The 137,119-nt window shown below is 52.6% G+C and overlaps 31 protein-coding genes across 31 annotated transcripts in view; 15 read left to right on the forward strand and 16 right to left on the reverse strand.

Annotated features, from left to right (window-relative positions):
- Window positions 1–4,389: 4,389 nt before the first annotated feature.
- GCG54_00008053 (Folic acid synthesis protein fol1) lies at window positions 4,390–5,997 on the reverse strand (the record flags this gene model as incomplete). The annotated part of the gene is made up of 3 exons (XM_045408025.1): window positions 4,390–5,356; window positions 5,408–5,616; window positions 5,746–5,997. The coding sequence occupies 3 exons, from the start codon at window positions 5,995–5,997 to the stop codon at window positions 4,390–4,392; spliced, it is 1,428 nt and encodes a 475-aa protein (XP_045265697.1).
- Window positions 5,998–7,260: 1,263 nt separating this feature from the next.
- On the forward strand, window positions 7,261–8,532 carry GCG54_00008054 (putative monooxygenase; the record flags this gene model as incomplete). Its single annotated transcript, XM_045408026.1, has 3 exons — window positions 7,261–7,273; window positions 7,348–7,609; window positions 7,686–8,532. 3 exons carry the CDS (start codon window positions 7,261–7,263, stop codon window positions 8,530–8,532), a joined length of 1,122 nt encoding a protein of 373 aa, XP_045265698.1.
- Window positions 8,533–9,361: 829 nt separating this feature from the next.
- Window positions 9,362–11,024, reverse strand: GCG54_00008055 (ADP-ribosylation factor GTPase-activating protein glo3; the record flags this gene model as incomplete). The annotated part of the gene is made up of 4 exons (XM_045408027.1): window positions 9,362–10,457; window positions 10,513–10,696; window positions 10,747–10,882; window positions 10,953–11,024. 4 exons carry the CDS (start codon window positions 11,022–11,024, stop codon window positions 9,362–9,364), a joined length of 1,488 nt encoding a protein of 495 aa, XP_045265699.1.
- A 410-nt stretch (window positions 11,025–11,434) lies between these two features.
- Window positions 11,435–12,294, forward strand: GCG54_00008056 (Mitochondrial import inner membrane translocase subunit TIM21; the record flags this gene model as incomplete). Its single annotated transcript, XM_045408028.1, has 4 exons — window positions 11,435–11,708; window positions 11,776–11,950; window positions 11,994–12,054; window positions 12,109–12,294. 4 exons carry the CDS (start codon window positions 11,435–11,437, stop codon window positions 12,292–12,294), a joined length of 696 nt encoding a protein of 231 aa, XP_045265700.1.
- A 3,035-nt stretch (window positions 12,295–15,329) lies between these two features.
- On the forward strand, window positions 15,330–15,986 carry GCG54_00008057 (uncharacterized protein; the record flags this gene model as incomplete). The annotated part of the gene is made up of 1 exon (XM_045408029.1): window positions 15,330–15,986. One exon carries the CDS (start codon window positions 15,330–15,332, stop codon window positions 15,984–15,986), a length of 657 nt encoding a protein of 218 aa, XP_045265701.1.
- A 5,277-nt stretch (window positions 15,987–21,263) lies between these two features.
- On the reverse strand, window positions 21,264–22,830 carry GCG54_00008058 (uncharacterized protein; the record flags this gene model as incomplete). Its single annotated transcript, XM_045408030.1, has 7 exons — window positions 21,264–21,581; window positions 21,691–22,013; window positions 22,089–22,213; window positions 22,306–22,343; window positions 22,406–22,454; window positions 22,511–22,721; window positions 22,770–22,830. 7 exons carry the CDS (start codon window positions 22,828–22,830, stop codon window positions 21,264–21,266), a joined length of 1,125 nt encoding a protein of 374 aa, XP_045265702.1.
- Window positions 22,831–42,871: 20,041 nt separating this feature from the next.
- Window positions 42,872–44,095, forward strand: GCG54_00008059 (DNA-binding protein creA; the record flags this gene model as incomplete). The annotated part of the gene is made up of 1 exon (XM_045408031.1): window positions 42,872–44,095. One exon carries the CDS (start codon window positions 42,872–42,874, stop codon window positions 44,093–44,095), a length of 1,224 nt encoding a protein of 407 aa, XP_045265703.1.
- A 10,573-nt stretch (window positions 44,096–54,668) lies between these two features.
- GCG54_00008060 (uncharacterized protein) lies at window positions 54,669–55,574 on the forward strand (the record flags this gene model as incomplete). The annotated part of the gene is made up of 1 exon (XM_045408032.1): window positions 54,669–55,574. The coding sequence occupies one exon, from the start codon at window positions 54,669–54,671 to the stop codon at window positions 55,572–55,574; it is 906 nt and encodes a 301-aa protein (XP_045265704.1).
- A 621-nt stretch (window positions 55,575–56,195) lies between these two features.
- GCG54_00008061 (tRNA (guanine(26)-N(2))-dimethyltransferase) lies at window positions 56,196–58,229 on the forward strand (the record flags this gene model as incomplete). Its single annotated transcript, XM_045408033.1, has 1 exon — window positions 56,196–58,229. The coding sequence occupies one exon, from the start codon at window positions 56,196–56,198 to the stop codon at window positions 58,227–58,229; it is 2,034 nt and encodes a 677-aa protein (XP_045265705.1).
- Window positions 58,230–59,565: 1,336 nt separating this feature from the next.
- GCG54_00008062 (uncharacterized protein) lies at window positions 59,566–61,062 on the forward strand (the record flags this gene model as incomplete). The annotated part of the gene is made up of 1 exon (XM_045408034.1): window positions 59,566–61,062. One exon carries the CDS (start codon window positions 59,566–59,568, stop codon window positions 61,060–61,062), a length of 1,497 nt encoding a protein of 498 aa, XP_045265706.1.
- Window positions 61,063–61,743: 681 nt separating this feature from the next.
- On the forward strand, window positions 61,744–63,282 carry GCG54_00008063 (Anhydrotetracycline monooxygenase; the record flags this gene model as incomplete). Its single annotated transcript, XM_045408035.1, has 1 exon — window positions 61,744–63,282. The coding sequence occupies one exon, from the start codon at window positions 61,744–61,746 to the stop codon at window positions 63,280–63,282; it is 1,539 nt and encodes a 512-aa protein (XP_045265707.1).
- A 62-nt stretch (window positions 63,283–63,344) lies between these two features.
- On the reverse strand, window positions 63,345–63,743 carry GCG54_00008064 (uncharacterized protein; the record flags this gene model as incomplete). The annotated part of the gene is made up of 2 exons (XM_045408036.1): window positions 63,345–63,648; window positions 63,706–63,743. The coding sequence occupies 2 exons, from the start codon at window positions 63,741–63,743 to the stop codon at window positions 63,345–63,347; spliced, it is 342 nt and encodes a 113-aa protein (XP_045265708.1).
- A 4,095-nt stretch (window positions 63,744–67,838) lies between these two features.
- On the forward strand, window positions 67,839–69,027 carry GCG54_00008065 (uncharacterized protein; the record flags this gene model as incomplete). Its single annotated transcript, XM_045408037.1, has 2 exons — window positions 67,839–68,082; window positions 68,150–69,027. The coding sequence occupies 2 exons, from the start codon at window positions 67,839–67,841 to the stop codon at window positions 69,025–69,027; spliced, it is 1,122 nt and encodes a 373-aa protein (XP_045265709.1).
- A 559-nt stretch (window positions 69,028–69,586) lies between these two features.
- GCG54_00008066 (putative ABC transporter ATP-binding protein YheS) lies at window positions 69,587–72,017 on the forward strand (the record flags this gene model as incomplete). The annotated part of the gene is made up of 5 exons (XM_045408038.1): window positions 69,587–69,676; window positions 69,732–69,906; window positions 69,958–70,164; window positions 70,215–70,407; window positions 70,460–72,017. 5 exons carry the CDS (start codon window positions 69,587–69,589, stop codon window positions 72,015–72,017), a joined length of 2,223 nt encoding a protein of 740 aa, XP_045265710.1.
- A 3,710-nt stretch (window positions 72,018–75,727) lies between these two features.
- On the forward strand, window positions 75,728–77,099 carry GCG54_00008067 (Alpha-1 3-mannosyltransferase CMT1; the record flags this gene model as incomplete). Its single annotated transcript, XM_045408039.1, has 2 exons — window positions 75,728–75,866; window positions 75,916–77,099. 2 exons carry the CDS (start codon window positions 75,728–75,730, stop codon window positions 77,097–77,099), a joined length of 1,323 nt encoding a protein of 440 aa, XP_045265711.1.
- Window positions 77,100–78,673: 1,574 nt separating this feature from the next.
- Window positions 78,674–79,543, reverse strand: GCG54_00008068 (uncharacterized protein; the record flags this gene model as incomplete). The annotated part of the gene is made up of 2 exons (XM_045408040.1): window positions 78,674–79,197; window positions 79,255–79,543. 2 exons carry the CDS (start codon window positions 79,541–79,543, stop codon window positions 78,674–78,676), a joined length of 813 nt encoding a protein of 270 aa, XP_045265712.1.
- Window positions 79,544–82,172: 2,629 nt separating this feature from the next.
- GCG54_00008069 (L-fucose-proton symporter) lies at window positions 82,173–83,683 on the reverse strand (the record flags this gene model as incomplete). Its single annotated transcript, XM_045408041.1, has 2 exons — window positions 82,173–83,426; window positions 83,486–83,683. 2 exons carry the CDS (start codon window positions 83,681–83,683, stop codon window positions 82,173–82,175), a joined length of 1,452 nt encoding a protein of 483 aa, XP_045265713.1.
- Window positions 83,684–85,432: 1,749 nt separating this feature from the next.
- On the reverse strand, window positions 85,433–86,852 carry GCG54_00008070 (Ankyrin repeat bromo and BTB domain-containing protein; the record flags this gene model as incomplete). Its single annotated transcript, XM_045408042.1, has 3 exons — window positions 85,433–85,746; window positions 85,799–86,688; window positions 86,740–86,852. The coding sequence occupies 3 exons, from the start codon at window positions 86,850–86,852 to the stop codon at window positions 85,433–85,435; spliced, it is 1,317 nt and encodes a 438-aa protein (XP_045265714.1).
- A 1,378-nt stretch (window positions 86,853–88,230) lies between these two features.
- Window positions 88,231–89,393, forward strand: GCG54_00008071 (Ribonuclease T2-like; the record flags this gene model as incomplete). The annotated part of the gene is made up of 4 exons (XM_045408043.1): window positions 88,231–88,333; window positions 88,387–88,469; window positions 88,523–88,797; window positions 88,883–89,393. The coding sequence occupies 4 exons, from the start codon at window positions 88,231–88,233 to the stop codon at window positions 89,391–89,393; spliced, it is 972 nt and encodes a 323-aa protein (XP_045265715.1).
- A 341-nt stretch (window positions 89,394–89,734) lies between these two features.
- On the reverse strand, window positions 89,735–91,188 carry GCG54_00008072 (Translocation protein SEC62; the record flags this gene model as incomplete). The annotated part of the gene is made up of 5 exons (XM_045408044.1): window positions 89,735–89,932; window positions 89,989–90,134; window positions 90,184–90,710; window positions 90,768–90,996; window positions 91,050–91,188. The coding sequence occupies 5 exons, from the start codon at window positions 91,186–91,188 to the stop codon at window positions 89,735–89,737; spliced, it is 1,239 nt and encodes a 412-aa protein (XP_045265716.1).
- A 2,416-nt stretch (window positions 91,189–93,604) lies between these two features.
- On the forward strand, window positions 93,605–95,220 carry GCG54_00008073 (uncharacterized protein; the record flags this gene model as incomplete). The annotated part of the gene is made up of 3 exons (XM_045408045.1): window positions 93,605–93,713; window positions 93,793–94,563; window positions 94,619–95,220. 3 exons carry the CDS (start codon window positions 93,605–93,607, stop codon window positions 95,218–95,220), a joined length of 1,482 nt encoding a protein of 493 aa, XP_045265717.1.
- Window positions 95,221–96,315: 1,095 nt separating this feature from the next.
- Window positions 96,316–99,641, forward strand: GCG54_00008074 (P-type cation-transporting ATPase; the record flags this gene model as incomplete). The annotated part of the gene is made up of 3 exons (XM_045408046.1): window positions 96,316–96,568; window positions 96,620–96,688; window positions 96,748–99,641. The coding sequence occupies 3 exons, from the start codon at window positions 96,316–96,318 to the stop codon at window positions 99,639–99,641; spliced, it is 3,216 nt and encodes a 1,071-aa protein (XP_045265718.1).
- Window positions 99,642–100,358: 717 nt separating this feature from the next.
- On the reverse strand, window positions 100,359–101,009 carry GCG54_00008075 (uncharacterized protein; the record flags this gene model as incomplete). The annotated part of the gene is made up of 1 exon (XM_045408047.1): window positions 100,359–101,009. One exon carries the CDS (start codon window positions 101,007–101,009, stop codon window positions 100,359–100,361), a length of 651 nt encoding a protein of 216 aa, XP_045265719.1.
- Window positions 101,010–102,099: 1,090 nt separating this feature from the next.
- GCG54_00008076 (Glutathione transporter 1) lies at window positions 102,100–105,202 on the reverse strand (the record flags this gene model as incomplete). The annotated part of the gene is made up of 2 exons (XM_045408048.1): window positions 102,100–103,003; window positions 103,050–105,202. The coding sequence occupies 2 exons, from the start codon at window positions 105,200–105,202 to the stop codon at window positions 102,100–102,102; spliced, it is 3,057 nt and encodes a 1,018-aa protein (XP_045265720.1).
- Window positions 105,203–108,956: 3,754 nt separating this feature from the next.
- Window positions 108,957–110,543, reverse strand: GCG54_00008077 (uncharacterized protein; the record flags this gene model as incomplete). Its single annotated transcript, XM_045408049.1, has 1 exon — window positions 108,957–110,543. One exon carries the CDS (start codon window positions 110,541–110,543, stop codon window positions 108,957–108,959), a length of 1,587 nt encoding a protein of 528 aa, XP_045265721.1.
- Window positions 110,544–114,726: 4,183 nt separating this feature from the next.
- GCG54_00008078 (uncharacterized protein) lies at window positions 114,727–116,287 on the forward strand (the record flags this gene model as incomplete). Its single annotated transcript, XM_045408050.1, has 4 exons — window positions 114,727–115,093; window positions 115,146–115,261; window positions 115,309–115,393; window positions 115,443–116,287. 4 exons carry the CDS (start codon window positions 114,727–114,729, stop codon window positions 116,285–116,287), a joined length of 1,413 nt encoding a protein of 470 aa, XP_045265722.1.
- Window positions 116,288–116,604: 317 nt separating this feature from the next.
- Window positions 116,605–117,891, reverse strand: GCG54_00008079 (Hsp70/Hsp90 co-chaperone CNS1; the record flags this gene model as incomplete). Its single annotated transcript, XM_045408051.1, has 1 exon — window positions 116,605–117,891. The coding sequence occupies one exon, from the start codon at window positions 117,889–117,891 to the stop codon at window positions 116,605–116,607; it is 1,287 nt and encodes a 428-aa protein (XP_045265723.1).
- Window positions 117,892–118,656: 765 nt separating this feature from the next.
- Window positions 118,657–120,394, reverse strand: GCG54_00008080 (uncharacterized protein; the record flags this gene model as incomplete). Its single annotated transcript, XM_045408052.1, has 3 exons — window positions 118,657–119,798; window positions 119,852–120,217; window positions 120,325–120,394. The coding sequence occupies 3 exons, from the start codon at window positions 120,392–120,394 to the stop codon at window positions 118,657–118,659; spliced, it is 1,578 nt and encodes a 525-aa protein (XP_045265724.1).
- A 10,638-nt stretch (window positions 120,395–131,032) lies between these two features.
- On the reverse strand, window positions 131,033–132,310 carry GCG54_00008081 (D-amino-acid oxidase; the record flags this gene model as incomplete). Its single annotated transcript, XM_045408053.1, has 4 exons — window positions 131,033–131,862; window positions 131,924–132,021; window positions 132,085–132,219; window positions 132,285–132,310. The coding sequence occupies 4 exons, from the start codon at window positions 132,308–132,310 to the stop codon at window positions 131,033–131,035; spliced, it is 1,089 nt and encodes a 362-aa protein (XP_045265725.1).
- A 925-nt stretch (window positions 132,311–133,235) lies between these two features.
- Window positions 133,236–134,857, reverse strand: GCG54_00008082 (uncharacterized protein; the record flags this gene model as incomplete). Its single annotated transcript, XM_045408054.1, has 5 exons — window positions 133,236–133,655; window positions 133,710–134,101; window positions 134,158–134,349; window positions 134,405–134,666; window positions 134,720–134,857. 5 exons carry the CDS (start codon window positions 134,855–134,857, stop codon window positions 133,236–133,238), a joined length of 1,404 nt encoding a protein of 467 aa, XP_045265726.1.
- A 1,034-nt stretch (window positions 134,858–135,891) lies between these two features.
- The window catches only part of GCG54_00008083 (uncharacterized protein), a gene marked incomplete at both ends in the record, with an annotated part of 1,278 nt that continues 50 nt past the window's right edge, over window positions 135,892–137,119 (reverse strand). The window contains 2 exons of the mRNA XM_045408055.1: window positions 135,892–136,577; window positions 136,632–137,119. The exon at window positions 136,632–137,119 is cut by the window's right edge and continues 50 nt beyond it. Of these exons, the coding sequence (XP_045265727.1) occupies window positions 135,892–136,577; window positions 136,632–137,119 (1,174 nt within the window). The remainder of the gene's footprint in view (window positions 136,578–136,631) is intronic.

A 137,119-nucleotide genomic window follows, 5' to 3' on the forward strand; every position in this document is an offset into this window, starting at 1 on the left:
CCTGGGGGCGGCTGACTTGTTCCGTGTCACTCCGAGTGATGAGACCTGCAGCGCTGACCTTTTGCTTCTACATGGGCACAACATCTGAAGTTTTCAGGGATGTTTTCACTCCAGTCTGTCAAAGTGCACCGTCTCCTCCACCGCGGGGCGTGAGTTTGCTTCCATACCGCAGCTGTGGCGATGATGTCGTTCGGTGACGACGACGACGACGACACACCGACCACATTCCATCGGGCCCTGTTCTCATGCGCTGGCCTTGGACCTTTCCCCTCACCCACGGCTCGTCACATATCCCTAGCTGCTTTATCCCTGCCAGTCCGAGCAGGCTGATCCGAAGCGTTAGTCTTTACGAAGTAGTCGATTGCCGAGATCGATGGTAGCGCTCGAATGACCCCATGATCAACGAGGACGGGTAGATCAAGCAGATCAAAATCCGCACCGTCATCGTCATGACATGTCGGCGCGCAGGGATTCCTTTTAGACGGGGTACGGCTCTGCTATGATTTCTGAAGGGGGACGCACCGCAGCGGGCATTTGTGATGCGCAACATACGAAATCACTGTGCATTTCCTGTCTCACAAGACCTCCATCGATTCCTCTCCATCTGCGCCTACCGCTGGCATTTTCTCTCAGCTGCCTGATCACTGGACTTGTCAGCTTATCTGAGGTGACGAGGGAAGAACGCCATGTGGCTAGGGGAATGCCGAGACCCCCCGTTGAGGCGTTTTGGTTGGAGGCTTAAAATCCACTCGTATTGATTCTTGAGCTGTCCTCCTACGGGTGGGTTATTCGTTTCATCGTGAGGATGGAGGGTCACTGAGCCCTTGCGACGCCTCTGAGTCCCGGATATCAAGTTTGTTGCCAAGGGAACTTATGTTTACTACATGATTCAGTCAGTTTAGATCAAGAATCTCAAGCTTGAGGGTCATAAAAAGAAGTGAGGTGAAGTTAAGGACAAGCTGAAGAGGATGATTATCTAAACAGAGAACAACAGTTGATAGAGCATGATGTGTGAAATGTTATTTTCTAATGCATAGACACCTGATTGAGATACAATAGGTGAATGCTGTTTCTGTTATTGTTCCTACTGTCGTCCTTCCTGTTGTCACTGCCCCTCGTCTCTGTTCCTCGTCCCTGCTTGTCTTTCCTTCTCCTCGTCCCTCGGCGTCCTCGACATTCCTCGTCGTACGTTGTTATTCCTTTTATCCCTATCGCTCTTATCGTGTTCGTCCTCGTCGTCCTCGTCGTTCCCATCATCATTATCCCTATTGTCATTGTCTCCATACTCGTCGTCCCTGCTCGTCGTCCCTGCTCGTCGTTTTGTGTACTTCTGCCTGTACCTTCAGCTAGTAGTGGCATTAGGATTGCCGGTCTAAAGCTATCGGAAGACATAAGACTCATACCTAGGGTAGTATTGATTGGCGTGTACTAGAGAAAGCTACTCTTGCAGAAGCAATGCGGAAGAGTGGTAGTCTAATTTCACACCAAGGGTATACAGCATGATGGCTCTTAAAACGTTTTGCAATCCGCTTCCACGATTCCAGATGTTCGCACGGTTCAAAGCACCCAGATTGATATGAGCTTGATCTATAAGGTTGGTTAACAGATAGAATGATGATCTCAAGAGAGGTGTCAGGGCCTCATTTATTCAACCAAACACAAGTCCTCAAATCCCACAGTAGCAAACCCCCGTTTGAGCCCAAACATTCCCCGCATTCACTCGTTGAACAGAAAGCCATCAGTAGTCCCAGCCCACTCAGAGATGACTTCACTATGTCATCGTCATTTCCATGTTGTTCTCGCGCCGCGCGTTTTGGCCCTAGCTCGGTCAAAGGAATTGTGATATCGTCTCGAGAACGACCAGCGAATCGAAATGGGTTGGCGGCAGAAGGACAAGGCTGCTAAGACTGCTCCTTTCTGTTCTTATCGACAGACTCGCCGGCCCTTTCTGCGGCATGATTCGCGATACTAGGGAGGTGGTTCGCCGCAAAGGCAGATAAGAAATCAGCGTTGGCGGTGTAGGACCACGACAGAAGAAGGACCAGCGCCAGGGCGATGGTGATGTGACACCTCATCTTGGGCATATGCGAAAGGCTTAGTAGTTAGTGTTCTGTGGTTGAAAACAAAGAGCGTGTGGTTCTAGGCAGAGTGTGAGTTTGTTTGTAAAGATTAGATTCAAGACGGATTATAGAGGGGAGACCGCTTTAAAGATAGCGGTTGCAGAGACTATTGATGTGTAGTTGTAAGAACTTCAGTATCTCGAGGGAGCTTACCTCTGGCGACTCGCGGTCTCTTTATATACCACATAGGTTAGCCATAGAGGTTTCTCTCCCAGTCCATGTCCCCCGTGAGTATCTCCGTCAGAGTTATACAGAAGTCAACAAGTTGAACCTGCAGGCAGTAACCTGCTATACGAAAGTATGCACGCAGTTAGAAGGAAAAGGTACAGAGAGGGGAGACACTAAAGTTTTCTACAGTGGATCTGAACCGTTAATAGCCCCAGTTTAGCGTTTCAAATAATTAAATCACATATGAATTGATGGCTTTCTCTGTTAGGTAGATGGCGTTAAGGTTTAATATCATCACCACTGGCTGAGATGGCAGATTCACGTGTAGTGGATGACACTATTGAGAGAGCAAGATCTCGCTCTAAACCTGTAGGTATGGTTGATTGAGATGCATGCACAAAGTCTCCGCATTTATAAAATTCATCAACGACAATGAAAGTTGTTGACGAATGATGTCCCCCACGTGTGTCGAGCCTAAAAACGCCTTCCGAGTGAGGGTGTCGACGTGCGCAATGTAAGTCTATATGGAATATGCACAATCCCAATGCATAGAACTACGAACGACTTGCTGAATGATCTCTTTAAGAGTCTCCACGCTCTACACTTTCCTAGTAATCATATTATCGTAACGTAATTTTCAGGATACATTAATGAGACGCTATTTTTTCACCTCGTCTCATCTGCTAATCTGAAGACAATCCTGGCACCCCGGTCTCTGCTGTCTCTGCTGTCTCTGCTGTCCTCGGGGTCCTCCTTGTTATTGTCCTTGTTGCTATTCTTATCGTCCCCCTAGTCGTCAGCTATCCCTCTTAAATAGTGACACTGAGGAGCTTTATACAGAAGATTATATCTTTCCTATTAGCTTAAAGAGCTTAACCCTAAAGAGTCTACTAAAGAGACCTATATAAACCCTAGCTTTATATAACTACTAAAGCTTATCTCTAACGTCTATAGCCTTTCTATATATAATAATAGAGAAAAAAGCCTGCAGTTTCTTAACTTATACCTTTTAAAATGCAAATATATTCTTAAAATCCTAAATTCTAAGTAGAGTAGAACGTCACCTATATTACTAAAATTATCCCTCGTCTGACGTTATTATTATTCCTATTATCCTTATTATATTTACTACACTTATTACCTCCTATTATATTATCACCCTATTTCTATTAACTTCATACAGTATAATAACGCAGGCTAACAATTAAAGAAACAAAAACGGACGACCGCATCACTTAATGAGCGTGAGAAACGGGACAAATGACAAAAAGAACTCCTCGACGGGGAATTGAACCCGGACCTACCCCCCCAAACACGGTATTATGTGATTTTACGGCCGAATTCTCAAGGAATTGTAGCTAACTAAGTGGAGCTCGGACATATAGACAAGCCACACTGCCACTATCAGCTGAGTGACGGATACCATCCTGAGTCCGTGCACTATCGCTGCGATTACTGCTGTAGCGGGCTTTGCAATGACAAGCCCCGTTAAGCCCAGTGTATGTGTAGGTTCTCGAGTGATGAAGCTATCGTTTACGTCAATTGAACAATATGAAGGTTTCGCGTATCATGCTTTCAAACGCGGTTAAGCGGACCGAAATCCATAGCTTCTATATCAGTCTTAGATAAGCAGGCAATTCTCATTCGAATTTATATGTTGACGCCATAGCTAGTCTTTCATAGGGGCACGATCGTAAAACATAATAGTTTAGGTAGCAAGTGTCTGAGGAAGACGTGGACGACCAAGACAGACCACGAGGGACTATGAAGGACTATGAGGGATAACAAGGGATAATGAGGGACGATAAGGGACGACGAGGGACGACGAGAGACAAGAATGAGGATGAGGGATGATAAGAGACGACAAGAATGAGGATGAGGATGAGGATGAAGAGGATAAGAGTCAGTAATCCAAACTACTTAAGGCGAAGTTCATAGCCCCCGCTGAGGAGCCACTGAGGAGCAGTGGAAAATCACGAATTATCAAGCGAACTTTTGCCTTCTATTGCGCCGAACTCTATAAAAATGCTTTCCGTTTATGATCGCTTATTATGTGATGCATGCTTTTGTTTTCCTATCCCATTTCCAAATCAGAAACGCCTCACTGCCTGTAAATGGCGTCCGCCATCTTGGCCACCTGACACATCTCAACGGCATCGTGGACTCTCACAATATCCGCGCCGCCCTGGACCGCCGAGACGACGGTGGCCGCCGTACCCCAGATGCGCTCCTGAGGACTCACGACTCCAAGAACCTTGCCAATGAAGGTCTTACGGCTGGAGCCAATCAGCCACGGCAGACCCTCGAGACCAGGCCAAGAGCGAAGCTCGTCCAAGTGGCGGAGGATCTCGAGGTTCTGAGAGGCCGTCTTCGCAAAGCCCAAGCCGGGATCGAGAATGATGCGCCAGCGGCGCACTCCGGCGGCCTCGGCTTCAGCAACTCGGTCGAGCAGCTCGCGAGCCATGGTAGGAATGATCCCGTCAGGGTAGTCCGTCAGAGATTGCATGGTCCGTGGCGTGCCACGCATATGCATGAGACACACGGTACGGTTACTGCGTGCCATGTAGGACAGCATGTCCGGGTCGAGCTGGCCGGCTGAGACGTCGTTGATAATATCGGCACCGGCAGCAACGGCGGCTTCGGCAACAGAAGCACGCCACGTGTCTACGCTGATGGCAAGGTGGGAAAGCTCGGGGAGGCTGCGGACGAGCTTGATGACAGGGAGAACACGGGATATCTCTTCCTCGGCCGAGACGTCGGGCCGGCCCGGAGACGTGGACGCGCCGCCAATGTCAATCATGGTGGCGCCGGCTTTCGCAAAGGACTGCAGTGTTGAGATGAGGTTCTCGGGAGTGTGGACACCGCCGTCAGAGAAGGAGTCTGGGGTGGCGTTGATGATTGCCATGACATGAGTTTTCCGGGTAGGCGTGAGTGTTACAAGGGCTTGTTGGTAGGCGGAGATGGGAGTCAAGGGGGAAAGGGGTGCTGCTGCAGGTGGCAGCTCATTGAGGTAGTCGAGGGTGAGTTTCCACGGATTTGATGCGTAAAGGGGCTTATGAGGGATGAGTCTGGGTGAGTGTCAGTCACAGTTGGTCAGTTGATATGCAAGATGAACTCACTCTGCGAGAGGTCGCAGGACAAACTCCCGCTCAGGGATACCGATGTGGGGAACATTGAGACGCGGATGCTCAATCTTCTCTTCGCCATACATGAGAATGTCAAGATCGATATTTCGCGGGCCCTTGTCGATAAGCTTTTGGCGACCCAGAGTGCGCTCAATGTCCTGCAGTTCATCCAGAAGGGCCAGGGGTTCCAGGTCAGTCACAACCTGCAGACCATCCGATCAGCTCAGCTCAGCTCAAACTCAATCACACAAAACGGGCCCATGCAGGATGACGGTGCCACAGTGAAGAAAAAACAGTTTTATCCGAAAGCGAGAAGGGAGGACGACACTAACCTCGCATGCGCCGTTGACGAATCTATCCTGGTCTAATACATACATAGGCTCCGTCTCCCAAAGGCTGCTTGTACGCTTCACTTTGATGCCGCGACGGTCCATCTCGGCGCAGGCCTTCTCGATCCAGCCGACGCGGTCGCCGAGATTGCTGCCGAGGGCGATGTAGGCTGTGGTCGGGCCCCTCGGGCGATCGACACGCTTGCCGCCGCATCCACCGCCGCAGCAGGCGGGCCGGGTCTGGACGGCGGGCATGTTCGGCGACGGGGTCCGGATGGCAGGCCGGGCACGGGAGCGGGAGCGGGAGAGTGCGGCAGGGGTTGTGGAGGCTGGCGAGGATGATGATGTGCAGCGGGAGGGGCGGCGCACGGAGGAGCTGGTGGTGTAGCAGTTTCTTGGTATCGTGACCTGTTCCCGGACAAGTCGAGGCGTTAGAGCCTGACAGCGGTGCGCATTGCTGCTGCGTGCTAGGGCGCAAGCTCGCGAAAAAAGGGAGGGGTGGCGGAGAGGAATTGGGGGTTTCATCATGGCAAAACGTGAAGGCGCCCACCGATGGTGTGTGTTTGTGTGGTGAGGGTCGTTAGTCGTGATGGGAGAATCCTGCAGCCAATGAAAACGCAGCGCCGTGGTCCCTTGGAATTGAAGGCTTAGGTAAGGCGTGGGCTGCTTTGGGTCGTTGCAGTCTTCAGGGTCCTCGTTCAGGATTGATAGGCTGCTAAGCATTCACGATGTTAGGCCTGGTGGAGGTCGACACGCAGCGGTCCGTCGTCGACAGAACCCACTGTCTTATCGTTATCGTCGCGGTCCGGAATCCGAGCACTTCTTGCTCAGCTTCAATCCTCGCCGTGGTTACACCGGATCATGTCATGATTCAAACAAAGTTTGCGACCTCATTTCCAAACGTTCTGGAACGGAAAGCGCCTGTCGACTCGGGGGCTTTGACCTGCTGTCAGCCACTGTCACCCTTTGTTTGGAGAGGCGACCGTGGCCCAAAGAGAATGCGAATGATGAAGCCCTCAGATCTGAGAACTAAGCCTCGCCTCCAGACCAAGATCTACCCATCCCCGATATGCAAGCCCGTGATGAATCACCTCACGCCGCAATGTGCAACCCCCCAGTTATGCTTTGCCTTGCAGCAACTTGTGAATTGTCCCCTCTTGTGTTTGGCCCTCGGCATCTTTTCCCCAGATCCACCCCGCCGGGCTTATCCACCCTACCGCGCTACGCCCGGATAGGCTTAGTGGCTGAGGTCACAGGTAAACCTCGGCAGACCATGGGCGCATGGCAACGCACTCCGCCCCTTCTTCCCCAGGAAACCAGCTGTGTGAAGCCGAACGCTACTACCGCCGGGCCTCTTTAAACCGCCGATTGCCAGCTCCTTTCCTCCTTGCAACAACACCGTTTCCTTCTCTCATCCACAAACTCTGTAATCCAGCCCAGGTTCTTTTTCTCTGTATGATTTGCGATTCAGTATACCCAGACTCGAAGTATCATATCACAACTAGCACATCAGTCAACATGGCTTCTCCTCGTAAGTTGTGCAATCCAGACTCTCCTGTCACATGCGCCAGGCGAAATAGTGCGCTGACACGTTGCGCGAAACAGAGCAGATTCGCACTCCCATCACCGATCTTTTCAAGATCAAGCACCCAATCCTGCTCGCTGGCATGAACGTCGCCGCTGGTCCCAAGTTGGCTGCCGCTGTTACCAACGCCGGAGGTCTCGGTGTCATTGGTGGTGTCGGATACACCCCAGACATGCTTAAGGAGCAAATCGCCGAGCTCAAGGAGTACCTCGTCGACAAGAACGCACCTTTCGGTGTTGACCTGCTTCTTCCCCAGGTCGGCGGCAGTGCCCGCAAGACCAAGTAAGAAATCATCCCCACGCCGGAGGAGCCGCGCGCGTCACATGTGGATGTCTTTGTGCTGACCGTACCTACTTAGCTACGACTACACCAAGGGCAAGCTTGGCGAGCTCGTCGACATCATTATCGAGTCCGGCGCTAAGCTTTTCGTCTCGGCCGTCGGTGTCCCCCCCAAGGCTGTTGTCGATAAGCTCCACGCCAATGGCATTGTCTACATGAACATGATCGGCCACCCCAAGCATGTCCAGAAGTGCCTCGACCTCGGCGTTGACATTATCTGCGCTCAGGGTGGTGAGGGTGGTGGTCACACCGGAGATGTCCCTACTACCGTCCTCATTCCCGCTGTTGTCGACCTCTGCAAGGGTCACAAGAGCCCCGTCACCGGCGGCCCCGTTCAGGTCATCGCCGCCGGCGGCATTCACAACGGTCAATTGCTGGCCGCTGCCCTGATGATGGGCGCCGGCGCCGTCTGGGTCGGAACCCGCTTCATCCTTACTGACGAGGCCGGCGCTCCCAACGCCCACAAGGAGGCCGTCCGCACTGCTGGCCACGACGACAACATCAAGACCCTTATCTTCACCGGTCGTCCCCTGCGTGTACGCAAGAACCCATACATTGAGAACTGGGAGACGGAGCGTCAGCAGGAGATCAAGGAGCTCACTGCAAAGGGTGTCATCCCCTACGAGGCCGATCTTGAGAAGCTGATGAACTCTGGCGGTGACGGGGAGGGTAGTGGCAGCGGCAGCGACGACAACGCGTCCGAGGTCGATATCGATGACGCCCTGGACCAGTTCCGCCCCTTCCTCATGGGTAAGGCCGCTGCAGTCTGCAACGAGCAGAAGCCCGCCAAGGCTGTTGTCGACGAGTTCGTCAACGACGCCGTCGCATGGCTCCAGAAGGGCAACAAGATGATTGCCAAGTTGTAAAATCGTAAAATTTTGTTTCGCGCCATTCACGAGAAGTTGGTCGCATGTTGGGCGGCGTCCAGGGAAGCCTAGGCTTGACGTCGCCCGGGCCTGGAGTTTTGAGGCTCATGTATTGTATATAAAGAATGATCTAGGACACGACAGCTAGCAGCATATCATGAATGATTTTTTATTTCCTTCACCTGAATCGTCCAATTTCTTCCATTACCTTTAAGTGGCTCTGTACGTGCTTCTCGTGTGCCAGCTCGCGCAAGTTGGTCGAGCTCCTCTATGGACATTGAAAATCAACCCGCTGGCTGTTTAACTTCGGCGCGACCCATGCTGCTCGCATTCTCTTGCTCTGATGTCTTGTTTCGAAGGTTCCACACCGTCGGAAGCATGACCCCTGATGGCTGTGCGGCAGCATCGTGGGACCACCTCAGACCCAGTGCACATTTCACGTGTCAGTCGGGACCATTGAGTGCTAAGGATAAAAGTTCAAATCTATTCATTCCACAGTTATGTATTACCTAACCAAGAACAGTTTCATCACTCCGTGTCGCCGGCTCTGTCTGTAGACCTCGTGCCAAAAAAATCACAACACGCAGCCTACTGTCCCTCCCACCCGCAGGCTCGGTGGATGGGTCCGTGGCAGAGCACAAGGTATCTTTCGCAAACCGCCTGGTGTTTTCCAACGTCCCGTGCCCTTTCTCTGTTTAGGTCCGAGCTGTTTCGTCCGTAGATGCCGCTGGGATGTGTTCACGTTCGTCTTTCTTCGTCGCAAATCGAAAATCGAAAAGCATTCTCTCCTTCCCTTTTGCCAATCCCGTACGCCTTCGCTTGAGGTCTCTCAGCTGCCGAGGTACGCACGGATGGCACCCTGGAGCTTCTGGCTGGCCTCGCCTGCCAACTGGGTGAGGTTCTCGAGGTCGTCGCCGGCCGTAATGCCGAATCTGCGAATGAAGTCCTTGGCTGCACCCTCCAGATCGCCGTACTCCTCGGCAGGCTCATCCTCGGGTCGGCCGAAGTAGGCGTTTGAGGAGATCGAAGTAGCGCCCTCGAACCCTTGCAGACGCGTCTTGGCCTCGGCTTGGGCGTTCGGGTCAAATGATCCCTTGCCGAAGAATTCGTCTGAAGAGATACCCTTCTGAGCACCGAATTTGTTGCGCGCGTACGTCTCATCGTTATCTGCAACGGTTGTCAGTGATGATGTTCCCGCGTTTTCGAGATTGGATGTCATACCCTCAGAAGCGGCCTTGATGGGTCCAACGGAGCCGAATCCGCCAGCGGCAGCCTTCTTAGGCGCAGCTGCACCCTTGGGCCCACCGACCTGACCAAAACCAAGTCTGGTGACACCCATGCCCAATCGCTCCACTTCGGCGTTGGACTTCTGACGGGTATGGCTAGAAGAGCCGTAGCCGCCCTTTGGGCTAGTGGGGGTGGGGGCAGAGATGCTGTCGACCTTGGAGGCGGCCTTCTTCTCTTCTTCAGCCTCAGGATCGTAGCCCAGCTTCTCGATACGCTCGGCCTCTTCCTTTGCCTTCTTCTCGGCCTCGTCGAAGTCGATAACGTCAGCATTGACCTTCTTGACGCCCAACTTGGGAGCCTTTTTGGCGCCCAAGATGTTGGCCTTGCGAGGTCCGCCGGCGGTTGTCTTGCGGAGAGCAGCAGATGTAGTCACACGGCTGGCAGCGGGCTTGTTGTCACCGTCGGTCTTGGACAGCGGAGAGGAAGAGCGAGCAATGTCCTTGGCACCGTTGTTTGCGTTGAGGAAGGGAGAGGGGGTTCGGCCGACAGTCGGGGGAGTCGCAGTACGGGAGATGGGAGGCGTGGGCTTCTTGATGGCAGGCTTGTCCCAGGAGGAGAAGAAATCGTCGTCAGGTTCGCCGGATGGGGTAGAGGCGTCGGCTTCGGTGGCGTCGGTGATCACGACTTCATTGGGGTATCTGGGAGCCAGTCAGTCAACTCGAGATGTGGCATTTTGTTAGTATCTTGACGCACTCTTGAGCATCTCTCGCGGCTCGTCTCTTAAGCTCATCCTTGTACTTGGTAGCAGCACTGGATTGGTACTTCGTCTTGGGGTCCTTGCTGTTGAGAGCGGCGGTGCCTCCGTTTTGCTGGAAGAACTTTGTGGCCGACTCGTTTCCGCCGACCTTCATGAGGCGCAACTGGTCCCATTGCCATTCTACAGGGGTTAGTCTTCGAAGACGTGGCCTCAAATTTCAAAGCACATACGATCGAGGTTGGTGGATCGGACGAATGAGATATGGACACCGAGGTTTCGGTGGTTGGACGAGCAGTCGAGGCAGAGGTAGATGCCGAAGGGAACAGAGGTCCAGGTAGGGTACTTGGCGCCGCAATCGAAGCAAATCTTTGATGCACACACAGTCAGCTTTGAAAAGGGGGCGAGGCCATCAAAGGGCGCGGGTGTAAGGCATTACCTTGTTCGCAGGCTTCGTCTTCAGCTTCTCGAAGATCTTCAGCGACTGCTGCTTTGAAGCGAGTGCAGCCATGGTGACGGCGGGTGCAAAAGATCCAGACCTTGACCAAGTACAATGCGCTACCGCTGCGAAGAGGATGTCGAGGACGAAGAGAGCGGGTTGTGGGTACTCAGAGATGGGAGGTGCGCCGGCGAGAGCGAAGCAGGGAGCGGAGATGTCTGAATTTCGTGTCCAAAAGTTCAGGAGGCAGTCGCCGCCCTTCGGTGAAGTGGCATGTAATCAGTGCGCTAGTCCATATGAGGCTAGCTCCCTTTCCCCACAATGGACTGGCAGTCTGAATTCTGCCGAGGGCGGTCAACACCTTTTGCAGAGCTCGAAGGCCCAGCTACACTGGAGCTGCAGCTATGCGCTGCCGAGCTTTCTCGATGATCATCCTGTTATGCTCATCGTCCTCGTACGATGGCTGACTCCGAACCGCCATGATGAAAATGAATTCTAGATCGCTTGCGATTCGAGCTCCTTTGACATTGGGCCTTGCGCCGCGACTCCAGCCCTTGCTTGTACAACGGCATTATGCGACACAGACAGGTCTGGGAACGACCGCCACGTCCAAGTCGAAGCGCCGAACGGTCACGCCATTCAATGATACCGGAGCCGTTCCGTGGTCGGAACTTTCGGCAGGCGAAAAGGCAGCGCGAGCTACACAGCAGACTTTCAACTTCGGCTTGATCCTGGCAGGATTGTTCGTCACGGCAAGTCATACGATGCATTACCCCGCGGCGAATGCATAGCTGATGTTCATGGACAAACCAGGGCGGAGTAGCATACGTTCTATACACCGACGTTTTCTCCCTCGACAGCAAGACCGCGCACTTCAACCGAGTTGTCGACAGAATCAAAAGCGACCCTAAATGCATCGGGTTGCTTGGAGACCCCAAGAAGATTTCGGCCCATGGAGACGAAACGTATAACAAGTGGCGTCGGGCTCGCCCCATTGCGTATGGTTTCAGTTCCGTTTTATTGGACGTAGAGGTCTAACAGGGACAGTTCGACGATATCTACAGACTCGAGAGGCCATGAACACCTGGTGATGCACTTCTACGTATGGCCTGAACTTTGACACCACTGCGCAAGCTCATCTGACTTTGGTTTTTAGGTCGAAGGACCTCTCAACAGAGGAACAGTCTACTTGCATATGATCAGAACGCCCAGCAGCGGCGAGTTCGAGTACAAGTACCTCTATCTTGACGTCAAGGGGCATCACAGGATCTACTTGGAGAATGCGGACACAGGAACAGGTTCTGGGAAGAAGGGCTTCCGCTTCCTTGGTATCAGCTGGTGACGACTGTACGATGAATTCCTAGGCGGCATGAGTATTGTAAGATAGGGAGAGGTCTAGCCAAGAGGTGGATTGCTAAGTGTTCCTTGCCAATTGACACTTCACGGAGGCATTCATGACCCTTCGGTCGTCGAAGTCGCGTATGCAAAGTTACTAAGCATGGCTCGGTTGTGAACTACAGTCTCAGACCAATTGCTTCAACTGATGCCGACAATTTACTTGCAAGTAGCTTGGAACGCAGATTATACGAGAAAGAGTTGGTGCAAAAGAACATTATCCAATTTTCGTTCTACGCAAGGGCAACAACGTAGTATACATCCCTATGTATTCGCATACCATTGTCCCAACAAGACCTCGCAAAGGAAATGCGTCCCCATGAAAATGATACTTGCTAAATCTAAATCAACTCATCGCAACTATCAAGTTCATGCTGATCCGAGGATGATTCATTTCACGGATAACGGCTGGTTACCCGTCACTCAATTTACTCCTTAGTGGAACATCTTCAACGATCAGATGAGTCGAGGAATAAGTAACACATCGCTCCGATTCTTCTTTGGCTTTGTCAGAAATGCACAGAACGACTCGGTCGCCAGGGGAAGGTGCTCAAGAATGTAAAGGACTTTGACCCGGCAAGGTAAGATTCGACAAAACAAGCCGGGAAACCTACCAAGACAATCAGCGACGAGATATCAATTTGTTTTCGGCACCTTACCTGCCATTAAAACAGCTCGGACATAGCAAAGTTGTTGCATAGCTCGTTCCAATCGAATGACAAGTGATCTCATGTGAAATCCTCCTACGGATCCGTCCCTGGCACGAATAACAGATAGACAACTTGTAGGTCGATTGATGATCACATCGAGCTGGTTCTGTTGGAAGGTTGATTACATAGTCTGGTATTGGTTCTCGACAAGTGATCCGCCAAATCTTCACAAGCATAAATGACGGAAGCTGTAACTTCCGAAGTGTTATGCATTCAACTGGGCTTCCTTGGTTGAGCAGATATCGGACTACAACCTCTCCACATCCCCTTCGGCGTCTCGAGCCAGCGTACTTGAAAATGTTGCTTCGAACAAGAGTAGCGCAGTGATACTGACCAAATAGAAGCTCAGCCAACAGTTGGGAAGTCTAGCGCTTACTGAATTGTTGTTTCCTCTGCCCCATGTCACCTGGCAAGTTCCATCTCAAACATAACAAGAGTCTTCAAGGCCGTATCACTAAGAAACTTAGGTACGACTCGCTGTCATGGTTGGGTTCAGACAGTTTGTTCTCAATGCTTCGATGGCCCAGAGAGCTGCGCGCGGAAATGGTTTACCTCCTCCAAGTTGACCCCACCAAGACCCGAAAGAGCAAATCCTCTCATCCCACATACTTGATCTCAGCTACTCTTGCTGTGGGCTGGCTTTCGGTTGCGGTGGGTTTGTTCGAGAGAGGTTTGGGTTGGTCTTGGGATGCAGCAAGAACACAATATCCACGTGGATTTCATTGGGCTGCTCTTTCCCCAAGCCCGCTATGAAGCTCCTCGCACTTTGGGCAGCGCTAGCTCATTCACGGGATAATACGAACACTAAATCACAAGTTACGCGCGAGAAGAGAGACTGCAAGTGGACCAGCTGGTGCAAAGGAAGTTTGCACAGGCAACATGATGGAGCGGGCCAGTATAAGCATCACAACCAACCAAACCGCATAGCAACTTTTGGAACGTCCAGGGTGCCTTGGCGACGGACTCTGGACATTAACCTGACGACTGGACCTATCAGCGATTTATCATGATTCCCTCGCTCTATTGACATGTCTGATGTTGTTTCTACCGTCGTCTCTATCGTTGTCTGTACCATCGGCCGTTGTTTCTATAGTTCCGATTCCATAGCGTTCTGGGCCGAACACAGGACTTGAGTGTCCTTCTAAAACCCCATCATTCCTTACTGCAGGTCAACCATGGAAACTTTTGGCGGTTCTTGAAATTGAAGGGTATTTACTTTGTTACAATGGCATTCATGCAATAGTCAAATGTTCAATTCGCATGTTGTTGCCGTTTGGCTGCCGAATAATAGGCGATGGTGCCCACAACACAGTCAATCTTGGTTCGCGACATCAACGAACGAGTGATCCTTCGTTGGAATTTCTAACTAATTCCCGTATCACAGGGTGAGTCGATAGATCGGTGCAATTTTCCCAATGGTATATGATCCCTTGGCATTGATGGTTCCAGTAGCCTCCAAAGAGCTGCAAGCAAGACGCCGAGCTCGACCTAGGTGCATCTCGGCGTTTACGATGAGCCATTATGCTACACGTTGCTTTTCATGATGGGCTGGACTTCAGGAGTCGAACCCTGGCTAAAACGCTTGCTAGTCCAGGCTCCATCATCAGAGACCACAGAGCGGCAGCCAAGTCTAAGCTTATACTCCGACTTGAGTGCTCAAAAACCCGCAACCCACTTCGACATTCCACCCGTACATTGATCAATCACGTCTGGATGTGACGAAACCTCCCGAGACTCACTTTTTCGACTTGATTGCTCGATTGAAACAAGTCCTCAGAAAGTGCGCGTCAGCCTCCCGAAGTTCCTGCTTGGCTCCCTCACAGCCACGTAAGCGGGACCGTAAGCAAGCGCTCTCGAGGGCCCTTGATTCGCCCAACCTGCATTCAGCTCTGTTGCCTAAAGAAACGCCCACACATCAAAGCACAGCGCCGCACTTCCACAGAGAGCACAGGCAACCGCTAAACGAATGCCAAAGGCTGGGGTAATTGAGTGGCAGCAATGGGATGCGTCAAAGCAGATCATCGGCAGGGCTGACTTGATGGACAACCGGGCTCGTTCACAGGGTGCATATATGGTGAATGCCTGTCCCAGGCAGAAAGACAACACCATCTCTCTCTGCATGTAGGTACCTACATACGATCTGAATTACAGCCACCTGACCACAAGCCCTCCACCACAGCCTCATTGACGATCAGCCAGCCCCCTCCAGCCCAACCCCATACGTCTTCGTCGTCAAATTGAACATCAATTCGAAGTAGCCTTCTTCCATCAAATGTGCATCCCTCGCCCTCGCAGACACAAATCATCAAACTCCTCGCCCATCACCAACATCCCCTATCGTCGCCTCGAATCACCGCCCCCAACACCTCCTCGCATGGCTCCCTGGCCCCTCCCCAACTCGACTCTTCCTCCATCCATGGGCAACGGCGGCGGCATGCCAGGGTCGTCAAACACCTCCGCAGCCCGCGTCTCATCACAACACGAGCGCCTGCTGCTCGAGCTCCTCCCCTTCAAGGAGGCGTCCAAGTTCCACGAGTGGCTCGACAGCCCGTTCGTCCGCGGGCCGTGGAACGAGTTCAACGCCGACTTCCTCATCCCCCGGAGCGGGGCCGCAGCCGCCGCCGGCGAAGGTCCGGCCGGGATCCCGGAGCCGGACAAGCCACGCACGGCGCAGGCGGCGCGCGACGCCCTCAACTCCCGCAAGCCAAAGTTCCTCGTGTACCACCCGGACAAGACCGGCTGGACGCCCGAGGACCACCACGTGCGCTTCATCGTGACCCTCGTCGCCGATAACATGCTGCAGAACCTGTGGTACGAGTCGGAGTGGAAGAAGCGGGGTCTCGACATCGCAAAGGCTGCTTACGAGGTGCTCATCTTCCTCAAGGCTACCCTGTTTGTCGACCCCAGCCCGCCGAGTTACTCGGCATGAGAGCTGAAGTCAATCATTGTGCCGGTTTCTCCTTTGGCTTTTTTGTCTTTTTGATGGGGGTGTGCATTGGCGTGGGGGGAATAAACAGGTCAACGGGCGCAATCGGCGTTTGCACATGGCGTATTCTTTTCACGAGGAAGAGAAGGGAGTGGAGGGGGGTATGAACCGATTGAATTTCTGGCAAGGTTGGCCAATCGCGACGCATAGCAGCCATTGACGTCCTCATGGCAAGATCAGATCATCTACGAAAAATCTCAACGGAATTTCCGAAGGGCTGCGGAGAGTCAACTCACTCACTCCCCTTTTCACATGGTAAAACTCAAGAAACCAAAAATGCCGTCATAAAACCGCTCGTGAACGCGATGTTGAGACCGAACAAGCTCCCGTCCCGCACACCCACACCCACACCCGAGGTTGAGTTGACATGGACGTGATGATGTGCCCCGGAAAGCTTCACTTGAAAGTGCGGCGTGGTGATGATGCAAGGCCGGATTCTAGACCACCGGTTCCCCGTGTGCCCTACCCCAACAACCTGGTAAGTGCTCTGCCGTTGTGAGGGGGGAAACGTCTTGTACCTTTCATGCGGGCCAACGAGCACCCATCATGAGCCAATTCTAATATTGCGGAGCACGCCGGTGTTGGGTTGGCATGTGACAGAATAGTTCAGAGAGAGATAGAGACAGAGAGATACAGAGAGAGTGTCAGAAAACCGAGAGAGAGCCGTAACTACATCCTTCCGACTTGGCGCATACTTCCCGAGGCGAAACATGACAACTGCCCTGGCGAACTCTGTCAAACTCTCTGAGAATACTATGCAGTACGCAACAACCCAGACGGAATTTGAATGTAGCCCCTACAAGCACGCCCCCTTTTCTTTCCGTTCCTCGTTCCGCGCTGTTGAGCAATACTCGTACTTGTAACTCTTGAGAGAGACTCAGTTTGCGCATGCCGGAAAACGGACCGATATGTGGCCTTGGTGGTCTGCCTTTCTTGATTGTGCAATCACGTATCCTCGGTTATGCGTGCGTGTTGTATAACCGAAGACTTTAGGAAAGAGGTGCGAAAGAAGCGACCATTTTTTCGGGGGGAAGGATGTAGCAGGTTTCTCTCTCTGATACGCAACCTTCCGGTGTGCATGCATGTCCACGCCCGTTTGCGCAATCGAGTTTGTCACGACGGGTTACACTTGGGAACGTAGAGAACCATTGGCAGACAGAAAACATAATCAGAAAACAGCAAGATGAAAACTCGTTGCGTCGCTTTCAATGAGCGGTCTGGAACCCGCATATGCAAGACGAGAATTGTGAGCGATCAAAGCAGCCAAGAGAGATACTGCAACGCTCCCGCTGTGGCGAACGGAGCTGCACTCCGGCTATGGAAGGACCGGGGAAGGCTTCAGCTGTCCGTTCAGCCTCATCCGCATCCCATGGGCTGATGCACAAGGTCGCTGCAGCGCTTGAGGCGCGAACGAGAGGGCAGATTGGGGGGAGGAGTAGGAGGAGGAGAATTGGAGTGAGGAGGCGAGGGAGGGGGGGGTAGACGGGTAGGTAGGCGGGGAAAGCGGGATGTGTGCAGGGCCAGCTGCAAGTCATTGCTGCAAGCTCGACAACTCTGCTGCTATTTTCTTTTCTTATTTGGCGCACTCTTCGCCGAATCTTGCCTCGACCTCACGGCTTCCGGAAGAGCTAGAACATGCAAAGGAACATCATCATAGTCCCGGCAGTGGGAGCGGCATCGAGGAGGGCCAGCCGGGAGAGCGTTCAGCCATAGAGAGACGAGGGATACCTTGGAATGCGATCGAGGCCGAGGGGGCAGCAGCTGCGGAGACAACAGAGACAAAACAAACAAACAGGAAACGGGCCTGTAGCAGGCGAAGAAAGCCAAACAGATGGCATCGTTCAATGTGGTAGTTGGGGGCCGGGGCGGGAACGCGGGATGCGGGTTGCGGCTCGTTCGCACCACAAGACAACGACAAAAAGCCGGGGTTGCCCGTGAGGACCCGGCAAGATGGAGCCAGGGTTAGACGACCTCCGCACGATTAAGCGGCATTGTGGGCTGACCAAGAAGCGGGAGGCGCCTCTGGGAGGTCTCTCGTGCAGCAAAATCGTCTCAACTCCGCGTCGGGATCTGATGTTTCTGGCCCGCCTGCCGCTGCCGCACACCTTTCTCTTTCATTCTCTCTCCGCTCTCTTGTCCCCTCCCCCCTCCCTTCCCCCCCATCTCTGGTGTGCCCTTACAGCAGTCCATCTGTGCTGTGGGTTGCAACCGGATGCGCGGCGAATGGGCGATCTGTATGCGAGGGGAGCGGGAGCAGCAGCAGCAGCAGCAGCAAGCAGTAGTGGCAGCAGTAGCAGCGCAACGTAGACAGCCTCCTTGGCAGGCTGGGCTGTGGCCGCTGGCCGGCGTCGTAGTATCCCCAGGGTCCCGAGGTGCGTCGTGCAACCCGCTCACCCCGGTTTTTGCAGGGCGCATCGCACCAAGGGACAATGCTTGATGGTAGGCATGATGAATAGGTGGCAGTGAGCAGCGGCGAAGTATACGTATCATACGGCGGACGTTGATGGTGTGGACAGTTGCCGGGTTTGGCGATGTGATATCGTATATGTGATTCTCATGCTGCTGCGAGGAGGGCGGGTGGACGCGCCAGTGGTTCGTCGATCCGAGCATTCAATCTGTACTCTTTTTGAGACTGTGTTTCTGTCCACGGCTTCGCAATGGTGCGGGTAAGTTTGTGTGTGGCCCAGGCTCTAGCTGGGGTCTGGAGTGATTGTGTCGACCGATGGACATGGCATAGAGAAACAGCGTTTCAGGCGAAGCAACTGGCTGGCAGACTCGGGGCTTGGTCTATCAGACTATCCTATGCTCGTCGCACCCTCTCCGTGCTTCTGGTTCTAGCTGCCTCGGCTAGTCTGGACCGGTTGTATGACGGCAGGCGTAGCTGCAGTCGCAGAATCTACTGCCTCGCCAGTCGCAGACCAGCAAAGTCCGGCACAGCTTGGTACCGGGATCTGGAGCGAGATAGGGTGATCTCTCGATTCCCACGATCGTAAGATGGAATGGCGTTATGTTGGATGAAAGAGCGGAGAGACAACTGGAGTGAGGCGGGGAAGGGGGCACGGAGAGAAAGGTTCAACCCATGCCGGTTCCGTCGGTGAGGTGGTCACTCTATTCATCCTATTGTGAGCCTGTGATGCAACGTTTGCCAGGGGAGGGACAGGAATAGTAGGCAGTAGTTGTGCTTGTCACGACCACACCAGTATATTCGTGCATCGTGCATTTGGTGTGTGTAGAGGACCTGCGACCACTTGTGTGTCCTTGTATTACGACTTGACGTTCTCTTACGATGGATCCCCGAGCAGAGCAAAGCGGATCGCTGCCACCGGAGAATATACACAGTATTGCGTACGTAGACATAGATTGTATGGATACTACTCGTTGATGCGCGCAGCCAATTGTCAGTCTCTATGAGGTTGTAGAATATCTATGGATACGCAGCAACTTCAAACAAGGCCAATGCATGTGCATGGGGGCGGGACGGGATTATGTCACCAATTGAAAGAAACGCGGCATTAAGCAGAATCTGGTTGAGGAAATCAGTCTTTTGAGTCAACACAACTGAACCCTTGGTTTGTATGGGGAAGGGGGATCCGTACCTCTTCAGCAGAAGTGAGGGTACCGACTTCCATTACATAACGCAGCAATTCCGCGGTCCATTGGATTCGCAGTCGCGACAATGAATGAATGGAGAGGGACGGACAGGGTCGCAGGGCTGCTTGCTTGTGGCCATGTAAGGTACTCCAGACGGGCGTGCGGCTAGCAAAACGTGCTCACAGATCTGGGGCTCTGACGGAGGGCGAGATAGTCGCGAGCGGGATGTGACAGGGACCGCCTGAACCACCTACCTGTCCAGAGAGCAACCCCAAGCATCGAGGTACCGCCATGTCACTCGCTGCCGAGGGATACCTTTGATGACGGGATGTGTTGTGTCCTCCAGCAGGCCTTGAAACGATAGCGTTCAGCGTTCAGCGCTCCCAGCGCGGTCTGCTCGCTGACACGACAGTGCCACGGCGGTATTCCGTCCAGGGTTTTCAGGGTGTTCCAGGCCGGTGGATCCTTACCTTAGCTGGCGCCATTGGATTGGGTGGTGCAAATCCTCATGCGCGCCCTGTGTGGGAGAGGATGACATGTCCCCAGCTCCACCCACGGTCCAGCGCTTTGGCTTCCTTGGAGTTGTCCCTGGCATGGAGGCGCCTGGAGGACCCCCCGGGGCGACGAGAGGGCCTTGGGGAGCAGCTTGGCACGTCGGCGAGCATGGCAGAGAGCTGGGCGCGCCAATTGCAGCGCAGAACCACCACGCCTGCGAAGCGTTCCGCTGTATCGCAGTGGGGCCCCTCGATCTGACGCCATTTTTTTTCCTTCGAGAACAAACGGGGCAGCGAAAAAGATTTCCCCACGATAGCCCGTTAGCGCCTCCAGCACCCAGCCATCACGGTCCTCTTTTTTGCCCTCTGTTTTTTTTTTTTTTTTTTCCTTCCTTCCCCAGTAGAGCCAGCCAGCCTCCCTCCCAGCCGCATCCGGACTTGCCCGGCTCTACCCAACACCTAACACGATAGCACACAGCACGCTTGTCCCGAGCCAAGCACACAACCGCTCAAAAGGCCGTGCCAACTCATCCTCCGCTGCACCTCTTCGCCTCTCGGCCTCAAATTCTCAGCCTCCATAGCCACTGTCACCACGGCTTACCAAGATAGTGGAGTCCCTCCCTTCCCCCCAAGCACACACCCAGATGGAGGCTCTGCCCGCCGTCTCCCTCTGGCCGACATTTGGCCGATGGTGACGATGGGATTTTATGCCCTCGGTGGACCCGGGCCTTGACCGACCGCTGCTTCTTATCGGTCCTTAACCGCTGAATCTCTGGCTGCGGCGGGTCAACCGTGATATTTGGTGGAGTTGCTTGGGTTTTTTCTCCCTTCCTTCCCCAGAGTGTTCCCGCCTCACAGTTCCATAGCTCATGCTGGCCAAGTCTCGGAATTCCTCAGCTTGCCTGGTCAGAAAACTCTGATGTCTCTCAGAGTCTCGTCAAACGTCTGGGGGCCGCCGCTTCAAGCTTGCCTCTGAACAGGGCCACAAAGGGGGGGCCATTACCGTATTATCGATTCATGCTCGTCCTATCTGTCGGCCAAGCTCCGGCGCTTGGCCCGGTCCTTCTCCAGCCGGGCCCTGTCCTCCTTGGTATTGAGTAGCCAAGGTTCCTTACGGTCCGCGGCTTGTTCGTCGTTATCTCGGCCATTGGCCGTTCTGATCCTCCACATCTTCTGCCTCGTCGTCCTTGTCACCATCATCGCCGCCGCTTCCGTCGCCGTCCTCGTCGTCGCTTTCGGCCTGCGTCCCCAGGAGTAAATCTTCGCTGCCTTGCCATTGCGGCGGCATCCCGGGAAGTGCCGCATCGTCCTCCCGCTCCCATCCGTACTCCTCGTCATCTTCGCTGTCCGGCACTTCCAGCCCTGCCTCTGCTAGCTTGCGCTTCGTTCGTGGGCTTCGAGACAGCAAAATCGATGGCTGGCTAGTGTCGTAGTGCACGCCAATCAGGCCCGCCTGTCACGATAACGTGGAGAGTCAGCCAACCCAGTCTCCCTTCTCGGAAACTCCGCTTCCGCCAAATTATGCCGCATTCATGACTGTGATGCCAACAAAAGTGACTGACCGCTTCAACTCTGAACGCCGCTGCGCTCTGCATCGTGTCCGGCTCAGCCTTGCCGTCTAGCTTCTGCACACCGGCGAAGCTCACGCTCGACGGGCTGCCGTCCTTCCAGACCCAGTCTTTGAATAGGACCACTCGCGTTGACACCCCTTGCTCCCAAACTCCAGCATTAATGGAAGGAATCAGGGTTGGACTCCGCTCCGACTGCATCTTGGTCGCGCATTGGGACAAGACCACCACGGCGCAGTTTCTCGTCGCTGCCAGCTTCTGGAGTGCGCCGACAATGTACTGCAAGGCTTGCAATCGCTTCGCTGACAGACTGGGCCCTGCATGCTATCAGCTTGTACTCTGGAAGTCTGGGCATACCTGCAGACCTTTGCCTGGGACCGGCGCTTTCCTACCGTCCGGTGCCTTGGGAAAGGCGTGATTCACGAGTGCTGATAACGAGTCGATGACGACCAGGGCCGTACTTGTTGGTATCGTTGCGGCCGCAGGCCTACATAGCAGTGCAACTAGGTGAGGAAGACTAGGGCATGTGTAGTGGGTGATTTTATCTCTGTCCAACGATGCTGGTTGGTTGTTTTGCGATACGCGTGCCTGCTCTGCCGCCTCGATCACCGCTGCAAGTCTTTGCCCGCAGAGCGAATAGGCGCAATCTTGAGAACGCATCAGTCTTGACGTCTCGTCCGACGTGATAAGGCCAGATGAACCGACCTACCCAGACGGCACCTTGGCCCTCGCGCAGTGCGCTTGCTACGAGTTGGATGCTTGAGGATCTGTCAGCCCTGAGCCTGAAGTGTAGGGAGAGATGTTGGCAGCATACCCTAGTGCTGTCTTGCCAGTTCCCGGAGGTCCCCAAACCTCGGTAACTTGGCCTCTCAGGATACCCCCAGAGCGTTTTGACCCAGATGTGTCAACAGAATCGTCAGAGTTGAGGGCCTCATCTAACCGCTTGATTCCCGTAGAGATGTGCCTTGAAAGATCATCGTCCAAGTCTTCTAGCACTTGAGCTGCAGACACAGTGGGCAATCGGTCTGCTCCAAGTCAGTGTCCGACTTCCTAAGCAAGACTGGCTAACGTACGCGTAGAAGGGAGATCGAAACTGGAAATATCTTCCTCGTGAAAAGCATGATATTTTTCCATCTCAGGAGTTGCAGATGGTCGTTCGCAGCTTGGAACTGCGGCTGCTTTGATTCTACCTGCCTAATGCCATCGAAGTCGGGAGAATACAGTACGCGTGACTCCATCCACACACGTGCCCCACAACACGTCACCAGCCACACCAGGCGACTGTGGCGCGTGCCTACCTTCCCTGCCTCACCAGCCGCCACATCATCGACTGGCATCTATCTGCCTTCAAAGATCTGGCGCAGGTAATGACAACGAGAGGCATGTCAAGGCAGACCAGACTTGGTCCATATCTTTCTCCCGTCGTCCCGCCCGTGGCATCAATGGACGGAAGCTACTGTTTACGCCCGTCGTAATAGAGTCTCACCAAATCGATCCGGACGACTGTGCGCCGTTACACACGACAGACTACCACCAACCGGCCCATTGACCATATCGAGATGGCCACGGCCCATGAAGTCAGAAAAAACCTCACAAATACTCTGCAAAACACTTGGCTCCATTCTCAGCATGCCGATACAGTCCGTCTGCTTGAGGAAGTCACCGCGGATACCACGTCAGCCCAAACATCGTCTCAGCCATCCAAGCCTACTGTTACCGACTTTCTGGAACGTTTAGGGTCGTGGTTCAAATTCGGACGACAAGATATGTCAGCACCACGGCTGCATCCCCGGCCAAACGGGTGGAACGTGGCCGTCGGGGTCGACTGCTCGAGCGCCCCCAACTCGCATGTTCAGATCTCCCAACAACTAAGTCTATTTCCATCTCGTCCCGGAACTTCTAGGGCCTCTCCGGTTTCAAGATCTCTGCGACCCTACAGTCAACAGGAAGCCTCCCGCTCAGACGTCGATTTGGCTCATGTTACTGCGAACGCCTGGACGAACATCTCCGCGGTTTCATCAGCGTACATCGCAGCATACTTTGCGTGGGGTTCCAAAAAACCCTGCTTCTAGTCAAGACGCAAGAGTCAGGAAGCCCCGATACCAACACTCTTGGTTTTTGAAGAAGCCACAGGCTGTTCGCTGGCGTAATCTACCAGACATAATTACGCCGAGAGTTGCGACCAATGGAATCTCCAGAGATATGCTTTGATTATGCTCATCGACGCCAATATCTCGAGACATTGCGGCATGATCCCGCGTGGGGCCCTGCGGGGGTTGAGCAACCAACCCATTGACCTTGGGGTCTCCCCGTGGGACCAGGACGACCCCTCGAGAAAAGGCAGTTGCCCGAGCCGGGGCTGAGCAATATCGAGAGCCAGCATGACCTGTCCAAAATGGCTACTCGTCGGCTCGGAAATCGGGACGGTGGTTATCTACTCCACAACACGCAGGCACTATTTGACGTGAGCAGACTGCAGAGACCCTTGCGAAGATCAAGGCCGTACGACAAAAAAATTGTGTCATACCCGACGGCGAGGACACTCCAATTCGACAGACGACGTCCTGCAGTATTGAGCCTCAAGTTCCCAACAAGAGCACGACCAGGGTATTCCCGACGATTACGCCTTGTTAGAGGATTGTGATTCGAGGAGAACATGCCACGATGCTAGACGTGTTCATGGATGTAGCGCCCCTTGTTTCCGACCGTCAGTCACAGACTACCGACTCCATTCCGAGGATTCGACAGATCACGTTGTCCACTTGATGAAGGCCACTTGCTGGAGACCTGGCGAAGCTGAGATCTTGAATCCTCTCACATGAGCACTGGACCACATGTCGTTCATCTCGAACTGGGGAAAAGTGCCAATAATCACGCGTATGGCATGGGTGTTTCCGACCTGGGGTTGATAACGCGGAGCGCAAGCGGAGTTGTCTTCTTCCGTATCATTCTCCCGCAAATTGTGTGGGGGTAGGCATCAGGACTCGGGGCAGCGTTTTGCGGCGCTTCAAATTGCCTGAAATCGCGCGCTCACAGGTGCAGTTAAGGGCCTGATCGGAACCATCCTGCCATCCATTTTTGCTATCCAAAAGAGCGCCTATAGAGATATAAAAAAACAAATAATCGAATTCTTTCTAGTAGCTATACCTCTTCTAATAGGAGATTTATATAAGGCGACTTATATATATTCTAGCTAGAGTTATATAAAGTAACCCCCTTAGTTAGGGAGGTATTACCCTTAGTAGGGGTTAAAAAAAGCCCTCTTAAGCTTAAAAATATCCCTTTTTTTTAACCCTCCTCTTTTAATCTTATAAACTCTTATCTTACTATTTCGCTTATATCCTATTAATATAATAGACCCTAAAATAAGGGATTACTAAGTACTTACCGCCCTATTAGCTAGGATCTTAGAAGAATTATTTAATAATAATAATAATAATAATAAGATTAATAAGTATATTTTATAGAAGGTTTATAATCTTATTACTATTTAATAAGGTATTAATATTATTATAGCTATAGCTATAGATTTTTTAAATAGTAATAATAATAACTTTAGAGACTTATTTTAGTTAATAAAATTAGAGTTTAATACTCTTATTAATTAGCTATAGTAGTAGTATTTATTTATTAATATAAAAAACTAAATAGTAGAGTAAAAGTTATTAATCTTTTTATATATTACTAAGTAGTTAGTAATATAGTAAAATATAGCTTTATAATTCTATATAGTATAAAGTACTATATTAATAGTCTTCTATAAGGTATTAGTAGCCCTCTATACCCTCTATAAGTATTATATTAAGTTATTACTATAGTTATATATATTAAGAGAGATTAAACTAAAGTTAGAGACCTATTAGTTTAATAGCTATATTAAAACCCTTAATAGTACTTATATCCTTATATTTATAGTTACTAATAACTAAAAGAGGTTCTATAATTAGAAGGATTAGTTAATATAAAACATACTAGTAGTAATAGACTTTAATTACCTTTTTATATATATACTTACTAATATAGAGAGGTTACTAAATAACTTAACCCTACTTAACTAGGTACTAGTATACTCTTTTTTAATACCTAATAAGAAGTACTACCTCACTAATAATAGCTTTACCTATAACTTAAGAGGTATTATAGTACTATTTAAAAGTAAGAAATACTACTTCAAAAAGTTTAGTAATAATAAGCTTATAAGTATAAAGGAGCTATATAACTTATACTATATAAAGCTAAGGATAAAAGTTAAGAAGGTATTTAGGGTCTTAAAGAGGGTTTTTATAATCCTATATAGGGGGGCACCTAAGTATAACTTTAATATATAAGTTAGGATTATATATATTATAATTAGGCTATATAACTTTATTAAAATTAGAGAGTATAATATAAAGGTAGTAATAGAGACTTATAAAGCTAATAATATAGCTAAAATCCTCTAAACTATATAAGAGAGGGCTAATAAGGTTATAAGTAAAAAAAGAGATTTAGAGATTTACTAGTAGATAGTAGTTTAGTATTAGTAGGCGTAATTAGAAGAGTAATAAGTAGTTAGTAAGTTAATATTATTTTTAAAGTAGTAATATAGGTAGTCTTTTAATGTAATATTTAGGCTCTTTTTTTAACCCTACCCCCACTAGAAATTTATTAATAAAAGTAATAAGAAGCTCTTATTAGCTTATTAGAGTAACTTTTTTAATACTAAGTTAATAATATATAGAGTAAAATTAAGAGTAAAGTAATTCTATTAGTCTATAATAATTTAAAGTTTCCTTAGTATTAAATTAAGTTAATATTAGACTTTTTGCTACTTTCAGCTTAGCTATAAATATCTCCCTTATTAACTTTAATTATAAGCCTCAAAATACTATATTTTTCTAATAATACTAACTTTATAATATATAGGAGGGTATAGAAGCTAGAAGTGCGTATAAGGTTAGCCTTAAAGTATTTATATACTCTCACTAAGCTATTACTACTAAGTTTTTCGCTATATTTACTTATATAGACTTTAATAGCTTTTATAACTACTTTACTACCTCCTATTATAATATTATTAAGCCTACTATGCTAGATATATACTAACTTAGTTCTTACCTCTAACTTAGCTTATACTACTACTATCTTTTTATTAATTAATTAACTACTTTAAAACTTATTAAGTATATTATTAGCTAAGCTTAGGCTTTTAGTATATTTATTAAGATCCTAATTAGTAGTGCGTTACTTCTTATATAGCTGTATTAGAGTTTAAAGCTAACTACTGCTCTTACTAAGTATAATATTATTATTGTTATTATTACTGCTGCCTTACTTTCTAAGATCTCTAACCTCTATAATATTATCGCCTATAGGCTTAGTATTAACCTATATAATATTATAAAGGCTATAGATCTAAGATATCCCCTTCTACTATAAACTCTTCTACTTTTTATTCTTAGTGATTTAGTCTACTTATATAATATTAGTAATAGAGATCTTATTACTCTTATTATTATACCTAATACCTAACTTATTAACTAGTTAAAGTGCTCTTTTATACGTCTAGTATATATTATCTTACTTTATAGCTAAATTGTTAACTATAAATAGATAGCTTAACTTAAAAAAGGTTAACTTTATTACTAGTAGTATATTAATAAGTGCCTTATATAGGTTAGAGAGTTTAGTGCTCTTCTCTATAATATAGTTACACTTTAGTTCTATAGTATTAAGCTAAAAGAACTTCCTAATATACTCTCTTTGCTATATAAGCTTTTTTACTTTAGATATAGAGGGTTAGCTATCTTCTATTATATCTTCTATAATATTATCTACTTATATCTATTAGTTTTATAGGACTAGCTAGCTGGTAAGGGTCACTGTGGGCAGTAAATATTATATTATATTAACTGCGTTAGTGGTGATATATATATAGTTAACTGCATTAGAGGTAGTAGCTACAATCGCAGCATTAATTACAGAGGGTAATGCCTTATATAATTACTGATTATATAAAGCGCGCCTAGCTTAATTAACGCTACAATAGGCTAGTGTTACTAATATTAGTAACTTTCTCTTTTTGCTAGCGTTAACGTAGTTAATAGTAACTATAGTATAGTTTAAAAAGAAGTTATTAAATAATATATAATATGAAAAGTAGTAATTACTAGTAATTATAGTAATTACTTATAACCCCTGCTATAGTAGTTGCTCTATAACTATTACTTAATCCTACTTTAGGCTAGTACTAGTAATTAGCGCTATTTAGGTTTATATAACCTATCCCTCTATCTATATTATTACTAAGTTTATATTAAGGAAGCATATAAAGCACTAGTTAGGCTTCGCTTTAGTAAAAGTATTAGTAAGGTTATTATTACTATTAATCTATTATATTTCATATAGTTTATAGTGTTTATATAACTACTATAGAGCTATAATATTAATTATTAAATACTTCTCTTTTATAAAGCTTAGCTTAATAAGGTATTTATATAGTGAGTATAAGTTAGTATAGATAATAGTAGGTATTAGAGGTAGGCTAAACTATTTAGTAATTATTTAGAGGGTTATAGAGATAGCATAGGCTATATTAATACTAGCAATTATACTATAGACCTTAGAGGTTAGTATATTTTAAGTAACTTACTTACTTTTTATTAAACTGAAGTGGATAATATTGCTATTAATTATAAATTTATTCTTATTAAAAGGGGTTTTATTAGTGAGAATAATAGTAAAGCTAAGCTATAACGTAAGGTTAGCATTATTAGCAAATAAGCTATTAATAAAGATAAGGAGTTTAGTAATTAATAAGTTAATAGGTATAAATATTAATCTTTATACTAGTAAATCTATCTACTACTATAGTTATACGTTAAAGGCCTTAATATTATTAAGTGAGGGGTTTTAGTGCTAAGCAGTAGTTAATAGATTATAGTATACTTTAGGCTAGTAGATTAACGTAATATATACACTATACGCGTATTATTTAACGTATTACTTCTTAATAGCATTAGGGGTAGTATTAGCATTAATAAGGGTAAGCTTCTTACTTTAGCCTTTTTAGCAGAGAATAATTATACCTAACTTATTAATACTGATAATACTACTATTAAATATTAGTAGTTAGTTAATAGTAAGTTATTACTTAGCTTTTGCTATAAATAAGGCTTTAGTTAGAGCTTTATCTTTATAAGCTAAGAATTTAGTATTAGTGAGGCCTAAAGTATTATTAGTTTATATACTAATAACTATGAAGTTAGGGTTAATTATTAAAGGGACTAGAAGGTAGGGGTTATAGCTTAAAGTAACTATTTAGAGAATTTCTCTATAGTAATAGCTATATATAGCTTATTAGTAGGTGCTAGCCTTAGTAATACTATAGAGTAGCTTAATAACTCTTATAATAGTGCTTTCTAGGTATTAGTTATAAATCTAGATAGGTAAGTATATTAGGATTATTCTATTAAGCTTTATTACTAATTAGATATATGCTTACGTTATATTATGAAACTAGAGGATTTTATTAGAAAGTAGTAACTATAGTATAATAGTGAGGATGAGGTATTAGCTTATATATTATATTATTAGTAACTACGTTAAGATTACTTCTTTACTATTATTAGTGTATCTCTAGATAATAAGGTAGGACTTCTTATAAGGCTTATTAGTATTCTTACTTTTAATCTTATTAACTATTTATAATTAGAAGATATAGATATTTATATACTTAATAAGGTTATATATAATTATCTTAAAGACACCTTAATTAATAAGTCCTTTAACTTTAGCTTTATTAGATTACTTAAAGAGGTAGTTAAGTATATTAATCTTACCTACTTTATAGAGCTATATAACTAGATTGAGGTTAGTATATTCCTTATTAGTTAAAAAGACTTTATTAGTAGTAAAGAATACAGTAGTAGCATTAATATTATTAACCTCTAATGTGAAGTTAACACTAAAGGTAGGGTTAATATTAACTGTCTTTACTATAGGTATCTATCTTTATAAACTTTAGCATAGCTTACCTAAAGGTAGCTTTAGGCGTTCTTCTCCTTTATAAGGCTAGCTATATCAGTATAATAGTAATAGCGCTAGCGCTAATAATCTTTCTTAGTCTTTTTTTACTAATATTACTAATACCTTAGAGGCGTTTAATAGAAAATTAATATTAATAATATTTTTATCTAAGTTATTATAAAAAAGCTTAATATAGGTTAATTAAAACGTTCTTAGTCTATAAGGTAAGTTAAGTATATAATCTTCCTTATTAATAGAGAGAAGCTTATATAGGTTAACTTAGCCCTTATTCTTATACTATATAAGAATATCTAACTATAGTAGGAAGGTAAGTATTAATAATATACTTAAGCTATTATAGAGGGTAAAGGTATTAGAGACTTATTACTTAATATATATATAGTAGAGTTTATTAGTAGCCTTTTATATAGCTTCTTAATACTTTATAATACCTAAAGATAGCGCTAAATCCTTAGTTACTTAAGGGTAGACACTAAAGATAAGCAGGGTTAGGATTAAACTATTAGGCTTAGTAGTATTATTAATAGTCTTAATAGTTATCTATAAGGCTTACTTACGAGAGATAGAAGGGTCTTTAGTATAGATAATATTATAAGTATAGCGTAGAGTAGTATAGTAATATTTAACCTTACTAATATTATAATAAGCCTTAATAAGGACTTTTTTAATAGTGATTACTAAGGTATAAGTAGTATACTTAAATTCATAGCTATAGAAGTTAATACTAGTATCTATAGTAATAAAGTTAAGAGGGCTTTAGTAGATATTAATCTAGTATATATATAGAGCTTCCTAAATATACTAAACTAATAGATCTTTAAGAAAATAGGTTATATTAAAGCTAGTAGTACTATTAACAATATAGAGTACTAGCTTATTACTATTAAGATATATAATATTTATAAAGATCTTATAGTTAAATTTATAGTTATTATATAGGGTGAATCTAAACTTTTTAGGTTAACTAGCGTGGAGTTAATAGTACTAGTAGACCTTAGTTAGATAGGTAAAGAGGCCTTTATTAACCTTATACTTAGCCTTAGTAAGGATATATTAAAGTCTAATAACTAATAGGTAGCTAAAATAGTAGTAAAGTTATTAAAGTTTAACCTCACTAAAGTAGTAGTAGGTAACTAACTATTCCTATTAGAGAAATATTTAGAGATACCTTTATTTATAGATAACTAGAACTTTAAAGTCTTTCTACTTTATAATATTATTAAGGTTATTAAATATAACTTCTATCTTATCTATATTATAAAAGTAATATAGGAAAGGTATATTTATTAGTATAATATAGAAGGTAATAAGACTAAGTAGTATAGGGACTTTAATAGATCTTAAGGAGTAGATAGGGTTACTAGGGCTAAATCTAATAGTAGCTACTCTTATAGTATTAACTTTAAGGTTTAGTATTAATTATTAAAGTGTAAAAACTTAGGGCTAGCCTACTATTAAATATTTAGAGGTATTAGTGTTAAGTAGGATACCTTAGAAGATTATTAATTTATACTTTCTCTTAAGAGAGAACTATAAGGTATATTCTTTAGGCTTAACTATAGTATATAGATCCTACTTAGTAATAGTATAGAAGGTAATGTTATTACTTAATATACTAGTAACTTTAAAGCTATTAAAAGTGATATTAGTAAAGTAAGGGGTGAGAAATTATTAATTTTTATTATCTAAGCTATCTAACTTATACTAGCTATCTTTAGTATTAGAGTTATTAATATTAAGAGTGCTAAAGTAGTTTAATATATCCTTATTATAGCTATTAATAGGAAGGTTATTAATACCCTTAACACCTTTATACTATACTAGAAAGTAATTAAAGGTAGGGGTGGAGGTATCTTTATTAATATATATTTACTTAAAGCAGTTAAAAGCTTTATAGTAATCTTCAGTAGGGTGCTTTATTAACTAGCAGCTTATTTTACTATAAATATAGCATTTCTTCTTAGATTTAGGAAGTATAGGTTAAGGGTAATATTAACTATAAGGTATATATAGGTGATAGCTGAATTAAAAGCTATAGTTATAGCTATTATATTAATAATTAGTTTAATACTAGTTATTAATAGGAGCTAGATTTATTATAAAGTGCTTATAAGCTTAGCTTTATATTATGATACTAATAGATAATTAAAGCTAGTTAGTAACGCTCTTATAGTTTTTAGTAAGGCTTATAAGAGCGTAGTTATATTTAGGTATACCTCAATAAGTACTAAGAACTTAATTATAAAGGGTATTATTAGAGTAGTAGATAGTAGAGAGGGTATATTAGATAGTAATAAGCTTATTAAATATTATCTTAAGGTACTCTATCTTAGTCTTATTAGAGTTCTCTAGAATTATATAGTTAAGAGTAGTATTATGCTACTTAGAGAGATATGCTTAATAGGACTCTTTAGTTTTAAAGTAGGTTTTAACTTTAGTAACTAAGCTAGTGAGGTTAATAGGCGTATTATTACTATAAAGCTTATTATAGTAGTAGTTAAGTACTTTACCTTTAAGTATAATAGAGAAGGCGCTTAGGATTTAAAACTAGTTAATACTTACTTTAGTATAGTAATCCTTAAAGATAAGAAGCTTAGAGTTAAGGATATTATATATATTACCCCTAAAGTATATATTATTATAGTATAACTTTATAAGATCTATAAGTTAATAAGGGGATAGTTAGTTAAATATAGCTAAGTTAACTAGGTTATAGTTAGTAATATTAATATTAAAGTTATTTAGAGGGATAAAGGTAGTTAACTAATAAGTTCTAGAAGGAATTAATCTATCTTAGGTGGGGCTAAAAGATAGTGTTATACTAATAGAGGTATAAGTAGAGTTAACTAGGGGTACTAGGGGAGGTTTAAGCTTAATACCTTAAATATTATTAAAGAAGTTAGTATTTCTAATAGCTTTCTTAAAGGTAGTAATCTTAGAGGCTTTATTATTAATCTCCTCTATAGTCTACTTATAGAAGTTTTAGTAAAAAGTAGCGTAGATATTAGAGGTAATAGAGGTACTATTTATAGTAATATAGACTCTATTAGTAATAAGGAAGTCTCTAAAGTCTTTTATAGTAGTAAGGTTATAATAAGTAAAGATAGACTTTAATACCTCTTTAAAATTAGTATATACTTAACTTTAGAGGGTAGAGCTAATAAAGCTATTAAGTTAGTAACATTTTATATTAAATAGAAAGTATAAAGTAAGTTACTATTAAGTAGTAGTGTTTAACTTTAAGTTAATATTACTAAGTTTTCCCTAAATATTATAATTAACTATATTATAGACCTAAGTAGGGATAGGGATAGGGTAGTTACTAACTAGAGGGCTAAGAGGAGGTAAAAAGGGTAGAGAGAGTAATAATCTTAAGTTAGAGGAGTTAGCTATTATTAAAGGGAGTTATTAATAGAGTAAGGTATTAAGTTAAGTAGTAGGTAAGGTTTATTATACTATAGTTATAAAAAGCTTAATTAGGAACTAAAGTAACTAGAACTTATTTATCTAGTAAATAATTTACTACTTTATTACTTACTTAACTTAATATAGCTTAATAGTAGTTAAAGATAGAGGTATAGAGGCTAGGGAGGGCTTTTACTAAAGTAAAAGAAGAGTATTATAGAAGGTAGTTAAGGAAGGTAGGTAGGGTTTAGTAAGTAATATTATTAATAAAGTAGTAGACTTTTAAAGATATAAAAGTAGCATAGTAATATTATAGAAGGAGCATAAGTTAATAAAGTTAAAAGATAGTGAAAAATTCTCTTTTTAGTTAGTAGTTAGTAATTAGTGTTTAGTAGTTAAGTAGTAGAAAAATTCTTATAGTAAGGTATATTATATAGGTAGTTATTATTAAATAAGCTTAAAGTAACTATTTATTATTAATATTAACTTAGTAAAGAAGAAGGTAGTTAAGAACTATTAAAAGTAAGGTAATCTCTTATCTATTTATATAGCGTGAAAACTCTATTTATAGGGAGTAGGAGGCTAAGAGAGGTAATTAGTGAGGTAGGAAATTAACTTTACTATTAATTATAAGTTAATAGGTTAATATTAATATTAAAGGTTAGGCGTATAATAGATACTCTTTAAGTAGGAAGTAGGAGTAATTACTAAGAGCGTTCTAAGTAGAATAAACTATCTCTTAGGTTATATTATAACTACTTCTATTAAGTATAGGATTAGAGGCTATAAGGGCTATTATTATAATCTTACTATTATTAATACTATAAGGAGATATTACTTAATTCTATTAGTACTAGTAATATTAGTATTAATATACTCTTCTTAGAGATTAGAGGAGGGTAAGTTTAAGGTAGCTTAGGTGATATAAGCTATCTTTTTTAAAGTTTATAACTACTTTATTAATATAGGTTAATTAATTAAGCGTTCTTAGGTAGAATAGATCTAAATAAATATTAATAAGACTGCTTCTTCTAGAGCTTTACTGATCTATAGTTAATTAACGTATTATATAGTAGTAACTATAAAGTTAACTACTGATTAGTGTTAGTCTTATAGGACTAGCTAGCTAGTAAGGGTTATTATAGGTAGTAAATATTATATTATATTAACTGTGTTAGTAGTGATATATATATAGTTAACTGCATTAGAGGTAGTAGTTATAATTATAGCGTTAATTATAGAGGGCGGTGCCTTATATAATCGCTAATTACGTAAGGCGCGCCTAGCTTAATTAACGCTATAATAGGCTGGCGTTACTGATAATATCTTATTAGGCTTATTATTAACTTAGGTATTATTAAATAGGTTAGGGTTAACTTAAGAGTTAGCTAGCTAGGTACTTAGGCTAAGCCTATTATTAAGGTTAATTACGTTAGATTTATTATTAGATAGCACTTTAAAGTGATATATAGAGCTATTATTAAGTAAGCTACTTAGAGCTATAGGATCTACCTATACTATAGCATTAAAGAGGTTATTATATAGCTTAGTAGACTTCTAGCTAGTAAAAAGCAAAAATTAATACTAACCCCCTCACTTAGGGTTACTTAGAGGGTATAGCAAGCTCTGAGGGCCTATTTTATATAAGTTTTTACTTATTTCGGCTATATGAGGTATATTGAGACTGACCCACGCTACAGCCCCGCCTAGTATAAGTCTTAGAGGTCCTTTTTTGGATGGCAAAAATGGATGGCAGGATGGTTCCGATCAGGCCCTAAGCAGACCGTCAGGGCGCCCGATAACTTTGAAGTCAAGTCCGGCCGGTCTGGCCAGACTTTCTAGCTTCTGCATCCATGTGAGATGCAAGGTACGCGCTTCCCCAGCATTTCCCTCTGCCATTTTCATGTGCAAGAATGCTACCGTTTTCCCAAGAGCTGATTGCGGTTCCCCAAACTTTGTCGCTGACATCATTCCTCGAATTCTGTCTTCGGGGAAAAGGGACCGATTTCCCCCTGGGGTACCCCCTTTCCCCCTCATCTTTTCACATGTGATAGCAACGAGGGGGGCCTACCACGCAGTACCTGCATTCCCAAACTCAAGCCTTTAACAACGGCACGAATCCAATGACGGAGCGATGCCTCATTGAGGGATGCGAGTTGACGCCGTTCATTCGTCTGTTTGCGTCTCACTGAGTCGACCAGGACAAGCCAGAGATTTCACCGGCGCCACTCACATGCCGCCAGCTCTGACCAAGCGGAAGCTCAGAGGAGCTGGCTTGCTTGTTTGCTTGTGCTCGTCGGGGATTCTCGGGATCTCAACCTCCCTCAGAAAACTGGGACCCAGGCTCATAAACACACACCACGTGTTGGCTTTTACACCCTGAGGCGTGGCTTTGACTCTCCCCACAACCTATCTACATTCTCTGTATGTATCGTCCCCCGTAAAACGCCATCCCCGGTCCATTCCCAGGCCCCCAGATACACTGCCTTTTTCAGGAAGCTGGTTTCAAACACAGGCGTGTCCCGGCAAGGAGACTCGGGTCAATCTTCACCCAGGGCAGATAACAGAATACCGCCGTAACCCAGTCCATCTCGTCCTTAGCTCAATGAGCTGCCGCCCTGTCTCCCGAAGAAGTTTGCGGGGGTACCTCCATTGAGAGGCATGTCTGGGGAAGCTTGGGCAGATCCATCCTGTCACTGAAGAGCTCGGTTCATTTCCGCTGTACTTATCCTGTCCAGCCAGGCACTGACTCATGCTCGGGCGAGTTTCGTAATCGAGAGCTGTCGCGATAGCCCCCAGTTAACGCGAGGAACTGAGCGATGATACACCCGTTGATGGCATTGAGATGTCCTACAAGAGCTAGCTGCTTCGGCGCTTGTGAGCCGGCGCATTCTTCAATCTCAAATCCCCAGATTCCAGAACATCATGGCTCACTATGTGGCCAAGACAAAGTTTTGGGACTGAAGACATCACAAGAACGCTTTTTTCAGGGGCAGAGGGGTCAAGGCAGGACTGGAAACAGGTCAGCGGGGTTCTCTCCGCGCCACTGCCGAATAATAGTTTCGTTGAGTAAGACAACCAAGCAAAGCGTGACTGGACGGGAACCATGCATTATTGCCATTGTTGCCGGTACTGGAAACGCCATCGGTCTTTCAACCCCCGGCACACAGGCAATCGTTATGCAAGATCATCGCGTCTGCCCCGCGAAATCCGTCGGAAACTTTGGGCGTACCTGGAGGCAACTGTGTGGTACGCTCTATCCCACTATATGCGGTGAGCGTACGATTCTCCGCATTTCACAATTCCGCCGCCATCGGACCACTTGATAGAACAAAGTCACAAATGTCTGAACCAAAGCCGAAGGCAGAATTGTTCTTCGGCTACTGTGTGACGGATAGGTATCTGTACAGACACGCGTACTGAGAACGACAAATCGGGCGGCTTTTGCTCTTTGTCGGCACCCGCCAACAGGCAATTCACAACCTTTGCACCCTGGGTTCATCATTACGCCGCGTCTCGAGGGCCTTGTTGGGTACTTCGAAAAATTAATGATCCGGTATCTCAGCAAACTGGGCCAAGAGTTGACAACCGGGAAGTGGCCGGCAATTCACCTGATGCTTTATCGGGAGGACGGGTAGCGCAGCAATCAGATGTCCTGGCCAGCCATATCCAAGCGTGGAGAAATCCGGGGGCGGGACAGAGGTGTGTGTAGCGGGAGACGACCTTGAAGATTTTCTCGTGGCTCTTATCTCTGCTGGGCGCATTTCATTTAGGCTGTTGATGCTACGACCCATCAGGCAGGGACAGCGATGTCTTCTTGGCTGAAGACCAAAAGGTTTCCCAGCAGCCGAATCACCTCATCACGCTGTTACATATCACCACCGTTTTCGCGTGCCCTGAGCGTTTTACGAGAAAGTCTGACTCGGTTGAAGACCCAACCGCATTGACATATTCTCAGCGGAAGTTGTAGCTGTCGCACGAGAGAAAGGGCAGAGCTCTACCGGAGACTTCACCCCAAAGAGGTCAAGCTGCGCGGTTGTACGGGAAGCAGTCTAGCAGATATGAGAGATCTGACTTCCCCAAGTCTTGGGACAGGGTCGTTGGGACTTCCCCCGGATATCCCAAATGAAGCCTAGCGCATCTGGCAGTTCGGGGGATCGACTGAACCTGGAAGGCAGGTCGGGCCTGGAAGAGGAAGTTGGATAATGGACTTTCTGAACAGCTGAGAGCATAATATACGATTGCGGACCTGCCGCTGGGGAAATCAACGAGGCATGGGGAAGGTGGCGCCGCCTCAACGCCAACGGCAACGGATTGCAAGAGGAGCGCTTGATGGCGATATGCGGGCATCAGTGTAGTGGTGAGTAGAGGATGCGATACCCCCACGTGCTGTCCCTTTTTGACGTTGGGGGTGACATGCTCATCGTCGCAAGTGAGGGGCCAGACCAAAAGCCTCACACCCTGTCAAAAGAGCTTTGGGGTCTACGCCCTTTGATTCGCCAAAAAGGTTTAGGAGGAAAAGATCCCGATTATCCGCCCATGACCTGCAAAAGTCGAAAGCATTATTGGCGTAGGCAATTGGCAACATATCGCCTTTCTTGAGGGTGAGACGAAGACCACAATCGGCACAGAATCTTTCGACCCGACAAAGAAAAACCAGAGACACGAGGGATTGTGGCTTGCTCCAACGTTGTTCAAGAAGCACGGGCAGCGCAGCCAGAAGACCTGGCCGCTGCTGTGTTGTGTGCCTCTGCATCCGCTGCAGACCGAGGAGCGAGCCGAGGATCAGGACTTCCATTCGCCCTCGGCGAGGGACTACCGAGGGCCACCGAATTACAGAGGGAGGCGCATGCGAGAGCCCTGTATCCGCTTGGCGATGCTCGGCGGCGCGCTCACAGGGCGAGGGGTGTGGGAATCTAATTCTTAGCACGAGGGGACCACCAGCCCAGGCGGCTTGTACGGCTTATCTATTGCGGATCACGTCGTTTGGGCGCGCGCTGACGAGCGCTGAAGAAAAGTCACGATGCGGAAATTTGACTCATCTGCGACAAGTCTCGCTTTTTTTTTTTTTCTCGCGCTTAACGCGCAGTGGAGATGCTGGCGAGAATAACCGAGACACACGACGGAGTATCAATGACGAGAGTCGTCTCGAAGACTACGCCCTGACTATATGTCGTCTGAGAAGTTGAGGGTGTCGTGAAAGTGCTGATGACCACAAGGACGTGGGTTGATGTTGCGGTGAAGCAAGCGCGAAATTGGTTGATCGACGATACTATGTATGCGTGAAGGGTCTTATTGCCTTGGGTGTGTCTGTTGATGGATACGCCTGCGGGCTGTCTTTCCTTCGTTGCCCCCCAGAACAGAAGAGGAAAAAATCATGGCATACATTTGTGTGGTGGTCGGGATCCGGTACCGCTCCAACTCTTATCTCGAAGGAGGAGGGGCTAGAGGTAATTTGACAGAGCGGCGGCCCCCACACCACCGGCGGGCCCCCGGACGTGGCGTTGAACTGCGAATAGTGTACTATGCAGAACGTGGACTCGGGATAGTGTTCCACGGCGTCGAAAAAGACAGACTAAAATCTTGGGCCTCAAATGAGCTGTTCGAGCGACTGCCTGGCTCGGTCCTCGGAATGACAGAGGGGGAGAGCAGCAGCAGGCAAGGAGACAGATACAGGCGCAAAGTCGGCTTGAACTTGGGCTGCAACATGACAGCTCAAGGTGGTGGACGCTGATACCGTTTGGTTGGAGAAGGTACATATCTTTGGCGGCCGTGTTGGCTGTGGAGGAGGAGTGCAGGCCGTCGCAACCCCCACCCCGCGGGGTTGCTGTCCCGACCTCATCTCATCGTGAGCTGAGCACTTCGGATCGCGGCGCCGTATCAGCTCGCGCGACGGGTGCTGTGTGCTGTGATACGGCCGGCATAAAGATAGCCCTCTGCTCGCCTGGGAGCCAACCGCATGCTCCGACGAGGATGTACAAGGGGGCCCGCGGCTGGGCAGAGGCAATGGAGGACGGCATAGAATCAAGCTTACTGGGCTCGTTCGATATGCGCTTCGCCTTGCCCAGCCATCCACGCGTGTACGATCCAGGAGTGTCATGGCCATGGCATGGCCTGCCGGTGAGAGGGCGGGCGGCAACTGGCATGGACGATCCTAGAGAGACGAACAGAGGCTGTCGTATGCTTGCTTGCTTGCCTGTCTAGCGTTTGCCCTCAGCTGATGCTCATGAGATGGGAGCATGATTTATTGGGTTCCCCACGGAGAACGGGCAATGTCTCCCCCAGGTTTCCTTTTGTCAATAAATGCAGGCTCCCGCGGGTCAAGGTTCTGCCCCTCATTCCCACGGGGTAAATCTGGACGATCACAAAAATGAGGAGAGGTCCGGACTAAATTGTGCCATATGGGCAAGACCAAGCAGACGGCGGCATTGCGTGACGGAGGGGTCCAACTTTTTTTTCGTGCTATTCCCCCAAGTGGTGTCTGGCACTGTCTGGTTCTGTTCGTTTCTTTTCGATAGCTATCCGTCTTGCGTCCTGCTCACTTTCAAGCTCCCTGAATAGCTTCCCCCATGGCTCGGCGCACCAATCAGAGCGGCGGACGGTGGCACAAGTTCGGGGTTGTTGCGGCTAAGCCACCACCTCCCGCCTCACCGCCCCGCGCCCGCCCGCACAATCGCGCAGAGTCAGGCTTCAGGGTCCCGGTCGTGATAGTTTATACCGTCAGGGCCAGGCTGGCGGGGTGCTAATCTCGGCGAGCCTGGGGAAAGGAAAGCGGGATGGGGATGTGAGCTGTGGAGGCGAGAAGAAAAAAGCCTCGTTCCTATCAGAATAGAGTGCCCACGTTGCACAAGGCCTTGTCTGCATTATGTATCCTTACTTGGAGCCTCAAGCATGAGGGAGGCACGTGTCGGTAGTAGACCGAGATGTGGCTCGAGAGGGAAATTTGAGTATGGGGACTATGGTGAGAGAGGCATCGTCAAGCGGGAATAGCGGCGGCGATACGATACGGATACGTTGTGGGTGGATAGGCAATACTGCGAATGAGGCCGAGGATGGACCACCGACAGGCTAAGGCGAGGCAGGCATTCCCACCCAGTGAGTCCATCAGACTAGTAGCCTACTGAAGGCTTTTTTCTCTTTTCATTTTCTTCTCTGTCCGTTGTGTTCCACGTTCTCATTAAGCCGGGACGGGGACAGAAAATATGAAAAGGATAAGGATCCCCCTAGCTCCCTACACTAGACGCTGAGCACGGAGATGTGTGTGGGATGGGCGGAATAAGGGAATTGTAGTGAGGTAGTTACTGTGTGTCCGTAGTGCAAGGTGTAATGTAATAGTGGACGTCTGGAGAAGACTCGGAGACTGGAGACCGGAGGATACACACAGGCCTCTTTCTGTCTCTCTGGTGGATGGATACTGCTGGTTCGGACGGCGGTATTCTGGAGTCTGGACCAGCACATCATGTAATGCCTCCATCGCCTTTTGTCTCGCCGGGGCGGGTTTGCGCCGTTAATTCGGTGAGACTTCCAATTCCCCTTCCGCCCCCCAAGACGAGTGACTCGGACATTGGCAGAGCAGGATACGATACGGTATGATACGATCGGTGACGCGCTGCGGTGCTGCTCTGGCTTGGGTATGGATGCATTCTGTATGGGTTCGAGTACGGAGGAGACACACTCTGACAAAGAAGGGATCCCGTTGCACAAGAGTTACAGGCAGCACAAGCAAGAAAAACGGACGATTAGCACATCACGACGGCAGAGGAGGGGAAAAAAAAAAAAAAAAAAAAAAGCAGGGCGGTATCTTACGGTACGGCATTGAGGTGCTTTCGCTGGTGGTGCGCTGGTGCGCCTCAGGTACCTTACCCTGCCTGAGGTGCCTTACGTGGTGCATCAGCCCGGTACGTACCTGGGATAGCGGATGCCCTGGCTGGGCTCTGCTGTCCAAGTCAGGAAAGGAAAAAAAAAGATACGTACATGGAGGGTGGTGTCCCTCCGGGAGAGTAGCAGAGCACGTCCCCTTGGCTTTCTGGGAGTGGGGAGCACAGGGTGGGGTCCCCAGTGGAGGTAAACTCCAGAGTGTCGACGGGATTCACACGCCCCCCCGTTTCTCCGTGGCACACCCCACCCCTCCTTTTCCCCTTCACCCGCTACAGCAAGACTCTGCGGTGCTGCACTGTCTCTTGTGTAGGTGTCCAGAGTCAGTCAGTCAGTTGCAGCAGTCAGGTCAGTGTCTACCTATCTGTCAGTCAGTTTCTCCGTAGTGGTCTCTCACAGGCTGGTGCTGCCGCCCCTCCTAAAACAACAATCCCTACCCAGCTGCTGTGACTTGTCTGCCGCTGCTCCAAACGGAGAGGATGCCGTCCGCCTTGCTCACTGGTCGCGGGATGTCTGTCTCTGGTCTGCCCAGTGGCCCCCAGTCTCAGCCCTGGTCTTGTCTCTGGCGGCTGGAGTATCTGTCTGCTATCTGTCTGGTCTGATTGCCTGCTCGGCCTGTGATGGCTGTTCGGCTGTGCCTGCTGGTGCTGTGCTGTGCTGTGCTGTGCTGTGCTGGTGCTGACGAGGAAGAAAAAGATATGGATGGTAAGGCAAGGCAAGGTACTCCGTATGGCGGGTTTGACGCTGGAAATGGGCCATGGGGGAGCATCCATGGGGGTCCCGCATTCGCACCCGCACCGTCACAGTCTCTCCGAGTACTCTCCACTCCCCATGTACCTTTCGCGAGTATTCCCGTCCCACGACGACGACGGCCTTAGGTAACCAGCTTGGGGGGGAGCGTCAGAAGTGCCCCAGAAGGCCCCAGAAGCACCACAACCGGGAAGGGGAGGGAAGGAAAAAAAAAAAAAAAAAGGACGAAGCTGGGGGCAGGGCGAGCATGGCGCGGAAAGCACAAGCCAGCACTCAGCACCTTCACTTCCCTTCAGCACAAGCACTCGACACCAGCACACCAGCACCAGCACCCAACATTCGTACCTGAGGTGCCTCCTGCCTTCCTTGCCTACCTACCTACTGTACCGGCTACCCAGCACCCCAGCACCCCAGCACCCAGTCGTCCAGAGAAGGAGAAACCGTCCACCCCCCTTCCCTGGCCCTTCCTTTTCCCCTTCCCTTCTCTTCCCTGCCCTCTTCCCATCCCCCCCCCCCNCCACCTGCCGCTGCTTGTCTACCGCAGTACCTGCCGCAAGTACCTTACCATTCTTCCCCTTCCACACCGTCCACACATCCACACCCTCCCACCCCCGTCCTCTTTTTTTCTTCCTTATCCCACCTCTTGTCAATCCTGTCTGTACCTACGCTCTTTCTCACATTCTCTTCCATTTAAAACTACCGCCCCGTCCTTTCCTCCCTCCCTCTGCCTCTGTTTCTTCTTTTGGAACAAATCGTTACGCCTCCTGTCAACCGTCACCGACGACAAACTGCCCCCAGGACAACCCCATACTGTCCCCAAACGCCAAAGCTCCCAACGTCAACAACCACAAGGTACATACGCCACACCACACCCTCCGCACCCAACTCCGACTCGCCCCGACTATTATATATCGCCCACCTCACCCACCACGCACTCGACCCTCTGCGCAACCCACTCTTCACACAACCACTCAACATTCACCAAATCAGAAACGACTCCTTGCAACGTCGACTTGGTTCTGCATAGCCAAAGTCGATTACCGGAAGGAAGAACAGAGAGAAAAGGTCGAATAGTTCCCAAGCCCAGCATTGCATATCTGGGCCAATGGGCGATCACATGCAACAGACACAACCGTCTCCTTTCAACTTTTCAAATTTACTCAATCCCGACAAGAACGACAACATGATTTCGGGCGACGCCATGGAAACGACTCGTCTCGGCCAGCTCAACGAGCTGAAGCCAAAGGGTCCTCTCCCCGGCCAGACCGCAGAGAACCCTAACGAGCTGCCTCGTCCCTACAAGTGCCCCTTGTGCGACAAGGCCTTCCACCGCCTCGAGCACCAGACGAGACACATCCGCACTCACACTGGCGAGAAGCCTCATGCTTGCCAGTACCCTGGCTGCAGCAAGAAGTTCTCCCGCTCTGACGAACTCACTCGTCACTCAAGGATACACAGCAACCCCAACTCTAGGAGAGGCAAGAACCAGTACAACTCAGGTCCTCAGTCACACATGCCTCAGGATGGAATGATGGCTCCTCCCCCGGCTCCCAAGACGATCAGATCTGCGCCCACCTCGAGCCTCTCTTCGCCCAATGTCTCTCCTCCTCATTCCTACTCTACTCAGTATGTCCTGCCTACCCACCTGGGCAGCCCCTTCAACCGTCAACCTCAGGGCAACAACATGGACATCTCCATCCTGGCCAAGGCCGCCAACCAGGTCGAGCGCGAGACTCTCACCGCGCCTCCTTTCCACGGCCCTGCCGCCAGACACCACCCCTACTACTCTCACAGCCTCCACAACTCGCGAGGCCATCTCCCTTCTCTCTCTGCTTACCACATGTCGAGATCTCACTCCAACGACGAGCACAACGACGACCATTACTCTGGCTCTCGTCACGCAAAGCGATCCCGCCCCAACTCTCCCAACTCCACGGCTCCCTCCTCTCCTACCTTCTCTCACGACTCTTTGTCTCCCACTCCAGACCACACTCCCATCGCCACTCCTGCTCACTCTCCGAGACTTCGACCCATGGGCTACGAGCTGCCTTCTCTGCGCAACCTCTCCCTCCAGCATGCTGCTCCCCCGGCTCTGGCTCCTCTCGAGCCTCACTTGGAGGCTCCTTACCTCCCTCCTGCCCCTGCGCCTACTAGCGCCGGCACCCCTCGCCCCACCGGCGCTTCCCTGGCGGACATCATCAGCCGGCCCGACGCTGTGAGGAAACTGCCTGTTCCCAAGATCGGCGTTCACCAACTCCTCGACGGTAACGATGGATTCCAGAGCGGCAGGAGTTCCACCACCGGCAGTGTTGCTGGCGGAGATCTCATGGACCGGATGTAACGGAAACGGCTTTCGGCAAAGTGGCATGACTTGACGACCTGGGATATAGAAGGGATAGAACTACGGCGTTTTGGGAATTTTCGAACTGGAAAGGTGGCCAACCTCGACTTCTCTCTACTTAATCACGAAATCAACTACTTCACATTCTCCAACCAAAGAAGCGACGGTCTCGCCTTTCACGGCGGCGGCTGCATTCCAAACTTATAGAACTCCTTTCCTCGACGGACTTGCAACCTGAGACTGGATTCACGACTCCTCTCCCCCCACCCATCACAACGAAAAGCAAAGTTTATTATGTGTCTACACTGTCTTTCATTTTCCTTCTGGCTCTTTTGGATTGAGATGGAGTAGGATTCTCTTGTATGTGTGTGTATATGAGTGTCGGCGAATCCGCCCACTCAAATGTGTCACGGTCTGTTTGTATGTGAGGGCGCGCGATGGGATTTTTACCAAGAGATATCAACCTATAGACGGCGGGGAACCGGTGTACATGGGCTCAAGAAAAGAGCTTCCACGGACGGGCGGGCCAGCGCATCAGCGCTTTTGGGTGTTTTTTCCTCAGAAGAGAGTCGCCGCCCGCATAGAGGCGTGCCTGACCAAGTACGTTATTTCTTATCAACCGAAACTGTTAGAGAAGTTTCCTCGAAACTCGAGAGAAATCAAGAGAACCCGATGATCCACTTCACTGGCAATTCCATGACACCCTCCATCTCGACTTGGCTGTAAACGTGACCTATTCTTTATCAATCTCAGTCTCCCTCGTGGTCATAGTGTGTGAGTAAGTTGAGGTGCACAAGTCGGGATGTGACAGACCCCAACCCACCCACCCCACACACTCACTCACACTCTCCCACACGGTGGTAGTCAGAACTCGACCGATGATCGGACCTTGCTCGACTGGGTGGGCAGCGGCGGCGGCAGCCCGTTTGTTTGGGGGGAGGCCAGGCACCTCATCCAGCGGCCACCACTAGAGGAAGAAGAAAAAAAAGTGATGGAGGGAGGACGGGCGCGTTTTCCCACCCCCACACACCTGAAGCCGCACGTAATCTGCGCAGTTTGCATCCGGCCCTTTTTTTTTTTTTTTTTTGCTTCCTATGAGCCCCCGTTTGAGGAGGAGGTCGTAGTGCCGTCGTTGGGAAACGGTGTTAGCCCGCGGCTCGGTTCACGGAGCGGCGGCGGGAGGAGGCCAGGTGCACGCCTTTTCGCATTATTGTGTAATTGTTTTCCTTTAGCTGGACCACCGGCGCGCCCTCGCTCGCTCTATCTTCTGCAACCATTTTTTTTTCTACCGAGTTATTCTACCGAAATATCCAAGACCTTTTAAAATACACACGCACACAACTAGAGAAGGCTACGTGCACACAAGGCAACCTGTGCTATCAGAATACGAGAATGCGCAAATGAAAAAAAAATTTCTTCAAACGATCATCAGCAGTGACATATTACTCGTCAGATGGCGGCGCAGGCGCGCATGAGGCAGGCATGGTGACAACGCAGCAGGGCACAGCAGTGGTTCTGCTGCTGGCCCCCCTGGCTCCATTCAGAGAGAGAAAGTCAGCTCCAGCTCTCCCATCTCGTCATTATTTCCTTGGAGTTTGCGCGCACATCTTGGCCGGGCCCCCTTTTTGGTCCCTATCTCTACACTTGGTCGCTCTTGGCCCTGTCTTTTTTTGGGCTGGGGGATAGCCACTGGGGGGACATGGGGTGGCTGTATATGGGATGAATATCTATGGGGTAAAGTAGACAGACGGGAGGCAGATACTGTAAAAATCTTTCTTCCAGCACCCCTTGCACAGGAAACGATGCGTTATCGTCTGCCTCATATTGCGTGCCGTCATGTCCTCTCCGCCGCCGCCGCCCCTCCTGCGATAAAGACAATCGTTTTGCCTGCCGCTGCCGCTGCCGGTGGGTTGGGTTGCGCGGTTGTACGGGAACATTAGTCAAGCAGCTTGACCGTTTACCCCGGAAATTCTAAACCACCACCCACCCCTCCCCCTCCCCGTCCGTTCCTCTCCCGCCCCTCAGAGCTACGTAAACGGGCCACTCGATCGTGCCATCTGCGACCTCCAGAAACCTGGCAGGACACAGCTTGGTTTTTTTCGCCAATGGCATGATTAGGGAATGGGTGTGGGTGGTGATGTGCAAAGGCCTCGAGTCAGTTAACTCTTGTCTTGTTGTCTTTTTCCCCGACCTGCGAGAGAATAAAGGTCTGGAACGACGGCATTACGTATTTCTCTGGGGGATGATATCACAATCTGCCCCACCGTCCCTGGCATGAGCAGCGGTTTCTGACACCTGTTGCAACCTTTTTTTGTTTTTCCCCTACGCGTGGGGAAGAGACGAGAGAGGGATCACAGAAAAAATTGTTGACAAACCCCATAGGATCTTCGTAAGGGACCACCGGCCCAGCCCAGCCTTAGGACTTCTTGTTTAGGGGTTCCCCTGAGCTTCTGCCTTGGTTCTTTGCCATCGGATCTTTACGGCTACACCAGCTGGGGCCAAGAAAAGCATGCTACCGGAGCCTGCGGGTGGCTACGTATGCTGTCTTCCACAACCCGGGGCCAAGGAGGTGATGACGGTTGGATTCCCCAGTTTCGGGACATGTAAGTCGTCCATGATGACTCAAAGTGGCCGCTGTCACCGAAAAAGCTTTTCCCCGTACTTTTGTTGGCGGGGAAATCTCCTGGGGATCGGCTACTCCTTTGGCTTACCTGGGGAGGATGATGGGCTTGCTCGGTATTTGTGTGGCTTGCTGCTGTTGGGTTGGTTCAGGAACGCGACGCCAAGGCTTCTCTCTCCTCGACGACTCACTCTCACTCTCACTCTCACGTAGCGGTACCTACCCTTTGGGCGTGATACGGAGGCCAGCCAGCCACCTGGTGGCCCCATCATGACTATTCGTGCGTTGTCTCTGTCGTCTCTCATCCCTCGCGCCCGACTTCTCCGGATTTTTCGGCTCCAAGGTTTTGGGCTGAGTCGTTGAATGCCAGCAGCCTTTTGTTGGATTCACAAGTGAATCAGGGCACATGTCGCGCATACCCCGTCTCCCTCTCTCTTGCCCTAGCAGCGTCGGCGACGGCGCGCGCGAACCACGTCGCATGCTTTGGCTTGGGCAGGACCGCTGGTGAGGCTGCATTTACGAAGGCTCGTCACATGTGAGAGTGCCAGTAGTGGCTTGCTCATCGGGTGCGGGCATACCAGCCCACCAGCTTTTGCAAGGAAGGGGAACTGTTTTACCAGAGCTGATGCCGTATAGGAAGATCTACAAGCCTGATTTCGGACGCGGTGCAACGCTGGCGTCCGCTCGCCGTAAAGCATCCTCTTGTTTGGCGCCTGCCCGAGAGTTTACAACGAGCAACATGCGAGCCAGAGACGTGCTGATGACGGCGGCAATAGCGGGAGCATCTCTTCCGTCCATTGCTAGCATTTGCGCGAAGAGTCGCTAGTATCAAGGCAATGGCTTCGGCATCTAGTTGCGTCTCCGAGATGGCTGCCTCAGCTCAGCAAAGACAGGCGCAGCCATCGCTTGGATGTTTCTCTCAACGAACTGAGCACTACCGCGCATAGAGGTTGCTTGCGTGCGTGCTTGTAGAAGCTCCTTCACCGCCAGACGCGACGTGTCCAGTTGAGTGCACACTTGACGCGCGAGAGGGTGTGGTAGTTGCAGATGTTCAACCACAAGATGGATGGGTGACGGTACGTACACTGTTGAAAAAAAACGGGAGTGATGCTGCTACAATTCCATCGCGAAAGCCACCGAGTGAGGGGGTGGGGCGTGAGTGCCCAGGGAGTCTGGGGAGCGCGGCATGGCGTCGCTGGCGTCGTTGGCATGGTTGGAATGCGTTCCGATTCGAAGAGGGTTGAGATGAGTTGCTATTCGAGACGGGAGAGAAGGCGGGCGAGGCCGCATTAGAGGCTTGAGCATTGTTTTTTTCGACATGTACGCTGAGGGGGCCAATGCCCCCGGGGAACGGCGGGAGACATGCGTATGCGGGAGAGACGAGACGAGACATGACGCGGATATCTCGTTGCTAAGACGGCTCAGGCGATAGGTCATAACCAGAGTCCTGGGAAATGCCTGGGCTGGCCGACGGCTTGTGATGTCCGCAGCCTAGGTAGCAAACAGGTTGCTTTTTGGGTATGCGCCGTCTCGTTTGACAACTAAGAAAGTCCGAATGGCCACGGACATGACAACTGATGGTTGCGTTGCCTTTTGCACATGCGAGTGGACGCTGGTTCTTGTTCGATTAGCCCGTCCAAATGAGATCCCAGGTTGAGACACATTTGCGGGCGCTTAAACACGAGGAAAGTCACCCCTTTCACTTGACCATTCCGCCTGATCCAAAACCAGGAAACGGGGAGATGGTGCAATGGCGCTAAAATGCGCTTCAGCAGAGCGCATGTGCCAGGGTCAGAAACCCCAAGACCAGCTGAGTCGTCACTCACGGCCTGCTTCTCCCTTTGACGGTGCTTTTTTTGTGCCGCGATTCGAGGGAGCCGCCGCCTGATTTCGCATTGACGGGAACAAGTGTGGGGGTTTGGCTGCTTGTCCCTCAGGGTGAGCAAAGAACGTTGAGGCGCCTAAGCGAAGAGTACACTGATCGGATGTGGTGCGTCGGTCCTGTTCTCGCGCTTGTTACTGATGCCCGGTCGTCAAAGCAAACCGTCCCGCTCGCTCCCGATGGTGGAATCTTTTGCGGTACGCAGAGTGCACGCATGAAGCCATGGCGCCATCCGCCATCGGTTCCGGAGTCGAAATCCAGGGGCAGGTGGGAAAGCCGTCGCCGAGGGGCATCTGACGCCGATGGGCTCTGCCTTATCGTAACGCCGAAGGACATGTGGCTGGCTCCCGGTCGCCGTCCTCGGCCTAGCCAAATCCTGCACACCCTCTTCAGGCAATCAATGGACAAGTTGGAGGTGTCGACGTTGTGTGAGCCCCCACGGCCTGCCCCACGAAATTTACCCCAGCATCCCAAGTGCGTTTTGACGTCGTTTTATGGGGTTGTGGGGGAAGGCAGCCTTCATGCAACCTTGTTAGAACACCCGGAGCCTTGAGCCAGAACGGGCGATAAGATCAGCAACCAACTGCTCTATCCCTGTGATGACGCAGTATTCACCATTCAAGCATTGTGCGCACACATCGACAGGTCGCAGCGTAGTCTCCAGGAAGACGGGTCGAGAGAGACAAGCTATCCCCATTGTCCAGGTAACCCCCGAACAACTGGCCTTTCGGAGCATATCGGAGCAGCACTGCAAAGGCGACAGGCTGCCTGTCGGCGTTAGTGACAATGTCCCAATGGGTGTCAGCAAGCAAGGGCCCCGGCATGACGACAGCAAGCTGTATGTAAAATTAGACCATCCCTGGATTGAGGCGAAGCTGGATCCTGACCGTTCACCTATCCTCTGCCTGAGTACGAATATGCCGGTGTGCCGTGTAATCCGCGGGTATCAGAGACTCGCTGGCCGTGATCCTCGTACCGCGTAGCGCCTTGGGGCATTGGGGGTGGAATGTTGTCCGCGACGCTAGAAATCTGGAGTCCAGGCAGGGAGTTCACATCCTCGGGCCCGTTATCCGTCCCGAGCCAAACCCGCTCGGGATGTGAAGTGGCTTTTCCGTCGCCGGGATTCAGACACTGGCTTGCTTCCCCGACGCCTGTGTGCATCTCGATGTCGCTTGAAGGCCCTTTAGACGTTGCGCCTCGCCTGCCTGCCGATAAAAGGGGCACGTCGATAGTGCGACGGATCAGCGTGATGGACTCTCTCTGCGTCGTCAACCAGAACGCCACTTGCCCCCAGGCTTCAAGCGTCTCTGGCTGGGTGATGCAGACTGCAGATATCATTGCGCAATAGTCTTGACGCATCTATGCTGCACGGCGGGCAGATCCCATGCGTTGGTGAATCATCGGTCCTATCAATTCCCCTAAAAGACAGGGTTGTAAATTGTCCATTTGTGGGGGACAGGTAGGCTTCTCGTGCATCCACCGCCAGTTTGATATTCATTGCGTGTGAAAATGCGCGTCCGGGGAAGCGAAGCTCCGGCTGCATCGAGGCTTGAAACGGGGAAGCAATAGCGCCTCTCTTTCGTATGCACTGTCGATTGTGTCACCACGCATTCGTCTGCGCATCCCAATTTGTCAAGGAGGCTGCAGGCAGAAGGCGGATACAATTGTAGAATTGTGGTCGACTCGAGTTGGCTTTCGGACAAGCAGTGGAGTATCATCCTCCGGGACGGGGTCCGGCCCCTGAGCGAAGGTTTGCAAAAAGACAGCGATGTGTGTTCCGGTATCTCAAAGCTGTAAGTTCGCACAGGCCGGCCTTCTCTCCGCGTCAGACTCTGGTCTCTGAAGCCATGTTCATTAAGGAGCCAAGCAAGAGCCTGATTGGTCGCTCAAGAAGCTGATAATCTGGCAACCCCGCGTTCCGAGTCGTTGCGTGAGTCTCTGCCCAGACAGCGCGTCGAGTTAGGCTCAAGCTGAGTGAGATGTTCCAAGTTGCTGGTCATCTTGGCTACGTTAGCATAAGAGCGGTGCCGGGTAAATGTGCAGCGACCGGAGAAGCGGGACGACATCGAGGCACGCCGGCTGGAATGGGCGTCCAACTGGAGCGTGCCGTGTTGGGCAACGAGTGAAGTCCTCTCGCACCATGCCGAGCTCCGTAAAGATAGGTAATCGTAGACAGTATCCATCCGTACGTGAGGTAGACAGCGACAAAATTCGAAGGTGCGGCTTTGAGGCAGACAGCCCCAACGGGAGGTGACGCCCGCCAGAGATAGGCGAGGCACCTACGGATACCGTTTCTCCCTAGAATGAAAGGAAGCACGCTGGAAAGAGCAAACGGAGGACAAATTCCGTCAATCAGCATTGCCGAAAGGCGCCAGGTCAGTGGTTTCCTTGGGGGGGGGCCGGGGTGCTGGACCTAAGGTACCTTAGACTGGGGAAGCAAGGAAGGGGGTGCGCCTTACCTGGTGGGAGTCTGGGAGAGGAAGGACAGCAGGATCTGAGTTGTTTTGTGGCGGCTTCACAGTGTTCCTTGGCAGGTGCAGTGTGTTGACCTTACCTTACCTTACCTAAGGTACCTTACCTACCTAGGTAGGCACTTTACCTTATCTGTGGGGAAACATCGAAAGATGTGCCCCAGACAGGGGATCCTCCGGGAAGTACCTTCCACGTCTCGGTGCCCTGGCCCGAGCACCGGCTCCGGAGTGGACGTGGACCCTTCCCTCTCCTTCCACGCTCCTCCTCCTCCTCCTCCTCCTCCTCCTCCTCCTCCTCCTCCTCCTCGTCGTGGCCGTGGGCCGTGGTCGTCTTGACTCTGGTTGAGTCTCTGACAGTCATGATTGATCTCCCGAGGCCAGGCCCGTCAGACAGCCCAGCCCTGCAAGTCCCTGACTTGAGCCGGCAGGGCATTCTCGGCGCAATATGCCCTGCCCTGCCCTGTCCTGGGGCCCCTCCATGCTCTCCCACTCCATCTCCAAACAGACGTGGACCCTCCCAAGGCCCCCGAGCCCCAAGCTCCCCAACCCCAGAAATCAGGGCATGATAGCTGGACAGGGGGCTTGGAAATGGCGACATGGTATGGTCTCGGTGCTTCCTCTTTCCCAATCTGAACTGGATTCTCACAGCCCTCTCAGCCGTTCTTGTCTCTAGCAATTTGCTTTTCTCCGCTTGGGATTCAGCGTACAAAAGATCCGCCATGCGCATGAGCGATGAATGGGAACGACGCCCTGCAACTGCAGCCGCCATCACCGAATGGCGTGTTTGTTCACACCTTGCTCCCCTACTGTACCTACCTACCCAAGGTGAACACCTACATAGTAGACCACGGCCCGTCGTCGCTCATCCTCCGATAGCACGATAACCGTCGACTGTCCATAGCCTGGTTATCCTTGCCTTGCCGCCTCAATCAGAGCCCTCGTTTCTTCCCCATTCCCCCGGACCCCAAAACCAAAAGGTGGCGGAAAACCCGACATTCTATGCGCGCAAAGGAGCCTCCGTCGCCAACCATGTCGTAACCTCGCCAGTTCCAAGAAGCGAGTTATTAGCAACACGGCCCCAGATCACCCCATTGTGTCTTCATTTCCTCCCTCTGTTGCCGCCGAGGGTCCCGGCTTCCCCGTATAGGCAACCAGAAGGGAAATCCGGCTCGCTCTCCACGCTCGCCGTCGTCGTCTCCTTTACGCTATTCGTTCTCACTCCCGCATCTATCCGCCGCTCATCGTCCAATTCGGCCCTCTCCTGACCCCAACCCCAGCGGTGTTCCCCCGGACACATCCTCGCAACGGTGTGGCTTTAGTACCCGCTCCCTCACCATCCTCGCCGCGCCGCAGTCGTCCTGGACCTGCATCGATACGAGCCAAGCGTCCATGGGCACATCGCCTCGATGCGAGGACCAACCAATCGAACATTCGACCGCTGCTTCTTCCCGGCCTTCCTTAATTTGTTTGGCGTCAGGTCCGTTTGATTGCCCCAATCCCCCAAGAATAACCAATTTGAAGCAACCCTGCGAGTGACAATGTTCCAGTTGAGGACTTGCACTTCCCGAATTGAATTCCGACATGCCGTGTAGTTTGTTTCCCCGGGAAGTCGAGATGCCCGATATGCCTAGCTGCAATGCTGAGGATATAGCATCACACCACCTTTGAAAGGGGTTCATCCGATTAATCTCCCTCGCTCCCGGCCATGTGTGCACACCACAACTGCCTCACCGGCTCCTCTACAACACCATGTCGGCTTTCACTGGCAACTCGGTGAACACCTTTACCCGCTTCGGTCGCCCGGCCTATTGAAGGCCCCCGCGATCTAAGATCTTCCGGTATCTCCATTCCGGAACCCGTAGCGAGTTGCCCCTTGTGCGGGGTGCATTGCGGTCTGCGAATATGCGGCGCAGGTTTCAGGGAATTGCGGCCCGGGGTAGAACGCTGATCTCCATGTCGGGTAGCATACAGGGCAGCGAAAGCAACTCACTATCTATCTTGCCGGATCTCTTCACCGACCCGGCGCGGCTTGATACACTTGCCGACGAGCTTCGGAGTCGGATAGCGTTCTGCTCTGAGTCTGTCCCAGCAATCTGGGTTCCTCCCGAGTGTGCGTTGCATCCCAAGTTGAAGCAATATATGAGAGGAGTTCGTCCAAAACAAGTAATCCGGATCTGCGGTGCACTTTGAACGGATGTGCAAGGGTCTTCCGTTTACCGTATCGAGAAATCCCTCCAATCTCTGAGAGCAGGCTCAGTTGATTCCTGCGTGGACTCGCTACTTTGACCCGTTCTAGCATCGGAATATCTTCCGTCGAAAGAAGGCGGGGAGACTCGTTTCTGATGTTCTCCTTGAGCAAGTCATTCGGCTTCTTCATCCGATACAACAGGAGCTTTTGGCAATCTCTGGGTCAACTTTGCTAACTTATTGATGTCACTGAGCTGCGCTTCAAGTCTGGGGCGTATGTCCTCGGGTGATGGCAAGCGTGTAAGCGACGCGGCAAGCGTGTAAGCGACGCAACACGCTTTGAAATAGACTTACCCAGAGATGCCCGTCAGTCCGGCGAGATGTTGAACATGGAGGCCAGGTCTGCAGAGCTCTCTAAGTGCTCTTTCCAACGTATTAGTTCCGTCTACGTGGGGACAATTGATAATGTGCAGTGATGTGTTGGCCGATGCGTCTTCTCCTCGCAACAGTACGCTTTAAAAAAGAAAAAAACATAATTACGCCCTTGTTTGTAACGCACGCCATGTGCTTGTCTGGACATGGTGCATCATTATGGCACCGATCCAGCCGAGAAGTCTCAAGCTCTTATATCGGGTCACTGGTGATTATTTCGAGTGAAAAGCTGTCTCATTGCACACTTCAGACACTGAGAGACGATAACAAGCCCGGCAACCTTTATAATGACATGTACCGAACGGCGTTGCGTGGTCACCAACGGTGTCGGTTACGCAGGCCGCGGGAGTCGTTCAATACCCGGCAGTAGTTGCTGTTCTTGACGGAAATGACAAAAAGGAGCAAATTGTGAGGCATGAGCGGGTACGCCAACCGGTAGGAGAGGTCTTGAAAGTGTTGCTTAGGGAGACACCATCTTTCCCGTACTGGGGTATCCTGATACTGGATGGTCTAGATACACCCGTCACTTCATTGCAAGTGACTCTTCGTCGATTGCAGACGGAAGGTAGCTGCTTCCTCACATAATTTGCAGGTGGTGCCGCGAAAGCTACTTGCCTCGAGGAGAAAATACTGGACACCTCTTGCTGTAAAAGTGATTCTTGCCGACACATGTGCTCTTGCCTCTCAAAATCATGGACTGTTCTCGCCTCCGTTGAGGCATCATACCCAGACGTACCTGCCAGACATGTGTTTACGTCGTTCCCCTTCGGCGTCCTCGACGATCGTCTCCCTCGTCGTCTTCTCCCTTCATCATCGGCAATCCTTCAGCGACTAGCCTCATACGCTGGCACCTTTTGGTCTACACAGGTAAGTCTACACATTGCCGAGAGCTGTCAAGCCACTGACAGCGCGCATCAGAGACACCGACTTTCCCTAAAACCACAACTCACTCGTTTACAGCGTGCTGTCCAGATAGCAATCATGAGAGAGCTTCCCCCTCTGCAACTTGACGGCATCGAGTCCGAGCGAGAGGAAGAGATGGAGATTCAGGCCGAAAATGACGCTGGGAAGTCGGCCGTCAAGGAGGAAGAGGATAAGGGAGCCTTGGACACGCTCACGGGGTTCTTCCAGCCTCAGACCAACGCCCCGCCCAAGAGGCCTAAGCATCGCCGCATCAGGTACCGCTTCCTCACTCCATCAGAGTGGGCCATCTTCGCTCATGGCATCGGTGGCGTCAAAGACACTGAAGGCCATGTCGCCCTCCATCCCACCTGCTGGTACTACCCGCCCAAGGGCATTCCCAGCGGTCTGTACCGAGACGTTATCTGGCACCGTACCAAGTACTTCTACTTCTACCACGGCATGAGCACCATCCGCTGGTTCGGATACATCTTGCAAATCATCTTGGGCGCTGTCCTCACCGCCATCGGCTCCATGTCCTTCAAAAATGGTACACCGATCACCATCATTGCCGCGAGCAACACTATCAATGCTGGCATTCTCGCCCTTCTGCACAACAGTGGCCTGCCCGATCGCTACCGTTCCGACCAAGCGGAGTTTAGCGAAGTTGAGGACCACATCAAGAAGGTTCTCGACACTGGTGTTGTCCCCGAAGACATGACAGTTGATCAGGCCCTCATCCAGTGCTTCGATCTCTACTGGGAGGCCAAACAAACAATTCAAGCCAACATTCCGGCGGTATATACCCCGAGTTCAGTTCTTCAAAGCGGTCAACGGGCTCCCGAGAAGGGCCAGAAAGAGGGTCAGCCGGGCACACCAGGACAGGCACCTGGCAATACCGGCCGCGGCTCAGTGATTGCCTCCAGGCTTTCTGCATCAGCGTCGGCAGCCAATGCTGGAGCCGGAGACAAGGATAAGGAGAAGTAGAAAAGACATCGCAATCACATTTGAGAGGGAGCATTCTGTTAGAAACTTGCATTATCGATGAGCTTTAGTTACGCATCGGAAGGGACAGGAGTGTTCGTGCTTTTTTGGAGGCGACAAAAAGTGGCCATGTATTTTAGTGATAGGGAAACCAACGTCTCATTTGGAGTTCGTAATAGTGGCAGAGAAGTCACGATAATGAGAAAGTCTACCGAGTATGCCTGTAGCTGAGACGAAGTTGTTGTTGTGAAGGTTCCTCGGTGCAGTTCGTCGCCGAATAACTCACCGCCTTCGGCAGAATATACGGACCCACTGAAATTTCTCTCGCGGACCTGTAGGACCTTTGACTTCAGTGACAGATCAAAGCAAGGCCGACCCAAAAATTGTGAACGCTCAATCGCATTACATGTCTGCATGTTGATTCCATACATACGAGGAGGTACTCGCCAAGGCACACGCGCTGCGAGCAGGCTACTACAACAACAGCTCCCACTGAGGACATCCGGTCTATTGCGTCGCACGGATTGCCTTATCGCATCTCATACTCGTCTCATTTTGAGGGGCAGCTTTCCTTCAGCCAGACGGTGCAGCACTCAAGCCGGCGAGGACCCGAAAATTGAAGAGATGGGCGCGGAAGACCCCGTCATCACTTACGATGGCAAGGAGTTCAAGGGCGTGAAGGAGGGCAAAGCCACCATCTTGGTCCCTGTTGAGGCCGCGGGAAAGCAAGGGAAGCAGCAGGTTTTCTACAACCCGATTCAGCAATTCAACCGCGACCTTTCGGTTTTGGCCATCAGGGCTTATGGCGAGGAAGTGGTTGAGCGTCGCGCGGCGCAGCCGGCTTCCAAGCGCAAGGAGAAGAAGAGGCGGCGCGCCGCGGGAGACGACGGCGGTGACAGGCCGGCCAAGGTTCAGGTAACGGACGACGGCAAGCCGGCGGAGACAACGAACGGCGAAGCGCAGAGTGCGCAAATAGAAAGCGGCGCTGCTAACGATGCTAAGGCCGAGAATGAGGAGGTCGCACCCCCGGCTGCCGCTACCGAGCCTCAGGACGCCGAAGACAAGTCCGCTCCCGAGAAGAAGGCCCCCAAGTTCACCATCCTCGATGCCCTGTCAGCCTCTGGACTGCGTGCGCTGCGCTACTCGCATGAGTTGCCGTTCGTGACGTCTGTCACGGCCAACGACTTGACAAAGTCCGCTGTTGAGTCGATCAAGCTGAATGCGAAGCACAACGGGCTGGAAGACAAGATCCAGGCGAACCACGACGATGCCATCGCCCACATGTACAGGCGCATCGCCGACGACCTCTCGAAGCGCGACCGCTTCGGCAACCCCAGCAAGGAGAACAAGTACGATGTCATCGATCTCGACCCTTACGGAACTGCTGCCCCGTTCATCGACGCTGCCGTGCAGGCAGTCAGGGACGACGGCGGTCTGCTCTGCGTCACCTGCACCGATGCCAGCCACTGGGCCGGCCACTGCTATGCTGAGAAGAGCTTCTCGCTGTACGGCGGTGTCCCCATCAAGGGTCTTCACTCTCACGAAGTTGGTCTGCGCATCATCATTCACGCGTTGACGACCGCGGCGGCCAAGTACGGTCTGACCATCGAGCCCCAGCTGTCGCTGTCCATCGACTTTTACTGCCGCATCTTCGTCAAGGTCCGCAAGTCCAAGGACGCGGTCAACTACCAGGGAGGCAAGACGATGATTGTGTACAACTGCCCTGGCTGCTCGGCATGGGAGACGCAGCCCATGGTGCGGACTCGCCCGTACCCAAAGAAGAAGGATGGATACTTTTACAAGCATGGCCTGTCTCAAGGTCCTCCGACGGACTCACACTGCCAGCACTGCGGCTCGGCGCAGCACATTGCCGGACCGATGTACGGCGGCCCGTTGCACAATTCGGAATTCATTGAGCGCATTCTCGATCTCATTCCCACGGTCGACAAGAGTGTTTACCAGACGACCACGAGAATAGAGGGCATGCTTCAGACGGCTCTCGAGGAGTACATCCCTGGCCCGGAGCCCGTGGAAGCGGTTGATCCCAAGGACAAGGAGCTCGCGAGGATCGACCACTACCCCTTCTTTGTCATGCCCAGCAAGTTGGCTGGCACGCTCCATACACAGCAGCCTCCGGATGATGTCTTTAGGGGCGCACTCAGACATCTCGGTTACCGTGTCACGCGCAGCCATTGCCGGCCTGGCAGCGTCAAGACGGACGCGCCGTGGGAGGCTATCTGGTTCATCATGCGGGAGTGGGTTCGCCAGAAGGCCCCCGTCCGCACCGACAAGATCAACCCGCAGATGCCGGCATATACGTTGCTGGGCCTGAACAAGGCCGAGAAGAACGGCGATGCCAAGTCGGCCGACGAGATCAAGGAAACTGAAGAAGCCAACCCGACTGAGGCCAAGAAGGCAGGGGTGACCGAGGAAGGGGACAGGAAGGACGTCGAGATGCAGGACAGCACGGAGGAAACGGCGAAGGCGGCCGAGAAGGGCGAGGAGAAGGCGGCCTCGCAGGAGGAGCTACGGAAGACGCTCGTGTTTGACGAGAAGCTCGCGCAGCTGGGTAAGCGCACGCAGGGGAAGAAGTTGGTCAGATACCAGATGAACCCGAGAGAGAACTGGGGCCCGATGACGCGAGCCAAAGGGCAGTGATGGACGAAAGCGAAAAAGAGAAGCTGGGGGTTTTTAAAGTCGATACTTTGGAGGCAGAACAGAATACCAGAGTTGAGAGTAAGAATTTGAATTGCGAGGTAAACCTCTCCCCCGCTTGCCCTGCCCTGACCTTGCGTCATTTCCGTCACTGCTGGAGCCTTCGAACTTGAGAAGATGGAAGATGCTGACCCGGAGCTCGTCAGCCATGTCGAGATGCCATTCTCGTTCGGCGCCCTTCAACCAAGCAGAATCCGGCGCCAACGGACAAGGTCAACAGACTTCCTTTCTCAGGACTTGGCGAGACTCTTCGGTTCGCAGCGGTCCCCCACCATGGATGCGCGAAGGTGGGCTTTTGGCTTCGGCTTCGCCCCTCGCGACCCGCATGGGTAAGCCGCGCAACCAAAAATGCCGCGCACCGTATAGCCCGCATTCAACAGCTAAAATAACCCAATTCAGATTGAAGGGGTGGGATGGCCGAGTGGTCTAAGGCGACAGATTTAAGCTCTGTTACTCGAGAGAGTGCGCGGGTTCGAACCCCGCTCCCATCATTTTGGTATGACATTACTTTTGTTTCGATGGCCAATGTTATTTATCTTTCATTTTAGCTGCTATCCGCTATGTTTTCTGGAGTTGCACGCAATTGTGTGCTGTTTTGTGAAGGTACGTTGTGGATGGGACGGTTCTTGTCTGGCGGGCTCTGGTGCTCAGGCGGCCCTGTGTGACTAAAAGGTAGCTGCGGGCGTAGGGTGCCGTGACTGGTTCGGCGATGCTGGCCGCTGATGGGCACAGGTTCCAGCGACTTAGGGGCCCAAGATAACGGGCAAGATTGCGAGATCTACCCCACCTGTACAGCCGCTGCAGTGGGCAACTCACTACAACACCAGGGTTGGGTGTGCCAGAAATAACGCAATCAGCGGGCGGATGACACACTTGGACAGGCACATGCCGTGCAACCGGACCTTTGGGCTGCATGCTTGCTTACAATTCCCACTCTCGCTGCGGCTTCCTGTTCGTTCGCTCGGAGTTGGAAGTAAGACGTACCTTACCTTACCACCAGGGCTTCCAGCGCAGCCGGCTTTTTTTTCGACCTCACACCGAGACATTGCTCCGAGTCCCAGGGATAACAGAGATACCGGCACCTGCCTGAACGGGCTGACAGTCTTTGTGTGCTGTCTCGAGTGGCTGCCTGGGAGCTACCTACCTTAGGTCCCGATCTCTACTCTCAACGTGCCGGCGATAACTTGCCTTCCACAACTGCAATCCACTGAAATTGAGACAGGAATCTTGTTGGACAGCAGAGACCAGAAAGAGTCATCCACTGCCTCCCCATAGCACGATGGATGTTGCAGAGCCTCTGGGTTTTGAACCCCGCAACCACGGGCTGGTACCCCGCCGAGCCCTCGATGCCACCTTCGTCGATGGCAAGCTGAGCTTCACATCCCAGCGCGGCAGTGAATCCGTACGCCCGGAGGAGATTGTCTTCATCATCCCGCCGAATCCTCACCTCAGCTCGGGTCCCATTATCTGCGCACTGAGAGAGGACCCTGAAGCCAAGGAATTTCCGTATCAGCTGGATATCTTCTTTGTTGCCGGCGACCTGCCCCCGGAGCTCACTGACGGCCTCCTACTCTCGCAATTCCCCGACCACCTCAATCCTCAACCAAGCCGCCACGATGTTCACTTCATCGTTTCCACAAAGTCTGGCCTGGGCCATGCTCCGAAATTCTGGGACAATGTGGTCCAGCCCCTGGTCATTCTCGCGGATCAAAAAGCACCAGGCGGCATGTCATCGCAAAGCAATGGCCTGTCTGACAGGTTCAACGTTCTCATCACCAAAGACGCCGACAGCGTTCGCAACTTTGCAAAAGACAACTGGGCTTCAAGGACGCAAAATCAGCCGGATGCTTCTGCCGTCAAGTCCGAGTTGATTGTTTTGATGAGCGGCGATGGTGGCGTTGTCGACTTGCTCAACGGATGCGAAGAAACGGAGACGCCGACTGCCCTTCCGACCATCGCCGTTCTGCCTCTCGGCACCGGCAACTCCAATTTTCACTCATCCCACAAGCCTCTCTACACCGAGAACGGACCGTCACACATGGTGCTCGGCCTCCGCACGCTCTTCTTCGGCACGGCCGCCCCGCTCCCCAGCTTCCGTGCCTCTTTCTCCCCCGGCGCCCGGCTGGTGACGTACACTCCGGAACCTGACGCCGAGAAACCCGAGGACGTCAGCCTCCGCAACGATAGTGTTGAACACCTTTTTGGAGCCCTCGTAGCCAGCTACGGCTTTCACGCCCAGCTTGTCTGGGAGAGCGACACGCCCGAGTACCGCAAGCATGGAGACAAGCGCTTCGGCATGGTCGCACAGGAGCTGCTCAAGGAGAGCCATGCGTACACCGCCAAGGTCGAGGTTCGAAGCCCGGACGGCGCCGCGCTCAAGCCGTTGCCGAGAGAAAAGTACGGCTATGCGCTGGCGGCGATGGTGTCGAACCTGGAGAAGACATTTACGATCTCGCCCGGCAGTGGGCCATTGCAAGGCCGGCTGAAGCTGGTTCACTTTGGCGCCGTGGGAGCGGAGAAGACGATGGAGATCATGATGGCTGCCTATAAGCAGGGCTCGCACGTGGGCATGAAGTGGAAGGATGGGGAGCAGGAAGACTACGTCGGCTATGAGGATGCGGAGGAAATCAGGGTGACGATCGGGGAAAGCGATCCTCGTTGGCGCAAGGTCTGCATTGACGGAACAATCGTCGAGATACCAGAGGACGGTTGGATGGCTGTCACCAAGGTGAAGCACCCGCTGTTCAGCATTCTCGCTGATCGGTCCATATTGTGAGGTGGGCATTGTGGGCAATGAGACACAGGCGACAAAGAGACGAGTTAGAAACATGCAATAATGATTGAACGCGCCTACCACGGATAATGAAAACAACTTTCAATCCCAGAGAACCAAAAGTACCGAGGATTACATTCAAAGTCGAGTCGGATCGGTGGAGCGATGGCTCCGTACAAGCTCACAGCGGCGCACTCGGCGCCCGAACGGGACGGGTAGTCGGAAGAGCGAGCGGCTAGGACGGGACGCCGCAGCAGGATGCGAAAGCTTCTGCCTGTTGATGCATGTTTCAGTCACCAACCCAACCTTTCCCGCACTTCGGGCGAACTTGCCAGTGATTCTTACTTGTTGGACTTTTCTAAGGTACGAAATGCCCGAATTGCCCCGAATGAGACCATTCCATGCTAGTGCGCCACAAAGCCCAGCCCAGTGACAGACGCGAAGAACATGTGTATGCGGCGACACGACGTCGGGACCGAGAGGTGTGGCTTTCAACCAAGGATCCTGTCAGCAAAGGAGACTCGGGCCCGATTTCAATGCCTCAGATGCCAGACGTGAGTTCTGTGGTGTCTTGTATAAATACTCTTTTAATCCACAACACGAAACACTGGGTTCATTTCAGCGTTTTCATACTTGTCAACATTGTCTCTCTTTCCTCATAACAACCGGTTCACAATTGATGAAATGACCCAGCTTTACGATGTCATTATCGCCGGCGCGGGCCCCGTCGGCCTCCTCTTGGCATGCGAAGTAGCCTTAGCAGGCGGATCCGTCCTCATCATGGAACGGGACGCCAAGCCCGAGTCCGAGTGGAAGAGCAATCCCGTCGGCTTCCGAGGGCTCCACCTCCCCTCCGTTGAGCTGCTCTACCGCCGCGGCCTCCTCGGCAAGCTCTACGACCTCACCAACCGGCCCCACACACCCCCGAAAGGGCCCGGGATGCAATTCGGCGGCCACTTCGCAGGCATCCCTCTGAACCTAAATCAGCTTGACCTGAATCGCTGGAAGTACCGCCTCCCGGGCCCATCGCTGATGCCGGGCCCCATCACGATCGATCGCATTGAGGCTGTCCTCACCGAGCGGGCGGAGAGCCTGGGCGTCACGATCCTCAGGGGTCATGGGTTCAACAGGATCGTCGAGGAGACGCAGAGCGGGATCACGGTGGAGGCAGGAGACGAAGGGCAGAACTTCCGCGGGCGGTGGCTCGTCGGATGCGACGGCGGCCGGAGCGCGATCCGCAAGGCGGCAGGGTTCGAGTTCTCCGGGACGGAAGCGACTTTTACCGGGTACGTCGTCCACTGCGACCTGGATCATCCCGAAAGGCTGGTGCCGGGGTTCGTGCCCACGCGGCACGGCATGTACATCTTCAGGAAGCCCGACATGGTGTACCTGATGGACTTTGACGGCGGCGCGGGGCAGAAGGCGGAGCACTCGCTGGAGCGGCTGCAGGACATCCTGAACCGCGTCACGGGCAAGCCGGACGACGTGCGGATGACCAATATTCACCTCGCGACGCCGTTCACGGACCGGAGCAAGCAGGTGACGACGTACCGCAGGGGGAGGGTGCTCCTCGCCGGGGATGCGGCGCACATACACCCCCCTCTCGGGGGCCAGGGCATGAACTGCGGGCTGGGCGACGCTATGAACCTGGGCTGGAAGCTGGCTGCCTCGGTCCGACAGGAGCAGCAAAGCCCTGACGGCAAGGCCAACTTTGAGTTGATTGATACGTATGAGAGGGAGAGGTATCCGATTGGAGAGTTCGTCCTCGAGTGGAATCGGTCGCAGGTTGCGGCGCTGCAGCCGAACGAGACCGGGTACGCCGTCCAGAAGCTCGTCCGCGACCTGATCGCGACCGACGACGGCGCCAATCATTTCATCGACCGGGTTTGGGGCCTTTCGCAGCGGTATGATCTCGGCAGCGACGTGCATCCGGCCGCAGGACGAAGCGCCCCGGACTTTACGTTCAAGGACGGCACGAGGTTGGGGCCAAAAATGGAGCTTGGCCGTGGAATGCTCATCGACTTTGAAGACGATGGCGCGTTGAAGGGTTTGGTCACAGAGAAGTACGCAAAGAGGCTCGACTACATCGGAGAAGAGGTGGAAGACAGGCGCGGAATCCGTGCTTTGTTGATTCGGCCAGACGGATTCGTTGCGTGGGCAGTGGAAGAAGGTTCAGAAGCTGATGTTGATGAATTGAAGAGTGCGCTAGAGAAATGGTTTTGAAATCTAGAAAACAGGCAGAAGGAATTGGTCGTAGCGGTATCCGTCATGAATATTTTGTACTTTTAGAAGTTGGACAGTCTCCTCACAATCGGCCTCGAGGAGAGAGGCACGACCTCGCGCTTGTAGATTCCCCTCTTCAGCTCGGAACGAGCAGACCCGCAGCTAGCAAAGAAAGAGTCTCCCAGAGTCTGGCAGTCCCCGTCGGTGAACCTCGCCGGCAGCTTGGTGCAGAGCTCGTTGTCGTCGCTGAGGATGCCGCCGCGTTGGCTGCAGAGCTGGCGGCCGCCGGTCCTGATGACCGACGTGCTGAGGGTTGCTTTGCACTGGCATTGGATGGTGCCTTGTTGTGCGAGGCCGAGGCCGAAGCTGGGAACTTTAGTTAGATACATGCTCATATTGCTGTGGTGAGAGGCTGAAACTTACCAGAGAGCGAGCATGATGTAGGAGATGATGAACTTCATTTTGAATATGGATTTCGGTTGTGATGTTTGAAGCTCTAATTGGGTATCTTTGATATGAACGAGTCGGAGAGGTGGATGGATAGAGCTGTAGAGAGAGTGTAAAGCTGCTGGTGAAGGGCAGATGGTGTTCGCCAGAGAAGAGCCGCAGATCTTTATACAAGCAATGCCGAGCCGGCCGCACGTTCATGATCAACCGACTCAATTTGACAGCCCTGTCATCCCATCGTGTGGTCTAAAGTGGATTTGACTCGCGTCCGCCTCCCTCTCACTGGTCCTCCTGGTATCCAAGCATTCCGAATAAAGCACTGCAGTGGCGTTGTTGACGGCCCAAAAAGGGCTGAGAACGTTGCAAAGGAGGGGGAGAGAGCATCCCTGGTCGTCTCATGTCTGCTCAGCCCGCGTAAGCTCAATGGCAACGGCGACCAGCGACGGCATCATTTTGGGGGACGGAGTCCAAAATCGCTGGGCCGGCCCTGCTTGCCTCGAAGGGCTCCCTCGCGATAACCAGCAACACGGAGCCGCCGGCCGTACCAGTCGACGCAAGGCAGGGAGTTCCTGTGTGTCGCCCACATCCCGACGGTCAACCTCAGACGAACAATGCCAGATTTTGATCTCGTGTGGCTCGTGCAGCTTCATGGGAATGACGTTCGGGCTGACGTGGACTTGGCAGATGGGTGTTCCCTGTTGGCTAGGGCGACGTCTCAGGTTTCCGAGAAAGAGAGAGGCAGAAAAATAAAAGAGGGCAGACGGCCGCGGTCGTTGGGGTTTCAGGGTTTAGGGGTAAAGGGGGCGGTAACTTTGAAACTTGAGATGGCGTGCGGGACTCCACAAAAGAATAAAAGAACTCGCTCATGCAACCAACTCTCTTTTTGGTATGTTTTTTCAAAGATGGCAGATGTGGCGGTGCCATGGCGATGTGGGATCTGGAGAAGAGCCGAGTGGTTCGTGGAGGATGACGACTGAGTTGCGAATTGAGTGTAAGAGCGATAAAGTGCCAAGACAAGCTTGTTGTCGGCTGGCCTCGTTCAATTATAGAAGCCTTAATATCGAACCCGCCGAGCCTCTTGAGTCTACGTGCGGACTTCTGTGTTTTCTCTAGAGCTTAACGACTTGAGGGATAAGTTCTAGGCCTGTTGTCGGGTAAAAACGATGCAGAGACAAGACTTGGCCGTGAAGGTCCCATCTTGCTCTGCACCAACGGCACGATCTGCGTGTACTTCCTTGGAACAATTGATACTTGCCATTTTGCTGTTCTTATCAAACAAGTGTCCTCCCACGAGCGGGCGTGCTGGGCTTTACGAACTTGCACGTCGAATGGCTATTCATCCTAAGGCATGAATAATGCGAGCGCAAGTCCTTCCCATAAACTTGGCCAGTGGCTCCTGTCGGACCACATTCAAAACCTAGGATCGGGATTCTATGTCTCTCCTGCGATGAAATATGGTCCATTTCGGACGCCCTCTTACTGGGGCGGGCGTACGTTTTGTTGCTGGTGACCTCGTGTCTGTTCACCACGAACGCAAAGGTCTAACAAACCTGTCAACATTAGTTGAAATGAGCATGTGTCTATCGCCCCACGTGAACTCTCAAGTTCATACACAGCATTCCCGACTCGATCTCGTTCAAACCCCTGGCTACTTGTTGATTTGATTGCAACCGCTCTCGAGACATGAGAATCGTCTTCGCGCTCATAGATATCATCTGCCTGCGAGATTCAGTCAGTAATCAACATTCAATTGCCAACTCAAGTTTCTGCAATAGTCATCAACCTGTTTCCTTTGTCGAACGAATATTATACGTACTAAACAGAATGCTAGCGATTCAGGCCCTTCAAGACCAATATTATACAGAATAGGCAGGCATAAAAGGGAGGTATGAATCGAATAAAGCAACTTCTATAACGAGCCGATAAGAAATATTCAACTTGCCCGCCTTCCACCTTGTATCTTGCGAAGTTCCGACTTATTCATCAGCCGTCAACTCATTGTTCTCAGGCATTCGCCTTGATGACACCATTCTTGTCGACATGTTGTAGATTTCATGCCTTCCCGCCCTTGAGATTCAACCTGATTCTCATTCCTTTGATACGGAGATGGGCTGATGATGACTTTTGAATATGCGGTCAACATAAATGATCTGTAATCGCAGTCCTTGTCGTTAAAGATTATTTGATGCCACTAAGTCACTAGACGTAACCTGGATAAGACGCGTTACCTGGATGGCAAACACACACCCGTCTGGTCGAACCACAGATCAAGTGAACCTTGAAGCACGCTACTTTGAGATTTGTTTATCGATCAAGGCCTCGCTTGACTCACATCCCAAATTCTCATATACTGATCTGATCATGTCTTCCAGCAACAATCAGTGACACAAGTCTCCGTAGCTCAGTCGGTAGAGCGACAGTCCCATGTTACTCTTAGATCGTGTTCCTAAATAGTATGAGGTAGCTGAAGGCCGTCAGTTCGAGTCTGACCGGAGACAATTTCTTTTTCTTTTTGCCCCATTCTGATGCCCCGATCTTTATTATTTTTTTTTTTAACTTCACTTTTAAGCGTTTTATTCTTTTTTATCAAATCATTGCAGGAAAGCAGCAAGGAGGACACACACCATCCTCATGTGGAAGTGTTCATAATTGCATGTCTACATGTTTCTAGGCATCTTGAGTCCATATGTAATCCTCAACCGTCACCGAAGTCCCCAAACATCGTCATATCAAATTAACATCTTGACAGATGACATGTGTACAAGGCTGTCCGGTACTCACAATAGGCGAGTTAGGTTGGTCACGATCCATGTTCACTGGCCTCCAAGTCAAAGATAGTCTGGATGACTAGCAGTCCGCAACGTCGGTAATACAAACCTTGGCAAACTATTTGACGGCGAGCTCGCCTTAGATCAGGTCTTCACTGTATATGGTGACACCATGAGCATTCCCATAATTCCTATTTTTGCTGGCCCTGGACTCTCAGAGGAGTCGGAACAATTGGGAATTTCTAATGCTGAGTTCGTCGTGGGCGGCTTGGCAACGTCGTGCTCTTTGCGCCGATTACACAGCATTTCTTGGTCCCGAGACAAACATGAGAAGGTTCCTGAGAGGAAATTCCCATCCACAAGACAATGGCCCGGCGACTGTAACAAAGGAGGAGGTGCGAGCGGAATGATGGATACTCTCGGGGGCCGTCCGGATTGCGGGGCTGAACGCGGAACCCCAAGCCCGGCGCGGGACCCGATCGGTGGAGGGTCTTTAGCGGAGTCGGCGAATGAGTCCGGGAATGAAGGACTTTTGATGGGAACAAGGGACTGGTTGATAATGATAACTTTCCTTTAGGAAGCTTTGGGACCGTTTGGTTGTAATGGCTGATATCTCAAATACCCTCCTCCACGCACTGCTTAGCGAAGCTTAGCGAATGAAGAACAGCGGAATCAATTTCCAAAATTCACAACTCAAAGACATTCTGATTTCAATCCCTCGAAGTGCAACATCCCGACCCGACATGATCACTTTGAAAATGCTGACCAGACATCACAAGAGGTGACGTTGGATCGCGGGCCAGACAGCCGACCAGACGAGGGCCAAGTCATTCGAAACGAAACGCCCCTGAGCCCCCAAATAATCAGCGCCCCCTTTACGGGAATGGCGGTAGGTTGCCACCCCAATCAGCGCCGATCACCACCCGAAGTTCACGACAGAGGGTAGCATTTGGAAAGATTTGGAGAGCAATCGCCGGTGCATTCTGTATTCATCACTCAATTTACCTCTGCGATAGGAGCGTCGGTCTGGCATCGTTTCGTACCCAGGCGACCTCCAACCCCAAAGATGCCTGTCGCGTGGGGAACGCCACGGCGCGTTGACACGATCCTGTGACAGCAGATCCGTTTCGAGCGGCCCCCGGCTAGCCGAACAGCCTCTTTGTAGGTACGAACAGCTAGCTGTGTTTGTCAGAATTGCAGCCACATGGCTAGAATATTTCCAAAACCTCTTCCCGCGGAAATATTCACTACAGTCTGGAAGAAGCAATGAGAACCTAAGACACCACACGATTTTTTCGTCTGAACTGCGGCGTTTAGAGACACACACACGGCCCGAAAAACATGAGATCGTCCCGTGTACTACTTTGGCTATGGCTCGCGGTCTCGCAGCAACCAAACCGGGTTTTCGGTTATGACGGCAGCGATGGTGACGCGCAGGTTCGCGATCGTATCTGCGACTCGGATTCATGTCACGAGCAGAGCAATTTGGGGGTTCTCGACACAGGCGGCGACTTCCCCCTCGCCGACGGGGCCGTGCCGGATGGACTGGGCGATTCCGAGGAGATTCGCGTCCGATATGGAACAAGTGAGCGCATTACCTGTCTAAATTCACTTGAGATGAACACACCCCCAGCTGACAATTTCACACAAAGATCTCAAATCAGAAGACGGGCTGTGGGAGGTTCGCCCCTCGCCAGGTAAGGGCCTCGGCATCTTTGCGCGGCGCAAAATCCCCAAGGGCACGCGCATCATCGACGAGACGCCGCTCTTCACGGTCGATCCGGGGAGCCTGGTGAGCGGGCAGGGTTTTGCGTTCGATGCGATCGCGACGGCCGTCGATAGGGCCTTTGAGACGCTCAACGCGACGGCGCGGGCGGCGTATCTGTCGTGCCCGGAGCACCGCGAGATGGACGACGCGGCGTTCAGCAGGGAGGCGCTCATTTTCCGGACGAACGGGTTCACGATGGCGGGCGGGACCATTGGCATCTTTCCGCGCATCGCGAAGCTCAACCACGCGTGTACGCCAAACTCTGCGAGCGTGTCGGTCGACGGGAGGAGGATCATCTGGGCCGGGAGAGACATCGCGGCCGACGAGGAGGTGACGGTCACGTATGCGCCGCTCACGGAGACGACGGAGGCGAGAAGGGCCAGGCTTGCGCAGTGGGGATTCGAATGCAGCTGCCAGTCGTGTTCGGCGAGGGACGAGGGCGAAGGAGCTGCCGACGATTTGAAGAGAGTGGAGATGAAGAGGCTGATGGGGTTGATCGAGCGGGAGCTTGGGAGCGACTCGTTTGGAGGAGACGTGTCGCCTTATGCGGAGAAGCTGGTGAAGCTTGTGGAGGAGGTCGGCCTGGTGGACTACCTCAGCAAGGCATACAAATATGCCGCGTATGCCGCGTCACGAGCTGGGAAGTACGGCGCGGCGAGGAAGTGGGCGAAGAAGGAGTTGAAGATCCATGAGATTGCGGACGCGGAGTCGGTCTACGCCAAGGACACCAAGACCTTCATAGACTCACTTCCCCTGTTCTGAGCATGGCGCTTGAGAGTTATTGCGTCCGTAGCGATGGGCACCATACTGAAGCAGAGATGACGGTTCGCCAAGTGGTGGTGCATTCCGTGGATTGAGTCACCCCGGCAGCTGCGACACCTCCGAGACTGGGAGGAAAGCGCCGAATGGGCGCCCGGGAAAGAGGGTCGGGGACGGCTGTCTTCGGCGTGACTCACATCACGGAGCGCAGCGCAACTGCAATCTGCATTGGATGCCACAAGAGTACGTACCGTCTAGACGTTAGCTAGTGCTGGAGCGACAAGTGCGACGCCACTGAAAGGCGATCGAGCACCTCCGGTTCTCAACCTACTTCCGTCAGCAACGGAGGGGGCTGAAAGACAGACAGCCTCGACCCCGGCCGACGATATAATCAATAAAATCTGGAGAGAGTCCTGCATCATCCGCACCCGTGGTTCCATTGTGGACGGCTTCATCTTTCTCTCTCTTTCTGCGTGACTGATCTGTGACCGGCTTGTTTTTGTTTTTGATTTGCTCTTTGATCGATACTGCCCAGATACGTCCCTCGACCTCTGTTGGAGCAATGACGTCCATCGCCTCGGAATCAGTGGCCACGATCCTCTGCACCAGCAAGCAAACACGATTCAATATACAGAACACGGATCATCGCGAGGTATCCCCTGATTTGTAAAGAAATACACCTTTCGCAGCTGACCAATCTCCTGCAGTTGGAGGTGGACGGTCTCCACATCACCGTCACTTCAGGTTCGGGTACCAAACCCGGCGCCAAGGGCAAGGCCAAGGCGAGGAGCGAGGGAACCGAGATTCTCGTTGATACCAAGCTGCATATCAAGGCCGGGCAAAGATATGCACTCATTGGCAGGAATGGGTCTGGCAAGTCGAGTAAGTTTAGCATGTCCGCATCCCAAGATCAACACTGACCCTCACTCCTAGCGCTGCTCAAGGCCATTTCCGAGAAGCTGATTCCTGGTATCCCCGAGGATACTCGGATATCCATTCTTCAACAGACAGATGCCGGCACCACTGACGCGGATACCCGGCCAAGCGATGCTTCGATTGGATCAGAGCAGCTCAGCAGCGTCTTGGAGCATGTCATTGAGAAGGCAACCGCTCGATCAGATGTTGAACAGGATATAAGAGGTATGTATGGCCAAGTTGTTTTGCGACAGTACCAAACTAAATGACGGAAGCATTGTCCGATGGCATCAACAGCACCGATCCCTATGCGACGGTCCGAGCCGTTCGTGCCCTTCGACATGAGAATAATCAGAAGCGACTCTTCCAGTTCGATAAGAATGCCAGGTTGCGAAGTGGTGATAGAGGACTGGCAGCTCGAAAACAACTAAAGGCTTTCGAGAAGACTGTCGCGGAGTCGCAGATCTTGTAGGTAGCTGCCCTCCGTTATCAAAAAGCGTGGACGCTGACATGGGCCTAGGCTGGATCAACCGCAAAGCGACATATCCGCCGAAGCTCTGAAGAACGATACGCAAGAGGCACTGGACATGCTTGCAGACCTTCAATTGCAAGTTGAGCCAACCAAAGTTGCCGAAACCGAATTGAAAGCCAAGCGAATCTTGACTGGTCTTGGTTTCTCGGAGGCGTACATGTCCAAGCCAGTGTCAAGTCTATCCGGTGGATGGAAAATGCGGACAGCCCTCTCAGTTTCCCTTCTCCAGGAAACCGATATCCTGATACTGGATGAGCCCACCAACTTCCTTGACCTTCTGGGAATCATCTGGTTACAGAAGTACCTCGAGTCTTTGCAGGACGACGACAATGCGCCAACCCTCATCCTCGTATCTCACGACAGAGACTTCATAACGCTTTGCACCGATCTTCTCATTCTCAAGGATAAGGGGTTGACGTATTTTCATGGCGACCTTCCTACATATGAGGCGTCGCAGTCGGAGCGCAAGCTGTGGTTGACCAAGATGAAGGACGCCCAGGACAAGCAGAAGGCTCATATACAGCAGAGCATAACGAACAACATCAAAGCAGGGAAGGCAAATGACGATCAGAACAAGCTACGCCAAGCCAAGTCTCGTCAAAAGAAGCTCGACGACCGCTGGGGTCTCCAGGTCAGCGCAAAGGGCGGCAGATTCAAGCTCAATCGCGACCTCGAGGGGTACCACCTGACTGCCCGAGCCGATATCGACATACCGCAAGATGAGCGGCCGATATTCATTGACCTGCCCGAGCCTCCAGATCTGCGGTTTCCTGGCCCGCTCATATCGATGGAGAACGTGACGTTTCGTTACCCGACTAAGGCGAGAGGAAAGATACAGACACCCGCTGTGTTGCAGGACGTCAACCTGTCCGTTCACAAGGGTGACCGAGTGGGCATCCTCGGGCTGAACGGGGCTGGCAAATCGACCTTGGTGAAGCTCCTCGTTGATGAGATTAAGCCTTCATCCGGGATGATAACAACCCATCCGCGGCTGAAGCTGGGATATTACTCTCAACATGCCGTCGAAGGATTGCAACAGATGGGCCAAGACGACGTTTCACTGACCGCTCTTTCGTTACTGACAAAGGATGTTGATGGAGAGCTGGACGAAGGACAGCTCCGTGGGATCCTTGGCAGTCTTGGATTGCCCGGTCGAGTTGCGTCCGACATCCCAGTCAGAAAGCTGTCTGGCGGCCAGCTCGTGCGTTGCGAGCTTGCTCGTATTCTCTGGCAACGGCCGCACTGTCTTATTCTCGACGAGGTAACCACTCATCTCGACTATGAGACGGTCACGGCCTTGCGTGAGTCACTGAGGGACTGGGAGGGGGCGGTCATTCTCGTCAGCCATGACCGGTGGTTCATGCGGGGTGCAGTTGAGGGGTTGATTGAAGACTCGGAGAGCGAGCAAGACAATGAGGATGAAGCTGCCTCCAGGCGACGGGCGGTATACAGGTTGAAGACCGGGAACCTGACGATCCTGGACGGCGGGGTGACGCAGTTCGAAGACGGAGTTGCAAAGAGGGTGACGAGACTGCTGAGTTCGTAGACTATAGACAGCGATGCCTGAACAGGTGTAAAGCTCTTCATGCGAGTTGCCAATGGGAGATGCCCATTCCCATGCTCGAAGGATTGTGTTCCTCGCAGCGAAGAGATTCAAAGTTTGAAACTGCTGCATAGTAGACAGTTGGTTGCGGATCCCGTATTCCAGGCAGACGAATTCCTCCAGGTCGCCCGATTAGGGAGCTCTGCTCAATCGGGACGGCGAGTCATGGGGCGTTCGTGGCTGGGTGTGGAGATGCCGGTGTCCGCGCGTCGAGCTCCAGTCCTGTTTCCCGCGATGGGGAACTGCTGGCCCTCCTGCCAATGGTTCAGGTTCAAGCCCGTGGGCTGTGCCTCTGCAATCTTTCTTCCATCTGAGTGGCCCTGGACTTGGAGAAGCTTACGTATGGCCTCACGAAGACTGATGGAAGCAAGAAAAGATACGGCGCTGGTGGCACGACGGCCTCCCTAGACTCGAGGCCAGCTTTCAATGGTTCGAGTGCTTGGCGTATATGCACGGGGGCGGCACCATTTTTCGGGAATTAATTCTGGTCGACTGCCGCCCGGGAGCACCCTATCGCACGGGACGGAATGGCAGGCACCGATCATCTGACAGACGTCACTTCAACTCGTCGTTTCGCCCGGCGCAAGAGAGGTTGCAGCGACGATTGTCTTTGGAGCCGACTGCCCAGAGCAATCGAACGCCAAGCCGTCAAGTTTTACAGTCTGGAACACTGTTCGGCGAGATGGGGGGGCATGGCTGCATAGGTGCGCAGCAAGTCAAGCCGAGTGGTGGACATGGAGCATGCCGGTGAAAGAGGTGAGAAGGAAAGAAAGCCCACGCTGTGAGTTCGTCACAAGAAAAGAAAAAGCGTGGACGAGGAGATGGTCGTCACGCCCTGTGGCTGGACCTTGCCGCACGCCCGGTTGGGAGGGAAGCGTGGGGTCAGGTAGCATTGAGGGCAAGGAATACTCGAGTACCGGATGCGCAAGCAGCACCTCCTCAGCCTTTCTTTGCTGCTAGCGAGTCTGCTTCATCGCGCGGGGGCTATTACTGAGATGGATGTTTTGGGGCGGTCTGAACTTTTCCCCCAAAGTCAAACACACACACAAGGACAGAGTTTCCTTGGCTCTCGGCGGTGAGGTGAGGGTGCGCGTCGTCTGGAGATGGAGAAGACCTGGAAGAGAGTTGATGCTGTATGTAAGGTAAGGTGCTTGAAGGGGTTAGACGGAGTCGGGCGAAATTTGCATTGAATTCAACAGCAAAGAGCCATAGGAGAGGATCGCCGAGACCGCCCAGGGGTTGCGGGAGACGCCCAGCTTGTGTGTACCGGGCAATCTAAGGTAAGGCAAGGTGAGGTAAGGTAGATTTCGACGAGCCACTCACGACGACCCTGTGAGCAGAATCGGGCGAGCGTGCGCCGGCTAAAGGGGGGCGCGGTTCTCTGGCAGGGGGACGGCCTATTGGAGGGCTGCAGGGGGTGTCATTCAGAACCTCAGTGCGTCGTCGTGCCGCAGCACGCTGTACGGATACCGCCGCAGGCACGGACAGACAGAAACAGTTGCGTTTGGCCGGCCGAGTGGGAGGCGCCCATCCCATCTTTTATGGGGTTGACTTTTTACTATTTGGTTTTTGTTGTTATTTCGATTTCGAACTCACGGTGGGCAGCAAGCAGCATGTCTGAGACCTGTCGAGACGGACGAAACACTTTCCGTGCTTGTTCCCTGGACCTCGATGATGCGCGCAGGCAGCGGGAGGAAGCAGCGTGTACTTACTTACTGTGTAATAAATACTCCGTAGCAGGAGGAGGCTGAGAGGTTGCAACGACATGCTGTCAGCCACGTTGTGTGCTATTTCCCAAGGTTGCAACGGCGGCACTGAGCCATGATGATCGGCACTCGCTATCCCGAGTTGCCTGGTGCCCAGCTAGACACCTGCTTGGTATATTTTTATCGGCAAAAGATTCAAAAGGCTGACTGCCAGTGATAGTGATGGCTGGAGGGGGCATGTTTTGGCGGCTGCGAGTAAGTGAAGGACAAGGTGAAACATGCCCTGACGGAACGTGGAACTCAACACATGTTAGCCACCGTGTAAAGAACCGTGTACTGCACGCCTCGCCTCTTCTCATCTCAACTTCTCTGCCTGCTGCTCTACTCCCACATGTTTCCACCCGAGGCATTGTAACAGCAGACAGAACAAAGCGGGCCCCCTTCAGCCGTAACACAAGAGCACATTGAATCCTTCCTGCTGTACTCTGTATCTGTACTCTGCACGGAAACAGAGAGAATGAGCTGGCCAGCCAAGCAAGCAAGGAGGAACTTTTACAATAAAAAAATGGGAACTGCAAGTGGGCGAAGGAATCGCAGTGGACACGCAACAGGTGATTATCAAATTTGCAGCCACCCGGAACTGGGTCCGCCGCGCCCTGGGGACGTGGACGTGGATGCGGACGTGGACGTGAGGTGGAGGCTGCTGCGAGGGTCGCATAGTGCGATGTGCACACAAGTCCCTCCCGGGTAAGGCCAGCCCAGCCCAGCCCATCCCGCTTCCCGCTTCCTACCTGCCTACGGTAATGCTACATACATAGTACTGTACCTACCTTACCATAGCATGGCGGAACCTGCTGCCAAGTTTGACCCAGAACAAAACATGCAAATTGGTTTCCCCAGCTTCTTTCTACTCCTTGCTGGGTTGTCCTTACGTCGGCCGCGACTCTCTGTGCGTGGGTAAGAACCTAACTAAGCTGTCTGCCTGGCCTGCCTACCTTACCTCGTTATGTATCCGTAGCCCGCCCACCCCGTCTGCGTCAACTCCTCTGAGACCTCAAGACCTTGGCTTTCCTTACCGTCTGGTTGACTACCTCGTGTTGCCTTTTCGTCTCTGGCTTTTGTCCTACACTGCCCTTGTCGACATACCTTACCTACCTATCCGTACCTGCCTACGACCGCCGTGTGGACTCAGCGGACACGTCCTCCGTCCACCGCCTCCTTTCTGAGATAAACTCTCTCCTCATCCTCCTCCTTCTCCTCCTCCCCTTACCCTTTCCAATTGGATGCTGCGCCTCACATCGCTCGGGCTCCATCCCGTCTCCCAAACATCCAATTGCACAGAAACACCTACTGAGGGAAGAGCACCGGTTGGTCATTAAGGCACACACTTCCTACCGCCGCTCGTGCCCGGCTACTGTGTTACTTCTTCTACACCTCGCCTTGCCTGGGCTGACCCCGACGCCTGCCCGCCTCGTGGAACCATAACCTTTTTCCGTCGTCTCCTGCCTTGTCTCGTCCTACCTTATGCCACATTCTTCCTGCAGCGCATCTCGGGATTTCGCGCCTCAAACCAAGCAGCAGGGACAGATCGAGGCCTGAGCTTTCCCGTACCCATACCCATACTCTCTCGGTGCCACCCGAAAGTGATATGAGCTCCCAGTCCCCGCTTCTAGCTCCCCTTCCACGATCCTTCTGGCGACTCTTAGCATCTTTTACTCCTACGTTCAACTGCACGACGGAGCCGTCTTGCATGAACTTCCTGAGCTGACGACCTCGTCGGTTCTCTCTCGCTCTTTCTTCTTCTTTTCCTTCTACCCTGTTGTACATCCTGACTTCCCAAAGTCGGTCTCGCCTACATCTTCCTCAACCTGCACTCGACGACCTAGTATATAAACGATCTCTCTGCAACTCTGTCTAGAACCAGACAATTGGCGTAACGGCCTCGGCATGCTCGCCAACTTTCACCAGCCTCGACGGCTGAAGACGCCCTTCATCGCCGTAGTCGTCTTCATCCTAATCACGGGCTTCTTCCTTCTCTTCCATCAGCCACTGGTGTCGTACTTTGTCACACCGTGGACAGCAGAGCGTGAGTCTGCCAACCTCGTTCCGCGGTCGAGGTGCTAATTCGGGTGTAGAATATGGTGGCAGCTGGATGAATGCTTCCTCACCCGGTTGGGTGCAACCAGCGCTCACCGAGGGAGACCCGAATAAAGCAGACGATGCAGGCCGATATGTGAAGGCCATTATGGACCCTAAGAACGGCGGCTACCCGATTGTTGCCTGCCCTGCACCGAACACTACGCGCTACGGCGTTCTGAAGCCGGTCGACAACACGAGCAAGCGTCACTTTTTCTTCGCTCTTGACCTGCGCCAGGTTGTAGATCTGCTTCCGCAGCTCATTGGAGCTGTTCTTGAAGCTGTCGACATCATCGGCCCCGAAAACTGCGCAATCTCCATCGTGGAGGGTATCTCGACCGACGGCACTTACGAGACACTCTATCGCTTGAAGGCGCACCTCGACAAGGTCGGGATTGCGTACTATCTGCAAACGAGCAGCATCGACTCCCACAGCGGGGACCGAATTGGCAAGCTGGCCAAGCTTCGAAACCTAGCCCTCGAGCCCATGATGGCCGAAGCCAATCGTTACGACCCAAATGCAACCATAGTCTTCCTCAACGATGTGGCCGCCTGCACGGAAGATATCTTGGAACTTGCGTACCAGAAGCAGACTCAAGGCGCCGACATGACGTGCGCCATGGACTACCACTTCCTTCGATTCGCGCCGCACAATGGAGAGCCGTCTTTTTACGACTCCTGGATTTCTCGAGGCATCAACGGTGATACGTTTTTGCCTATTCCGGACAGGACGCCCAAGGGAGAGCAGTGGAGCGACGTGGCCAACATGTTCTGGAACGAGCCCTACTCTCAGGACCGCTACCTCAGCCGCAAGCCTCTGCAGGTCTTTGCCTGCTGGAACGGAGGCGTCGCCATGACTGGCGAACCATTTCTTGCCAAAAAGCTCGACTTCAGAAGGTCGTACCCGGGCGAATGCCACACCGGCGAGCCAACACTCTTGTGCAAAGACCTGTGGAATCTTGGCCACGGCAAGATTGCCGTTGTGCCAAGCGTCAGTCTGGCATACAATATCCAAGACGGAAGGTTGATCAAGGAGGAACGAGGTTTTGCGAATTCGTGGGTTGCAATCGAGCACATGGGTGAGTCCGTCAAGATCCCTTGGCAGGATCAGCCGCCCGAGATGGTCAAGTGCATGCCTACCTTCCGCAACCAGTTTTGGCGGCCTTGGAACGAGGGACTGTAAGCTTGGCGACGACGCTGGCGGTTTTTTTTCTGTTTTTGCATAGGAGATTTTTCACTAGAGATGGGAAAGGTAACCTGAAGGGATAACCTAGAATCTCGCACAAGGGCTGTGGGAGAGACGAGCATCATGATACCCGGTTTCTGTAATCTGTTTCATCCGGACAAGCAGGCGCTAATAAAAGAAGAAATGACTTATTTGATAATATGATTGGACGAAAACCCCCCAAATCCAAGATGTGCCTTTCGCTCACACGAATCGGGTGACCTGACGTGTTCGTCCGAACGTCGTGTGTTGTTTGTCCAAGGCATGATGGCACGCGGGCCGACAATCAGGCCAATCTCCCGGACTCGGAAGTTGCTGACCGAAACCAAAGATGACGAGGCTTACGCCGAGAAGGAGCGCAAACACACAGACTACCTGGTAGTGTTGGTTGGCTGGCACGCCGGTTGGCCATTCCATTCCATCCCTGCCGTGATCTCGGGAATGCCAGCCGGTAAGACACCTTAAAATATGGGAATCCAAAAAGGGAGCCGAGCTGGGGAGGGGAGAGAGCGAGACATGACGTCGGCGGAGTGTGAGCAGTCGGCAAGCCACACGGCGCCCCTGCGGGGAGGAGCAGGAGAGGGGGGACCGGACGTTGCAACCAACACCGCGCCACGGTGGACACTCTGGTAGGGCAGAGACAGAGACAGATGCGGTGTGGTTCGGTTCGGTTCGGGTTTTGGTGCAAGGCAGACAGACGCGTCCAGTGTTCTGGATCCGGGGAGGGTTGGATTCTCGGCCCCGCTTGTTCCGTGACCCCGCCCCGCGAACTACCTTTCGGGCGCCGGGGGACGGCTTTCGTAACTTCCACCGGGCCCAGTCAACGCCGAGGCCGCCGATGGAAATCGGGCTGGGAGATTTGACAGGCAGATATGGATCGGCGCGAGAGGGTTGCGGCGGGAGGTTCGCAACGTTCCAGTCGTCGGACGTGAGGCTCGTCATACTTTGACAAAACCACTCACGGACGTGTCACTAATGGGCCGAAAAGCGAATGAATGCGTGCAATGTCGTGATGTTATTTGTTTTCCAGACGGAATTAAGGTTTATGATACTGGTTGTGGACGAGCTGGGAGTATACAGTTCCGCAGTCTCGATCCAAAGGGGGGAATCGTAGTAGGTAGGTACGGCAAAAATGCAAAAAACGTACAAAAGTTACAGTGGATATAAAGTCGCTGATCCAAGTGAGGTCTCCAAGCCCGTCTCTTTTCATCATCGTCTCTTTTTCCAAAATCTTCTCTCGTGTGTTCAAAAAAAAACAAATCGCAATCAAAAATGGTTCATCAAGCCGCTCCGGACATCTCTTCAGTGGGGAATCGTGAAAAAAGGCGACTGGATAACATCAACATTCCAACAGAGCACGGTGGTAATTCCGTCGTCTCCCAACGCCGCCGCTCGCTGCTTTTTTGTGGTATCATTATACTCGTGACTTCATGGCGTACGCCTGATCAGGCATCATCAGCACCCCCTGACGATAACCTTCAGGGATGGCGATGGCCTGACCGGGGGCTTCCAGTTGGGTCAGTTGTGGATTATTACAGCAGGGCAGCAACGAAGGCGGCACCCAGGAGGACGGCCATGCCAGCCGGGGCGTTGCTAGCGCCGGCGTTCTGGTCAGGTGCCGCACCGGTGGAGGCGGATGGGGTCGCGCTGACCCTTGTGCTCACACCGCGAGTTGTGGAGGCCAGGGTGGAGTTGGCGGCGGTGAAGGCAGAGGTGAAGCCAACGCTGGGGGCGATGCTCGTTGTGAGAGCGACGACCTCGGTGGTGCTGGGGGCGGCGGATGATGAGGGAGAAGAGGTCGTTGACGGGGTGGTCGCAACCACAACGGAGGAAGAGGTGGTGGGCACAGGCTTGGAGGTCGTGGTCGGGGTTGGGGCCACAGAGCTGGTCGTGGGTGCCTGGGAGGTCGAGGTGGTGGTGGGGACGGGGACGTCGGAGGTGAGGGCGCCAGTGACGCCGTGCTTGGCAGCGCAGTCACCGAGGTTCATGCCGTTGGCGCAGCAGAAGGTTTCGGCGCCGGTGTCGTGCGTGCAGTAGAAGGAGGACAGGCAAGAGTCTGGGTTTTCATGTTAGTGACGATGCGCAAAACGTGACGTTGCGACGGTGGACTCACTTCCGCTGTTGGTAGAGCAGCAGGTCTCGCCAGCGGCGGGGTTGTAGCAGTGGACGGCAGAGTCGGTGGACTTGCACTGCTCATATCCGGTACCGCAAGCCTCGGCGCAAGTGTTTCCACCCTTGGAGCAGACCTCATCGGCGGGCTGGTAGGCGCTGTCGGCACGGCGCATGATGCCGAAATCTCTTGAGAGGGGGGTGATGACGCTGCGCTTGAAGACCTTGTCTTGGGCGAAGGCCTGGGCAGTGAAGGCCACGAGGGCCACGGAGGCGAGCGAACGGAAATGCATTGCGGCGGAATGTGCAAAGTTGACAGTAGATGACGATCGGATCGAATCGGTCGGTTTGTTCGGACACGTTTAGGGCTAGAGTCACCCGAATATTGCAAAATAACGACTGTAAGTCTTGATGACGGATCGCGAGTCGGTATGAATGAGCGATATCGACAGGCGGACGACGACGACGACGAGAGTATCGACGGAGCGAGAGAAAGAGGCGAGTACTCTGGCGCGAGGTGATCGTGAAGGAGGGTCAAAGAGTGACTGGAGGGGCGTAGACCACCTAAAAAGCACGCGACGGGTGTGGTTGCGAAGGGGAATGCGGGAGAGAGTGCAGTGCAAAGCGAGAGACGGCGCAAAAAGAATGGAGATGAAGTGGAGAGAGGAAAGTGGGAAGAGTGAGAGGACGAGTCGCGAGAACTGGGGCAGGAGGAACGATGCTGGTCGCAAACCGGGGGGGGAGGCAGAGGGAAAAAAGACGAGGGTTAGACGAGGGCAGCACGGTTCAATGGGCGACGAGGATGTCTTGTGCGGGCTGGGCGAGATATGGCGTACCGATTCGGAAGGATCCTCCTTTTAATTTTATTTGCCTGGACAGCGACCAGTTGGAGGAGCTTGGCCGACAGGGCCCGCCACGATGACCCCGGCTTGAGGCCGTCTGCGTCAGAGCCTCTGAATGGTCCGCACCGGATGGGTGGACAGACCGCCCAGGGTTGTTAATGGCCCGGAGGAGAGCGGTGCGAGGCTTCGTCGACTCCTGATGAGGGTTCTCATGTTTGGAGAGGGTGGCACTGTGTCTCAAGTGAAGGAGAGAGCCGAGAGACGAAAGAGAGCCCAGCAAAAAGGAAAGGGATAGACAGACACGCGACGGGAGCCGTTATGCATGTTTTCTTAGCGGGCGACGGCAGGTGCAGATACGGCATGCGGCCTCCCTTTAGCTCAGGAACGCGCTGACCGTAAGTTGCGTGTTGTTGTACGTGTAAAAGACTCAAAAGACCCTCCTCACCATGGCCCAACTGCCCCAGCAAACAGACTGACCTACGGCCTGCAGCGACCCATCAGCTCGTCTCTCCACCGCGCGACCAGGCCTCCATGCACCTGCCGCCAACAGCAGTCGCTACCAAAATCCTTGGGCAAACGTGACCGCCCCCAAAGCAGGGAGGCTTGTTGACAGTTGGTATGCTATTCCACAGCTGGGGGAGGACAAGCACCGAAGAGGAAAGACAAACGGCGGAAATCTGCACCTTTGAAATGAGACAGCCCGGCGCCAGCCAATGCCTCATCTCTCCTGAGTCCCAAGTCCCTGACCTTTTTGGCCGTGCGACACCACTCGCCCAGGTTCGCCCAATTGTGCTCGGCAGCCGCGATCTGACTGGGCGAATTCGCTAAAAGCGGGCCTCAGATCAGCCCAGATAGGCTAGCCCCCAAAGAGCAGAAAAAAGTCGGGGCCGCCAACGGGTACCTTGCAGCCCCAACCCAACCCAACCCAGACGTGCATCATCCGCCAATCGCTTGGTGTTCACAGAGAGGTCCCACCCCATCGCGGCCATCTGACGAACCATTGAACGCCGTTTCAGGTGGGTTCCTCGTCTCTGATTCGCTCGGCCGCTTTCCATTCTTTCCTCGCCTCAGTCCCCACGACTTCGCGATGCACCCCAGACCACTCGCTGCAACTCACCATCATCCTCACCCTCCTCACCCACCACTGTGACCCTCACACTCGCAGCCGCCCTCTCTAGCGGCAAAAAGGGCAAACGGCATAATACAAAAAATCCCCCGACCCAACCATCTCTGGAAATTGAACATGACGACCGGTCCCAGAATTTCCTCTTCTTGGCCCGACCTCTTTCCCTTTGCAGACCCGGACCATTTCCCTTTTCTCCCGAAGCGCTGTCGATAATCATCAGACCCAATCAATCCCATTACACTTCCCCATGACTTGGACTTCAACTGAGATAGACCCCGATGACGGATGACCGCCGGCCGCTTTCTCGTCCGTTCCAGTCAACTGCCGGCATCTCTCATTTTTCTTGGAACGTTGTCTTGACAGATTTATCGAATTGAGCTGTACCTGCGTGTCTCATGGTGTTCCATTCCGCGAGCCTTCACCGGCGCCTTCTAGAACCGAAAAACAATGCAATCTTAGCACCGCAGATCGCAACCATCCGTTTGCTTCTCGCCCTCTGCTAGCGCCGGCATGGTCACGGAAAAGGTCTACCTGATTCCCCAGCGTGTGCCACTGCCACCCACCTGAATCCCAAGAAGCGCAAAGTTGCCCTCCCGATCCCCGAAAAAAGCGTCCCGCGCGACGGGTCAAACTCAATTACTTCGGACGACGTATCATGGAACGTGCCGAGCGACGACAAGCAGTTCGTTGCCGCAGACCGAAACGGCATTGAGGCTCGTAAACAATGCTAAACAAAACATCGAGTTTCAACGGGAAACATTCAGCTTAGCTCTGAACCGCCGTCGTAATCATTAATCGTGGCCAGCTATACTCCACGCGCAATGTCTACCCAATTCTAGATTTGCAAAGGGAAAGAAACAAGTCATCACATTCATGCAGGTACCCGAGACACCGTGTGGCGCCATTCCTTCAAGCCTCACCACCAAAGCCACCCCTTCTATCGGGCTTCTTCTCTCATGCCTCCAGGTGCTTAGAGGTCGTCTTGTCCGTCTCCTCCCTCAACGGGTCGCCAATGACGCCGTTCTCGTCGGTGTAGCCGATCTTGCTGGCGCTGAAGCCATCCAGCTCGCGCTTCCACACTGTGTTGAGGAAGATGGGGTACGCGAAGCTGACGACGAAGCCGCAGAGGGGGACCACCATGGCGACGTGGTAGTCCTTGTGGTCCGCGAGCAGACCCGTGAGACTGGGGAAGAGGGCGCCGCCAGACACCGCCGCCACAATCCACGAGCTGCCGCGCTTCGTGTGCCGTCCCAGGCCGCGGATCGAGAGCGTGAAGATGGTTGGGAAGATGCACGACTCGAAGAAGAGGACGAGCGAGAGCATGGCGATGCCCGCCTCGCCGAACAGTGCGATCGCGAGCGCGATGAAGACCATGATGCCCGTCATGAAGGCCATGAGCACGAGGCGCGGCTTAACGACCATCATCAGTCCCGCGGCGGCGAACCGGCCGAGCGCGAAGAGGCCCTGCCCGATGGCGTACCGGTCGCTGGCCTCGGAGTGGGTGAGCCCGGCGCTCTCGACGGCGTAGTTGATGAACTGGCTGGCAACGCCGACCTGGGCTCCGACGTAGCAGAACTGCGCGGCGACGCCGAAGAAGAGCTTGTACTGCTTCCGCATCGGCTTGTCCTGGTAGCCCGTGAGGGCGGCGCTCTGCTCGGCCTGGAGCGCCATGTCGGCGTCCGTGACCTCAGGGATGGGCGCGAAGAAGAAGACGACGGCGAGGAGGAAGACGAACGCGGCGATGCCGAGGTAGGTCCACTGCACCTTGGACAGGTCGTTGGGCTCCGTGTGCGAGAAGAAGACGCGGGCGGCGAGCAGCGGCGCGATAACGGAGCCGATAGCCTGGAAGGACTGCGACAGCTCGAGGCGGAACTCGGACAGGCGGGGCGGGCCGCAGGTCGCGATGAAGGGGTTCGCGCTGGTCTCGAGGGTCGACAGGCCCGAGCCGACGATGAAGAGGGAGCCGCAGAAGCCGGGGAAGGAGCGGTAGACGGCGGACGGCCAGAACATGAGGGCGCCAACGCCGTAGATGCAGAGGCCCGTGATGAAGGTCCAGCGGTAGCCGAACTTGCGCACGATCCAGCCGGAGTAGGTCAGGGGTCCGATGAAGTAGGCGCCGAAGTAGGCGCCCTGGAGACCGCCGGCCTTGGCGGCCGTGATGTTGAGAGCGATTTGGAACTTGGAGTTGAGGACGTCGAGCAGGCCGTACTGCGCGCGCACATTATTAGATGAGCCCCGGTGGTTGTGATGTGATGGCTTTGACTTACAGCGAAACCCCACAGGAAGAAGAGAAGGGTGACCAGCGTGATGGGCACGATGGACTGCCTGACTGTCAAGGCGGAAGCGCCTGTCAACCCCCTGTTGGAGACGGACATGCGATGTTGATGTTGGGTCGCCTCGACAGCGCTGGGCTGGCGCTGATCTAGGACTTCGGCGACCTCTGGCTCCTCATTTTTGCCAAACATCTTTGCTGAGTCGGAATGGGTGGGTATCAATGAAGAGATGAATTCGATGATGAGAAGAAGAGGATGATGATGATGCTCAGTGTCCTGGCTGATGATCTCATTGTGCCAACAAGGTCGTCAACGGCCAACCTTATATATGCCATGCGACGAGCAACCACATCGCGACCTCGTCCGATCCAGAACGCCACTGACAAGCTCACACTAGCTTCCCCGCGCCCAACAGTTTGGTCCCATCACGCACACGCCAGAACCGCGATGTCGGATCCAGCCAAGTCTCGAATTCGCAGCTAAGCGCGCACCAAAATTCTGCACCACGGCAGAGATTTCGCACAAACTCAAATGTTCTCCCGGTGAAAATTATAGCTCACCGGGGAGAAGGCCGCTATTGAAGCGTTCCAACCTCGCAGGCGACGAATGACATTGCTAGCCCGCCCTCCTTTGGCGTTGCGCGCATTCTAGCCTCGACGGCAGGAACCACCCATCGGGGAGAGCGCTGCATTTCGGAGGGCGGGTGATGATCAGCTAGCGGGCAAGGCGAAACCCCCCCATCCCATCCCATCCTCCAAAAGCTGGCCGGCACTTGGATGGGAGGAAGCTTGACAGTAAAGCTTGCATGCACCAAGTTTGAGCGATGCCCAGGCTAGGTAGCGCGCATACGGCCGACGTTTGGATCTTCCTCGGCGCTTCTTGGAGTTGTGGGGGAAGATTTCAGCGAAGATAGCGACGTGAGTGAGGTGAGCGCGGGGGAGGTTGGGGCGATTGGTTCGCTGTGTCCGGATCTAGCTTGGTGTTGTTCGGAGAGGTGCTAGACTTCCGGGGGCGGGGGAAGTTGGAAGGCGGAGAAACACGAGAGAGGAGGAGGACGACGGCGACGATGACGACGAAGCTAGAAACCTCCGCTTGTTTTGTTATCTCGTGACGAGGCAAACATATCGGTATTGATGCGAGAGGAAACATGTTCGCAGAGTTGCATGTAATCAGCTGGCCAATATGGATCCTCGCGACGTGAGGATCCTCGAGATCGAGCTTCACCCAAGACGACATGTGAAATCATTGCGGTTGCATCAACTAAAGACAAGGTAACGGTTGAAGTGATGTTCTGAAGCCAAGCTCTCCAACCCCACGGGGCGATCCCCGCAAGCCCCCTGCTTGGCAAGAGCTTGTCTTTTTCTTTGCACGATATTCTTTCCTTGGCACGATCGTGGGGCCTGGGCAGCAAACCGTGAAGTGGGTGAGTGGCAACAGAGGAGGTCTAGAACAGAGATCTCGGTCGTTGAGGCTAGACAAAGACTCGTGACGTGTGGCCACCCCGGCGCTAACGTCTTCCCCACGTGAGACAAGGGCGCCGGTATCATAAACATCGGTCCGACATTGAAGAGACTAATATAGGTCAATTAAGTCGACGCTGTTCAGGGCGTCGAGATCGCGGGGCGCGTTCCGAATCTCTGGGATATAACGCTTTAGCCATTTTGCTCCGCAATCTCTTCTCGCTGTTAGATATGTGTCTTCGTTCCGCTGCCCAAGCCATTCTGGGTATTATCCTCCTCAAGATTGCCCCCGCTGAAAGAAAGCAACGCGACTCATTTGCTCCTCTGATCAAACATCTCCCTCCCTCCATCCTACCACCATTACGTAGAAGCTATGCCGCGGCGGGGATTCGGAAAAAAGTAGCGACGACTCCATATAATATACATGCAGGATGAACTGCTCGATCGGTCAGGAAGATAGAAAGGTCGATTCATGGGGAATTCAATCGGTGGGTTCCCTCATCATCTTGGAAATGTTTTTGGACATTTGTGCATACTTCTCCTCGAAAGTCTTCTGAAACTTCTCGCATGCCACCCACATGGCATCGCCCTTCTTCCAGTACGTGTAGCAGTTGTCGAAAATCTGGCGGACGTCTGCGACGAACTCGTCTTCTGTGGTGTACTGTTGCTGACTCATCTTCGCCTTGATGGTGTTGAGATCCATGGGTTTCTTCACTTTCTCAAAGTAATCAGGCACGTTGTCCTCGACTGGGTCAACGGGCTCCTTGAAAGGACCGACAAGACGCGTCCAGAAACCTGTAAAAGTCAACAAAGATACTCATATGATTATCAGAAGGTAGACGCATACCAGGACCCGAAAGCATCCTGTCAAGGAGATCAGCGCAGAAGTCCAGCTTTTTGTCGGTACTTATCTCGCCAGTGGGCGTGGAAACGAAACTGCGGCGCTTCTGGATGACGGGCTTAGGTTTCGGCGCAGATGCGACAGCTGCCGCAGCCGCAGCTTTGCGGACCGGAGGCGGCGGAGCCCGGTGGCTGTTGTTGTAAGTCTTGGAGTTTTGCGACAGGGGCAGTGGCGCAGATGCACGTCGGTTCTTCTTGGACAGGTGGTCATCTTCATCGCTATCCTCCTCCAAGTAGTGAACGCTCTTCCGGGGGGCCGGCTCAGCGGACTGTGGTGACTCCGCAGAAGACGGGGCAGGCAGACTGTCAAGAGAGCTCATGGCTACCACGAGCTCACTGAGAACCTCCTGCGGGAGCGACTTGGCAAACTCGGCCCTGGACTCCGAAGAGCGCATGTATTCGGCCGCCCACGACAAGAGGAGCTTACGAATGGCGGAACCCTCGGGCGTGTCTCTCCAGACCTGAACAAGCAGAGGAGTTGCGGGGATGTGCTGGGTGATGCGTCTACAGTCGTTCATGGCTTCGAGAGTCTTGTCACAGAGACCATCGATTCCGAGCTCATAGCCCAGCTTCCACACACCGATGAGGGCCTCGTATGAGGGAGTTGAGTTGGCATCGCTTGAGACTTGGCCGGTGAAGAGGAATTGCTGGGTCAACCCGAAGACTTCTTCCGAGGTCTCGGGCAGCTTTACGATGTGTTCGATGGTATCTGATGCGACGTTCTCCTTGAAGTGGTTGCGGTAGAATGTAGATCTAGCGCAGAGGAAGTCCTTCTGGATGCCGAAGGGAGTCTCATCGGATCCGACGAGGATAATGACAAAGGTCGGGTGAGGTTGCCTTAATGAATGTGAGACGGAGATGAATGAAAAGAGGAGATGTCAAACTTACGTCCATGAGAATTTGCTCTCATCCTTGGCAACCTCTTTGACAGGTTCCGACTTTTCGGCAGCGGGAGCCGGGCTGACGCCGTTGGTGGCGGGAACCGGAGTCTGTTCCGACATGGTGAATGTATGCTTTAGCCGTCTGCGCGGAGGCGATCAGCTAAAGGTGAAAGATGACTATGAGTCGATGTTACGACGAAGAGTTCAAGACAGAAGTCACTTGTGGATTTATGGATGAAGAATCGTTGAGCCGGAAAGATTGCGGGAAGTGAGGTGAAGTGAGTGAAGGATGTGGTCTGGTGAACGACTAGCGCAAGGGCAGGTGGCATGAGGTGAATGGCAGGGCAAGTAGGGATGAACGCGTCTTGCCAGATGGCAGACGCGTCGGGTATCAAAGTGCAAGAGCGATGCAAAGCAGGAAAATCGGGCAACTTTGAAGGAAGGAGGGCGAAATCGCGACTTACCTCGATAGCTGGAAGGTGAGATGTGAAGGTTTTGACGCAGAGCTTGCTGTGGGAGCTCTTGCACGATCACAGGTGACAGCTGACAGTCTTACGATTGTCAGGGATAGAAAGCAGTGACTGAGTATAATACAAGTAAAACGACAGGATAGCGCGATGAATGATGAGATCAAGCAGACGATAATCGTCGCCGGGTGAGGGAAAGGCGCGAGGATTGAGATTTTACTCCCTCGATCTTACCAAAGTCAAGCTCACTCCAGGGAATGAAGGTGCGATAGCGAGGTAAGCCACACCAGGCGTTTCATGCCTTCTGGAGATGGACCGTGCAGGAGCTTTCTCGGGTCCACAGTTCCGCCATTCCGGGTTGGCAGCTTCCGCCACACTTGAGCATGCACCGCCACATACTGGTTTAAGGTTTTTAATGTCCAGTCCTCTCTTTCTCTTGCACCAACGCTGCCAACCAAACGTGGTGTCATTTTTCCCACGTGCGAATGCGTGCCAAATGGAAGCCCGGGATGATGGAGTGCAAGTCCTCCTTGATGAATGCTTCCTGATCCTTATCCTCGGAGGTCGCCGTAGGTTAGCGGAAGAGGTTCCCAAAATGTTCACCGTTGACCGGCCCTTGCTGCTCCAAAGCGCATTACGCTACTGCACCCAAGGCCTCGCTGAACCCCCGGCCATCCTTTATCGCCCCGTGCCAATTGACCTCTGAGAGCCCGTATCTCGAGCAGGTGGGCTGCGGACCCCACACTGTCTCTGTTCCCTGACGGCATAGACACCCGACCCAGTGCTTTTCACCAGCTTCCTGATCGAGCAAAGAGCCGTTTTTGGCCCTGGGAAAACATGTCTGCGTGGTGTTCCGTGTGGAGATTGGATAAGGCGGAAATTTTCAGCTGCCCTCAATGGAGACCAGCATCTATAAAGCATGATGCGCCGCTGCACCGTTTGATGGGATTTTGTTGATGTTTGGTAGTCGCCTTGCCCCTCGCCTGTCGTCGCGCATTCCGTGAAAGACTTGAAGACATTCGCACCTCAAAATGACTCGAGCATTCGGTTTCCTGGCGGTCGCCGGCCTGGTGGGCACCGCCGCTGCCGGTCTCTACCCTGGCCTGACTACCGCCAACCACAGCTGCTCTCTCGGTATGAAGCTTAGTTGACGCGCAAGTGGAATGATTCATTGACCACGTTCTTAGTTGAGCCTGTTCTGTCATGCTCTTGTGGAGCAGTTCCTGACAAGGTCGACACCTGCTGTGTCGAGACCTACGGTGGCCTTGTTGTATGTTGCTCAAAAATTGCGTCTTTGTATGTACAGGACTGACTTTGCGATAGATGGCCACTCAGTTCTGGAACACCTACACTGGCCTGGAGAGCGAGGGACAAAAGTTGCCTCAAGACTCGTGGGGTATCCACGGCCTCTGGCCCGACTTTTGCAACGGCTCGTACACCCAGTACTGCGATCTCAAGCGCCAATACGACCCTCTTCCTTCGCCCAACACCACCAATGGCAAGCCCGACGGTACTCCCGTCCCTGCTTACAATGGTACCTCCATCGACAAGTTCATCACTCCTTTCGAGAGATTTGACCTTCTGGAGTACATGAACAAGTGAGTCTCCTCCGTTCTGGGCGCAACTGATCCATCACTTGCTTCGAGTCGCACGCCCTTGGTTTCGGTTGCCTAACAACAATAGGTTCTGGATCGCTCTTGGAACCCCCAACTGGGTCCTCTGGGCCCACGAGTTCTCCAAGCACGCCACCTGCTTCAGCACCTTTGACGTCGAGTGCTATGGCCCCAAGTACCAAGAGCACGAGGAGCTCGTCGACTTCTTCGAGACCGTCGTCCACTACTACAAGGAGACTCCGACCTGGAAGTGGCTGGCTGAGAAGGACATCAAGCCTTCCAACACCACCGCCTACTCGCTGTCCGACATCCAGGCCGCCTTGACCGAGGGCCACGGCGCCATCCCCTACCTCGGATGCAGCGGTCCCCGCTATAACACCACCGAGGCAGGCAAGGGCTCCCTCGATAACGGCTTCACTCAGCTTGGCGAGGCCTGGTATTATTTCCACGTTTACGGCAGACCCCAGCGCGGCGAGGGAATTCCTGTTGCCGCTGACAGCAACGGCGGCAGCGTTTCCAACTGCGCCAAGACGGAGGGTGCAATCTGGTACTATGAGCGCTCCGAGGGATCGGTGCAGTAAATATTGTATAGCGAAAGTTGAAAAGTCTCTCTCGTAGACATACACGTAGTAATACATAATCGTATCCCTGTAACCCGATACCTCTCTTACGAACAACCGTGTTCGTCCAAAATGTAAAGATCAACACTTGCGATCTCAATTCAAAGTCAACTACCGCAGTCTTTGCCATTCAATTGAGTATTCTAGGAAAGTGCCAAAGCAACCATTGATATGTACCAGCATGGCTTTTCCCTCCCGAGCCCAGGTGACAGCATGCTGGACGCTGGGTATATCTACAAGTACAGCTCACAACCAAATGCCCTAACGCCTGTCTGATGCAAATTACTTCGTCAACGATGCATCTACTCGTCCTCTTCCTCGACAGCCGGGGCGACATAACCGGCACGCTGGGTAGGCTCAGATGCAATCTGCGTCTCGGTCGCGGTCGTCGTCGCAGAGGCGGGGAGAGGTTGTCCAGTGGACGCAGCGAAGGTGCCGCCAGCGCTCGCAGCGCCGGAGGAGGAGGATGCCTTCTTCTTCTTTCCCTTCTTGGGGTTGGGCTGTTCATTGTTAGTCGGGCTGGGCATTATCAACTAGGGTTTCGCGCGCTACTTACGTCGTGCCAGGCCCACACGGGCTTGAAACTGTCAACGAACGAAACATCCTCCCACAGGTTGGGGAAGAGCCAGAGACCGGGAGAGGCGACGAAGTAGGTAATGCAGAAGAGAATGACGCGGAAGATCGCCATCAGGAAGAACAGTCCTGTTCAAGTTAGACTTATAATCATCTGGTAAAGTCTCAGTCCTCTTACCTAGTAAGCCCAAGAATCCCCAGCTGAGGTAGTAGACACCGAGACGGAGCTTGAGAGGCCACAGGGGGTAGCAGACGACGATGAAGATCAAGACGAGAGCGGCGAGAGCATAGAGACGGGTTTTGACCTGCGATCCCTCGTAGAGCCAGACGTAGTACATGTCGTCTCCGGCCTCTTGCTGAGGCTCAATGCGAACGGTCCACAGGCCCTTGACACGCTTCGTCTTCTTGGGGCCGTGATCATGACCCTCATGGGGGTCAGACTTGACAACGCGAAGAGCGAGCATGGACATAGGCAGCAGCTTAAAGGTGTTCTCGAGGGAGGCGCGATCGGTGATCTCGGGGAGTTCGGGGTGCTTCTGGCGAAGCTTCGCGTAGCCGGGGGCCTGTAGCGCGCGAAGGGCACGCTTGACTCTGAACATGTCCTTACGCTCGCCGTTCAGGATACAAGTTCGGGGCTTGAGGTCGCAAGTTCTCAAGTAGCCGGCAAGCGCGAGCGCCATGGGATTCGGGGGTCCAGGCTGAATACTGCAAACATGTCAGTTAGCGATTGAGAGATAATGACTGAAACCGTGGGCGACTCACGGTCTGGCAACACCCTGCTGCTGCTGCTGTTGGGGAGGGCCATGCTGGTGTCCAGGGCCATGCTGATGACCATGGTGCTCATGATCATGGTTGTGCTCACCAGCCTCTCCGCCCTCGCCAGCCTGCGCCTGAGCCTCTGCCTGGGCTCTCTGGGCTGCCATCTGTCGTTGCATGGCCTCCTGGCGCAGCTTGTTGAGGAAATCGGGGACACTCATGCCGGCCTTCTCGGCTGTTCTGGAAGTCAGTACTTTTTCGCACCATCGCGACCAGCGGAGAGCTCACCATCCATTGCGATCTGCCGGCGCATGGCGGCAATTTGCTCAGGAGACGGCTGCATAGGTCTTCCGTCAGGGCCCATGATCATGGGCATCGGCATTGCGCCCGGCGGAGGGCCACCCTGTGGTTGTTGGGGTTGCGACATGTTGGCAAGTTGGACGCGACTAGGTTGACGCGATAGCCAATGGACTGTTGTGCGTCTGCGGCCGGTAAGTTTGGTCAAGCAAGCGCTTGCGACGAGATGTGGCCGATTGAAAGAATCTAGCGACAACGACAGCCCAAAAGGTGTTGGTTGAAGAAGTTGGAATCCGTCGAGGTACGGACTGTGGTCGTGGGCTTTTGGGTCTCGAGCAAAAGCGGCCCCAGCAAGCAAGCCAGGTGTTCACTTCGCCCAAAAAATCCGTGCAGGGGTAAGGTCCACTCCAGTCCGCCCGCGTCCATAACGGTTCGGCTCTCTCTTTCTCCGGGGACCGTTATCGATAAGCCCTGCGAGCCGACATGGATGGTGTGGGTGCTCAGACCACACTCAAAGACATTGGAAGCTCTGTTGGTTCCTCTCTTATCGTCCTTATCGTCATCTCTGTCGTCTCTGTCATGTCCCCGTCGTCCTTCTCGTCCTTTTCATCCTTCTCTAAGCCATTATTGTCCTTGCCATCCCTTTTATTACTATCGCTCGGAACAATCTGATTCATTTGTAGGCAGTTGAATGCCTGGCCGGGCACCGAACTTCTGTGTCTGATGCTGGCAGAAGCCTCTACACGTGATGGAGTAGGTAAGCTGAGTGTACTTGCCTTAGGTAATCACAAACAAGCGGAGAATGGAGGGGTTCTCTAAATGATTACTTACATAAGACGAAAACGCTCCGGTCCAAGCCCCTCTTCCTGCTTGCTGCTGCTGCTGCTATCCCTCCACACTGTGGCGGTTTGCCCGAGACATTTTGTTTGCGCTAGAGTAACACGAGAAGGCCTGCGGAAGCTTCTCGTCCACCGGTTTTCTTCACAAGAGACGATGACGAGGGACTCCGCCACGCTTTTAAGCAGCGATTCCCGGCTACTCATCCAGCTTGACTCGAGTCATCACCAGCCCGGCGACATGTTTCTCTTCAACCAACCCGACGGTTGCAACCACTACGGGCAGAAATATCGCCGCGGGAATCAAGTGACGCTCATTCCGATTCCGTGAGGGGATTATTATTAGAACCAAGGAAAGAAGGAAGGAAGGAAAAACAGGAGACGGAGGCAAATGCAGGCCAGAGCGGAGCGCTGCAGAACACACCACCCGCCCGCAGTCTGCCAGCCCAGCCTCTGCTCCCCACAACGATCGCGACCTGTCGCCATCATAAGCTTCAATCTGGCCAAGGCAGCCTGTCGGCATCGCCCTCCCCGTGTGTGCGACCCTTCAACGGCGATGCTCTCCTGCAGTGGGAGACGCGCTGGGCTGCGATGGGTGTTATGATGGCACAGCGCATCCCCCCAGTCCGTCAGATAGGCTTCCCGCGTTCCCTCCCCCGTGCTACCCGCGGTGCCTTGCATGCTTTGATGGAAATTTTTCATTCGCCTGCCGTGCGCTCACGTTGGAACATGTCACCGAATTACTGGGATTGCCGTGCCGTTTGGGCGGCCAGATGGGCTGCGCCGCAGTGATTGGCCCGTCAGATTAGGCCGCTTCATTTCGCCCGACTGGAAACAACACGCTCACTGCGCGGTTTCGAAATACCATTCAGCCGTGGCCCTGTTTGTCAGTATTTTTCGACAGAGAAGGGTTCGTGGGGCCCAGCCCAGAATCGGTGGGAATGACAAGGGGCGGTGACGGTGACTGGCATCAAGCTGGATGACGGTTCGTCGACTGGCACGAGACCCTCCTTCGGAGGGGCACTTGTGGCAAGCTGCTGCTGGTCAAGCTGCCTCCGGGTAACCAGAGCAAGGCAGAGGTGAGACATCGACTCGCTGAGCCATCGTCTTCATCTTACACGAGTGGTGGAGTCCTGCAATCTGGTGCAGGATGGTGGTGTAGCGCCAGCCATCCGAATCCGACAGACCCCCAGCTTCCTAAGCGCCGGTTGGCCGGCCGTGTCTGGCCCCGTCTGCAACCCCGGCCTATCAGAGCGGCCCGTCTGCATCTCAACTGCACACCTCGCCGACAATTGCCCAGGCCCTTGTCCCTCCCATGTTCCTCTCAGCTGGGCCTATGAAGCAAAGCAAAAGAGCAAAACCTCTGGCTGGAGGTGGGCATTTGGGACGCACAAATTTGCCAGGGAACGAACGCGGGTGAGCTTGGTCGGGCCCAAGTGCGTGCTTGCCGGGTATGTCCAAGTCGTGTGGTGGTGTGTACGTGTGTGAGTGGGCTCTTCTCTTCTCATCTTGCAGGTTGCCTGCCGTCTTGCCTCCCGCCGCTGCGTTCTCTGTTATAACTCAATCGGAGCACTTGGATCTTTGTTTCCTGCCGCCCTCTCTGCATCTTCCCTTTTCTGTTTCTGTCAAATCGCTGGCCGTCTTTCGTTATTTTGTTTTTTTACCCAATGTTCCCAGCGTTTTCGGCATGAAGCATCTTGCGAAGCAGGTATGAAGGGTTTGAGTGGCATGCTTGCAGACGTTTATACGACATGGCTGTCGCCCCTCACTCATTGTTGCACACCGTTGTCAACCTGCCTGGACGAAAAGCCGCGTCAAAGTGAGTCCACAGCCCCGGCGAAGTCCGGCGCAGGAAAACATCATACATATACCTACCGGACACTAACCAACCCGCATAGACACCTTTGACATTTCTGAGAAACTGCCGTCCACCGTGACCCGCGACCAGCCCGTGCCCATGCCGCCGCCTTTTGCAGGTACGATGCAGAAGCCTGCCGGACCTCGCTCTCAGCCGGTGAAGTCGAAGGGAGTCAAGAGAGGTTTTGCATCGCTCCGGGAGCGGTTCTCTGTGAGAAAGCGATTTCGCTCAGACTCCTCTTCGCCGCGCCGGCTACAAATATCAGGACCTACCGACTTCCGCCATCTGCACTCCGAGTCTTTCCAGTTTCCTCAGTACACGACTCTTCAATCTGTTGGCCACACAATGCCGCCACGGCCAAAACGTCTATCTCGGACTCGTCCGGCGTCCTTCAGGCCGCTGGAGTTGAGCATCTACGTGCCGAAAAGGGAGCTGTCGCCTATCCTGCCTCACTTCGAGATGCTCACCCCGCCACCACCTGCCCGTGTTCAGCCAAACCCCGACGACGACGTCTTTGGGCCTTCGCATGAGCCGAGCTACTCCTCCATGTCATTCCACCTGCCGCGGAAGATCTCAATGTCGCCCTCAACATTGACAATGTCTCCGGGTGACACCCCGCCGAAAATCCCGCCCAAGTCGAGAGCTCGGTCGCAAACGTCATCCAGTGTGGAACGGATGAAGGAGCGCATTGCGGGTGCCATGCTGGAGGTCGACAAACTTCAGCGGGAGATCGACTTAGTCATGGAGCGTCAGAGCATTTACGTTAGCAGTCGACCTTCGACAGCTCATTCGATGGCACTGACAACGCACGGTAAGCCCGGTCCATGGCCCAAATTTAGCAAGTCCCACGGCGCTGACAAAATTAGACATGGATCCCATACCCACGGTCCCCGCGCTCCCACCAGCCGCACCCTCGTTTGCAGAACGCCTGAACCCCGGGGTCGACCGTCCGCACACGGCGCCGCCCCGGCCGCCGCTGCACATTCCCCACCGCGGCATGGCCTTCGCCGATGCCTCAGCGGCCTTTATCACACCACCCCCGAGCCGCGGCAGAGAGGCCCGACCGCCGCCGCCGCCCTTGCCGCTCGTTCTTCGCCCGCCGCTGCGCAAGAAGAAATCCTTCTCGCGCGTGTCCAGCTGGCTGTTCCCTGGAGGTGCTGCAGAGCAGCACCATCGGAACATCAGTCACGATTCCATCACTAATCTTCCCCGCCCCGTCAAGGGGCGCGAGGGCTTCTACCAATGTGTCCATGCGCCGCGGGACGGGCGCACTAGTTTTGACACGGCGTCGACTGTATCGACGTGGGAGTCGGAAGACGGAGGCCAAACGGTCCCGACGACGTGGTCGCCCGGCAGCACCCCCGCCACCAGAGCGGAGGAGCACCCGCCGCTGGAGCGCGTAACCACCTTTGGAAAGGAAAAAGACACGATTGCCCCTCGACGGGGCAGCGTCGGTGTGGCGTTTTGATGAGAGCGGTTTTACTGTATTCTTTTTTGTCTCACATGATACCAAATGTTTGCTCTGGGGGAGGGTGACGATGATACCATCCATATTGTAAAATCATACCATGGGGATAGAGGACTGGGGCGGTTACCTATTGTTTTTTTCCGGATACTTAATAATAGTGGCGCCCGGGATGGCCAAGGACATTGAGAAGGAAGTGAATGAAGAAACGCGTCCACGTCAACTTGTTTGTTTATTGTGTCTCGGTGTCCATGTGTCTCGCCGTCATGTTGCATCGGACGCTGACGTGTCTTGGTGAGAGTGACGGTTGTTTTCGCCGAGCCAGACTCCGACTGAAACGGAAAAAGATCTCGGATAGAAGATCAAACAATGAACGCCTGCTCAACCGTCTGACTAATATTTCCGATCCGAGTCTCGAATGTTCGGTCGGGGTGGGTCCGACGGCAGTTTTCAATGACAAAGAGGCCATTTGGCAGCTCTCCACTCGCTTAAATGAAGCTTCATCTGAACTTCGTCATAGCCCGGCAATTTGGTCTTCCCCATCGTTCAGAGTTTGACATTTCGTACTGTGACGCGCGCCATCTCAAAAACGCCAGATGCATTTTTGATAACAGAATTAGGACTTTGGTGGCAGCGTTCTAGAAGGCATGGGAAGACCGAGACAAGAAACAGTCGAAGGTTTGTGGCTTGCAACGGCGATTGACACGCAGTGGCCTGAGTAATGGAAGGAAGGCATGGCGCATCAAACACCGAGCAATGAACCTGTATAGAGATGGCACAGGCGAATCAGCGTCGTAGATTCTGGCCAGATACTGGCAGGGGATCGTCGTTCGATCCGGAAACCCCAGAACCGAAGGTGCCCCTGCGCCTTCCTCTTGCATGTAACCCTGGTAAACCCCATTGGACCTTAAACGCCTCCGCTTTCATCACCTCGACGTCCAGACCAATCCAACTTATATCAACAGCATATATTCCAGCCTCGGGGCAAACTTAGGGGAGCAGCCTTTTCCCTTTAGACAACACTTCATCTTTCCTTCTGCAAACCTTCTAGCTTTCCGACATAAATATCGATACATTTATCCGACAAACACTTCGACGATGGGGACAGGATGCTGCTCGGATGGCCCTGCCAAGGGTCAGGGATGCAGCGGTCCTTCGACTGAGGTTCAACACGCCCACGACCAGGAAACCGATCCTTGCAGCTCCGACGGCGCAGACTGTGGTGGCGCCGAAGAAGTCGCTTGCGTCGACGAGGATTGCGACGCCGAAACCTACTGCGAAGCCGAGGACGACTCGACTTGTCGTTCCGTGAAACTCGAATGCTGCACTTCAAAGGAAGAGCACTGCGACGGTATACACTCTGTGCCGGTTCGACATGTCCTCTTCTAACTCCGTTACACAGAGAAGTGTATCCTTGCCGCTGCTGCCGTCGAATGCGAGAAGGCCTGTGACGACGACGCTGCCCACGACGGTACGTGTTACACCTCATGACTAGTGTTTGTCTCAAGACTCATGTCGTTCTCAATGTAGCCGCCGCCGACCATAAGCATGCTCACGACAAAGATGGCCATCACCAGGGCTCGGCTTGCAGCACTCATCTCTCCAAGGCCTTTGAGCAGTACAGCGCCTATCTCGAGTCGGCTCGTTGCATTTGCCGCAGCATTCTCGATCGCGGTCTGCCGACCACTTGCTGCAGCGAGCAGCAAACTGTCGCTGCCGCTGCCGCTGCCGCTCCCGTCTCGGCTGCCACCTCCGTCAAGAAGCGCCGCGAGAAGACCGAAGCCCACACGACCGCCCATGCTCACGGCCAGCACAAGCATCATCACCACCACGGAATTAAGAGACGTGGCAAGAAGCTTGCGCACGATCATGACATGGAAATTAAGCCTGTCCGCGACGACCAGTCCGACTGCTGCAGCGGACACGATGTCCACCTCCCCTCCGCCAACAAGGAGCAGCATCATCAATTCGATGGCGCTGATGTCGAGAAAGGTGCCGGATTGGAGCACGTCGCTCTTATCGTCGACGGCATGACTTGTTCTGGATGTGGCAACAAACTTGAACGTACTCTCAAAGCCGCCCCTGGCGTGACTGGCGTCCGCGTCAACTTTGTTATGGGGAATGCAGAGTTCGGCTTTGATAGCTCTGTTGGCAAGGCAGAAGATGTTATACGCAGCGTAGAGCGAGCCACGGGCTTCCACTGTACCCGAATGTCTAGCGATGACCAAGCGCTCGATATTCTCGCGTCAGGTGGAGCTGCGAAGGCACTCGCCGACCTCGCAATTCTCGGGGTTAGCGACGTCAATATCATTGACAAGAAGATGGTTAGAGTCACCTACGACCCAGCGGTGATCGGCGCGCGAACTCTTCTTGAAAAGATTGGCCCCCTGTCCAACGGACTGGCTCCTCCCCGCGATGATCCATCTGTCGCAAGCGGAAGAAAGAGAATGTACGACCAGTTGATCAAGACAGCTGCGGCTGCCATCCTTACCATACCTGTCGCAGTCTTTGCGTTTGGTGAGGAGTCACTGAAAGAGCACGTCAGCAAACAAGCGCGTTCAATCACTTCGCTTGTGCTTGCGACACTCGTGCAGCTTATTGCTGTGCCAGAATTCTACAAGCCCGCTATCTCAGCCCTCATTCATAGCCGGACTATTGAGATGGACATGTTGGTTGTCATCAGCATCACTGCTGCCTACGTCTACTCCGTTGTCGGCTTCGGTTTGCGCCAGGCGAACCCGAATGCAGATGCCAAAGAGTTTTTCGAAACCAGCACTTTGCTAATCACCCTTGTCCTGCTTGGTCGCCTCGTCGCCGCCTATGCTCGCATTCGTGCTGTGGCCGCCGTTTCCCTTCGCTCCCTGCAGGCTTCTTCTGCGGTCATTGTGGAGGACGGCAAAGATGTCGAAATTGATGCGCGTCTTCTTCAGTACGGCGACAAGTTCAAGGTTCTTCCGCATTCAATGGTACCCACGGACGGCCTCGTCATTAGTGGTTCCAGCGAGGTTGATGAATCCATGCTGACTGGAGAGAGTGTGCCTGTCTTCAAAAAGCAGCATGACACTGTCATCGCCGGTACCATCAACGGATCAGGCACACTCACGGCACAACTCACCCGTCTCCCGGGGAAAAACACCGTCACTGACATTGCGGAACTCGTCGAAGAAGCGGCAAACTCGAAGCCAAAGATTCAGGACATTGCCGACCGTATTGCGAGTTGGTTTGTACCTGTTGTGGCCAGTATTGCCGTCATCGTGACCATTGTCTGGGTGGTCATTGGCTTGAAGGTTTCGAAAAAGTCAGCAGGCAAAGCGGTAGCTGACGCCGTTACTTACGCCGTCGCTGTTCTGGCCGTGTCATGCCCTTGCGCGCTTGGTCTCGCTGTCCCCATGGTGCTAGTTGTTGCAGGAGGTATCGCCGCGAAGGGTGGCGTCATCATTAAATCGGCCGAATGTACAGAACGGGCACGCAAAGTGACTGACGTCGTCTTTGACAAGACCGGAACCATCACCGAGGGTGACTTGGACGTTCAGGAAGAAGAGATCTTCGTCTCTGATCACGACGAAGCCCGTGCCATCACCAAGGCTCTCGTCGCAGGCAACAAACACCCCGTATCCGTCGCCATTGCCAAGCATCTCGCTCAGCGGGCTACCCCTGAAATTAAGCTCACCGACCCTCAGGTTATTCCTGGCGCTGGTGTTGAAGCCAGCTTCAATGGAAGCAAAGTTTGCGCGGGAAATCCAACGTGGGCGAAGGTTGACTCTTTGCCATCGGTCAAGCGTCTACAGGATGACGGAATGACCCTTCTGGTGGTCACCCGAGACTCTAACCTCATTGCAATCTTTGGTTTGCGCACCCGTCTCCGAAACGAAGCAGTCAGCGTTGTCAACCAGCTCAGTCGTCGCGGCATCAACATTCACCTCGTTTCTGGTGATCAAACACGGGCTGTTGAGTCGGTTGCATCGCAAGTTGGTATTGTCAATGTCGCCGCTCAGCGAACCCCCGCCCAAAAGCGTGACTATGTTGCTTTGCTCATGTCCGAAGGCAAGATGGTCATGTTTGTCGGTGACGGAACCAACGACGCTGTGGCAGTCACGCAAGCCGATGTTGGTGTGCAGCTTGGCAGCGCCGCCTCAGCAAGCGATGTTACTCGTGGGGCCGCGGATGTGGTTCTGCTCGCAGGTCTGGAGGGTATTCCCTTCTTACTCGATGTCAGCCGCTCCAGCTTCAGACGCATGATGTTCAACTTTGTGTGGTCAGCCGTGTACAATGTTCTTGCCATCCTTTTGGCAGCCGGTGTGCTCCAGCGCTACAATGTCACCATCCCCCCTGCCTACGCTGGACTGGGTGAAATTGTCAGTGTGTTGCCCGTCATCGCAACCGCCATGACGATGATGAGAAGGAAGGTTCGGGCTGAAGCCTAGATGTGAGATGTTGAACTTGTGCACTAGCCTGGCTGGCACGTTCAACACTCGCGGGCTCAGGCGGAGAGTTTTCTTTTTCGTCATCGCCGGTCGGTGGCGGCTGTGAAGGGTAAAATGGGGCGGTTCAACACCTGGTCAAGGTCGTGGATTCTGCTGGTCGATTCGTCAACGTTTGCTTCACTTGCGGCTCCTCTGAAACTGGGCGCACCACCAAGCGTACTGTCTACTAGAGCGTGTCTGCTACACCTCACTCGACGTGAATTATACTTAGTCGTGATTGCCTGGAGGCTGCTACTCAAAGTATACGGCTAGGGCTAACAGCCTTCGGGCACTAAATCACCAATACAAAACTACAATTGCGAGTCACTAAAAGATTGTTGTGTGTCCGTGAATGTCCTTACGTATGCCAAGGTCAAGTCGTGGTCTCTGTTTTCGCTATGCAGCCGTGTTGAGGAGCTGGGAGGTCGAGCTTATGATCTGCTATTACCATTGTTGTAGTCTTACGTGAGTCGTATGAGAGGTATTCAACCATAAACGGTGTACTACGGCCGATCCACCAGTTGAGAGGTCATGAAAGCAAAAAGATAGTAAACAGTGGTCTGTATTTACCCGTCATTTAACTCGTAACGCAAATCAACGACAGCGGGCATCATGACCCGCCTATTCCACCCCCATCCCACCGCAAAATCATGAGACACCAACATGAAATCGTCAGACTCATTTCCTCCAAGTATCCTTCGTAACCTCAAAGTAGATCTCCCCGTCGTCGCCCTCCTTCTCGCTGGCCTTCCTAACCCCGACCCAGCCCAGTTTTTTCTCAACGAGCCCGACCATGGGCAGGTTCCTCTCGCTCATCGTGGCGCTTACCGCGTCCACCTGCAGGCCGCCCTCTGCGACCCCTCTGAACGCAAACTCAACCGCCAGCCGGATCGCCTCGGTCGCGAACCCCTTTCCGCGGTACTCTGGGTTGAGCATGGCGCCCACGTCAGCGACCCTCCTCTTGCCTCCATCTTCGGAGGTCGACTCGTTGATGCCGCCAAACCCGCCGAGGCCGATCACCACGCCCTCGTCGTCGCCCGCGTTGGGGATATGGACGATGACGAGGTTGACGCGGCCCGGGCCGCTGGCGACGGTGCCGGAGGCCGGGTCGAGAACGGAGGGCACGGCGGCGCTCTCGCGCATGCGGTCGATGACCTTGGCGGCGACGTCCGGGGAGATGGCGGAGGCGTGGGGGTCGAATGTTGTGTTTTCGGGGTTGGAGAGGACGGCGGAGATGGCGGCGGCGTCGGAGGGGATGAGGGTGCGGAGGAGGATGGGGTGGCTTGTGGAGCGGAGGAGCGTGGGGAGGTGGGATGCTTGGGTTGGCATTTTGGCGGTGTTTGGTTCTCAGTTGTGAGATTGATGATGCAGATTGGCGGTGTGATGAGATGAGCTTGTTCGTTGGAAGCCAGACGGCTGGGGTTCAATTGAGTTTGGCGTAGTTGGGGGTTGAGATTGATTGGGATGATTAGCGTTGTGAGATGAGATGGAAGGATGGACTGTGACTGAAACTTTGGATGACTTTCTCGATTTCTTCGCTTTCATCGAGCTGTCCAACAATCACCTTTTGTAATGCAATCAATATCACATCTATCGGGAGATTTGGTAGGTTCCCTGGATATCTGATCCTTCGCATCCACCCACACACCCATGAAACCTCGCAATCGCACCTCATCCGCGCGGGCGCGAGATCTCCAGTGCCAGATTCAGCAAATCTCACTCCTCACTCCCACTCCAACTCGCTGGCCAAACCAGTAAAACGTCAGTCCAACCCAACGGAGGTGAAGGCCGTCGGAAAGCAAGCTGACATCAGCAGGGGCCGGCCCTGTCCGTCCAGGAACCAATTGACTCACCCAGGTCTAATCGTGTTGCCTGCCAGAAACCAACAGGGCCTGGGGCATCTTACATGGAAGGATTCTGATGCCGACCCGTTCCTCTTGTCCATTTCGAGAAGGTCGCTAACTGCGACCGCCAACAGTCGTTTTTCAGTCAATCAGAGAATGAGTCTTTTTCGTTGCGGGGAGCACGAAGGTGAAGCCGAATTCCCGCGTCTCAGCTGCAAACTAAGAGTCATCGAGTTGGCTCTGACTCAGACAAGAAGGAAGACTCACAAGTTTGCATGTAAATCAAAAAGTTCGCTACATTGATCGAGTCAAGTAGGCCCAATATCAATTACCCAATGCAAGGCCATCTATGACTTTTGCTCCATCTATATGCGCGAAAGCAAAGCCCGTGGGGTAATCCATAATCCAATTGGATCCCCGACAGGCGACCAAGAACTCCGCCTCTCCCCAAGTTTTGAACTAATCATGCCTTCCTAACCATGCTTGCTTGCAATGCCATTCGTTCAATATCCAATATTTGCACACCCGTAAAGTCGTGTCGTGTCGTGTCGTTACATCTCGTCAAAAAACAATAATCACCACTTGTCGGGGCCAAAGTGAGACCCTTCTGGCACCGTGTTGTACGAGCAGGCCTGCCAGTCGCAGCCTTTCTTGTAGATCTCGGTGCCCCAGTACTTGAAGCCCTTCATGTGTCCCGGGTAGATGAAGCCAAAAAAGATGACGACAATGCCAAACGCCAGGCCCGAGTCTAATGCTGCGCTCATGGTCATCGTGTACTTGGCCCACCACGCGCTCTTCCTCCTCTTGATCAAGTAGTTGAAGACGTAGCACACCACCGCCCAGACAGAAAAGTTGAGACCAGTCGCCGGTGGAATCCATGCCATGGAGCCAAAGACGACGGGCAGGTTGATCTTGCGCACAATGCTGTGCTTCTTCTTGCGACTATACAGCCACAGAGGAATCGGCATGATGGCGCCGATGAGGAAGCACCAGACTAGCCCGCGGTAGGTTGCGTTCGGCCCGAAGAACTCGCCCGGACCGACCACTCCCCAAAGAATGGAGCCGTTGAAGTGCACCCTCGCGATGGGGCAGGTGAAGCCATTGACCGCTTCCGATGTGCAGATGCCCTTCACCTTGGCAAACATCCAGTTGAGTACGCCAATCTGCGTCAGAGACGACACAATCGTCGCAACCATCTGAACCGTGAACATAATTCGTGGGGGAATCTTCATGTAATGGCCCAGCTTGAGATCAGAGGCAAACTTGATGCCCTGTGCGGACGAAATGTACCCGTAAGTTACAAACACCATGTTTGCAATCGGACGTCCGGGAAACACGACACCGCAGACGAGCTGACAGATGAGGTAGATGCTACTGTGCTGGTTTGTGACAGCCATGATGATGCCGTTCGGGATGAAGAAGACAGCGCAAATGCCCAGCGCAAGGAGTAAACCATACCACGGCAGATGGATGGGGTAGCTATGAAGGTTAGATGGTGCTCTACACATCGCCAAGGGACACTCACAATTCGACCACAAACATGCCCACCGCCAGCATGGATACAAAAGTTACCATGTACCACCACAAGGGCGCGTCCTTGTACCGGTTCATCAACCGACAGTGCACATCCTCTTTGAAAAGGAAGCCATCCGGGTTGGAGGATGATCTCGAGAGACCTCCGCTGCTGTTGAACGATCTTTGTGGCCTTATGCTTTCGGGCGGGCCGCTGGACACGGGCTGGTAGACCTGTCCCTCATCTCGAGCCTCCTGAAGAGCCGTTTTCCAAGTGTTCAGTATGTCCTTGCCATGCCAGCAGAAGGTATGTGTCAGCAGCGCCGCCAGAGCGGCAAACTGTACACCGTAGCTGAGCACATACGTAATGGGCAAGAATACTCGGCTGTACTTGCTATAGGCCTCTCTGTCGAAGAGGAATTCGGACGTCAAGATTTTGCTAACATCGTAGACGTTGCCCGTGTTGTCGAATACGGAAGATGACAACATGGGCATATAGGACGAATAGAACAGATTGGCGTAGTAAGCAATGGGTGCGACGAGCCACATGACAATAACCAGTCCGCCAATAACGTTCATGGCGGCCCAGAAGGGGACCAGAAGCGGCGAGCCGATGTACGTGATTTGCGCCCAGTCAAAGGTCAACGGGAAGAGACCCAGGCCGGAAACCACGCCAAAGAGGTTGGCGACCACGACGTTCTTGGGCGCAATCCAGGTGATGACATTGAAGTAGCTCAGGCATGGCATCAGCAGGCCGGGCAGGAAGTAGAAGGCAAAAGCGCCAAACCACACAATGAAGAAGAACTTCCACCTCGATATTTTCCACCCGTCTGCAATCTTGTTCTCCTCTTTGTGAAGAGTCCCGAACATGGCAGCCGACATGAGAGTACCCGGCCAGATCATGCCGCTGGGTCGCACCAAGAAACGGCGCGTCAGACCGGCAAAGGCATAACCCAGAATTTGGGTTGAGAGAATAAGGAGTAGCTGGTAGGGGATGGTGGCTTCTTGCTTATAGAACATGGACTGCTCGACGATGACATCGGTCGCAAAGGCAAAACCGAAGGACACATTGCTGCTCACATAGACACAGGTGTGCTCCTTCTCGTTCCACCGGCCTTGCGCCAGCCACCTGCGCAGCCGAGTCAGTCGATTCTTCGGGGGTGATCCGCCGTCCGCGTCAGGCTGAAGAACACCATCGACAAACTCCTCCGGGGGGTCGCTTGGAAACTTGAGAAAGTAGTCCCACATGAGAGCGAGCGGATGGACAAGCAACAGAGCGATGACGGGCGTAATAGCAACGCTAGGGTATCGTAACGAGAAGAACAAGTTGGTGGAAGAACCGAGCACTGAAAACAAGACGGACAGTATCCACATCCTCGGGGTGCTTATGGACAAGGTGATATTGTCTGTTGGTGGCACAGATGCGCGTACGACCTCGTGCGGAGAGTTATCCACAGGATCATCGTCGGGCTCGCTGCCAGAGAGGTCGTCATAGTCCACCTCTTCGCCAGCCGCATCTGACTTTGCATCTTCGAGCATATTTGTTGTTACGGTAGTCTGGGTCACTCCGAAGCGGCCGTCCAGGCCAGTGGCTAGAGCCGCAGCGTCGACGTCCTCTGAGAGACGGGAGCTTTGTCTTGAGGCGGCGGAATACCTTGACGAGGCCGACCTGGTAGTATCGGAGACGTAACGTAGGGGATGTGAGTTCCCCGTCCGGGAGTCACTCCCGGTGGGTGACACATTGCGACTCGGGTCGTTGGAGACGGCGCCGTAGGACGGAGCGTCGTTGCGCGCGGAGCGCAGGAGGGAGGGTTTCGAGAGCATGGCGCCGTCGTCTAGATTCGGGGAGGGAGATTCTTGGGCCGGGTCGTTCGTATCGTCAGCATGTTCGGCGGCGCTCGACAGGACGGAGGGACGGCTTCGGAGGGTAGGCGGATTGGAGCGTTGGTGGCGGGGGGTGTTATATGGGTCGTCTACTGCGACTGGAGGGGTCGATGAGGAGGGCGTAGACGGCCTCGAGGTGTCAATGTCGTGTGTGGATCCAGATGCAGATGCAGATGCAAGAGGCAGAGTGGCTAGAGGCAAGGCAACCGTATCGGCATCAGGGTCGGGAGGAAAAGGCGCCGCAGGCTTGCTTTTGTGGCCAGAGGGCTTTCTCAGGCTCATGGCTATTCAGTCAGGGTGCCAACCGATGCCGGTGGCAGTTAGCCCAAGGCGGCAGGAAGAAGGAAAACGACTGGGTCGGGAACCAGAAACAGGACCAAGAAGCAGCGCAGCAGGCGACAGGGAAGAGGCGAGTTTGGTGTGAGTGGACTGTGGACTGTGGACTGCGGACTTGGTGGGGTGGCTCTGCTCTGGTGTTGCTGCTCAGGTCGACGTCTTCTCCGTGTCGGAGGGGGTGTGAGCTAGATTACTGCTAGTGTGGTGCGGCCCTGCCTGGTCGTCGGTACGGGACGGAACCTTGGCGTAAGTGTGCTTTTAGTAAGCATATAATGTTCGGATGCTAGGTGTAAAGTCCTCTGGCCGATGTGTCCGACGTGGTGGTTCCCAGGTCGTAGTGTGATGTCGGTAGTTCGGGCGTGTTTGGTGTATGGTGTGTGTAGGTATGGTGTGCAGTTGGCAGTTGCCAATCGTGTTTTTTGGGAGCGTTTGTTTGGCCAGCCGGCTGTCTCGCTTGGGGACGGGAAAGCTGCTGGGCTGGCTGGGGCCGCGCAGGGCGCTAGTGAACTTGGTGTGGACACTTCCAGGGGGTGGGAGCCACAGCTGTGCGTTGGACGGGTGGGCGATGACGGCCTTGAAGAGCCCTCTGCCAGTAACGATGCGCGCAAAACGACTGAGAAATCAAAAAAGCCGCTCTTTCTGCTGGTCAATTGGCAGAGAGAGATGGTCTCCCTCGGGCATCCATAGAAACCCCAGCAAGGCTCGATGACATCGAACATGGTCAGCCTAGGCCTGCCTCCCTTGACCCTGTGCTCGGGTGCGTTGGTGCATCCATCCATCCATCCATCCAGCATGCTCGTCAATTGTTACCTTCAGCTATTTTCAGGGACCCAGGATGGCTTGACTTCTCTCTCTTCTTCTCGTCTGTGTGTGCGCGCACTCAATTGACTGACTGTCCGTGCCAGGCAAGATGGGGCAACATTCTTGACTCGCTCCACCTGGACCTGTAAACATCATCACCACTGCAGTTCTTCCGAATGTCTTACTTAATTCATCCCCCTCGACTAGCGGTAAGCTTCCAAGGTTGTGACTCCGTCGCGGTCAGTACATCATTACAAATGCAAACAATACTACTGGCGGACGTCCCGAGACCGATGCACTTCTGTACCTGACGGGGCGATCCAGTGGGTGTGCTGCCCCCGTTGATGGGGACTCGGCAGCCGGCGATCCAAGGCACTGGCTGCAACGTGCAGCCTCTTGCAGCTTGCAGCATGCAGCCAGCCCAGTAGCTTGGACACTGTAAACGTAAGGTACCTTACGGATACCTCCTAAGGATACCTCCCTACGCTTCTTGGCTTGCCGGGAGGCGAGTTTGACTCGCAGCTCGCAGCCAGATGGCAGATGTACATCTGACGGGTGCACTTTTGATGCCGCTAGACAACGCGAGCAGGCCGCAGCAGTCAGGCCGGCATACAACCCAGCTACCTACACTGACGTGCTTCTTTATTCTGAAGACACTGAAGTGCTATTTCTCTTTCCCAACTTGATAATGAGGGGCACTCTGGGACTCTGAACGCACAGCTCAGCATGTGACATCGTCAACATATCGCAAAGACAGACAAGATGTAGGCCACGGACAGCCAGGCCAGATCGAGGTCGCGAAATTGAAGCTACTGGCGGCGGCTCGTACGGGTAGCGCCAGCGACGGCCTCCAGTCCCTTTCCACTGGTAATGTCACCAGAGGCTTCCACTAGTCCACTTTCAAACCATCGTGCCGAAGCAGCCCTGCAAGGCCGGTGTCGTCGATATCAAGACGGGGGATCAGTCGAGGCCGTGCGCTGCCAGGAACAGGCTGCGGGCTAATTACGGCGGATATGGAAATGTTGGCAACAAAACAAAGGGAAACCCGAGGCGTCGCCCGTTTGGAGAGACTTTTGAAAGGTGCAACACTTCCCGAGCGCGAATTGCCTGCCGATCAGATTAGATAAGCTCGCTGCATTTTCGCTTCGGACCGCGCTGCCTATTGGATAACGATTGGGTGGGCAGATCAAACCCAGCAGGACGCTGTCACAAAGGTCCGGGATCCTGCCAAGATGCTTCTGTTGCTTCTGCCGCTTCAGTGCAGCTGCTGGCCAAATCTTCACCGGCAGCCCGTCTCATCTGCATCTCTCTCCGCTTCGACTGTGCCGCAACATCCACCCCCAGAACGACATTCGGCCTGGGATCCGACTTCCTTCTTCGCCTTTTCATCTAGACGCTATCTTTGCTATCGCATCATCACATCTCACTTTCTGCCTTCAATTGCGCCCATTATGTCCTGCCATCTCAGCTTCACGAGTGGGATACCGAAATCAACTTGCCAACCTCCAAAAGTCCCACGCCATCAACGACAATGCTTGCGCTAACACGATCTGGCACCTGTGGGTTGCACGCATGAACCCTAATTCCAACTTGGAAAGAAATCCAACAGCCAAGGTTCTGTCATGCTACGCTTTTCAGCCTCTCTGTCGGTTTTTAGCAATCCTACGGAAACATTGCGCCTCACTCACTACCCTATCCCGGGACCCAATCTGGTAAACTTCCAAGGCGGTTCTGCCAATTCACAATAAACACATCCATCGCATGCGCTTGCGGCGGGTATTCAATCTGCTGGCCAAATCTGCCATCCTCATGCCGACCTCTCCATCCATGATCCCTGCCCACACTCACTCGTTCTCTGCTCCGGCCTCACCGTCCCCGCCGCTTGCTCACCGACCCGAATCGGCGGTGACACCCCGCTGTCCCTCAACCGCACGACAACATGGTCCAACAGACTGAAAGCTCGCCTGCCCAACCACGTTCGAACAACAGCCCGGTCTGCCCCCTCTTCAATCGCGATCCTGATCGACTTTCGTCATCGCCCGCACATTTACCCGCCATCACGCGCATATACGTTTCCCCCTCCCCCATCGTGACACGCATATGCCAATTCAATCTCAGTGCTTGGAGGACCCCCCGCCTCTCCTCCCGGGCCGTTGCATGTCGCAGCAATCTGCGCTGTCCAACACCAATCCACCAGTCACCATCTCTGCCGGCCACCCGTCGCCCGACTTCCCTAACCACACCGCTCATCACATGACGTCCGCGGTGACCGTTTGCACCTCATGTGTCCCCGTAGTAGCTAGCGTCCTTGTCTTTTCTCGCTTGCCCACGCTTTTGCGGCGTGTCTTTTGAGTTTGACAGGTTTGACGACGCGCGTTTACCCGACGGTGACGCTGCTTGCGGCGAAGCCGTTGCAATCTTACCACGTGGTGGCGTCTCTTTCTTCTTTCCACGATCCTGGGATCCTTTTAGCAAGAAAAAAAAAGTCGGGAGGCTTGTTGTTGTCCGGCATTGTGGCTGGGTCTTTCCTTTGGTGGTTGGTCGGAGTGGGGCCGGCCGCCGTTGGCAGAGCCCCGAAGCACGGATGACCCCTCCGGGCCTGTATCGCATGTGCTAGGTTTGGGTTATGGCATTCTCCATCTTTTCAATTGCCGAAAGCCACAACCAACAATACTGCCAAGAAGCAACGACACCGCATGCAAGCTAACTACTCGGAGCTTCAAAACGTCCATGACAGTGGATTACGGAAATCGAGAGCCCCAACATCGGTCTTCGCGAAGTCTACGAAGGCAAACGCCAGCACCTCAATTGCACTGCACCATCGAGTGTAGAAGCATCATCGGATTGATACAAACAACGGTTTTCGTCACAGAAGTGTGCTCATTATGACTGCAATAACTCAAGACTCCCATACCAAAACAATGACAGAATCCAAAATATCCTCCTCATGCTCCTCGTCATCCACTTCACGCAAACCCCCTTTCTTCACATACAATTGCAATACCTCCCCCTCGTCCCCAACAACGGCATCCAAGAACGACCAAACATTTCTTGTACCCCTCCACGTGATGATTTCCTTGGGCTCATCCCTCTCATCGAGCACAAGCCCCTCCCCGAGCGGCAGTTCTGCCTCCAAACCATACTGCATGGCCCCCTGGAGGACCGCACCGCTTGACATGGGCTCGACCTCGAAACCTGCACAGTAGTGCGTGAGAGAGTATCCGTTAACCAGCACCCAATCGTCCGCGAACCGGAATCGCTGCAGGAAGCAGGCCTCGCCGCAGACCGAGGTCACGAGGTGGCCTCTGCTGGGGCTGAAATGATGGCGGGACTGGGAGTGTCGGAGAGTCAAGGGGGAGATTCCCAGGTCGTATGTCGGCGCCTGCATGTGGTACAGGACATCTCGCGGGGAGTAAAAGCTCGAGAGAACGTGGAGGGGCATATCGGTGTTCTTCGTCACGCACTCGTGGAGGGCGCTGTCCCAGGTGGTGGTGTTCGCGAATGGCGGTCTGTCGGGTGAGAGGCACGGGAGCTCGGAGACGACTTTTGCAGCCGGCAGCGTGAAAAACACGGCGCCGCCACCATGGGTGACTGCTTCCTCGTCCTCAACCGACCAGTCTGGCCGTTCGCTTGGCAGCCCGATGTAGAAAGGGTCTCGGGCATCGAATTGAGAAAGCTTGGAAACGAGCTGTCCTAGAGTCGGAAAGAAGATGTCGTCTTCTATCAGTCCGAGATACTTCCTTGTCTGACCGTCCCCGGTTAGCGCTTTGTTGACCTCCAGGAGGATGTCGACGATTTCGAAGTGCCTCGAGACCTTGTCCAGGTCGTCGTCCAGCATCAACACCGTCGCATCGATGCCGGTGTCCTTGAACTTGTCGTGCGTCTGCCAGGCCTCGCGGATGGATGTGTTGTAGAGTGCAACAATAATACTGGCTCCATTCGAGTTGCCGTGTCCGTCAGTAAGCCATCGCTGCCAGTCTCTGATGAGGGAGCCGTTGGCGTGTGAAAGACGGTTATACGTCGTCGAGACGCCAAACAGCAAGTCGGACGCATCGACATCGTCGGGGAAGATGCTAATCGCCACGGGCAAACTCGTATCTCCGTCCTTGTCCAGAGGCAGGTCCCTGTCGTCCCAGCTGATGTCCACGAAGTCGCCGTCCACAAATACCTTTTGGAGGTTTGTCATAGAGCGCCGGCTTGAAGCTTCCGAAACGGCTCGGACTCTCTGAGAAAACAAGGAAACATTTCGTGTGAGGCCATGCCTCTCGGCGAGCACCCTCAGGTATGTGTCAGTATCCGTCTTCTTCGTCGTCGCACTCGCCTTTTGTGGTTTGAGCACCGGCACCAAGGGGTCCGAATCAATGATTTCGTAGGCGTCCTGGCGATTTCGCACTAACTGAATCAGAATAAACAGAAGGACGAGTAAGAAGGTGGCCGCATGTAACGCCCTCGCGTGGTTGTGGTAGGCACACATGGGCTGCATCATGATGACTGGAGATGGATGGGGATTTTGCACAGACCCAATACCAGTTGGGCCCAAGATTATGGAGAAAAAAGCACCACTTGAAGCAGATAGAGTTTGCCCGTCTTTTCTAAATGAGAAATAGCCATCCTTTTGAGGGGATCGCGAGGAATGTTCACCTCGATAAAGGGATGGGCAGCGGAATTCAGCTGGGTGAGACACCACCACCGCACAAATGCTCGTGTGTTCTGACGCGAGCCTGATAACGCATCGAAACACGAAGGACCTCGAAATAGGATTTTGTTTCGCAAAACATTTTTATCAAGGCATGCGTGGACGGTAGTTCTGTCCTCATGAACTTTGTGGCGGTTTGGGGAGGCGTCGAGCCGCCTGGCGACACGCCGCATTCCTCGAACCACGCGATGCGCTCTTCTCCCTGCCCACTTCCAGAGAGAGGTTTGGCGTTGAGCGCACCGACGTGCTTCCCGCCATGGTCAGTTGCGCGGTAACGACCGCAAAAGTTGCATAGTGCCCGAAGCTTGAGATCCTCATTCATAAATTGAATAGCAGTGGCTTCGGCATCGACCATGCGGTTGAAGAGGCTCTTGGCCGGGTCCTCGAGTTACACCTACCCGACGTCTCGCCCTTTTCAGAGAAGATCCACGGCATCCGGGGTCCAAAGCGCAATCAAACTCGGGCCGACGGAGAGGATGAGGGGCCATCAGTTCGTGAAATGGTTCGGGAGGAAAGGGTGTGCGACCCGTGAAATGTGAGCGTTTTGGGAAGTGAGTGGTTGAATGGGATGAGAAGGTGAGTCCGGGTGATTATCTAAGAGTCTTCCTTCCCACCGAGGTTGGCTAAGGGTGATAAGGAATGACGGGCTGCCACGCAACGTCAGTGCTTCCCAGCCTCCCTTCAAACACACCAAAAGCCTCACCTCACTCTCTGCCGCAAAGACCTCGACGGTGACATGACAGCTTCTGTCGTACGACCCCTCGCCCAGCACACTACTGAAGACTTAAGTCTCTTGGCGTCGTCGTCTCTCACGTATGACCTCTCGGAGATATTCTCAACATCACACGAAACGCTCTCACTTCTCCACACACTTATTTCTCTTCCGATGCAGTGCTACGGAGCAGTGGTGCAGCGGCGGCCACGACGAGTTTGCATCGAGGGCGAGCGGTATTCGTAGAACCGTTGGATGTGTGGTTGCACCAAGTGAGGCAACGCTGTCGCCTCCTCAGGTCAGTACCACCGGACCATTCGTCGTCTCTCCGCATATCATCACTTAAGCTTCGCTGTCTTCACTCAGGTGGCGGGACAACCCTTACCCTTCGAATCGCTGGTGTTGGCCGGTCGCCTGATCTGATCTCTTCGCAGCGACAAGGATTTACATTAGACCTCATCTCCCCGACGGCAAGCCAGCCTCGAAAGCATCGGGATTCGAGAGGTCCATCCTCCTTGACAGAGCATTGCCGATCATCGTTCGTCCGGCTTCGGGACACGAGAGACATCTCCCGCGCGGCTTCTTTTCCCGTCACAGACAGACACATGAGCAGCGGCTGGCTTCGACTTTGGCCGCGCTGCGAGAAAAAATGTGAAGCTGTTATCCCGCCCGCCCAAGCTACACAGCCACGCTTTGCACACACGCGGCGTGCTACCAGCTTCCGTCGTCTGCATGGCAAAAGAGCAAAAAGTCTTCCGGAGTCGATGCGTACAGCCGCCACTGCATCACTCTTTGCGTCGCACCGCGCATGGCGACCTCGCCACTTCTCTCCTGTCACTATCTGCGGTGTCACCGAGACAGCTTACGCTCCATCTGAAACTGCAATGGCATAGTCGTCAGTTATTCTTTCACGACCCGCAGTCGGCTCGTTTTGAATTGCTGCTCAACTACAGGAGCCTCAGAAAACCCGGCCGGAAGACCTAGCCGTGGCGTCCAAACGCGGCAGCGTTCGTGAGGAGCTGGTGGGGTTCACCCATTTCCCATCATCCATCAAGATGGGGAAATCTCGTCAAACGCGCAAGTCCCAGTTCGCCTTTTCACGCCAAGGAATCGATCACTGGTGATCCTGCTCTTGCCCCTGTCCCTGCTATGCGACTTGGCTATTTCGTTGAGAAGCGGCCCCATTCAGCTCGCTATATCTCCGTTTGCAACGACGCTTGGCCAGGGATTCGCGACCGCGATGGGGTCGATTTTTATTGAAAGTAGCGGTGCGCGGGAAGCCGCATCAACTTAATGCCTAACCAGGTATTAACGCAGCGCTAAGCAAGGGGTCGTTGACTCGACCATGACCAATGCCGCTGTCCATTCTTCAACGTAACGACTTGATGCTATTCCCGGCGTCACTGCAGCAACTCGGCCGAGAAGCGCGAAGGCCAGGAGGAGAATTACCAACTTTTAGTCCCGGCTTCCAGAACGTCGTCCAGACCCAACCCGCTCATTACTCGAAACCGTCTGCTGCCACTTTACCCAACAACACATCCATTCGGGAAACCCAAACGCTATGGCCTCTTGAAGATGAGTCTACGCACGCAAGAGTGTGGGTTGTGCTTCCAGATGGGGCGGCTTCTTGTGCTTCCCATCGGACATTTTTCTTGTGCTTGTACACCTGCAAGCTCGTGGGGGGGACAAGGACCCTAAGGTGACAGCTGCGACCACCCCTCCCCAATGGTAGCGGTACATGCGTGCTATCATAGCAGACTTCTCGAATGGCCTTGGAATATCTGACGAAGGACATTGGCTTGACTACGGATATGCACATAGGCTGGCCACAAAGGAAGTGGCCCCGGCTCTAGCGGTCTGACGAAAGACCAGCCACCATCGTTGCAAAAGATGAGCTGTATGGTATTCATTGAAAAGGGGCCAGAGCTCTTGACGCCTGGCTGACATGGCAAACCACCATTCAATGCAACCAGAACTCAACATCAACAGCATCATTTGGCCGTCAAATTCTGGAGGGAATATGATCCACGTGTGTCGAGTCAAGTTGACGTTGCCCTGAGATCTTCAACGTAGCAGGAGGACCAGCTTTGTTCCACCATCTCGAACAACCATCTAGGTTCAATGGCCGGATGGCACTCTATGCAGCTATCCGCGAGCCCACTCTGAGAAATCCACCCCCGTGCGCCTCCAAACACTGTTCCCTTGCCTGTTTGGTCGCTGCCGCTGTTTTGCACTGGCAAACTGCCCAGTGACTCTGATGCCTTTGCAAAATGAGCAGCGAAGTCTGCTGTGAAGCCCCTTTTGGACCAGCACTTGAGTTGGTGGCATCTGATGAAACCCGCCTAGTCTCGATCTCAGGCCTACAACGGTCATGGGGTGTGAGCTCAGCAAGACGGAATTCTCTCACTCCCGCATCTGACCCTCCTCTAATGACACTGCTTCTTCAACCATTTCCATCCTTCTTGGCACAGGTGCGGAGACCGCTGCATGGAAGCTTTCCCGGGGTCGTTTGGTACATCCGGTCTTCCACGACCGAGACGATACATCCAGTAACTTTGCGGCCAAAAACACACACAACTTCACAACTTCTCGACGTAACATCACTTGATCAAACCTGACCTCGTCGACAGGTACTTGGAAGAGACATATTAGGCCACGGCCAGTCGACGCTCCAAGTTGCCTCCTCCTTTCTCCATCATATCCATCATCTCTCACTTCGTGGCTTCACCTCGATACGGCAAAAGAAAGAGCGGTGGCCGAGCACAAACGGAGCTTTGGATGCTGAGAGGTCGATTCCAAGACACCACGACAAAGAAATCTGCACCGAGAGCGTCGAAACTCAGGCAGTAAGCCCCCATCCTCCTCCTCCTCCGAGAGTCCCCGTACTGGACTACAAGCTCTGTTGCAGAACTTGGATGCGTGTTCCTCCAAGAAAGACGACAATCTCGGGCCCCTTGTCCTGGAAAACTTTTGCCAGCGTGCTGAACGTCCGTGGACGGTGAGGCGCTCAACCCCCGGAACGAAGACATTCAGTGTTTGTCGATTGCCGAAAGGAAAAGCCTGGGGGTGTTGTCTGCCCGTCTTTCTCAACAAGTCTCGCTTCTTCCTGCAGGACTTGTCTTAAGTCTCCAATCTTTCCCACCCCTTTTAGGGAACAAGTTCCGCCTGGCCGCCTGTTCATCAGAAGGAACCCTTTTCCCGCATCGCAGCATTACACCGCTTCCAAGACATCTTTCGCCCTTTTACAAACAGGCCGGCAAGATGCTTTCCGTCTCTTCTCTTCTTAATCCATCGTCCCCGGGGCCGCTTCCTGCTCCCCGGTTCCTTCCAAGTCCAGCAATGTCCTCGCCGGGAAGCTGCTACGCCGACAGACCCTCGCCGCCTTACTTGGATTGCCCAGTCATCCCCAAGCTCAAGATGTCCAAGGACCCGGTCCCGATGTCCAAGTACAAGCCGAGAGGCGTCATCAAGTACTACCCGTTCGAAAACGTTGACGAGCTGAGCCGAAGAGAGGCGATGAGATTCCGTGTCACCCCTTTCGGCCGGATTCAAGAATCTTGCGCCCATATCCCCTACAACAGTGGCAAGAAAGACTTCTTCGAGAAGACTGGTCGGGAAAGCTTTGAGGGTGAGTTGGTTTGCGTACTCAGAACTTGCCCTCTCACTGACGGAGCCACTAGTTTTCAAGTTTGAGTTCAAGGTTCCCGGTGAGGATAACGAGTTCACCGTCATGTGGGACTACAACGTCGGTCTCGTCCGCATGACTCCGTTTTTTAAGTGCTGCAAGTATTCAAAGGTGAGCTTCTTCATATCCATTGGAGGGACGCAGCTAACAGGTGGCAGACTGTACCAGCAAAGATGCTGAGCCTCAACCCCGGCCTCAAGGACATCACCCACAGCATCACGGGCGGCGCTATTGCTGCACAGGGTAAGATGACTTGGTCTCCCACGGTCCAGTTTCATGCTGATAAGGACAGGATACTGGATGCCGTATGAGTGTGCCAAGGCCGTGTGCGCCACCTTTTGCTACAACATTGCCGGCGCCCTGATCCCGATATTTGGACCCTCGTTCCCGTCCATGTGTATCCCGCCCGGGTCCCCAGACTATGGACGCATGGTCATCGACCACCGCATCGTCGAGGATGCCATCAGAGAAGCCGACCTCTCTCGGAAAGTTCAACACCACGGCTTCCCTTCTGTCGGCCTGAACCACCTGCCCAGTATCGATCACCGGCCGATGCGTCCTCTGCGGGACGATAGACGACTCCGCCTCAACACTCGTTTGATGAGCCCGTACAGCGATACGGATGGAGACACCCGCTCATGTCCCGACTCGGCCTCAAGCAACGGCTCGGACAGCGTCAGCTACAGCTACGGATTTCACCCAGCGCCACCGCCGCTGCGCCATCCGCCCCCTCCCACATCTGGCTGGACGCCTGCTAACCGCCCTGCCGAGCCGTACCGTCTGGTCGACGAGAGCTACCGCTCACCCCACCCCTACCTGAGTGCCGTTCCTCGATTCACCCCGCTGAACAGACACACCACCGCACCGCGTCCGCTGTGGCACAAGCGGCCCATTGACCACGACGAGAGCGACGGAGGCCGTGACAGCGGCGAGGGCACTCACGGCAGCAGCCCGGCTCTGAGCTACGTGTCGGAGCAGCGGCGTGAGGACGAGTCTGACGCCGAGATTGCCGAGCAGAACGCTGCCCTTGGACTCATGACGCTTCGGACTGCTCCGCGGAAGGAGCCTGGGTACCTCAGCGACGTGGACGGCCAGGACACGCATCGCAGCAAACGGCGGAGAGCCACCTCGGCGTGAAGTCAGCATAGGGAACGGGAGAGGCTGATGATATGAAAAGAAAATACGTATTGTAGATTTCGTGCTTTCGCTCGCGCATTTGTAATGTTTTTCTTTGTGGGCTTGGGGGCCGGAATTTGGTTTAGACTAGGACGACTCAGGTCTCAGGACGATTTTCCAATGTATTCAGGGGTGGGCGAGGTGGATTGTGGAGTGTTGATGATTTTGATGAAAAGTATCTAATAACCAAAGCCAACGCCAATGATTTTTCTGCCGTCATACCAATCGTGATTTCCCATTTCCCCTTCTACCTTGCATCATCAAGTGGTCGTAGCCGTCTATTTCTTCTCTGCCGCCTTCTTCAGCTTAAACTCATCAATCCAGCCCTTAGCCTTGGACGCAGGCACGATGTAGAACCTGACAATACCGTCCACGACCTCGACGTTGCCCCCGCTCAGCACCTTCAGCAGCGGCGCCTTCTTGCCGACCTTGACCAGGCCGCCCTTCACCGTCTCCATGTAGCACTCGACGCTGTCCGGCGTGTACGCCCGCTCCTCGTCCCACGGCACCGGCAGGATGTACGCCAGGTGGTCCGCGACGCACTCCTGCTCGTTGAACGCCTTGATGAAGTCGCTCTCCAGGTGTACCGGGTACAGGAACACGGCCGGGAAGCTCAGGCTGCTCGCGGCGTCGTCCTCGTCCGGCACCAGCCGCATCCGCGCGTCCTCCATCTCGGGCGGCTGCGCCGTCTCGCGCGTGCGGATCGTCCGCGCGGCGAGCGCCGCCTTGAGCAGCATCGCCCGCCGCTTCTCCTTGGCCAGCCTCTCGGCTTCGCGGTTCGCCTTGGCGTCGTACCGCTCCGCGGCCGCGAGGATGTCCCGCGCCACGGCCTGTAGCGCCTTGTTCTCCGGGTCGATCGCCATGCCCCGCGCGCACGCGTCGTCCGCCTCCGCGATGCGCTCGACCTTCAGCAGCGCGCGCGACGAGCGGTAGTACGCCTTGAGGTTCTTGGGGTTCAGCCGCAGCGCGAAACCGCAGTCCATCCAGCACGAGCGGTAGTTGCCCAGCTCCAGCTGGCACGCGGCGCGATTGACGTACAGGCTCTCCAGCACGGCCTTTTGCTTCGCGATCTCCTCCTCGTCGTCCTCGACCTCCGTCTCCTTCTCCTCGACGACGTCCGCGTCGCCGGGCTTGTCGGCCTCGGTGACCTTCTGCGTGCGGTACGTCTTCTCGCCGCGCGCGCGCGCGCGCTCCTGCGCCGCGAGGATGTCGATGCCCTTGGTGTAGAACTCCTTGGCGTCGGAGAACTGCTTCGTCTGGAAGCGCTCGTTGCCGCGCTCCTTGAAGTCCTCGGCGTTCTCGCGCGGGGTGCCCTCGTAGGCGAGGGCCTGCAGCGCGGCCAGGTCGTCGTTCTCCTCGAGCTCCGTCATGAAGAGCGGGGACTTGTTGAGGTCCTTGAGGATCTCGTCGGCCGTCTTGCCGGAGAGCAGGGCGTGGCCGGGGGGCAGGGCCGCGCCGCGGTTGGCGCCGGCGGGGGCGGAGGCGGCCTCAAGGGCCTGTCTCCGCTCCTGCTCGGCGATGAAGGCGTCGGCCATCTGGTCTGTGATTTCGTCGATTTGCACCATTTTGGCGGCGCTTTTGGGGGTTTCGCAGCTCTGTGTTGTGGACTGGTCGTGGCAGCAATGTGATTTTGAGGAAATGAGTTTGCTGTGATGTGATTGGATGGCGCTGTAGCAGATGCTCTATCTCACTTGAGACGGGTTTGTGCGACGCCGTATGACTCTTTGTGTGAGTGAAAATTTTGGGGGTGAGTGAGTTTCCCAGGTTGTGTGGTCTTGCGGTGGCGATTTTCATTGGGCGGTGCGACGCCCCAATTCTGGAGTTGATGGAGAAGTTTAGAACTCGATCGAACTTCAACTCAATCCGATCGTCACACTTTCAATCGTCTTATTCGCACAACTTACAGAAATATACAATGTCTGCAGAAAACCTCAGTCACACCGGGCTAGTTGTAATGTTGAAACAAGTCAGTTCTATTAGAGCGCATACGCTATGTCAACTGGCTTTCCTTTGCGCCTAAACCAATGCAGCCCAACTCCAACCCAACCAACCATGCTCGCTTCGGCCAACGAGGGATATCTGGTCTATACGAGGCATCCGATAAAATCAACCTGTTCAAACTCCGTCATCCGTAAATCCGTATCCTTTGACGCCGTCATGTGTTCTTTTTTCAAAGAATAAATAAAAAATCAAGCAAACTCCCCCTCTATCCACCGCGCTATTTTTGCTGGATCGTGAAAGTCTTTTGAAACCCCGACCGACCTCGTTTCGGCACCCCTTTTCTCATCCAAAAATTGTCGTGTATTTCGTGGCATTCGTTCATGACGTGCTCATTCGTCATCCGAAAATACCTCCGTGACTGTGACTCGGGACTCCTTCTTGCGTAGGATGGGCTGGGCGTCCTCCTCGCACATCTCCTCCTTGCGCTGGCGCTTCACGGAGAAGCACTGAATAGCACCAATGACGGCAACGACAGCGCTACCGTACCAAGCAAGAGCCGTGCAGTCGACTTTGCTTCCAGTCGTGTACAACCATCCGGCAACGGGCGGGGCAATCATGCGGAAGCCGGCGGCGGCGCTAGCGGCCAGACCGTTCACTTTGCCGAGAGCCTTGGGAGTCGGGGTGGCCTCCTTGATCAGGATCAAGAGTACCGGGTAGAGGATGATGGACATGATGTTGCGGATCGCCAGGCAGAAGTAGATGCCAGCATAGAGCATCGATTCGGGGACGAAGAGCAGGCTCGGGACCATGAGGTAGGCAATCGGGTGGAGGACGGTGACGATGATGAAGAGGCGGAAGATTCCAAGCTTCTCGGCAACGAAGGGGAAGATGACGGCTTGGACGAAGAGCGCGATGACACCATTGACAGCCATGATCATGCCCACCGCGCGGAGGGACAGACCCAGTCCACCGGGCGAATAGAACGGGCTCGAAGGGGTGGCGAGGATGGACATGGGGTTGGCCGTGGCGCGATCGTCCTCGAAGAAGATGGGGAGAAGGTGGTCGTACGTCATCGAGTGGTAGGTGAAGATGCAAAGAGCAGCGATGAGCGACATGATGGGCTTCGTGTAGATGTTGTACGGCTGGTCGACCTTCTTGGCGGCAGCCTGAGCGTCACGACCACGGACGGTTCCGTAGTTGTCGTCTCTCATGTCGACGGCGGGTCTCTTCATGGCATCCATGGTCTCAAGGAGGGGAGTCTCCTCCGACGCAAAGGTGTCATCCGGGAGGAAGACGCGGGGTTGCATGTCGGGATGAGTCTCCTCCAAGAGGAAGTAACCAAGAATGATGCTGACGAACAGGAGTGCGGCGCAGACCAGGTTAGGAAGAAGGTAGGGGTAGCGGTAGAACAGGCCGTCGACGGGGAAGACGTTGGGGAAAGCATCGTGGGGATCGGCAAAGGTACCGCCAATAAAGGGACCGATGATTGTGCCAATGGACCACACGAAGGGCATGACAGAGAAGGCGCGGGCTGTATTTGTTTAGCGGGACGTATAAGTGAGGATGAAGGGAATGGTATCTTACGCTCGTGCTCTGGCTTGGTAACCAATTCTCCGACCATGGTCTGGATGACACCAATGTTGCCGTTGAGAAGGCCACCAAGGGCTCTACCGATCAAGGCGATCCAGATGTTGGAGGCAAAGCCAACCATGACCATGCTGAACATCGTGCCGATGCATCCCAGGAGCAGAACGGGCTTGCGTCCGATGCGGTCAGACAGACCGCCCCAGTACATGCCCATCAGGGCCTCCGCGAGGGAGAAGGAGGAGATGAGAAGGCCGGCGTAGAAGGATGCATCTTCAGCGTTGCCAATCTCGAATCTCTTGACGAGTGCCCAAGCATAGGGAAAGATGGATGTGAGGGCGATGGGCTCGGCAAGACGGACGATGGCTGAGAATGTGGTGTTAGTAATGGAAACTGGTTGGCACGCGGGAGGGTAGGTCTCAAGGCGTGGTGAAGAATTCCAGCGAGGGAAGAGGGGGGAATGTGAGACTTACCAAGGAGGAAAAACTGTGCGGTAGGGAAGTCGTCTGGGTTGCGAAGGCTTTTCTGCTTGGTCAGGGCCATTGTCTCTCGACTTGATTCAAGTCTTACGATGCGACAGAACACTCGACAAGAATCTACAGGAACGTAGGGACTGGAAGAGTGCAAAGTCGAAGTGCGTGTATTGTGCTACACGTTCCTGTTCTCCTGGTCCGGCGGCGGTTGAGTCTTATACGACACAGAGACACAGGAAGAGGCGGCGTCCGTTCTCAGATGATGACGATAGAGATGAGGAAGAGAGGAATGAAGAGAGGAATGCGGCAGCGAGCGGGAACAGGAGGGAGGGGAGGTAAATATTGACTCCTCAACGTGGATCCGTGTACGATAACGGCGTTTCGGGGGAGGTTGATAGAGGCGCTTGCAGAGGCCCGGGGTGCGAGGTGGAGCTAGAAGAAAAGAAGGATGGCGGATGAAAGCGGGAAGCAAGGCCCGGAGAGTGCGTGGTGAAGCACGACCAAGTGGATGTCTTGTCTTGGTGGGAGGAATGCAGATGACGGGCGGCGGAGTCGAGGAGGAGGAGGAGGGCAGCACACTCACTCATGGATGGTTTTTTTTTTTTTTCCCCTGTCTCTTGCACTGACTGATACGACCGCCCGACTTACACCGTCCCGCCCCTCGGCACCAGCGACCAGCGACCAGCGACGCACACAGTGCAGTGCAGTGTGAGCAGCTAGGGTACGGCAGGTGGGTAGGTAGGTGGACAGGTGGGGCGCAGATGGGAAAATGCGGTTTCCAGACCGACGGCTAGGTAAGGTGGTAGGCAGGGACCACGGCGGCAACCAGGTCTGGCCACACCGTGAGGCAGGGAACACTGCCAGGAAGGTCTCTCCAGTGCAACTCGAAGCTGTCTGCTCTGCTGGGCTGGGTCTGCACGGAGCAGCTCATGCACCCTGGCTTAGGGTATGCAGATATGGGGGATGGCACAGCGGATTCGGCCTGGGATACTGTCATAAGTGGCGCCCGGGATCTTGCGCTAGCTTAGCGTCTCTTTCGCAGCGCACGGGCCTTGGAGGAATTCCCGCTTGCGAGCTGCGCTAGTTCCTCATGCAGTAGCGCAACTCGACGGTGACTGTGGGAGGTCGTGTGTGTGAAAAATGGTGGTGTGTGGTGGACTTTTTCTTCCCCTTCCCTTCTCTTCGGTTCCTCAATCCTCAGTCATTACTGCAGCCATCAACTGCAAGGAAGGTCAAGGTCAAGGATGGTGCGGCCGGCTGTCGGTTCCTCGGACGGAGTAGTGCGAACTAGACGACGGCACGGCTCAAGCTACCTTGCTCTTCACCTTTTTTCCTGCTCCCCTTCTGTCCCTTCTTGCCTCCCACCCGCTGACCACATCACACGCCCATCTGTCCAAGGATCTTCCAAAATCTAACGGGCAACTTGCGCCTGTCAACAGTCTAACCACGCCAATGCCGGCTGCCCGTGGTTGGTGATTATTTTCCGCCCCTCCAACATTGGACGATGAGTTGTTTTCCTGCGACACTCAAAGGGGCAATTGATTCCCACCGAAATCACCGGTGCTGGTGCTGGTGCTGGTGTTGGCGTCGGTGCTGAGCGTGCTTTTTGACATTGGCACATGCATTGCCATTGGCGATGTTGTCCAACTCTGATCGAGGCTCTTTCTGCTCATGTCGAGTCATCAAGTTGTCTCGTCGTGGATCGCCAATGTCACCAGAGCAAGAAAAAGAACACCACAGCGGATGAGTGCCGATTGTTCCATGCCAGTGCCGGGCCTGCTCTGCTCTGCTCTGCTCTGCCCTGCCCCTCGTCGTGCCCGGGTGTCACGATCTCACCGCAAGGATTACGGGCTCAAACCCAAGATGCTGCATGACACGGCCGACATGGACTGAGAAGAGACGACGAGGCTCCACGGATCATCAGTTTTGGAGTGGTCCAGACGGTCTTTCTCGCCAGTCTCTGGCGGCTCGTTTGGCTGCGAAATTGCTTACGCTGCGTGCCCCTGCCGCTGCTGCCCACTTGCCAAACGTTTCCTTGCTGTTTTCCCCAGTTCATGGCCCAATTCTGCCATGGACCCGGATGCTATTGGCTGGCGCCTCCGACCACTTCAGATGGCTTGTTGGGCCACATCACCCCGTCCAGAGAGTCCTGGACGACCGCACTGTGCTGCTGCTCCAGTCAGTCTCGCCTGCAGCTTTGCTTAGCGTGCGCCGCATCCTTGTAGCCGAGCTCGTTAGTCATTGAGCCATCTCATTGGGCAACGCCCACAACTCCATCCCTCACCTCTGTCACCTCTTCTCCGCCACCACCAAAATACTCGTCTCCCACCTTTGACGCTCGTCTTTCAATGCGCTACTGCGACACACCATGTGCACACTTCAGACGAGACCAGACGGCTGTCGCAAATCCACCGGGAGGATGGGAACTGTTCACGTCGCCTGACAGCGACCATTCCAATTTTCGTCACAATCCGCGAAACCAATGCCTGCTGTCACGTTTGCCCTAGTACCGTTGCAACAAGGGCGAGGAGCATAACCCCTCTGCACACCTCCAACTTCCCGTTTCAAGGACCGCCAGCCTCGAGCAGCCACCTTTCCTTGGAATCATCACCAACAAGATGCGGTGAGAAGGGGAGCCAAACGCATGACGATGTTGTGGAACCGTTCCAAGGTTCAGGTCACCCGCAGCGGATGGACGAGGGCTGAAGCGATCGGTGCAAACTGTAGGAGATCTCGAATCCAATATCAGCTAGGCTCCGGGCATGGTTCGAAAAGACGGAGAGCAGAGCAAATGCAACTGTGGGCGAGCGGCAGTGTCGACAAGGCCGGGGCAAAGACTGTGGACGGTGGACTGTGAACTTCGGACTAGCCCATCCGTCCATCCATCCACTTTGCAGACCCCAGCGCCGCGCCGACGTCGGTCAGCCCCAGTCCTGGTCGTCGCATCTCGTCCTTGTTGACAGCCTGCACGCTCGCACTCCCTCCTGCTCTGCCCCTCGTCCTGCCCTCTCCGTTCTCTCTATCTGCATCTCTCCCGAGTACGGCCACCACCACACAAATCTTTGCGAGGTGGATGCGACGCGCCGCTATCAAATCTCCCGGGCTGCAGCTTCTTCCAACGCCAACCGGCTGCAGTGCATCCTGCATCCGGCCATGCTGCAGTGAAACCAGCAGAGGAAGCAAGCAGTCGCCTCATTTCCATTCACGAGTGGCCTGCCGACAGATCAGATCACCAGGACTTTGGGCCTGCTGCGTGAATATCTTCTCCGTCCTGGTCGTCTGCTAGATAATGCTGATCAACAGCACGCACGGCAGCACCGCCTCGGGCCTTATCTCACATTTCACCCATCTCGTTCGACCGGCATGAAATTATGCTTTTCGCCCTCCCTCCCGGTCGACTCACGCACCACTTCTTAGCGCTGCCCGCAGCGGAGTGGAGACGGGAGACGGAGCGCCCACATGCAAAGCTGTCCCAGAATACCGTTTAGTTGCATCTACGGCTTATCCTCTTTTCCTTCCTCGGGAACACACTCGCCGAACCTCCTCCATCCTTTTCCCAACACGAGTGCTGGGCCGACCATCCAACTCCACCGACTTTTTGGCCAGCCTGTCCTCCCTCCCACCATAACGCCCTCACACCCATCTGACGGACTCGCGACAACTGCGCATTCTCTCCTCCCGATTAAAATCATCTTCACAGAGAAGGACGTCGTCGAAACACCCCCCTTTCATCGACGTTGAATCTGTTTCTCGCCGCCCCGCAGCTCCATCTGCAGGCATCATGTTCCGGCCGACCCCCATGACAGGGTTCTTTATGGGAACTTGCGCTAGTTCCCGTTTGGGATCCTTGGGGGGTGTGAAGCCCGTGGCGAGTGGGGTGGGTGGCACTCAGCCGCCAACGACACTCTTTGACTTGGCTCCTCCCGCACGTGTAGAAGAAAACACTTTTGGATCACCGCCTAACTAGCTAGTCAACAAAGACTCAAGCTGGCGGTTGCTCAAAGAAGCCACGAAACATGTTTATTTTTGACTCTAAGCGACACGAGCGCGGCAGGCTTGCGCTTCAACGTCGTCTGTCGGTTGGCGCCGATCTTGTCGACGCTCGAACTAACCAAGTGGTTTGTTGTCACCCAAAAGGTGTGTGTTGCGGCAATGCAAAATAGTCGCCACCTCCACGCAAACCATCCGCAATCAAATACCGACCGAATCAGAAATCCCGCAAGCTGCCGTTGGATTTGGCATTTTGAGATCAGTTTTTGATTCGGAACCAAGACGCCCTTCAACGGCCAAAGACAAGGGTGTGCCAGGTACCTGAAGTCATGCTCCACCACCCCGCGCACGCCATCCTGTAAGGCTCTGACGTTCTCGCGAACCCCCACGCCTTTACGTCGTCGCAAAGAGCCGCTTTCAACGTCGTCTCATGTTTCTTATTCAAAAGGCTTCGCATCTTTTCTGGCGTTTCTGTGATATTCTACGTGATATTTTCATCCTCCTTCGCAATCACAGTGCTCGGTGTCGCGTCTGTAGGCATCTTTATGCCAAGCGGATACCTGACTCGAAACATGATATGCGAGCCACTGCTTCTTAGTCGTGTGTTGTTGGGTCGATCGGGAACACGACTTCGCGCAAGCGCCGTTGCATGTCACCTCGTTCAATTTGCCACTGCTGGGACATCTACTGCAAATCTAGTCCGAAAGAGCACGATCATCGTCTGTTTTCGACCAAAGCACGGCACCTAGCTTTTCCCTGTCACGCGGTCTAATGGGATACATGGGTTGCAGAACGCTTGACCATCTCTCTGATGCTAATACCTAGCAGATAGCGTGGTGCAAGGTGCCATTGGACGTTGCCGATCGCTGTTCTTCCCATGCCGAAGCGTGTCGGTTCGGCTTGCGCCGGTCCTAGCGTCCAAGTTTTGTATGGTGGACGGAGCTGCATTTAAAATTGTGTGTGACGTGAGCTGGGTCGTATGACGTAGTATATATGAGTTGTGTTACATGGCGGCAGTTGACGACGTTGAGGACGAGGGACGAAGGAAACGGCGCGATAGGAAGCCGTAGAAGACGGCGATAGGAATGGAATTAACGAACGACGATCTATCTCCTTCGTGTGAGGTGCATGGTCCGATCTCCCTTAATGCCTCATACTAGATCTACAGGGTTGATGCGATTTGCTGTTCCAGGATCAGATGTTATTGGGCTTTTTACCTCAGGGGCCCGCCTGCTCACATACAACTTCATGTCCCTTTTTTTTCTCTGTGTTGCTTCTTCGGTTCTTCTTGGCCTCTCCCCGTACTGCTTCTATTATTGCTTGTTGATGGCCTCGCCGGTACTACGCGATTACTCAGCTCTCCTGAATCTGACGTATTCTGCGGACGAAGCTCTCGCAGAGGCTCTTCATGCCAAGGCCGTAAACATGCTATGTCAGTGCCGCTAGTTGGCTTGCATGGACACAGCAAGGCGCTCTGGTTACGGCGCCATCAAGAAGACTGACAGAAACTACGTTCCGATCATAGGACCTCTGGAAGGTCTCCCTCAGGCGACGTCGAATGTTGCCTGATATGACCAGAAGGGGGTTCGCCGACTTGAGGGGAATGATTGCAGACTTTCTGGTGGGTAATTCGAGCTTTATCGCAATGAATAAGTAGACGCGGCCGCAGAATGACGCCAGATATGGCGGAGAAGGACGACAGGATATGACCAGAAACGTGAGGGCTCTCGGAGATGAGATCAAAGTGACGTTTGATTGGAAAGAGGAAGGCTGTCATTCCTCCACTCACTCTCGTCTCTACCCCTTATTGGCCTTCTGCCTGCCTCTTACGAAATTTCGTTTCCCTGGAAGAGAGATTGTTTGTAGGCAAAAAGTTGAGCGAAATAACTGATAAAACCACGTGATCTATCGGGGTCAAGTGACTCCCAAAGACTATGTGATGCGATATTTGGACATTTCGACCCGGTGGCAACGCCCTGCTGCATGTTAAGTCTCGCCACGGCAGACGGCACTTATGCCGGGTGCGGTACTCTTTGCAACATCATTAAGATGCTAAGCCGCATAGATTTCGTCCTTTACGACCATTACCCCTCTCTTCTTCCATCGCCCCGCTCCTTGACCGCTCCGTATCAGGCTGCGGGTGTCGTAGAAAGAATACCCAAAGACTCCCGACATTTGCCTCGATTTTTGGGATTGTCTCCCAGCTTTTGTGAAAGATGCCCTTGAACGCTGTCGACTGAGTTTGACACCTTCATCTTACCTGAAGAAGGCTCTTTTCAGAGTCCACCGAGATTTACAGTAGGCCATGAATTCTTTGCAAACTGAGTCCTATTTCTTAATACTGCTCATTGATACAATCCAGAGCAAGCTCATGACGTGCAGGCGCGCTCTCCCCTCCAAGTACGGGTGAGAGGGGCGTGGGCTTTCCCTCCAGGAGTTACTTTAGAAACGCCCAGCTCCAGCGTTCGCAGTGTCTGGTAATATATCCAAGCAATGCTTAGAAGACTCGATGTTCCATTCACACCCTTTGGCACTTACCGGCGGTCGCCAACAGTCATCAACCGGTCTCATGTTCTGAATGTTCTCGGACCCCAATTTCTTCGAAGGTACTATTGTAGCAGTACAACGCAGCTCACGATCAAGCCCCTGAGTGAGCCCCTGGGACTCCGGCGTCGAGTCCCATGGGATTTAGTTACAAGTAATGTTTTGTTAGCATGGAGGTACGAAGACTTAGGTTAGCTAGATAAGTTTATGAGGTTTAACTGAAATGAGTCACTGAACTAAGGTAGTTCGCGAATATTGGTACATGTGTCGAGACAGCGCAGCAATGATTCAGATACAATGACCAACTGCCAAGTTAGCATCTTGTGAGTTGAGACACTTTTCGCATTATACATAGTAAAAACAACGCATTCCTCAAGAATTCTTGCTGAATATCAATGCCGCTCATTCACGACGATCAGGAAGCTCGATCCTGAACTGTTTGGTATCTCTTTAAACCGACAGCAAAGGTAACATTACATTGAATTTGTCTATTCTCGAGTTCAAGCCAATTTCACACCCCTCCGCTGTCTGGCTTGTGAGACGACGAACGGTTCTCTACAGCTTTGCTTATTCGCCTGATTGGACCGCACAGCCACCAAATTAGATCAACTCTACGCGCCATTTTACTCATACCATCTGCACTCATCAGCACCTCAGAAGAGTTTTCCCACGGTCCCGCGAGGCTTTTCCCGGGTCCCCACCTATATCCGAAATAGTAACGCCGCAAACGATTGGCTTGATTACCAACCACATGATGAGGTATACTACCACCAGAATGCTCCTCGGAAGCATTTCGAAACAGCGTGACAGAAACAAAATGATTATCCCCAATCTTTTAGCACATGAAGATACAATTAGGGACACCAACTCAGTCCACAACTCATATACGCGAGATTTGTGCCATGATTGTAGTACCGCTGGCAGGACTGACGGCAAGAATGAAGAAGCGACGTAGGTGAATATGGTACGAGCACGAACGATTGCAAAGATGCAGGCGATTCCTAATCTTCTGTCCATTGGCAGCGTCGTTTAAGAAAGGGAGCGCCCAGAACGTCTACCACCGGCATTGTCAGTACTTCAACCTAGGATTTCCAGGAGAAATACCGTACTGCTAGGAAACTCAACGGAGTGTACAGAATAGTAACGATGGTGAAAACATAAATGGACTGATTCAGGGACCTGGCGTCGTTCGCTTCCCTCAAGGATGTTGCGTTGAAGATCTAACAGCTATTAGCGAAGTGAAAGCAGCAATACTGTTTTGATTTCTTGCTTACACTGTCTTGGAGACGTGTAAGGCTGTCAACTTGTCGTTTAATTCTCTTGAGAATCTTCTGTGAGCTGTCATCGACCAACTTAGACACCTTTGTCCAGTTCTCGCGGTTGAATGTGTTTTTATCTAGTGGAGATTCGAGCAAAAAGAGATCTTAGAACATATCTTATAGATGATCGAAAGAAACCTTGGACTCAAGAACGCAATCCTCAGCTAACTTTAGAAACTGTGGCATTGCAAAACACTTCTTGAGGCTATCTTACACTGAAAAAAGCAACTTGATCAATGATGTCGAGAACTTGAGTCCAGGAAGTTTCGGCAGTTTGAAACATGAGAATTATCCGTGCCAGAAAGTAGGTAATGCCGTCAAGTGTTCCTTTACAACCTGACCTAAGCCCATGTTTCTCGTAGAATAGCCTGTCTTGTCTTTCGCAAATCTGCTGGTTTTCTGAAAACAGATTCGAGAGGGATAAGTCCCAGCAGTCCGAGATGGAGATATCCGAGGATTCCAAAACGGAGATGTCCAAGAAGTCAGAGAGGAGAACTTCTAAGGCGTCCGAAGCTGCTGCGGAAGGGCGAGGTAGATTGATGGCCAATATGGACCTCTCTTCAACAAACTTTCAAAAGTATTCCCCACAAACTCTGGCAAGCGTTCTGTGGATTCGAATCCCTCCTAAACAGGTATTGTAGAGCAAAGAATTTGAACTCCATGACAAGATCCTTGCCATCTGGTATGACACAAACTATTCTGGGTCTCAAATCACTAAAAGGGGCCTTGATTGGATCCAATGCACAAGCTCTCAAAAGACGAGAAAGTTGTTGTTCTGGCTCTCGGCCTCGTGACTGTTGGTCTGGTGGGTGATTTAATCTCAAGCGGCGGTACCATGTGTGAAGCCCTATTGATAGAAGAACCGACGTTCTAAAACTAACAACCGAGTTCTTCGTAAATAGGTTTTGGTCAGTTCTATGTTAAGCAAAGTCAGAATTAAGTCTAGCAAATTCAGCTCGAACCAACAGATGGCCTCACAAAGACACAAAAACCTTTTCAGGGAGCGAAGAGCCGCCTTAATTCTACATAGGATTTTGTGAGAAAGCAACAACATAATGTACTAACCATAGTTCTTGTATGTATTTAAGAGCAAGACGTAGTAGGAGAAGAGCCAGCTTGTACGTATCGCTGAATTTCGTCCGATACATGTGCTATATATGCTTCAGAGCTGAAGAGTTGGTCACTACACTTCCGGCTGTAGTAAATGCTGACCAATCTACTAGTATCGCGTGAATCGACAACTCATCGTACCATCCTTTATTTGGGCACTCTAAGACAAGAGACTCGAATGATGGTCTCTTGAGTAGTCCCATGTATCCTTCAATCTGGGCTTCCAGGGAGGGGTGGAGCCCCCGCCCCATAGTCATTCTTGCTCGGGTCTGGAGGTGAGTTTGGGCGCTCGGGTTTGAATGATGATGGTTCAATCACTCTTTCCCCCTTTGTGCACGACGAACGTCCCGGAATGGTATCGACCTGGACCGGACTTTCGGTTGACTCGCACACAACACCTTGGAACTGAGTTGATCTGTTGGAACTCATCGCATTTAATTCCTTAAGCAGTGGACTGAAAAAGATTCTTTTCGACCACAGAAATTTGTCGACAGATTCCTGCGGAACTTTTGGGGAGGTGTTGTTAAGATGAGGGTGGGCAACCCATTGCCCGCCCCCGGGTTCCCGTTCCTGAGCTCATCAATTATATAAGTAGACTGAATCGCTGCTGCTTATGGCTTCAAGGTCTCAGCGCCCGATACCTTGCATGAACACTGACTGCAGCTCGGATGGGAACCAATGCAGAGTGCTAGCTGGGTAGCACGAGATAAGCCCACTCGTGATTGCTGCAGGCTGTCTGAGAATTTTCGTAGCGTGATGGGCGCCTGCATATAGCTATCTGTACGGCTTTCAAAAAGGTCGACATGCAGCAATTACGTGATGCTTACACTACTCTTGGCACTACGTCTGACATTGTACACAGGAGAAGCTGGCCTTGTTTGTAACACTTGTTGACTAAACACTGTCATGTACGTAGGAGAGCTAAGGAGACGCAAAATCTGCACTATTGGTGTGAGGAGACCTTGGCAATAGGTGACAAGTCTCTGAGATGCGCCACCCAGCTCTAGGGCCTCATTAACATTTAACGTAGCCCTCATTTCAAACCATAATATGTTGCTCTAGAAATTCAGCCTCACTCAAGACCTTTCAGTCCGTCAGCCTGACCCGAACTTAACGCTTCTCAAGACTCTCCCCTAACAGGACCGGTTTGAGAACCTCAAACGGAGCTAAGGTTATCGTGACTGATAAGCTAGTCTTCATGTACTCCTAGTTTACGTTGGGATTTGGTGGTACTCATCAATGTGTTTTGAATACCATTGAAGTGTACCTCTGATGACGACTTTAGAGTTTACCAGGCTGAGCGCTTGTAAAGATCGGCGATTTTCATTGCCAGAGGAAGTAAGCCTTACCTTTCAGCAAAAGGAAGACATAAGAAAGAGCAATCCGTCCGATAATTCAGTCCAGGTTACGCGCATGCCGTCTTGGCGTGTTGATTAGTACATGATGCTAGTATACCATTGATCTGTGCAAAGCTATTCTTTTCGAAGCTCATTACATTTCTAAACGTGAGCTCAAGATAATCGTTCACATCAGATAAACCTTGTTTGTGTAACAAGCCGCAGGATGATATGAGCGACACGAAGCCCAGTACTTTATAGAAAAGAAGTTCCATGTAGATGAATGCCACACATACAAAGGGCAAATTGCGTTCCGTTGCAATTAATTCTTAAAGTCCTTTGGCATGGCTAACAGCAGGATCATACGCGGGCAACACTTCAATTTTTGTCCACCTAGAGACAATTGTCCTATAACTTTGCTCGCGTATTTTCATTTACCTTATTAACAAGCTCCACAACACCCTCTGCACAGCCGTACGATCCCATGTAACCCCAACCTGAATGGCCGTAATTATGAATTACCCAGGTTTGGTCGTCCAGTTTCTCTTCTTCAAGTCGTAGACCCTCCCTTCTCCATGGACGGAAGCCCACACCATGTCGGACAATGTCCAACCCTGCGATACCTTTTCCGCCGGCAATATCTGGGCACAAGTCCACAATGCGCTGCATGATGCGGAGTGCTGTGTTTGGGTCCGGCTGCGAGTTCCAGTTGCCAATGTCGTATGTGCCGCCCAGGATGGTACCACCGCCAGCTGCTCTCTGCATCGCATAAATCTCCTCTCCGCTACCATCCAATGGGCTCGAGCACATTAATAGCGGAAAGTTCTTTGGCGTCTCGTTGCGTACAACTACAATCTGACCGCGAGACGGAGCCATCGTCGAATCTTCAACGCCTCCAAGCTTCAAGGATCCAAGACCGGTTGCGTTGACAATGATGTTGGCTGTCCTGCCCGTGTGGCTGAGGAACTTTGCCTCGTTGATGTTTCTGAGTTTACCGCGCTTGACCACGACGCCATGCTTTAGACATTGGCCAAGAAGCCAAGGAAGGTAGATGGCTGTGTTTATACAGACCCCCTGATACTGAAATCCAGAGTCATAGCCGGGCGCTAATTCAGAAGAACTGTTATCTCGGAAGTTGTTGAAGATAGACTTGTACCATGGGTTATGCTGGTAGAAATGGTTCGAGAAGCCAGATGCGTCACGCACCATGTCTATGTCTCGGCGAAGGATGTGTGTTGCTGTACCCGAATCATCAGTAACAGCACAATGCGCCGGGATATGCAAAGGTCAGTAACCTACTCTGAAAGTGAATACCTGCCTCAGGGTTCTCCTCGGTTAGCTTCTTGAGTGCCACCCAGGTTCGTCGTTCCCAGCGACTCCCTTCTTCAGTTGACAATCTGAAGAGATAACGGAACCACGTCAGAAAGCGAACCGCTTCGATGAGAAAGGGGTCTGCTCACGGAATGACATTAGCCCCAGCCCAAGGCGAGGCATACTCAGCATCATAGTCGCCAGGCATGTGCTTGCCGACCACGGTTACACTATTGCCCTCCTTTGCCAGCAATAGTGCCGAGGTGAGACCAATCACACCAGCGCTCGAAGACAGTTTTGTCAGTACCCATATGCTTGAGGCTTTGTGTGGGCTGATCTGGACACTTACCCGACGACAACTATGGTATTGGACATTCTCGAAGGAGCCGGTAAATATGATGTTGAATTCGTGCGTATTGCAAAGCCACACTCAGATGCGCGATTGATTTGAATGATGGCGTTCCATAAATGACCGTCCCACGCAGAAGCATATTTCTAGTTTAAGCTACTTTTAGTCACCGATATTAGACAGCTTATCCCATCAACCACGGCCTGTCGTTTCATGGGTCAAATCCGAGCAAGTCAGGCAAGTGGATCCCCGTTATCGACACCCAAGAGAGCCAGATAACAGGGCGTGGAAGGTATTTAACTGTTGTCGCGCAGGCCTTCCTGGTTTGGTATCCGTAGGAGGCTAGCAGAATGCGGGGGATCAAGTGGCATGCAAAGCCCCTGCTTGGTCTACTCCAGCCAAGAGCAGTTGAGCTCCACCCCCGCAAATGGCGGATTTGCGGATTTCCCATTGTGTGACATGATTGAGCGTATTGGGCGTGTTGAGCGTGATTCGCAGCCCTCCATACGACTCTGAAGCTGTGTATGTACAGGAGTTGCATTATCCGCAGGTGGGGAAGTCTCAAAGTTGGGCCAATTGAACAAGAGGGAGTCTTGAATCCTAGCTACACCGTTATCGACATTCCCGAGACAGGTCAGGGCGAGATTAACCGCTTTGGAGCAAACTGGGAAAGGTGCTGAAAGGCATCATCGGCGGAGCTGGCACCGGCTGTCGAAATACCAAGTTTTGTGTGAATTAGACAGCAGGAATGGGAAGGCTTACTGCAAAAAAGAAAAGGTAGTTTTCCACCTGCTTGAAATCGTGTGATAGCTAGGGGATTCAGGCGTCGTGCAATTTACCACATACATCTGATAATGGGGCGAGCTTTTAGTGCCTCTGTGCAAAATTCATTAACACAATGAGAATTGATTCAGGAAGAACACAAGTTGGGAATTAGGAAGCTTATCACTTCTAGCTAGAGTTGGAATTGTCCGCGCACGACCAAGCAGACGAGCCTCCATCAGCTTTGTAAGAATCGATGATGCCCACAACTGCGCCATACGTGCCAGCGATCATCATAAAAGTGCCAGCCACTATTACAAAGACACTCCAAGCAACCATGAGACGCCAGCGTAAAGTAGGGCCCTCCTTACGAGCCCAGTTGTCGAAGAGCCACATGCATCCCATAGGCTGGAATGATAGCAGCGTGCCGAATAGCGCTCCGGAAAGAGAGACGATGCCATTGAAGACGGGAATTGCACTCGCAAGGATGTAGGCCAGGAGACAGACACCAAGGTTGCAGCCTAGCCATGTGGCCCAATGTACAAATGAGTTGGATGCGAGGTGCTTCGAATTGCGCAGAAAGCGGACGAAGAGATATTTGCTCGATACCTTCGAACTTAGTTAGCGGAAACTTCTCTGTCAGAGAGCAGGGGGAAGATTTACATGAGCAAGAAGCACGCCGCTGACAAGCAGTCCAGGGAACGCAATACCATACGAAACCTTCTTAATAGTCACACCGGCAGATCCAAGAGCAGGCGAGGCAACATAAGATCCACAATAGTAGTACACGACGATACCAACAGTCAGGAATATGATGGTAACGACTGTTTGGCAAAGTGCTAATGCCCGGGGATAGAGATGGGGGTCTCTCATCTCAGATACAATGGGAAAGAAGGCACCTGTGCCGGCATACGCAAAAATGAGCGTCGACACGGCCGAGACGGCCTCGGAAAAGCTTGGGTTGCCAAAGAGTCTGTAGTCAGACTCCCAATGGACATCCTTGGGAGCGTTTGGGGGCTGATCTTGGAAGCTCACAGCGATGGTCACGGTTAACACTGTGAAGTCTGTCAGCTAATATGCGAATAGGCGGCCAAACGTGGGACGAACTGACCTGCAGTAATGATGCAAACGACGCCAACTATCGCGAGCCAGGTGATGCGGCCGAGGGTGCGAATGCTCGCCAAGATGAAGATCAGAACAAATGCGACGGCGACGAAGACGGCGGTGCAAGCGCCATGGTCCGAGAGGGCGTTGAGACTGATCGAAAGACTCAACATCGCCGAGCCAGCCGTCATCACGTACTCTTAAGACTGTTAGTCCCAACATTTCGATCGAGACTCATCTATGAAAATACTCACGGCCCATAAAAGCAACAGCGAACAGTTCTTTTCCGATACGACCAAACATCAGCTGCCCGGCGTCATCGACGCCATAAACACTGCGATGGTTGACTTTGAACACTCCCACGATGTAGTTCGACCAAGTGGGGATACCTGCAATGGTGCAGAGTATTATTGCCCCGGGGATCAGTCCCAGTGTGTCGAAGACGGCCGGAAATGACAAGACCCCAAGACCAATCTGAGTCTTCATCATCAAGCATGAAGTTCCAAACCATCCGACCTACGAGTGTGTCAGTAGGCCAAGATACTGAGGAGGGAGAGAATGATGTTTACATCACGGTAATTTGGCCCGTCCTTGGACATATCTCCGAAGACCGCGTCATGTTCTCTGTCTGTCAACGTCTCACCCACGCGCAAATCCTCAGGATTGCCGTGGATGTCGGTCGACGATCCCTTCACGTCTTTCGTCATACTATTAAAAGATTCACGCCAATAGATTTCTAGATTAATGAGTGTCAACACAAGGAACGTAAAGCAACCTGAAGACGTCTCATTATTTCTTTTATAAAGGACCCTTGCCCTCAGTTTACCCGTTTTCGGTACCTGATGCAGCCGGGGTAAGGGAGCTCGTGGAAGACTGCCAGTTTTGTTGTGATAACCAGCTACCCCGGATTTTGAGATAAGTCATGTTGCCGGTGGGCTTGCTTCGCGGTCTCCGCCACTCTCCCGTACTCCGCGCGCTTGTACCCCGCGCGCTTCGCCGCATTTTCAACAGGCGGTAGCCATCAGCGGTGTGTGTATCTCCTCGGGATGTTACATACCATAGCTGGCTTGTCTCATCCTTCCGCGGGGTTGCCACGAGGCGTCCGTCTGGCGACAAAATGACATGGCCTGCTTTGGATTTCAGACCTTATTGGCCGTCGTCACATCCCACATGCCGAGCGGTTTTGTCATACGATGACTGGACTGTTTGATGCAAAAGAGTCCTACGTCAAGAGCGGTGTTGATCAGTAGTCTACAAGTCAAAGTCAGACTGTCCAGCTATGATACTCGCGTTCATCAGCCTATCCATCATACTATTTCACATCCTCCAAGAATCAATGGCAAAGTTCCATCCAATTTGAAAAGCGCGTCAGATTGTCCGCGAGGGCAACAGGGTTCCAACACGGGCGGGGTTGCTGATTTGCTGTTATTATGAGTGACATACAACCGAAGCAACTCGACGTAGAAAAAGAAGGGGGGGCATAAGCCCGTCTGATCTCTGCACACTTTGTATCATTATTCACAGCACTTTCATATAGGAGTGAATTTCCTGTTGTTCTCCCTCGAGTGGTCACAGCAGAGGTGCTGGGTCTGAGTGCAATTAGCTCGAGACGCCCAACCTCCGAATGGTTTTTGAGGAGATATTTACAGCTCTAGAGGCATGAAGCATGATTCCCAGCAGTCTTCTTTTGTCATATTTGTGGCTTTTGTGTGATAGCTTGAACCCTGTTCATGACCCCTTTTCAACTCGTCGTCAGCCCTTCCCGAATCTGATGCTCTTCAATGATCTGCTGCAGCGAGACAGGTCTGATAACCTCCACAGAGAGCCCCAGCTGGCGTATCGCATCACCATGGCACCGAATAAGAGTTGGATCAATCAATGAGCTTTGCACAACAACTTTGCCGTGATGATGCCGGAGGGCGACCGCTTCCAAAGCTTCGGTCACCGTAGACCCCAGAGGAAGCTCTAACGTCCCCCGCACCGTGATGAAGGCCGATTGCCCATCCCGAGCTTTCTGGTAGCGGAACAGCATCGCCACGCCTTGCCTGCCATTCCATAGTTCCATCGTCTCAAGCTTCGGCATCCTCAGTGCAGCACCCGCGGCGTTGCGCAGTATGCTGTTGATGCCTTCGAAGTCCGCATCTCCAGTGAGTGCCCTCGCTGTTAAAGCTAGACGCGTGAGATTTCTCCACTCGAGTAAAAGCTTTTTGCTCGCCCAGAAGAAGCAGCTAGCATTGACATTGTATGAGGCTGAAAGCTCCGTGAGTTGCACACTAGCTCTCGCGAGTTTATGGCTTACAACAGGACTCGGCACCCTGATGGAGGGGCAGGAGGGAGAGCTTTCTGGGTACGCCTCATTGAAGTTTTCGAAAATTGTCAGCTTCGATAGTTTCGTCTTGTGAAGCGAGTCAATGAATTGCTGGGTAACTGTCAGGTTTTGATTAGCGAGCCGAAGTCATATTGTGTTAGCACGACACCAACGTTGATCATTTAGTTGCTGTGACTGGCTCCATTCTCTCCAAGGCTCGTAGCAAAGCTCCTTCATGTTGGGGAAGCGCGTGAGCATGTTTGTGAGGGTGGCTGGCCACCATTGTCGGCGGGTTTGCTGGCGGAGGAGCACGACCGTGACCAAGCTCTGGAAAGCATACACTATCAGATTATCATCGGCTGGGTTTTCGCCGAAAACGTCCACGTCCTCGTCCTCGCCCTCTTCGTTGCCATCTTCCTCGACCTCTAGTGGGCACTTGTGACAATGGTAACGCTCCAGTTCCACGCGAAACCATATGTAACGGATGAGACTTCTCTTGCGGAAGAAAATAGCAGTAGAGTTAGGATCGAACAGGCACGATGGCGTTAGGCTGATCTCGGCAAAAATAAGCGGTTCGAAGAAGGAATGCCATTCTCGCGAAATAGTCGCAAGCTGGCTGTACTTAGCGCCGTGGGGACCCGACAGAATGCTGAGCACCTCA

Source organism: Colletotrichum gloeosporioides (assembly GCF_011800055.1).
Source record: "Colletotrichum gloeosporioides strain Lc1 chromosome Unknown consensus_35, whole genome shotgun sequence".
In the NCBI taxonomy this organism is placed as follows: Eukaryota; Fungi; Ascomycota; class Sordariomycetes; order Glomerellales; family Glomerellaceae; genus Colletotrichum; species Colletotrichum gloeosporioides.